Raw genomic sequence first — 121,896 nt, 5'->3', positions numbered from 1 at the left:
GTAACTGTGGTTATACAAATGATAGTCAATCTAAAAAAACATGGTTACTAGAGTTTTACAATAATAAAACCATGGTAAGAACAGAAAAAGAATGAATAAATTAGTACATTAACAAATTATACAATACAAAATAAGATATAACATTCACTGTTTGAAGGAGACCTGTTATTAAATCATCATGATTTTACAGTAGCGATACTATTTGTAATAACTTAGAAGATGTTGACTATATTATCCAGGTAATTTTCACATTTTCCAGGGCAAGGCAAATTTCACCTCAGGAAAGGCTGTTTTCTGTTTTCACCTCAGCGATTGCGATTTTACGTTTTTCATGTTGACAAAGATCATATTTTTTTTAATTCAGCAATCATTTATATCGCGTATAATTTAATATTTCTTATTCAGAAACATTATTTTACTCGAGTAATATTTAGAAACATCATTTTACTCAATTTTTTTACTCACGTAATTTGTAGGCAGGCTTCATCATGAATGATAGGTTACATGAATGACGGATCCAAGGCGGAAATATCATTGCGCGTGCTCAATCTCGATGTTGGCCTTTAAAAAAAAAAAAATACAAATTTTATCACTTCTACCCATCCTGCATTGCTTATTTCATATACTTAATATACCTGGCTATATTAAAATACGTAATTAAATCAAATGCGTGTTATTGCTACTTTACAGGTGTACAAATATTTGTCTAGTAGCCTAATTTTCCTACATATAATGATGATGCAAGGTAAGTTTCTTGTTGAGGCAAAATCACAGATAGTGGTGAGATTTGCATGCTGACCTTCATCCGGAGGCGAGTTTGACCTTTCCAAACCCTGGCGGCACACTATAAGAAGAGCAACATGAAATGCCACAGAATCCGTAAATTTGGAAGTGCAATGAGATAAGAGGCTGTCTGTTAAAATCTATTATGGAACAGGACAGGTCATGTTTGCATTTTATGTCATTTTTGATAGCTACTATTATCAAATAAGGAATTTTATTTCCCTAATAAATTTAAAAATAATTTGGTGCTCTTATTAAATATAATAAATATAACTAATAATGTTAATAAAAATAACTAATGTTATTATTAAATGTTATACAATATATTTCCATAATATAAAATAATATCTTATTTTAAATCCATACCATATAGACTCTAAAAAATCCATACTCAAAAGCGCAGCCTGTACAGCCATCTAGTGGACACTAGTAGCACCACCACAAATACAAGCCAGGTTTTTACGAGGGAAACGTCAGTACTGAGGCGCAAACTACGTAATGGGCGTAGTTTAATCATTCTGTCCTCCTATTGGTCTAAATCCGGGAAGCGTTTCGTCCGTGTCAGTTTCCGCTGTTATTTGAAACAAACAGTTTTTCCGTTTATAAAATGTTCAATTGAAGGTGTAATCGGTTAGTAAGTAATCGTCAGAGCTTTAAGGTATGGTTTAGATTGATTTTGCTTGACATTTTATGTGAACGTAATTTAAACCGCATGTGTAGACATTTTTCCTTCAGTGTTTAACGTTACTGTTATTCAATACTATACTACCATGTCTTTGGCATTGCAGAAAGTTACCATATTTTGCCATGGTATTAAACTCTAACTTACGTTTTTTTAGAATAGCACTAACTTACGAATACCATGTTGTGGTAGCAGTTTTGTTGTTGTTTGTCTTTGAACATGAGTTTTAGTTCACATATGCCCTGCTAATACCCTATTCCCTGTGTAACATCTTACACAAATTGATAAACCTGCCAATGCCAGTTCCATCCAGGTGCATTACAAACTAAACATGCGTCTGTTTTACAGGGTTTCAGCTCAGGATGGAGCAGGTGAGCAGTTTCTCTTTCCGTCATGTGGAGGTGTTTCTTATTGTTCTTCTTGATAGGAGGGATAGTAATCCGATCTGTGTCGGTTCCCTCCACCTGCTGTGGATGGATAGAGGGGGTTTGCTGTGCTGATGGTCGGAGGAAAGGTGAAAGACACGAGAAGATGCTTAAAATAGTGTTGTAGCTCATAGTTCATTTATAAAGATGAATAGAAAAGCTTTGACTGCAGCATTGCAGTCCAGGGACAAAACATACGTGTTTTTGTGGACCTACAGCCAGTTTAAGGTAGAACAATTCAGATATGTTTGCAGTTATTTCTGATGTTTCAGCATGCAGTAGTTTTTGCCATAACATCACATGTAATAATGCATGTGATGTGAGTATAACATTGCAATGTTCTTGCAGCAGGAGCAGAGAGAATGGGATGCTGTGAACAGGTTGCTGCAGCATCATGGGTTCAAACCAGTCAACTTTGCAGATCCAACAGAGAACAAGAACCTTGCAGGTAATGTTTAAAAAAATATAACTGATATTTTTGTGTTTCATATATATATATATATATATATATATATATATATATATATATATATATATATATATATATATATTAGTTATCAGTATTGGCCAATATTTCTGTGTCAGTGAATTTCTGTGACGTGTGTTTGTTGTTTAGATTTGGTTTTGTTAGAGCGCAAGTCTGCGTCTGACTTCCGCATGATGTTGAAGACTATGCTGTCGGATTCTGAAAGAAGACAAGGTCTAATTCAAGAGCTCATTCAGTCCAACAGCCAGTTAAAGTGAGTCCAGTGAGATGCGTAATGAATGCTGTAATATACCTCTAATGTAGTATTAATAATATACCACTAGTGTATCTTGAGGTTGACACAAAATTATGTTTAGTATGGCGAATTTCATGATACCTGTTTCCATATCTGGCTAATTTTTCATAAAAATGTTTTAATGAAAAAATACATTATTTTTAGCATTAGAAAATGAAGCTTTTTGTAAAAAAAATTGTACTATGTGATATTATTTCTATGTCAAGTAAACGCATTTCCCCCCAATTCTCATTACTGTAATGCCAACATTAAAGTCAAATGTTTTATTATTGATTTCAGACAAACTAGTATATAATATCATATATAATATTATAATAAATAAAAAAAACATTTAATGTTGTTTATTTTGCCACAATAAAAAAAACCTAGGTCTCTAAGTAGACTTTATTTTCTTTATGCAAAATATAATTTTGGAGTGAAATGTGACCAATGGAGACTAAGTGTTACTAATATACACTCCTTTTCTTGATTGGCATGTCATATTCTAACGACTCTTTAATATTTGAATTGTTTAGCGCATGTTGTTTCTCCTGTGAGGCTCCAGGGCATGTCACTTCTGTCAAGCACATGCTCAATAATGTAAATGGTGTTGGTGCTGAGTGCTGACCATCTGCTGTAATGTGATATAATGCGAGATGAGTGTAGGGCTATGAGATCTGCTGACAGGGCAGATGTGTTCCCTGCTCATACCACAACACCGCTGATCTATGCAAACTGGAAGTGCAAAAGTGAGTGGGTGAAGATGCCGTCGTCATTTTCAGAGAGGAAGTGCAGCAGCATCAGACGCGAGCCGCCCAGCAGTCTCAGAGGGCTGTTGAGCTGGAGGGCATCCTGGATGGGGTGAAGGTCAAAGTTCAAGACCTAGAGGACTCGTACATCAGTAAAGCGGCCCAACAGCACAGCCAGTTCCAACAGCTGCAACAGGAAAAGAGAGATGCTGAGGTATTCATGCATTAAAGGTGCAGTAAGCAGCAGAAAGCTTTTCTGATATTACCATGTCCTAAAGCTCTTGCCTCTTTTTCCAGTGATTTTCCTCTGAGCCTTTTTCTTTTGTAATGTCTCTCTCTTAGTCATCTCTCTTTTCTTCAAAGGATGGAGGAGGAGGGAGAGAGAGTGAGCAAGAGTGCTCACTCTCTCTCCCTCCTCCTCCATCCTTTGAGTTGTTGTCCGATCCACTTTCAACACTGTTTCTCAGAAATGGCTTACTGCACCTTTAAATGATCTGCTTTTCAGAAATCAGCACTGGCTATTAAAAAGCTGTGCATTGATAGTAGATGTTGGTTTCCCTGCAGAAGCACTGTCAGTCTCTGGAGCAGAAACTTTCTCAGGAGAAGGAACAGGTGTCTAATCTGCAGAAGAAGCTCCAGTATGTTGTGCGAGACGAGGAGATGCGTTTGGCCCGCCAGAACCAGGCCTTCCGACAGATCCACCGCAGATCAGCCCGACACAACTCCACCACTGACCAGCGGTGAGTGCCAAAGAGGATCACAAATGACAATCAGCAAATTTCTACACATGGTGTTTTATCTCTATAGCTATGTGTTTGTCATGTGAAATAATGACAAAAAACAGTTTTATAGACATCTACAATTTTATAGACATTTTTATTTGACTTTTTATTATTTAAATTTATATATATATTATATATATATATATATATATTATTGTGTGTGTGTGTGTGTGTGTGATTTAAATGAATTAAATTAGAATTGATTTAATAATTGTAAGAAACTCAATCATTGGGCAATGTTATTATTATTATTATTAGTATTATTGTTTTTGTGGACCTTATTTTTATTGATTAAAATGTATTTTAAAATGCAAAAATGATTTATACATTTATCTTTATATAAATGCAAACTACTGGAAGTTGCTGGTCAAAAGTAACACATTTTTTTCCCCTGTATTTTTTTTATTTAGATTTATTTTTATTACATTTTATTTGAATTACATTGTATTTGAATTGATAATTTATAAATCTCTCAATTTTATAGTTCTTATTTATTATTTATGTTACATATTGTATATAATAAGATTATTATTATTTGTATATTTATTGTTTAAATTAGAGTTTGTTTGGTAAATGCGAACAACTAAAATTACGAACACAAGTAACCTTGCAAATTATTTTTGTTTATTTATTTTGGGGAGGCTTATTTTTATTGTTTAAAATGTTTTTAAAAAATGTATTTTATTTTTATTAGAATTATTATAAAAAAATCTCACCAAGTAATTGCAAACAATAGAAATAGCCTTGGTCGAAGTTTATTATATGCTATATAGATTATAGAATTTTTTCAATTTTTTCAAAAAAATTTTATAAACCTCCCTTTTAATTCATTATATTTATAATTTTTATTATGTAAATCAGATTTTTTTTAATCAGGTTATTTTTTTTATTTTTTTTTTAAATAATTTATAAATTTATATATTTAATTTTTTCTCAGTAATTGCAAGAGGAGGTCTGTGGGCTTGCAGAAGCTGACACTGTTTTTGTTTCTTTAAAGGATTTTGGATGTCATTGACGTGTACGAGTCCCAATTGCAACAGCTACGTAATGTACTTATGTAAGCATTTGAATTATTTTAATTTCAATTATTTATGAAAGCTCCTTGAACATCAGTGTCATGTTTTCCGGCAGAATGTATAAAAGCAGCTCAGGAGAGAAGAAGGATTCCTCAAACTCCCAGAATAACCGATCCACAATAGAGAAAGAAGCCATTGACTATTCCTCCAACTATAAAACCATTTTAAAGGTATGATGATGAAAATGATAAAAGTTTGATTTCGATTGATTTCTGTGTGACATATAAACATGGTTCTGTTCGGCTGCAGTCATACCGGGAGCAGCTGAAGGAGACCAAAGCCCAGCGAGAAGAACTCCGGACCGAAAACCAGCAGTTAAAAGAAGATCTGAAGTCCAGGTTAATACCAGATTTTTGGAGCTTTTACTATAGAGCGTATTAGTGCCCGCCCACTTTATCAACGCTGTTGGTTTCCGAAAGAATTTTTTCCTTTAACTTCTCCCATAAGAATTTCAAAAAAAAAGTCTAAAGCAAAATAAGCCATGAACGAAACCAACCAGTCACAAGGTGAATCACAACATTACAAACTTTGATTGGAAGCAAAAAAAGTGGTTAGAAAGTTTAAAAAGGCATTTTTCTTACTTTGAAAGACTGTAACATAATCCCATGAAGTATTGCCAACAGCATAATTAAATTAAAATCAATGGAGAAATATATATATATATATATATTCAAATATTTAAGTATTTTGAGTGTAGAGAGACAACAATTACATCATTCGCAGTGATTCATGGGAGTGGGCGGGGCTTTACCTTTTTTTTTGACTGATTGGTTGAATTTTCTGTAGAGCATCATGGGTAATTTATCACCAGAAATGCCACTGTTAAACATGATTTTTAAAATTTATTTGAAAAAGTAGCTCACAGTAGCTATGGAGAAAATGTTTCTACTTTCAGAACCTGACACTTGCTATTGGTTTATGTTTTCATTTGGTGACATTTTAAATGTTAAATATTTTAGACCCACTATAACAGAACTCAAGACGTGCAAGCAGCAGTTGAGACGCTTGGACCGAATAATTCAGCAGAGCAACATCAGGTAAGATCTGCACTGAACGAGTATTGTTCTTCTAATGAATCAACTAATGTATACTTGTTGAACAGGTCATCTCAAGCACTCAAAACGCAGGACTCGGCTGAGACGCTAAACACAGATGACACCGGCATCCAGCACCTGGACGCATCTACCTGCAAGAGACTCCTTACAGTGTGTGAAGATGTGTATATACTATTTTAATATTTATGTTTTTATTTATTTTTGTTGATTTATTTTGGGGAGGCTTATTCTTATTGAGTAGATTTTTCAAAAATAATTTATAAATTCCATATATATATTATTATTATTATAAAAAATATTTTATTATTCTTTTTAGTAGATGCACAACTAAATCAGCAAAGTTGTTTGGAATTTGGAGAGTTTTTATAGATAACTAAACCCATTAAAAAGTTACTTAAATAAAATGAATTAAAATATTAAAAAAAATATTTGTTTCTCATTTTCATTTGGTTAACTTGATGTACTAAAATAACTATAATAAAAATTATATTAAAACATATACTACATACACTTAAAAAGTTCAACTATAATAGTTTCATAATGATACTGAAATATAGCTGAACCCTAAAATAACTGCTTTGAATCCGTTTTTAATGCTTTATATCACTGGTTCTCAAACCTGTCCTGGAGTACCACCAGCCCTGCACATTTTGTATGTCTCCCAATATCTGACACGCCCATTTCAGGTGTTGAAGTCTCTACTAATGAGCTCATGAGTTGAATCAGGTGTGTTAGATGAGGGAGACATACAAACTGTGCAGGGCTGGTGGTACTCCAGGACAGGTTTGAGAACCACTGCTTTATATGTTTCTGGTTGTTTTCCAGGATGTTTGTAAGGAACTGGACGTGCAAAATGTGACTCATCTCATTTCTGCGGTGAAAGTTCGATGCAGACAGGCTGAATCTGCCACCAAACTGGAGAAGGTGAACTTAAAAACTGATTTGTATCTAAGTTTGTATCCAAGTCATTTTTAAGTGGCTTTGGATAAAAGCGTCTGCTAAATGATTAAATGTAAGTAAATGTAAATTTGCTCATATCTATCACAGTTTGAAACAGCATACTACTATGATACTATTTGGTATGCTGTATGCAATATGCATAAACTAGGATCTAAAAAATGGTTACGGAGTAGGTATGTAGTATAATTGCATGGCAAATGTGAAAAAAGGTGAAATCCAGTCATCTTAATAGGAATACATAATGGCAAAAGATTTCCCCATGCAGATGTTTGCCAATTCCCTGCAATTCCAAATGAACGGCATTTTATGAAAAAAAAAATTGTTTGTGAAAATTTTCACTCATGTGACCTTACCTTTATACAACTGAGCACAGTTCCAACAAAATGTGCTCAGCTTGACTTTCTGTTTTCAGTGCAACAGATAAATGACGTTTTTGACTCATGATCAGACTGACGCAAAAATTAGATTAGTATGCAAAAATTACGCTACTTGCCGTATTGACCTGTGGTGTACATGAGGTCAGGTGACCAATGTTTTTTGCTGCAATGTTTGCAATGTTTCTGCCATCATTATGATCTGATTTACCTGGCAGATCCTACATGACATCACCGCTGTCCTGACCAATCCGAGGGCTCCATTGGGTTTGCTGAGGCAGCGTGTTCAATCCAACCTAGAGCTTGGCTGGGAGACAGAGTTTGAGCAGATTATTCCCACCCTGGATGTTTGGAGCCAACAACTAACCTCTCTAGCAGTGAGTAAAATCTGTCGGCAATGAATTTAACTAAAGGTGCGGTCACGTTGCATTCATTCCTATAGGAATCCACATAATAGGGAATTACGCTTGAGGGTGAATGATTTCCCCACTCTGATAATGACTTTGTACACTGTCACACTATAATGTACCTTTTTTTGCAAACAAACAAAAAAAAGTCTTAATTGTGGTCACACCTTAACTCTTTTTGCTGGCAAAATTTGGCCTAATGTAACCGCATCATACGGTATTAAGTGTCCCACAACTCAATGCGCTCAACTTGATTTGGTTTTCAGTGTGATTAAAAATCACATTATGTGAAAGTGTTTGACTCATTGGATTGGACTGATGAAGTTGCATAAATCCCCATTAGAATGACCAGATTTTGCCCACGAAATTAGCTGAAAACCAGTATATGTGACGCACATTTAGTTCAATTAAAATTTGCAGGCAAATAAGGTACCAGTACATTATAGACCGTCAATAGTGTAGCGATTTATAAAGCACACATCACGCAGAAATATTGTGGCCAGCTCTTACCTGCAGAAGGAAATAATTGGGTTTGAATGTGATTGGTTTGGTTTACTAGGATCTTCATCGTGCCCTCGTCAGACTGGAGAAGAGCTTGTTGCCATGGCAGCCCAAGGACAGAATAACCACATCTTCAGATTCTGTCCGGGTGGAAGACTTGATGATTATCGTCGACACGCTCCTCGATGAGACGGCATCAGACGACAAGGTACTTCTCCTAAACGCAGCACTCCCCCAAGTGTTCTTAATAATCCATCAGCTGATGATATTCTCCATGTTCCTCAGGTTCTGCGGAGTCCCACCAGACACACCCTGGAGTCCATGGTTGCCCACTTCCAGAAACTCTTCGACGCCCCGTCCCTGACAGGAATCTATCCGCGCATGAACGAGGTATACACCAAGCTGGGCGAGATGAACAACGCCATGAGGAACCTCAGGGATGTTCTGGACTTGGGTATTGAGATTTCTGAACGCCTACAGAGACGTCTGAGCATATCTACAGGACACGTGAGCTTCCGCATCCTCTCTAAATTAATGTAGTCATATCTTTCTTGTGATAGATGAAAGAGCGCCCCATAGCGAGGTTGTCAACAAGGTAGCCGCAATTGTGGCCCAGTCAGGAAACGCGGCAACTGAGGAGCTCTATGGCCTTCTGGAAAGCAGCGACATTGACAGGTATTTCCATTTTTGCGACTTGAGCGTTTTCAAACGGTTATGAATCAGCAGATTTGATTCATGATTCGGATCGCCAATGTCACGCGATTTCAGCAGTTGGGAAGTTTGACACGCGATCCAAATCATGTTATATATAAAAACACATTTTTCGCATTATTTTATAAAACATTCACTAATGTTACAGAATTGAACTTTATTGTAAAGCTTTACAAACGTCTTGCATTCATTTAGGAGATTACCGGTATTTTATCGAAAGCAACTTCAGATTGAATTCAAAGTTTCTATTTATTTTTAGAGTGGTTTATAAAAATATATGAAAGCATACATTTTCTGTTATCATGAACTAACAATAATCATTAATAACTTGAAAGTTTAAGTATATAAAGAAATTACCATTTACAAGTTTGCTCATTATTTCATGATAACTAATACATTAATGAATTGAAGCTTATAGTGAAGTGTTGCCAAACTTTTACGTAATTGGACAATTTCTTGCTTTATAAAAAAAATTATATGTATATTAAAGCATATATATATATATATATATATATATTTTTTTTTTTAAAGAACCTTCTTGCATTTGAGTGTGATTGCTGAAAAGCAAATTTAGGTTAATTTAAAGGGATAGTTCACACAAAAAACAAATGTTGTTCCTCTAATCTTTAAATGTTTTGCTGTACACCAAGGCAGATTGACTACCTTAGTATTTTCCTCCCTACTATGGTAGTCAATGGGTGGGTGAGATCTACATGGTTACAAACATTCTTCCAAATATCTTCCTCTGTGTACAGCAAAGCAAACAATTATACAGGGGTTTTGGGTGGACTATCCCTTTAATAGCAGTTTTCTTGAGAATAGTTTCAGGAAAAACATAAATGCATGAAGGCTCATTTGGAAATGGAAACTGCTGGTGTTTTCATAGTGACATTTGTATTTCACAGTATCATTGTCAAGCTGAAGGAACATGAGGAATTCTTTCCAGTTTTCCACTCATTTATAATGGAACTTCTGCAAACGCTGGGTGAGACCAAACTTTATTCATGTTCAACAAGAGTCAGTCCAACTCAAAGGAAAAGTACATACAGTCATTAGTATTCATTCTAGTGCTCTACAATCTGAACATGAAAACACAGATGTGGTTCTTCACTGTCAGACAGACATCAATGTTGCGTTCCAAAAGTTGAGTTCCATTTCCTCTCTCCCTTTCAGACGTCTCGACTCTAGATGATGTTTTACCGTCTGTGCGCGCTCTCAAGTCAGCGGTGTGACTAAAGGCTGATGTGTTGTAAAGCACCATGTGGTTTCTGAACTGTTTTGCACTGTATTAATTTGTGATCACAATTTTATAAATAAATTTGTGTTTTTGCTGTGTGTTTTCTGAATTAGCTCGGTTTTTGTAACATCACAACAGAAAGTTTGTATTAAAAACCTTTCATTTTAAGAAACTTTTTTTGGTAAGAATATTATGCAGAAAACGTCCATCATTCGCCTTCCTCCGAAAAGCTAGCGTGTCCCTGAAGAAGTTTCTCCATGATCAGACTGTTGGAAGGCGCGTTAGTGATCAGTGTCAACACAAAAGTGGGCGTCCCCTTTGATACGTGCCGTATGATCGTACAAGACGCCAGGTCCTCAATGTGAAAGCCAGCGTGGCGCTGAACATCCCGCTGGAGGACAGAGTCTGCCGTCTGATCGCCAAAAAACTGCAATAAGAAAAATACATTATAGATGGATGTTCATAAACCTTTTAGGAATATTTCCATGACACCATTTTCAACTAAAAACGGTGAAACGCGTTTTGGCTGTTCCTTTAGATGACAAAAGTGCTTTTGAGGCCTGAAAAGGGTTTCAAAGTGCAAGTGTTTGACAATGATACCGTTCTCATTTCTGTGTAAACTATAAAAAATATGACAACTTGTGCTACAATGCATATTAAATGTTCATTACAAAGTGACATCGCCATCTACTGGCCTGGCATAAATAAGGGCTTGACATTCTTTTTTTCAGTGTAAATGATTTAATTAAACTAACATTGCTAAAGTTTAATATTCTAATTTAATTTATTTATCAAATTAATTATTGAAAATGAAAGATGAAGCATACATTTAATAACAAGGGAGAAATGCCTTTTTAAAGGGTCATGAAACCCTATACCAAATTGAGATTTTAATAGAAGTGTGTTGAACATCATGGATGACTATGTTACCATCTGTTAGTTTTGAATGTGGGAGACAACTGGTTAATTTTAAGCCTTTTTGCTATTTTCAACTTCCTGGTTTAAATTCGTCATGTTAACGTCATAGGTTGTGACGTTTTCTTGTAAGGCGATGAATTGCTGTCATTGCTGTCTCAATTATTCATGAGACTGCATTTCTTTATCCTATAAGAAGAGGCCTTGCTTAATTCATGACAGCATGCGCTTAATTATTCATGACAGGCATTTTCCTCTGAATGACGCAGCAGTGCTTCAAACCGTGAGATCGCATACAGTAAGAGATACATTAATGGATCAAAAACAACTTTTTTTCCGCTTTGTATGAGCGTCTGCGCTCTCTTCAATAGATCCTGAATCTTCACACAAACACGATTCGTCCGCGCTGTGAGTGTAACCGCTCTTCATGGATATTTAACCGACGAAACGCCATATAAAACTCCACAAAATAAGCCTCAAAAGTTATCGAAGTTATACAACAGCCTGTTCACATATATTTTCAAAGCGGAATGCATTAAACTGCATTGAATTATAGCCGTCACAGGATATATGCATTTGGGTAATGGTGAGCTTACAAATCCATGTGTATATTGTGTTGAGTGTAACGTAATGGTCATTTGCAGCATGCATTTGTGGGAAGCTTTGATGCTTTTAATGAGAACGAAATAAAACTGTCTGAATCAGAAAAAGCCGTTGCTGATAATACAGCACTTTGTGTGTGTTTTTTAAATCCATCTAAATGTTGACGTCTGTTATTTAGTACACTGTTGTCATGTAAACATCCAGCGTTCCAAGCATCTGTTTCAACAGATAAAGGTACTCACAGCTTTCCCTGACAATGGATTGATGAAATCGGCCCAGTATCCTCCTCTCCACAGCGTGAAGCAGATTTCTTTCGCACCACTGACAAACTGCAATGAGACGTCACGTATGTCAGCCGTCTTAATGTACATTTTAGATTCAGCACAGGGAATAATTCACAGTTTACAGCATAAATGGGAGAATTCCTCAGAACCACATTCAGGTCATACACAATCCCAAAATAAAATGCACAAAAAGGGTCACTAATCAAATGTGACAGCATAAACATTTAAGATGTTACGAAAACTTTGTTTCAAATTAATGCTGTTCTTTTGAACTTTATATGCATTAAATATATACGGTGTGTGTGTGTGTGTGTATATATATAGATTTATATTAGGGATGTCAATTTACACAAATTCCCATGATCGATCGTCATTTCAATTAATCGATTAATCGTTAACCTTAGTACTGCAATGTCTACAGCAGTGGCTTATAGCCGACAGCATGACAGGATGTGCAATGCTGCTCAAAACGCTGTGTTCTTCACCAAATGAATGAGAAGGATTTTTTATCTAAACAAAGGGCTATGGGATTGTAAAATTAGTCGATGTGATTTATAATTTAATTAAATAACTTATTTAATAATCAAATATAACCTGTAATACAACACCAACGCCGCCTCAGATCTGTTATTCAGAATGTGCGGATGCTCTTCCAAGAACAACGTCCTGAAACGTCACCTAAACCCAAATAATTCAAAACGATTTATTAAAATATTGTTTTCATTAATATTATGTAATGTGACAGTCCCAATCACAGTTATTATTAGTCGTGCCTCGCTGTTTAAACTGCGTGAGCTGAAGCCGATGCTGAATCAACACTGGTAAGTTACACTGAAGCTCTTTGCTAGCGCGTTAACTCAACAAAAAGCTTCCTATAAGAGATTAATCAGATTTACATAAAGTTATCAAAATATTAAAAATTATATCTGAACAAAATGTTGCGAAGGCACAAGTTAACTTGAACTGAGTTGCTGATATTCAGAATGGGAGATGCGTGGTGTTCACGCGCTCTTCCTGGAACAACGCTCTGAACACGGCACCTAAACCCAATGAATTTACAACCATTTATTAAAATAGTGTTCTCATTTATGTTATGTAATATGACAGTCCCAATCATAGAGATTATGCATTGCTCTGTATGCGCTAAAGCCAAAGCACTGAATGAAAACCGGTAGCTATACGTTACACCGAAGCCATTTGCTAGTGCGTTTTATTTCGCTAAAAGAAATGCATCCTATATGATTGATCACATATATACAAAATGGAAAGAATGATTAATGACCGGCTGGTGTGGACCTTGGAAAAAGATCAGTAAATATCAAGGAATTAAATATTTTTTAAATTATTGTAAACAATGTATTGAAGTGATACTGTTGATTGCCATGAATATAGCCATTGCTATTGATATGGCATTAAATCATAAATAAATAAATATATACAAAATAAATGTAATAATACTCATTACTTCAGCACAGTCTGATGCGAATGCACAAGTGAACTTGAACTAAGTTACATGCGTGAGTCAGAATGTGTGACCCATGTTGTGCACGCAGCTCTTCCTGGATCAACGCAAATAACCCCCAATTAATTATCAATCACAGTGTTTTATTACTATAGTGTTCTCATTAATGTTGTGTAATATGACAGTCCCAATCCTAGTCATTATTAGTTGCATTGCTGTTGGAGCTGCACGCTGCAGCTGATCACCGCCGCTTTACTACCGCTGGCCTCTAACGTTAATTATTAAGCAAATGCATCCTTTATGAGATAAATAGCTATAGATAGGCCTGCACAAAATAAACACAATATTACAACTTACAAAACAAAACAACAAAGACAAAACAAAAGGCTGCGAATGCACATGCAAACTTGCAGTCATGATGAAGGTGTAACTTCAGCTGTAAAATGGTCCCAAACAGAACTCGGGCACGCTCGCTTCATTTTTCCTCCCGTTCCGCGGTTGAGCCGCACGCACGCACATGACCCTGCTTAATCGATGATCGATAAGTCTTATCGATTAATCGTTGACATCCCTAATATATATATACATATATATATATATATATAAAACACACATACATACATACACTATAATATTATATATTATATATTTAATATTAATATTACATATATTAATTCAATAAAAATATATTGATACATTTAAGAAAATGTATAAATACTGTATATATATATATATATGTATATTTAAAAAAAATCATTAATAAATATTTATAAGTTTAATTTAAAATAACATATAATGTAAAATCAAACTCACATGATCCAGTAGTTCCTCCTGATCTCTGTTCAGCTCCTCTGTTCCCAACTTCTGGTTCTTTGGCGTTACCGTGACAACAGTGATGGGACTCATAGGCAGCACTGGGAAAAACAGCTCTAACTCTGTCAAAACAAGGATTTGGGTATTAAAAAACTGTTCTAGTAACTTTAAAGATGTGTTGCAAGTATTTCGTATGAGATGAAGTGAGCGTACCTTTCTTCAGCAGCTCTGGACAGGAATGCATGGAACACTCAACATTTGACTGACTGAAATAGTGTTCAGCTTTACTGACTCTCTGCGCCATCAGAGAAACCTCTTTACCCTGAACAGCACAAATCAACTCATTGCATGGCATTGTTACAGTCAAGCAACAGTCAAGTCATTGTAAGAATAAAGAACAAAACTCAATTTTTACCACTGATGTTTTTGAAACAGATTTTTACCTGATATTCATTAACAAACTGAGCGAGTATGAACTCGTGCCTCTCTGCGCTGGATGGGGAGGTTAAAACATCCGGGACCGTGCGGTGGACCGGAACTTTCCTCTGAAACTCTGTACCTTTGAGGTGACAGTCGAAACCCACGTTGCCTGGCAACTGGAACCTTTGATCCTGAGGCCCAAACGGACCCATCGTCTCATCGGGCCATACTGTTCTAGGACCTGTCAGAAAGACAATTAAAAACAAATGTAAATTAAAATCTAATTTAATCAAACTCACACACACGCGCATATATATATATATATATATATATATATATATATATATATATATATATATATATATATATATATATATATATATATACAATTTATATAATAATATATATTAATATAAAACATTTAATAGATTTAATAAAATATAATAAAATATTAAATACATGCTTAAATGCAAAAATGTATACAATTGCACAGTTATAGATATAATAATAAACAATAAAATGTTTAAAATATTAAAATATATGGTAATATATTATATGAATAAGTATACATATAATATTTCCAACAATTTCATAAATATTAATATAAATACATTTTACACATAGAAAGATATGCATTTAATTTTAATACATATTCTTTTGAATTATTAATATTAATTAAATTGTTGAAATTATTATATTTAATTTAAATTATGCATAATGTAATGGTAAAAATTAAACTTTCATATATTTTAGATTCATTGCATACCAACTGAAATATTTCAGGTCTTTCATTGTTTTAATACTGATGATTTTGGCATACAGCTCATGAAAGCCCAAAATTCGTATCTCAAAAAATTAGCATATCATGAAAAGGTTCTCTAAACAAGCTATTAACCTAATCATCTGAATCAACTAATTAACTCTAAACACCTGCAAAAGATTCCTGAGGCTTTTAAAAACTCCCAGCCTGTTTCATTACTCAAAACCGCAATCATGGGTAAGACTGCCGACCTGACTGCTGTCCAGAAGGCCATCACTGACACCCTCAAGCGAGAGGGTAAGACACAGAAATTTCTGAACGAATAGGCTGTTCCCAGAGTGCTGTATTAAGGCACCTCAGTGGGAAGTCTGTGGGAAGGAAAAAGTGTGGCAAAAAACGCTGCACAACGAGAAGAGGTGACCGGACCCTGAGGAAGATTGTGGAGAAGGACCGATTCCAGACCTTGGGGGACCTGCGGAAGCAGTGGACTGAGTCTGGAGTAGAAACATCCAGAGCCACCGTGCACAGGCATGTGCAGGAAATGGGCTACAGGTGCCGCATTCCCCAGGTCAAGCCACTTTGGGCTACAGAGAAGTAGCACTGGACTGTTGCTCAGTGGTCCAAAGTACTTTTTTCAGATGAAAGCAAATTTTGCATTTCATTCGGAAACCAAGGTGCCAGAGTCTGGAGGAAGACTGGGGAGAAGGAAATGCCAAAATGCCTGAAGTCCAGTGTCAAGTCCCCACAGTCAGTGATGGTCTGGGGTGCCATGTCAGCTGCTGGTGTTGGTCCACTGTGTTTTATCAAGGGCAGGGTCAATGCAGCTAGCTATCAGGAGATTTTGGAGCACTTCATGCTTCCATCTGCTGAAAAGCTTTATGGAGATGAAGATTTGGTTTTTCAGCACGACCTGGCACCTGCTCACAGTGCCAAAACCACTGGTAAATGGTTTACTGACCATGGTATTACTGTGCTCAATTGGCCTGCCAACTCTCCTGACCTGAACCCCATAGAGAATCTGTGGGATATTGTGAAGAGAAAGTTGAGAGACGCAAGACCCAACACTCTGGATGAGCTTAAGGCCGCTATCGAAGCATCCTGGGCCTCCATAACACCTCAGCAGAGCCACAGGCCGATCGCCTCCATGCCACGCCGCATTGAAGCAGTCATTTCTGCAAAAGGATTCCCGACCAAGTATTGAGTGCATAACTGAACATAATTATTTGAAGGTTGACTTTTTTTGTATTAAAAACACTTTTCTTTTATTGGTCGGATGAAATATCCTAATTATTTGAGATAGGACTTTTGGGTTTTCATGAGCTGTATGCCAAAATCATCAGCATTAAAACAATAAAAGACCTGAAATATTTCAGTTGGTGTGCAATAAATCTAAAATATATGAAAGTAAAATTATCATTACATTATGGAAAATAATGAACTTTATCACAATATGCTAATTTTTTGAGAAGGACCCATACATACATACATACATACATACATACATACATACATACACACATATATATATATATATATATATATATATATATATATATATACATACACACACATTGAATTATAATATAATAAATAAATAAATAAATAATACAATTATTAATATAGTAATATAAGTATATATAAATAAAGCATGCATTCTTACAAAATATATCACATTTAATACTGTTATTCACAATATTAAACACATTTAGTGTTAAATATATGACTATAATATATAAATAAAAATAATACAATAAATGAATATATAATTTATTTATTTAGAATTCTGAATTATTTAGAATTTCCATTTCTCCCCCCAAGAGCAAGAAACACCCTGAATATATCGTGTATTACGGCCTCTACACGAGCATATACATAAATATAAAACCTGTTTATGAAAAAGAACCCTTCATAATGACCTGAGTTTTGAGATGGTACAGCTATATACGGCTCATCTGATCCAGATGAACCCGCGGCTGAAAACCCTCTGACAGCCACGATCCTCTGAACCAGTGTGTGAACGACCGGCGACTGGCTCACCTGTCTCACCCTCCTGCACAGCACCTGCATTTTTCAACACACACAGTGTTACACACACATTAAGACTCATCAAATCACATGATGAGTGATACTGAGGGAACAACACTCACACTCGCCATAATGCGGTGCACAGCTCCACTTCACTTCAACCTGGAATAACAAACAAATATCACACAGGACTGAACCTATTAAATTACATAATAATGAAAATAATAATATAAAATACAACAATTAATACATCAATACACGTAAAAAAAAAAAAAAGTGTGGAAAAGTAAAAAACGTGTGGCTTCTCATAGACATTTTACCGTATACGAAATTACTACAATCAATTTTAAAACGGTTGAATACATATAACGTTAATAAAATAATATGCAAATATTTGAGCCAGTGTTTCTATATGTTGTATTATAATGAAATTGTATTTTACTCAATTAAAAATACCAATAAAAGTCCTTTTTTTTTCCTGGTGTTAAATGCCACTCTTGAAAATTGACGTTAAATGTAAAACTCTGTCACATCACATGTATATGGAAAATGTTAATGGTGTTTGTTTTCACCAAGCCTGCAGTCTCCCTCTCATTTACTGAAGCTTTCGGGCCTCGATCGCCCCCCGGTGACCGGTCCCAGTATAGCCGCCCCTCTGTGATTTCTAATGGACGCGAGGCAAACTAAATAATAAAATAACAGTTCAAAAATTTCCCCCCAAAGTTAGTTTATGTCACTGAAGGCAGTTATCATCACGATGATTTCATTTCAGGTGTTCGTTTTAAAAATAAGTTTAGTTTGAGTTAGTTATTTGATGCTATAAAAACGGGGGGTGTGACGTCATGATTGACAGCTGAGACTGACGGCTTCTCTGAGTGAAGTTGTCACTGAGGCACTAACAGACTTTTTTCGAAATTTTTGGGAGCAGATTAGAGCTTTAGCTTTAATTTATACATTTCCATAACTGATTATTTCACACCAACATAATGAATTGTTCTGCATCTGCGAGAGTGTGGGCGGGCTTTTGATATAGCAGCTGTACTTCCTGCTCTACTTCCTGCACTCTACTGCGCAACTCCGGTCCCGAAATCGCTACTGCGCAGACTCGGTCCCAAGATGTCCGCGCCGTGCAAGGCCGCCTGAAAGCTTCAAATATGGCAAGCGGAAACGGATGATGTCGAGTCGTCCATATTTTTTTACGGTCTATGGTTTTCACCATGAAGCCGCTCGTAAACATCTCAAAGCAACGCTGTTATGATCCGCTCACTTTCACTTCAAAAACGATTAAAGCACAGCTAACACTTGGCATTCGCGTTAAACTGTCACCGACACTCCCTTCTGGTATTACAAATCTATATGACACAGGTTTAATCGTGATGTGTCGTTATTATTTTAATTGTTTTCAAGGTAAAGAACAACGTGTTCCACTTACCGTGTGGGTCTTCTCCAGGTTCTGCTCTGCTGATCATCACGTCCGCACGCTGTGCGTCATGACGTCATGACGGAGCGCCGCAACGTACAAAATCAGCGCTAAAAAAAATGCTCTGAAAAAAATATATATATATATATATAATTAATATATCAGTACAACGTATACAAGATAATAAAATACATAAATAATAATAAAATACATAAATATTTTAATGTCTTCTTCTTTTTTCGGCTTTTCCCTTGAGGGGTCGCCACAGCGAATCATCTCCTCCATCTAGTCCTATCCTCTGTATCCTCTTCTCTCAGACCGACTACGTTCATGTCCTCCTTCACTACATCCATAAACCTCCTCTTTGGTCTTCCTCTTGGCCTCCTGCCTGGCAGCTCTAACCTCAGCATCCTTTTACCGATGTATTCACTCTCCCTCCTCTGAACATGTCCAAACCATCTCAACCCATGGCCTCTCTAACTTTGTCTCCAAAATATTTTAATGTAATACAATATAATTTTATAATAAAATGTTAAATGTTCATATTTAATTTTTAGTGTAAACCTAATAATACAAATATATCAATAAATAATAAATATAATTTAATTTATGATGAGTAAAACCCATCTAAATGTACCACAAAACAAAATTATTTTTGTTTTATATATATATATATATATATATATATATATATATATATATATATATATATATATATATATATATATATATATATATATATATATATATATATATATATATATAGTACATGCCAAAAGTTGACACATTACTATTTGTAATGTTTTTGAAAGAAGTTTCTTTTGCTCATCAAGCCTGCATTTATTTGATCAAAAATACAGAAAAACATTTATATTGTGATATATTATTACAATTTAAAATAATTGGTTTTCAATTTATTGTACTTTAAATGATCATTGATTTCTGTTGGAAGTTGGAAACAGTTCTGCTGCTTAATATTTTTTCATATAACCTGTGATACTTTTTTTAATACTTTGATGAATAAAAAGTAAAAATAAATAAATAAATAAATAAAATAAAATAAGCAAATGGTTTTAAAATAGAAATCTGTTGTAACAACAATATACACTACTGGTCAGTAATTTGGGGTCAGTCATTTTTTTTCTTTCTTTTTTTTTAAATAAATCAATCATTTTATTCAGCAAGGATGTGTTAAATTGATAAAAAAAATTGATAGTAAAGGAGATTTATATTATTTGAAAATCTGTTTTTATTTAGAATAAATGCAGTTCTTTTGAACCTTTTATTGATTAAATATATTAGGCAGCAGAACTGTTTCCAACACACAATGATTTCTGAAGGATAATGTGATAGACTGGATGTCACATGTGACACTGAAGACTGGAGTAACCATCCTTAAAATTCAGCTTTGCATCACAGAAATAAATGATAATTTAAAGATTGAAAACCAAATATTTTAAATTGTAATAATATATCACCAACTTTTAAACTGTAAAAAAACTGTATTTTTGATCTAATAAATGAAAAGAAGAACTTTCTTTCAAAAACATTACAAATAGTAATGTGTCCAAACTTTTGACCTGTATATTGTATATATATCTAGTGAATCACACAAAGTACAATATAGGCCTACTAAATTTAAACTTTAATATCATGAACGTTTTGACAGAGTAATATCGATTAATAAGCTTAAAAGAAATCTCTTTGACCTTATCTACCAATAGATACTTGTTAGGGAGAGTCCAAACCTTCTTCCATTAAATATTTTCCACTAATGTGTTCCATTTCATAACAACATGAGGAGTAGAAACAGTCATTGAGAAAAAGAGAACGAATATCTCTATTATTTTTTAATGTAGATTTAAAACATATCTTGCCTACATACGTGTCAGCCGGGTCTGCGAGAGGCATTTCAGAACTTGTCAAAAAACTATTATGGCCTTTAAAAAGCATAATGACTCCAGGGATAGCATCAAATACAGTAGAAAACTGTTTTGGAGTAAAAGGAGTATTATAGTGAGAAATAAATTCTTGATATGTAAATAAGTAACTATCCTGATTAAATAGTTGGCTAGCTCGACTGATCCCATTCTTAAACCAGTAGCAGGCAGCGGTCACTAGCATTCGTCGATTGCGTCACAATGACGTATGTGTTGACCAATAACGTCCACTAGGTGTCAGCAAAAGCAAACGCTTGCTTTTCTGCAACTGTGGCAAAAATATAATTCTAATGGCACCAAGTAATTGCAGATAAAAGCAGCAAACAACAACGTGGGATATCAAAAGAGACGGAAATAGAAGTCGTTGGGTTTCAAACAAATGGAATGCTGTCATATTAGGTGAATGTCGCTGCATCGGAAGGTTAGACAGGGCGAATATGTCAGCTGGGCAGAAAAGCCTGTTAGGGGGACAGCGTGTCTCCCTGAAGACTGACGTGTCCTCAGAACAGAGTTTAAATGAAGTGAGGTTTGGGCCAGAGGCTTTTGCTGTCTCTCTCTTTCTCTGTGTGTGTGTACACATACGCGCACTTGCATCTGCAACATTAGCAGCCACCATCTGGCATCTGGGCGAGCGGGTCAGCAGGTCTCTGCGACGGGTGGGTGACCATCTCTGCACTGCAAGGTCAACATTCAAAAGCACACGAAAGCATTTTTTGCGTTATTGTATATTTATATTCACTACTGTTTAGATTAAAAACATATCCAGATCCAGGATATCGTTTGGAAATCATTGTTTGTATTAATTAAAACGTTTGTAAATGCTGTACGAAATTGATTAAATGAATTAGGCTACTATTATAATTATAATTTTTTTTTTCTTTCGTTTATGTAATGTTATTCATTCTGAAGAAAATGTTAGGCCACTTTTAGGCATGTTGCAATAAGGTTTTAACACTTCTGACTGGTTTTAATTATCCCATGCTTTACTCACCCTCAAGCCATCCTAGGTGTATATGTCTTTCTTCTTTCAGACTAATACAGTCGGAGTTATATTAAAAATGTCCTGGCTCTTCCAAGCTTTATAATGGCAGTGTATGGGGGACGAGATTTTAAAGCCCCAAACGACTCCTGGGGTTTAATAAAAGGCTTTCTGAAGCAAAGCAATGTGCTTTGTATGAAAAAACTATCCATATTTATACCTTTATAGACTAAAATAACTAGTAAAGATGGTGAACTATCCCTTTAAATGTTGGTATATGGTTGCAAGCAAGATTACTTCAAATGCAGAGACTTCTGGGAATACTTTGAGTCCAATGATTCATTTCATTAAACAAATGAACTGATTATTTCAAATTAACCAGAAATGCCAACTTCTCATCAAGTCATCAACTTCTCATGTCATTTTTTGACCAAAAAACAAACAAAAACAAACAAACCGAACAATAAGATATTATTACGAAAGATATACCAAAGCTAGATATTCCAGAGCAAAACATATGAGCGAAATAATATAATTCAGAGCCGTCGCCTGCTGTGCTCGAGTCTCATAACACACGACACGGGAGCAGTGCTAGTTCAAATCTGAATCGTGATCTGAATCTTAATTACTTGGCATTTGTCTGCAGCAGATATTAAACTGTATATGATTATATCTTCCTTCTCATCACACTAGAAACTCCATTATGCTGTCTGAAGGACATTTTTAAGCTGTAGGACATAGTAAATAAAACGAGTTACGGATTTAGCCTGTTCTGTGTGCATTTGAGCTGGGGGGGGAAAGGATTAGGCGATAGCTTTGTCGTTTTTGGTCCATTCTCATTTGTAATGGCCACATAATCATAATCACAATCCAATCAATAACATTAAAATGCCTACCATCTGCACAAATATCCAGTTTTATGCAAAAATTATAGAAGTAAAATGGGCTTGTCATGTCTGTAGCATGTTCATTTCTAAATGGACTGATCTCGCGAGGTCACTCTGGCAGTTTTGACTTCAAACTCCTCGTATTTCTGGTCCGGGGAGTGTAGCAGAAGCGCAGTAAGTCAGAACCAGGCCTTTTATTGCAGCGCTGTCAAGCTCAGAGAGCACCAGTGCCAAGAATCAGCACTTTTCCAGGGCCGTTTCATTTCTCTGCCTCGTCCTCCCTCTCTTTTTCTCTCAGGAGAGATGGTAGGGGGCTGTTGGAGCCTCATTAACTCGCCTGATTTGATTTTGCAGGCCTCAGAGGAGCGCGATAGTCGCTTGCTGTGAGAACCGACTGCATGTGTCGCTGCAGAACTCACCAGTACCGTGGAGCTGCTTGAGGACTTTTGGGTTAAGCCTGATGTTTGTTTCGCAAGGCTGAAAACCAACTTTCCATGTCATTACAGGTAAATGGCGCAATCTTAATTTCTGTTCGCCCCATGCACATAACAGAGTAACCGCAGCGGGTCTTTGAACCAAAGCTGACTGACAGGAAACGAGTCTTTTACTATAATCTTTCCCTTCAGCAACATGTGCTTCACCGATGAAAGGCTAAAGAAGAGGAAAAGAACCACATTCCTCAATCTCTTTCCACACCCTGACTCGTTTAACCCTTGACAAGAAACTCTTGCTCACTTGAGATTTTAGAAGGTGTTTGTGTGATGTGCGTAGAGCCGGTTGAAGGTTCACAGCTGACGAGGGTTTGCGTTTCACCTCTGGACTTAAATATGCAGCTGTCTGTCTCAGCTGGGCCACTAGAATGCTACTTAGGGTATGTTTACATGTACACGTAACACATTTTTCCTTTGCTTTTTACAGTACAGTACATCGTCAAAACGATCCCGTTCACACGGATCCACGAAAACAAATAAAAATGCAGTATTATGCTGCCAGGCCAGTAGATGGCAATGCCACTTTGAAAAGAAACACTATGCGCCTATAGCATAGACTGTAAAAAAATATGGACGTATCGTCCGTGACGTCACCCATAGGATTTCGATAAGCCGTTCTGAAGCTTTAAGTAGGGGCGAGCTAGGCGTTGCCATCTTGCGAGTGAGTCATCGCAAATCACTCCCGGATAGCAGAAAATGGGAAAAGAGGCGGGATGTGGGCGGAGCTGAGGTGATGCCGTGACTATTAGACGGCGGATAATTGGCTATCCACCTGTCACTCAAAGTGACCACGCCCTTAATTATGCTGAACTTCAAGGCTTTAATGTAAACAAATGAGTTATAAAAAATTCACGCCCCTCACAGTTGTCATGGAGGGCAAAATTAGCCGTATAGACCAAAACCACAATTTGTACCAGGTAAACATGTAAACATGTTTTTTCTGCTGTAAAGGTGGGCATTTTAACATGCGGCTCAATGAGATTCTGCTCCCTTCTGGAGTCTGTCCCTAGTGACCAGTTGAGGAATTGCAGTTTACATTTCTTCCATATTGGCTTCAAGAGAGGTCGCGGGAGGTTGCCGCTTGGCCTATAGACTGAACACATAACATGAATGTGCATGACGTTAAATTAGCATTTTTGCTGTTTACACAGAGACATTAACGGTATTGTTTTCAAAAACATCCACTTTGTAAACCGACAGGCACGACGCAAATGTTTTGTGCTAGTTTCAGCCAAACGCAGTTATCATTTTCACATCCAGCACCACATAATATAGCAAATGAAACTGAAACTCGCCCATCTGTTTGCCCATGAGCGTTCTGGTCTGAAAACCAGGTGTGTTCAGGCGCATTGTTGTTGCGTTGCTATTTTGAGGAACTGAAAAAGACTTCGCCGTTAACCAACAAATAATTTGTATTCTAATAGATAAACAAAATATATAATTTTTGTAAAAAATAAATAAAATAAAAATAAATATATATATAATATATATATATATATATATATATATATATATATATATATATATATATATATATATATATATATATATATGTTACTGTCACTTGATCAATTTAATGCATCTTGCTAAAAAATGTTAAGTTCTTTCCCAAAAATAAAAAATAAATATTACCGACCCAAAACATTTGAACGGTAGTACAATATTACAAAAGTTTTCAGATTTCATATAAATGCTGTTCTTTTGAACTTTCTATTCATCAAAGAATCCTAAATTATTATTTTTTTCACAACTGCTTTGTGTACATTGATAATAATCATAAATGTTTCTTGAGCATATTAGAATGATTTCTGAAGGATCATGTGACACTGAAGAATAGAGTAATGATGCTCAAAATTCAGCTTTGCATCACAGGAACAAATTACATTTTAAAATATATTCAAAAAGAATTTTATAAATGTTAATAATATTTCACAATATAACATATTATATTAACATTTCTATTAACATACATTTTTATTAACATGCAGCCTTGGTGAGCAGAAGAGACTTCTTTAACATAAAAAAAAATCTTACTGTTCTCAAACTTTTGACCGGACAAAACTAATGATGACATGTTCAAATGCGAACTTTTGAAAGCGAGTTTCAACAACACCACTACTAAACTTCCGAAAACTCGAAAATTTTAAGAAAACATTTTCCCCAAACGTTTGAGTTAGAATAGTTTATAAGAGCACCGTTATGAGCATAATGAGGCTGTAAAAGCGGACTGAGTTGACCTGTTCGGCGTGATGACGTTTAATCTCCCTGACTGCCTCTGTAGTCTCATTTAGACACTTGTTAGCAGCCGCCTTTTTCAAGACACGCAACAGCTTCAAAAAAACCATGAGTGGGGTTATATTGATGATGTTGTAGAAAAAAACGTGAACTTGTTTTGAGCTCGTGTTCACCACAGACCTTATTTCAGCCATTTAACAAAAATCCCAGATCAAAAAACCCATCGACATGCTGCTAACTAGCATTTTCAGTCGTTTTTGCGGATCTGTGTGAACAGGTCTGTGTGAACAGGTCTGTACTCGAAAAATCCCAAAGTGTAAACTTTTCAAATTTTAGTAAACAGCTGTCGTGTAAAAATAATTAAAACAAGCCATAAGTACAACATAACAGCAAGATGCAAACTGCTTATTTTGATTCATTAAGAAGAGAGTGATTTATTCAGATTTAGATTTCATTGGTCGCACTGCATGATTTGATTGACAAAACCGGCTCAAAAGACTGATTCGCTTGGGAGTCAAACGACACGGATAGTGCAGAAAACTCAGAGTATTTTAGTACGAGTAAACACCATTATTGAGAGAGTTTTTGCTCTGTATAAACAGCCTTGCCAAATAAGTGGACAAAACACAGTTCTCTGCTAGTCTTTATAAGTTCTGTGGAAAAAGCTGCTGTCAGTTCAATTTGTGCAAAGCGCCGCGTATCTGCTCTAGGGGTTGTCAGTTCAGCCGGTACCCAGAAGACCTCTCTCTGTCCTAGGGAACACAGCCCTCTGATCTGTGTGTGGTGGGTTTTGTTCTTACCCTGCTTTGATTCTGAAGAAAAGAAACGAGTATTTAATTTGAATACTCTTAACAGCGAGGAACAGATACTGTATGAGAGGAGAGAGAGAACTTTGAAAGGAAATATTTTGCATATGATTATGTCTTGATTTGCTACCCTCATTCTGAAAGTGGTTACAAAGTGTTGAAATATTGTTGTTAACCCTTTACAATGCAGCAAAAACTCTTTCGGGGAGAGGAAATTCAAGGAATAGAAAAATGAAAATGTATGCGACGAACACAATGCACAATTTGGCTGTCACCTGCTTTCTGCTATGATCACAACTTTTTCCAATGGTGTGTGTGTGTGTGTGTGTGTGTGTGTGTGTGTGTGTGTGTGTGTGTGTGTGTGTGTGTGTGTGTGTGTATGATTGCAGCAGAATTGCCGTGAGCAGATCTCTACCTCTCGCTTTCCACACACACGCACACACACACACAAACATTTTGAGGGAAAGAGAGCAGAACGGTGACATTTTGTAAGGCTGAAATCATTGTCACACTAAAGCATTCTGTCACTTTATGTCACACCCGCACAGAAAGAGAGCTAGACTGCAGAGAATAAATTGTTTTTCACAGATGGACATTTACAAGGTTAGCCCAGAACAAGAGAATCAGAAATTAACTGTCACGGTATTTGGTTCGATGTGTCACTTAAATTTGCAAACACAAATGTCAAAAATACACTTTAACAGTGTTTGTTTGCATTTTGTTTGAATTACTAATGTGATTTGCAAACAAAACCTCAACAAGTAAAGTCATAATGTAATAATACCTTTATAAATCATTAGCTAATGATTAATTAAAGCGGACCACTGGAAGTTGAAATGCATGGCTTTGACCTGTTGTGGTAATTAACACGTTCATTTACATTATTAGTTATGTTATTAGGGAATTAATACATTATGACACATTTAACTAATAACAATTTAATTTATTTTTACTCAATCTATTAATCATGTGGAATCTTCATGAGTTGCTGATGCAGTAATCATTAATAAATGGTTTAGTGCTAATGAGTCATATTTTAACTCATGATTATCTGTGCATTAGTTAAGTATGAATTAATTAGCGCGCCCGTATTGTAAAGTGTTACCGAAACACAATATTTGTGCTAAGAATGTTTGTATTTTGTAAATTGTGTTCAAACGAAATGCTACAGATCAGCTTCTCACCACGACATGCAAACAAACCGCTAAATAGACGCTCTAGCGACCTTTGTTTGTATTTTGTAAATTGTTATGAGAAGTCGAACAAACAAAATTCTAAAATTCTGTTTTAACAACGTTTGTACTTTGTTCAGCATCTAACCACATTTATTGGTTCATTTTGCCAGCTTAGTTCATTAACAAAAAGCTACATATCTTATCTATCATTTTTTTTATACCTTGTTCGAATGGTCCCTGAATTTGCAAAGCAAAATACAGAATAGGCTTTAACAATTTTTATTCGCTCTTCATCCGACAATTCACAAATTCAAAACACCATATATCCACTAACATTTGGCAAATTCTTATTACTATTTTTATTTTTGACCACTATATTTATGTTTGTTTGTACTTCGCTTGACTTCTCATCAATATTTGCACGCACACACACACACACACACACACACACACACACACACACACACACACACACACACACACACACACACACACACACAGTTTGTTTTTGTGACATATGGGGACATTCCATAGGTGTAATGGTTTTTATACTGTACAAACCGTATTTTCTATCCCCCTACACTGCCCCTGCCCCTAAACCTACCCATCACAGGAAACATTCTGCATTTTTACTTTCTAAAAAAACCTCATCCTGAATGATTAATACGCATTTTGAAAAGTGGGGACATGGCCAATGTCCTCATGTTACACCCTTTCCTTGTAATACCTGTCATACTCATGTCATTATACACATTTGTGTTCTCATATGTCACAAAAACATGCCCACACACATACACACCCACACACAGTGTTTCCATGTTTTATGGGGAAACCCAAAGACGTAATGTTTTTTATACTGTAAAAACCGTATTTTCTTTTCCCCTACACTGCCCCTGCCCCTAAGCCTACCCATCACAGGAAACATTCTGCATTTTTACTTTCTCAAAAAAACTCTTCTGTGTGATTTATACGATGTTTTCCTCATGGGGACCAAAAAATGTCCCCACAAGGACAAGGACTTCGGATATTGCCATCTTTGGGGGGACATTTTGTCCCCATTACGTAGGGCTTACCAGCACACACACACACACACACACACACACACACACACACACACACACACACACACACACACACACACACACACACACACACACACACACTTTGACAATATTTGTTCAATAAAAGTATGTGTGTTGACTGTTAACATTTTTTTTTCCTTTAGGTAATCAAGCTTTGTTTGCTCTTTATTCAACTTGCCAATACAATTACCAAAACAAAATGCTATAGATCATTTTTTAAAACAATTATTTATACTATATTGTTATACTTTTTTTGACTTTTTACCATTCTTACTTCTTACTATTTGCAAACAAAATGCTAAGTATTTGCTTTAATGTTTGTTTGTACTTTTTGACTTCTCAACAGAATTAGCAAAAAAACACTATCCGCTTTGAAAAGGTTTGTTAGATGTGATTTTGAAAAAATGACATAGCCAAGAACTACTGCAAAATTAGAATAGGCCCGAAAGCATAACGCAGAAAATCATGGATAAATATTATGTTTGTGTGAGGGATTTGGTAGAGGAAGCATGCCTTGTTTACCTGAGGGAAATTCAGATGATGAAACACTAACCCAGACACACTATACAGTATGCAGCTGATGGCAGTGCTACTGTCAAAACACTCACACACACACACACACACACACACACACACACACACACACACACACACACACACACACACACACACACACACACAGACTCAACCCCTTTAACCTCCCCTCTCAACATGCATCACGCACACACACTCGTTTGCGGGGTCTTAACCTGCCTCCATCAGCACACATTATGCACGGCATGTGTGTTTCGAACCCTGACAGATAAAGGGGAATGGGGCCGCCACACGACACCTCTGTACACGTATACCATAATAAATGCAGATTGGATTGACTTTTCCTCCACATACATTCACAAACAATATAACACATTTTGAACATACAACAAGGCGTCCCTTTGTAAAACAAAACTGTGGCGATTGTCAACAGATATTTATTTTCCTTTAGGTAAACATGCAATTGTCGGGACAAGTTGAACATTGTACAAACAAATGTTGTTTGAGTGGGTATTTAATGTTTGTTTGGGAACTGGGGTGACAAGTGAAACGAAATGGCCATTTAGTTTGTTTGCCTATTGTAGTGACAAGACGAACAAAGAATAAAAAAATGCTTAGCTGTATATTTAGTGTTCTATTTCTTAATTGTGAGGACAAGTCAAACTAAGTACAAACAAACATTGTTATAGTGGATAGTTAGTGTTTTATTTGCAAGTTAAAGTAGTGAGAAGTCAAATAAATGCTGTGCAAATAAACTTTGTTAAAACCTTGTTCTAAGTTAAATTGTGGTAATTGAACAAAATGCAACCAAACATTGTTAAAGCAAGTCAGACGAAGTGCAAACAAACATTATTACAGCGGATATTAAGGATTTTGTTTGCAATTTGTGGTGAGAAGTACAAACAAACATTGTTATAGCAGATATTTAGAATTTTGTTTGTGACTTGAGGTGACACATTCGACAAAGTAGTGTATATTTAGAGTCTGTTTGCAAATTGCGGTAACTGAACAAAATGCAAACAAATATTGTTTAAGCAAGTCAGATGAAGTACAAAAAATGTCAACGGAGAAATGTAGTGCTTTGTCTGCAACCTGTGGTGACAAATCGGATGAAGTACAAACAAACATTGTTAAAGCAGATATTTAGCATTTTGTTTGTGACTTTTGTTGATAAACTGGATGAAGTAGTGTATATTTAGAGTTTGTTTGCAAATTGCGGTAACTGAACAAAATGCAAACAAACACTGCATAGTGGATACTAAGGGTTTTGTTTGCAACTTGTGGTGAGAAGTCAAAACAAACATTGTTAAAGCAGATATTTAGCGTTTTGTTTGTGACATGGTAACAAATCGGGTGAAGTACAAACATTGTTTTAGTGGCTATTTAGGGTTTATTTACAAATCACGGTAACTGAACAAAGTACAAACAAACATTGCTAAAGTAAGTCAGATGAAGCACAAAAAATGGTCAAAGCAGATATTTAGTGTTTTGTCTGCAACCACTGGTGACAAACAAACATTGTTATAGTATTGTTATATTTAGGGTTTCATTTGCAAATTACTATTATAATGTTAAAAGTACAAATACACATTGTTAAAGCAGATGTTTTTTGTTGTAAATTATAGAAAAAAAGTACAAAATGTTCAAGTTTAAAGGGTTAGTTCACCCAGAAAGGAAATTTCTTTCATTAATGACTCACCCCATTGTCGGTCCACACCCGTAAGACCTCCGTTCATCTTCAGAACACAGTTTAAGATATTTTATATTTAGTCTGAGAGCGTATGCAAGTGTATGCACACTATACTGTCCATGTCCAGAAAGGGAATAAAAACATCATTAAAGTAGTCCATATGTGACATCAGTTGGTTAGTTAGAATCTCTTGAGGCATCGAAAATACATTTTGGTCCAAAAATAACAAAAACGACGACTTTATTCAGCATCAGTCTTCTCTTACGCGTTTGTTTCAAACCTAAATAAAGATTCAAACAGTCATGAATCAGCGTATTGATTCATGATTCGGATCACGTGTCAAACTGCTGAAATCATGTGACACTGGCGATCCGAATCATGAATCAATCTGCTGATTCATGACCATTTGAATCTTTATTTGAGGTTTGAAAACAAACGCAGAAGAGAAGACAATGCTGAATAAAGTCGTAGTTTTTGTTATTTTTGGACCAAAATGTATTTTTGATGCTTCAAGAGATTCTAATTGACTAACTGATGTCACATATGAACTACTTTGATGATGTTTTTATTCCCTTTCTGGACATGACAGTATAGTGTGCATACACTTCCATACGCTCTCAGACTAAATATAAAATATCTTAAACTGTGTTCTGAAGATGAACGGACGTCTTACGGGTGTGGACCGACATTAGGGTGAGTCGTTAATGACATCAATTTCATTTTTGGGTGAACTAACCCTTTAAGCGTTTTGTTGGTAAATTGTGTTGAGGATTTGTACAAAGTACAAGCTAAAATTATTGCATTGGATGTTCAGTGCTTTTCACTGTACCAGGAATAAAATGTCCTGTCAAATAAACTGGAGTGTACTGGCGGTACTGCCGTCAGTAACACTGTAACTCCTGGAGTCCATTGATTTTCAGAGTTAGTCGAGCGAGAGCAACAGTAGGAGAACATACGCACACACACACTCGGCTGTTTTGATGTTGTCTTTCTCGCTCGCTTCATCGACCAGCATCTGCAATTGTTTGAAACAGAGAAAACATGAAAGGTTTTCACATAGTAAGTTTAGTATTTCAAAAGGAGCTTTCTTTCAGTTTTTCTTGACCCCAAGTATTGCAAAACACTAGTGGTGGGAGTATCAGCTGTGCTGTGTGGAAACTGGAAACATACTGAAAAATGAAAAAGCCATAAATGTCTATATCATTTGACTGAAACATTTAAAGTGCCCCATAAGGTATATTTTTTCCATTGTTTAATAATTTATGTTAATGGTCTGTTCTGACAACATATATAATGCACAGAGTATTTACATACAGTATATAGTGTATTTCACAAACCTTCAAACTGCACAAATGATTAGTGATTGAGAGAGTTGACTCAAAAAGACTTGATTCCTTGACTCAAAATATCTTTAAGGTGATGATATGGGGCAGCTTTTTGAGCAATGTTACTGGGCAATGTTGCCATCAACGGGAAACCGGGTGAGATAAAGGGCCCACGACCGATCTAAAGCATTCTTCTAGAAGCTCATTTGTGAGGTCAGGCATTTATGTTAAACAAGAAGGCCTGGCTCTGAGGCTCCGCTCTAATTCATCCCAAAGGTGTTCTATCGGGTTGAGGTCAGGACTCACTGTGCAGGCCAGTCAAGTTTCTTCACACCAAACTCGATCATCCATGTCTTTAATGTCCTTGTGCACTGGTGCACAGTCATGTTGGAACAGGAAGGGGCAACCAAGAACAACTGTTCCCCCAAAAAAGCATGAAAAATGAAATGGGAGCATGAAATTGTCCAAAATGTCTTGGTATGCTGGAGCATTAAGAGTTTCTTTCAATGAAACTAAGGTGCCAAGCCCAATCCCTGAAGAACAATTCAATACTATAATCCCCCCCGCTCCAAACTTTACACATGGCTCACTGCAGTCTGGCAAGTACCGTTCTCCTGGAAAATGCCAAACGCAGACTCGTCCATCGGCTTGCCAGACAGAGAAGCGTGATTGGTCACTCCAGAGAACACGTCTCCACTGCTCTAGAGTCCAGTGGCGGCATGCTTTACAACACTGCATCCGACGCTTTGCATTGCACTTGGTGATTTAAGGCTTGGATGCAGCTGCTCGTCCATGGAAACCCATTCCATTAGGCTCTGTACGCACTGGTCTTGAGCTAATCTGAAGGACACATGAAGTTTGGAGGTCTATTGACTTGGCAACTTCTGTCCATTGTGTGCCTCAGCATGTGCTGACCCCACTCTGTGATTTTACGTGGCATACCATTTCGTGGCTGAGTTGCTGTTGTTCCCAATTGCTTCCACTTTGTTATAATACACTAACAGTTGACCGTAGAATATTTAGTAGTGAGGAAATTTCACAAAGGGACTTGAGACCTGAGAACCCCCAAATGAGAGGCATTTTATTCTGTTTTCATATAAAGTAAATGGAATCGACTCCCATTGTGGGAGTTGAGAGTTGAGGTCGACTGAAATACCGAACTGGAACCGAACACCTCTACAATTGGTAGGAAAAAGATGGTCGTGTGTCAATCAAAAACTATGACTACACTAGAAGTATTAATAATAAAACAGTATCGTTGGATGACATACATTGATGGCTCTAACAGAACACGTTGACATAACTGGGTGAATTTGACTGCTGAAAGCATTAAACTTCCCAACGTGGATCATAAAATGGAACTGAAAAGCATTTCGTCATGGTGTATGATTGCAAGGCGCACTCATACACACAGAGGCAGACAGACACAAACAGTGTGGTACAGTAGGTGTCCTGGGGCTGATATGTCTAGGTACGAGCATTGACCTTTATTGTCCAGATGAGGGGAAATATTCGATTATCACTGACCTGATTCTGCTACTCAGTCGTATCACCTGGAATTAACATCATGCGGATTAACACAAACAAACAAACACACATAGCAACAAACACGACACACTAACCTTTTCATAAATGCAAGCCTTTCAAAACAAAAATGGATTTAGCGCATTTTTTTAAACTGCAGCAAACAGCCAGTGGCACACTACTAGGCTATACTACATTTTTATGGTTTTAGTTTTAGTTGATGATGATAACCCTATAGTGCCACCAAATGAAATTACAATAAATGCAACAACAACAAAAATGTGATACTGCACAATAAATTGAGATACTGTATGAGAGAGTCTTTCTCGTTTCACTTTTAAATGCAGCATAATAGAAGTCTGTTTGCTGTCACGTCACATCTAGATGTTGAGTTTAACATCACATCCGATGTTGACTGAAGCCTTCAACACGACAAAGCCAAGCAGTTAATGAATCTGTCTGAGAGCTGGCATCATGTCTGAACTCGACTACAGAGAAAGAGTCTTTCGAGCCAGGGGGACACAGAGAGAGTAGATTCATCAGAGTGATTTGATTTGATATGGCTGGGCCACAAGCTCGTCTAATTGCAGGGAAGTTGATCTGACAAATGGATCTGGTTGGTGTTATCATGCTGTACATGTGCCTTGAGGGTGAAAGACTCACTCTGTACAGCTCCATTGATACTAATGACGCAAATAAGGCCATTTCAAATTAGAAGCAGTTCCTTAATTAACCCTTCATTTCTGACCCCGCCTTTAAAAAACTATAGTGACCGATCGTACCTTGAAAACTTGGAGTCTATGGGCATTTTTAGTTCAAGAAATTTATGTTATTTTAGACTCATTGCTATACTATTATAGTTTTTGATCATATTTTGTTTTTATTTTTCAATTTTCTGTTTTCAATGAAATTTCAGCTAAACCTCAATGTTGAAAAAGTTGCCTTGGCAATATTAATTTTTTTCATACTTTATTTTAATTCAGTTATCATTTTCTCCTGAGAAAATATGTATACTGTGGCCTTAAATTGGCAATTTGTTTCCACAATTTACTATTACGTCAGTTTGTTTTGCTAATTCGTTCCATTGTAAAGTAAACTGTGTGCACAATATAATAACTTGTTCCCTGGTTTTACTAAATCATGGCCGCGTTGTATTAGCTCCCTTGTTTTAGTTAAATAAAAACGAGGGAATGAATTACTTCAACGTGGCCACGATTTCCTTAAACAAGGGAACAAATGAATTAGTGGGAACGAAATCTTAATTAAGATTTACTAAAACAAGAGAACAAATTAGGAATTTGTGGGCACGATTTACTCAAACAAGAGCGAATTCTTAATTTGTGGGCACGATTTACGATTTACTCAAACGAGAGCAAATTCTTAATTTAATAAATTCTTATAAATAATGGTTTATTTTCATGAATTAAAATCTCAAACCATACAAAAAAAAAATCCATTACATTCACATGGGGCATCGCGTTAAAGAACAACTCTGGTGGGAAATGAACCTCGGGGTAATTAACAGATGGTTACCGAGTAGATCGTTCTCTGGGATGCATTTTCATGAAAATCGAATCTGAAGAGTTTTTTATCTAAAAACAGATTAGCTCATAACGCTTGTCTATGGGGCAAAAGGTAAGTGTAATTAAATCACTAACAAGGCTCAAAATAGCCTCACACTAACACGGTAGCATAATGAGGGCCCCCACATGCAAACCGAAGCATTGAGAACTTTAAGTGTATAAACAGTTTAATAAGAAGATACTTTATAAAGTATCACAGTGCATTATGCGTTCACGGACAGGCGCCATCTTGGAAAACAGTCTCGACTAGTCGAGCCACGAATGCTGTTGAATAGAGGGAATGCATTGACGTCACTTTCCCGCCGTAACACGCCCCCTCAGCTGGGGCTGAGTGGCAGAAGAGCTGCTGCGTGACTGGAGTTTATGGAGGAAAACACGAGTAGAGCAAACAATCCTTACAACTTACCAAAGATTCAGTGATCCATCGATAATGATATGCAGCCAGGAATTGTGTTTTCCTGACATTTTTAGGAGCCTCATTTCGACAAGAATGTTTATAACTGTCATTCATCACATTTTTCAAGTGAATCCCGCATGTATATGTGGATGGGTCAGTGTTTTGAAGCGTGTAGTGGTGGTAATATACTTTATATTCACTAAAAGCTGTCACTCATTCAATAAACGCAATCTCACAAAGTTCCGCAGTGACGTTGGTATACAATTAATCTCTTATTTTCACAATGTCTGCACTTACAGAGGATTGCTGCGCGTGTTTAACTGAACTCAGCGCCTGGACGCTCGAGCGGTGAGTGATTCCAAATTGAACACCTGTGATTGGCCAAATCCGTTGTAGAAGTCTACAAACATGTCTGTGATTGGCTACATTACTCACCGAGGCGAAACACGTTGGAAATGTAATCATTTGACGAGTGCAAATACAGATACACACTAGATCTTTTGCTAGCTCCTTTTCGCTGATAATATGCAATTATTACAAATTCTTACAGAGGATTACATATCCTAGACAAGCAGTTATGTGTAGCGTTTCACTCTAAAAGCGGAAGCAGCAGCAGGTGGCAGTGGTTTGAGTGAGAAAATTACACGCTATTATCAAGTCCATCTCAAGCTCAGAACAGCGATGTCTATGCGGTCCGTGGACAAGCCTCCCCCTACCCCACTTCTGGCGCCGGGCCTGGTTTTGTGTGTTTTCGCTGCATTCGCGCTGTAAACTAATGCTGCCTCTCAGTCTTTCTGCCACTCAGCGGGGTGTAATCACAGGCACTCCAGCTGACGATGACGTCACGTGCATTCCCTCTATTGTGACTTGGAATCTCATATGGTCCTTTGTTTCTGGAAGAAAGCACTGAACGCAACAGAGAAAATAAATAAATAAAAATTTAAATGTCCATGTAATTAGATTTCACAAACTTAATTCCTATCGACCAGCTCACTTAGCACAGCGTTCGTCGCTCGACTAGTCAAGTCTGTTTTCCAAGATGGCGCCTGTCTGTGAACACGTAATGCACTGTCTTTATTAAGTATCTTCTTATTAAATTGTTTGAGCCTTGTTAGTGGTATTAACTAGCGATTTGATTTGACTTACCCCATAGACTAGTGTTATGAGCTAATCTGTTTTTAGAGATAAAACTCTTCAGATTCGATTTTCATGAAAACGCATCGCAGAGAACGATCTACTCTGTAACCATCTGTTAATTACCCCGAGGTTAATTTCTCACCAGAGTTGTCCTTTAACACGATGCCCCATGTGGATGTAATGGATTTTTTTTTGGTATGGTTTTAGATTTAATTCATGAAAATAAACCATCACTTCCTGACACACACCAAGCTACCGTTAAACAACTAGCGGCGACAAAAGCCGACTGTGTTGTTGCTTCGCGTCAGCTGAATCTGGGCCAAAAACCTGCAATTGACCAAAAGGATTATGGCCAACTACCAACTGTTTATATCAGCAGGTATCAATATTCATCATTCAAAAAGGGAAACCAAAACTAGGACTGCAGATATACAAACCATAAACAAAGCAATGCTTGCTCATCATTTTCAACCATGCTTATCACTTTCTTCATTCCAGGTGCTCATGTTCGGAAAATATTTGTGTATTGGAATGCTCACGTAAGATGACATCTTGACCTCTTTGCTCACTTATCACTATTTTCTTAAAAATTGTTGCGCTTATTCGAAGAAAGAAAGCCATATACATTGGGAATGGCATGAGGGTGAATAAACGATCATTTTTATTGTTGGTTGAACTATGCCTTTAAGAACTTCCTTATCAGGCTCATAGTAGTACTCCTAACACCCAAAGGATGCAGATTAAACAGCATAAATGAGTAGATAGTGGAGCTAGGCTCATTTAAAAAGCCTGATTCAAACCTCATGGGTGTTAATCGGTAGAGATGCACTGGTGTATCTTCCTTATATGGATGCTAAACCAGTTCAGTAACTAAAAACATCACGCCAATCGAGCTGTGGGAACATTGATTTTTCTACAAGTACACACAATACTGTTTTTATATCCTTAAGCAAAGCCCATGAGAATAGCAAAAACCTGCTGACATTCATGTTGCCAATCAAATGCATGTTATTAGTGATGCTGTAGCGGTTATTTGCTGTAAACTACAAGGTGAAATATCCATTCCGGGAGCATCTACGACTCGGCAGAGGTTAACTTAGAGGTTGCGGCGGCTTTCAGTTCTCCATTAGAAGAGAATAACGCTTCGGTGAAAAGCAAGGCCACTCAAAGAACCCGCTCTGATGTGGACGGCTCCAGGCTGGACTCCTACTTAATAAAACAGTCCGCTGGTCTTTCAAGACCACTCATTTGATCCTGATGGAGAATAAAGGGGTTTCTCTTTCTGATCTGTCAAAAGCGGTTATTCTCAATTCTACCTTTTGTTTAAACCCACCACCATTTACACCCTTCACAGATCGAGACGAACTCATAAAAACACACTCTTCGCTGTTAATTGTACGTTTCCAATCTTAAATGATTCAAATCTTTAAATTATGTTCAACATTTACATCACAGTATGTTAATTAAATCAATACTACTTTTACACTATATTGTATACACTGCATGCTGTAAAATTGGTGTTCACGATTGTAAATATATATGTATATTATATAAATATCTGTTCAGTCTTTGCAATGTTGTAAATTGTCTTAAAGCTATTATTGAACACTGAACGCATGACATGCTGTAAAAATCTTTGTTAAACATTATAAATTGTTATAAACAGTGTACTTCGTAAAGCGTAAAGTGTTATGTGCTATCTGTGTACCTCAATATTGATGTCCAGTATATTGGAGTTAATTGTGTTGTTCTGGGAGATTGTTTAATCCTCTGCTGATGTTCAGGAAGTGAAGCGGAGGTCCATTGATCGTCCTGCGGGGCAGGAGGGGTCAGAATCTTCTGGCTGCCCCGATCGATGTCATCCGTTTCAAGGGCGGTGGGACTCGATAAAGGTTTTCTTCTAAATCCAGAATCTGCTGCCCTCCATCAACAAGTACTGATAAACAGATGGAACCAGAAAAGGGATTTGCAAGGTCAAACTCAGATGAAAGTTTTGAAAATAAGGTGATAATTTCACAGATGTTGGTTTGGATTTGATTATATATTTGCGTAGTATATACACACTACAATTAATATATTGTAATTTATTATTTACATTTTAACAGATTTTTTTTTAATGTATAATAAACCTTTCAAAATACCATACGGTATTATATATTTTTAAATATTTAAATCATTTTTTTAAATATATAATTTTATATTTTGACACTTTTAAGATAACCAAAGCTAGGTGATCTTAATACCTTTGTAATATAAATATACATACTATACTGCCAAAAGTTTTGGGACGTCTGCCTTTACATGCACATGAACTTTAATGACATCCCATTCTTAATCCGTACGGTTTAATATGGAGTTGGCCCACCCCTTATAGCTATAGCAGCTTCAACTCTTCTGGGAAGGCTTTCAACAAGATTTAGGTGTGTGTTTATGGTGTTAATAAATATTTAACCATTCTTCTAGAAGCTCATTAGTGAGGTCAGGCACTGATGTTGAACAAGAAGGCTTGGCTCACAGTCTCCACCCTAATTCATCCCAAAGGTGTTCTATTGGGTTGAGGTCAGGACTCTGTGCAGACCAGTCAAGTTCCTCCACACCAAACTCACTCATCCATGTCTTTATGGACCTTGTGCACAACTGTTCCCAGAAAGTTAGAAGCATGAAATTGTCCAAAATGTCTTGGCATGCTGAAGCATTAAGAGTTCCTTTCACTGGAACTAAGAGCAAGCCCACCCCCTGAAAAACAACCTGGGTCTGGGTCTGTGGCTATTGTCTCTGCAGAAAGTTGGCAACTTTTGCGCACTGTGTGCCTCAGCATGCGCTGACCCCGCTCTGTGATTTTACGTAAACTTCGTGGCTGGGTTGCTGTTGTTCCCAATTGCTTCCATTTTGTTATAATAGGACTAACAGTTGACCATAGAATATTTAGTAGTGAAGAAGTTTCACAAATGGACTTATTGCACAGGTGGCAACTTATCACGTACCACGCTTGAATTCACTGAGCTCCTGAAAGCGACCCATTTATTCGCAAACGTTTGTAGAAGCGTCTGCTTGGAAGTGATTGGAACACCTGAATTAAATGATTTGGAGGGGTCTCCCAATACTTTAGGCAATACAGTGTATATACATACACACAATTGCTACAATAAATGTTTTGTAATTTACTATTTTATCAGATTTTTTATGTATAATATACCTTTCAAAATCCAGTATGTTTACATTATAAAACTAAATATACCGCCTAGAAAATGTGTAAACACAAATATACCAATATATCATTATTTAATATTTTGTCATATTTTATATAAAATTACGTCTATATTTCAAAAGTTATGAGATAATATATATATATATATATATATATATATATATATATATATATATATATATATATATATATATATATATATATATATATATATATATATATGTATGTGTGTGTGTGTCTGAGTAAACGTATAGTATACATACAGTAACGTAATCATCTAGTGCTTATGTCCTAACATATGTTTGATTGCCACATCCTCTTCCTGTTGTCCTTGTCTTTTTGTTTCCTTGAGCCAGTGTGATTTCTAAAGAACGAGGGAAAAAGAAACATGTACATTATGCTGAGTTTGTTTGCACAGGTGTCGTTGAGTTTTGTTTTGTGACTCACATGTTTGTACAAACGAAACAGGTGTGCTCACAATGGGAATGTGGCCGTACATTGGAAGTTTGACAAAAGGAGATGGAAAAATGGCGTTAAAGCAACAAGAACGTTTATCTTAGCAAAGAAATCCCATTTTGAGCCACTTACCTTCATTCATCTGCAGTTTGTGTCCAAATAATAAAGTCTGTAATAAACTACAAAGGCGTAAAGGTAACGATTCCAATAATGCTGAAATTGCTGCATTTTATTCGACCACAGTAATTGCTTTGAGAAAAGTAAATCAAGTCAGTCCACACATACGTGCTCTAACATCCAATTATTTCCCCTCTCCGAAGAGCACTCCAGTTTCCATTTCTCTAATTGCCAGGCGCGTGTTGTCCTGCGCAGTGTTGCATTCTGGGAGCTGTTAGGAGACAGGTGAAAGACCCTCTGAGGGATTCGCTGAACCGCACGGCAAATCAGAGAAACTTCCAGAAAGCCGAGCGCACAAAGCAGAGGGGTCAAGGACAGGTGACCTAAACAGAACAGCATGATGATGATGGGCGGCAAATGAGAACGAGTTTGTCAGAGAGAGAGAGAGACAGGAAGCCATTTTAATGGTGCGGGAAGATACTTTCAAACCGCTATAGATTTACTGTTCATTTAAAGTTTGATTAAAAAAAATTGGAAACAATACTACATTGATGCTAGTTAAGGTGGCAGTATGAGATCATATTATATATTTCCTATCTTCATAGGGTGTATATAAAAAAGTAAAGCCTTTTTTAGAACCACAATTTAGATTTAAATTGATACCCTTTAAATTTAGTCAAAGGGAACTTCATAATTTAAATTAGCATTATTTTTTAATAACCATTATTTTTGAAGTTCACTCTGCGTCATTCTTCCAACCAGTGAAGCTATCAAAGCTGAACAGGTGAAATCGGATGGAGAGATGTCCCTCTTCTCTAAAAGAGCATTCACTTCCTCATCCTCTCCTAACGTCAGCTCATCTCATCAGTAATGTGTCATTATTCCTCCCTATGAGTCTAAAAAGGCCTCGTTTTCAAAACCACACAAGTATGAAACATCATTCGTTTTTCCTCCAGGCTCTTTGATGACCTTGCCAAATATAGACGTGACCTCTTCCTTGCTGTGCCCATTTGGATCGTCTGGGGACGTCTGTCCCCGCAGCACTCGATGTGTCTGTGTTTGCATGTGTGTGTGTGTGTGTGTGTGTGTGTTCATTCCTCAGGCTTCTCCTCACTGTCCTGTCTATAGAAATAACTCTGTTATGCTTCTCGTCACCAAACACACTCCAAACTCCCAGCGACAGCCCACCCTTCCTGCATCAAAACCGTCCCAACAGCTAACGTCAAGAAAAACTGCGCTGTCAACACAAAAATGCTGCAAAATTGCCCTTCAAAACTAAGAGAGGCAACATATCTGGAAAAAAACAATCTCCACAATCTTTGCCAGAACTGTGCTACAATATGGTACTTGGTACTGGTATACGTCCAAAAAGACATAAGCCTTTTCTGATACTTTTCTGATTTATGTATTTGCATCATAGACTGTCGGAAAAATATGACTTAATTTCCGTGACGTCACCCATAGGTTTCTGAAGAGATGTTTTAAAGCCTAAAGTGTGTCGGCCATCGCCCTCTCGGCAGCGAGTCACCGCGCGTCACTCCCAGATAATTGAAAATGGGTATAGAGGAGGGATGTGGGTGGAGCTGAGGTGCCTAATTGCTGAAACCACGCCCACTTAGCTCGACCATAGTGACAATTCTCCTGTCACTCAAGTGGCCACACCCTTAATTACGCAGTTTTAAGGCTTAAAGGTGCCCTAGAATGATTTGAAACAATATTTTAAATTGTTCTCTGATATCTAAATAGAGAGACAAGAGTGGCTTGTTTAAGGTCGGTTTTACAGGTCCATTTATAACCCTAGAAATTGTCCCTAGGATGTAATGCTCTGTTTTTGCCTTATTTGGAAGGGAAGGGTCATGAATATTAATGCAGAGTTCTGCTCTGATTGGATATACCATCCGTCATGGCAATGATTTTACAATGATAGCTTCTTAACTTTGAATCACAAACTGAACTGTGTAGCACGTAAATATGTTATTTGTACAGTAACGTTACATTTTGACAGCAGCGTACTGATTTAAAAGTCGATTTATTTAGCCAAACAAAGTAATGTAGAAGCCACTCCAATTCTCAAAATTTTATATTTATTTAACAAATTGACTAGAAGTCTTGTCAAATGACTATCGTTTCAACTTATATGGTGACGTTAGCTACAAGAATCGAGTGAGCGATCTGTAAGCAACTAAACAGTAGTAGTAAACGTAGTTAGCTTCTGAGTTATGTGTTAATGATGAAATATAGGCAAATTTAGATTTCAATTCTTCAAAAGGGATCGACATATGTATCTACTGTTGTATTTTATGACAACACTGGCAGGAAATAATATTAACCGTTGTCATTTGCCAAACTGTTATGTGAGCTACTTGAAGTTTCCAATACTAGCATTAGCGTTAGATCTAGACAACACAGGGGATATTATCGTAATGATGTCTTACTAAGAAACTTTAAATTTATTCAGAAATGGGTTCGACAGTCAAGAAGTGGATAAAATCCCTACTTACTGTTTGCAGGAATATGGTTGGAATTTGTATTTGTATTGTCAGATATTTTTATATGTACTTTTATACACTTAGAAAAAAAGGTACAGTGCTGTCACTGGGGCGGTACCCTAAGGTACAAAAGTGAAAAGGTACATCTTTGTACATCCTAACCCCTAAATGGTACATATTAGTACCTTAAAAGGTACATATCAGCACTTTAAGAGTGTGTATTAGTACCTTAATGGTACATATTAATACCTTAAAGGTACATATCAGCACTTTAAGAGTGTGTATTAGTACCTTAAAGGTACATATTAATACCTTAAAGGTACATATTAGTACCTTTTCGGTTTTGTACCTTAGGGTACCGCCCCAGTGACAGCAATGTACCTTTTTTTCTGACAGTGTATGATATTTTAATGTACTTTTAGTACCAATGTAATACATTATTCATTATGGAAAATACAGTATGTCAAAAATGTATTGGTAGGTTTTTATCATATTGCTATGTTTTTACTCTTTGGATGTAATATGGTAATCATTCAGGATCATAGTATAGCATCAAAGCACCTTCTAATATAACATCTATGTACTTTTTTTTTCTAAGAGAAAATGAGTTAGTTTGCATTAGTTACTCATTATACGCCTGTATTAAAAAGAAACCAAGAACAAAGAGCGTTAATGTTGAATGTTTTAAAAGACGCTTTAAAGAGGAATCTGACCTGAAAGCCAGTGTTTTTGTTTTGTCTGCTGTCTGATGTTATTTATTTTATTGTGTCTGCAAACGTGCAGGGATTTACATCTATTTGCACACATTTCGTTATTTTTTTGACCCAAAAACCAAAGCAACGATCAAAAGATCAGGAAAAAAGTGAGAGTTGATCTGCGGGGCATGTACACATCATTAACACGATTGCACCTGAGCCTGACCTTCAAGGTTAAAAACGCACACACAAACAGAACTGCTCAAACACACACACACAAGCAGGGATAGGGAGGTTTATGGGTCACGTCCCTGAACGGTTGCAGAAAAACCCACACGCACACACACACACCTGTCTGTTTCGGTGTGTCAGTGGTTCAGCAGGTGTCACATGATGTCAAACAGTATGTGGCTGATCCAGGAAGATCAAACCCGCAGGTCCATCCATCCAGAGATCCTCACAGTCGAGAAACACACCCTGAGGTGATGTCATCCATGAAATACAGGATCTAAAAAACACGAGACATGAACAAAGACAAAAATGTGTGTGACTGGAATTTAACTATTACAAATAACGTATGTATGCTTAACCATACCTACTGTACACCTTAAACATAGCCTTACACACACATTCAATATTTTAATTTATTATTCATTTAAATATACATATTAATTTTATTCCATAATTAATTGCTATCCATAAATACACAAGTATACATTTAAAATTTCAATAAAAATCATATTAAACTCATGGTGATATAATTAATATCAATATAATTATATGAATGCATTCATATATTTTATAATATATGAATATAAACCATATTATTTTATAAAACAATGCATTTAATATTTTTATTTCAATAATGTACTGTGAATATACATATTCATAATTAATTGTAACAAGGTTATGTGAATAAATACTGTATTTGTATACATCGATCAGGCATAACATTATGACAGTGAAAAAAAAAACTGATTCTCTCATCATCACAGCACTAGGAAGTAACAGTGGTGAACCGGCGACAGGGTCATGGGCGGCCAACGCTTATTGATGCACGTGGAAAGCCAAAGCTGGCCCGTGTGGTCCGATCAAACAGACGAGCTACTGGTTCTGATTGAAAGGTGTCAGAATACACATGCATTACAGTTTGTACACAATTTTAGGAAGGTGGTCATAATGTTATGCCTAATCGGTGTACATATTTAGGCATGATATAACCTAATATTAACATTAAAAACATTATATCCTAATATTGCGTTGGTTCCCCTTTTGCTGCCAAAACAGCCCTGACCCGTTGAGGCATGGACTCCACTAGACCCCTGAAGGTGGGCTGTGGTATCTGGCACCAAGATGTTAGCAGCGGATCCTTTAAGTCCTGTAAGTTGCAAGGTGGGGCCTCCATTGATCGGACTTGTTTGTTCAGCACATCCCACAGATGCTCGATTGGATTGAGATCTGGGGAATTTGGAGGCCAAGTCAACACCTCAAACTCGTTGTGCTCCTCAAACCATTACTGAACCATTTTTGCTTTGAGGCAGGGCGCAAGCCTTTTGGTATAATTATCATAAAATTATGAATACCATAAAATTCATTATGTGCCATGCATTCTACTGTATCTAGGGCTAAGGTTAACAGGTAAAGTGAGCAGGTATTCATAGCTGTTTTAAAAAGTCTGAATGATGTACTGACCAATCAGCATCCAAGACCAGAGTTATAAGCAAAAAAAAATTTGGATGTACAATTTCTTGTAATGTCAATTCAAAATAAGAGAAAACATTTGTTAGCATTTCTGCTAATACTTTTCTGCACCAATAATAAAAAGGCTAGTCTTATATCTCAACAACCCCCAACTGTCCATTCGAGAAATAATACGCGCTTTTTTAATTTAGATCTCTGATGAAGATTTCAGGGCCCAGAGAGGCGAACAGCTGTGTTTCTGCCCTGATAAATGACTCATTTAAATGAGTTTCATTAACAATACGTAGGAGTCTTGTTCAGCGCCGCGATATGTTTTGATGTACAACAGCCGTTATGACAGCAGGGGTTTGTGCGGCAGTCCGTGAATTAATGGAGTCAAATGGAAATTATCTGATGGCTAACACATCTCTGAATTTAAATGTTCCTCAAACATTGAAGTCAGGCTTGTCATATGTCGCCCGGATATCAAATTATTCATTCTATATACAATAGAAGCCAAATGACCTCATAAAAAATATGTGGAATAATAAATTAATTCTTTGGTGTTGATATCTCTTCCCGTTACCGAAACACATGCTAGGTTGAAATTACTTCCGCATGACTAAGTGTTTGACGATGTGGCCTGATCCACAACCAGCTTTTCTGGTTTCTGTGCTGCTTAATTTGTGGGTTTGGGAGGTGGAGGTTTCAATGAAGGATTAAATGAAGTTAATTCCGTTTCAGATCTGTGCAAACAAACACGCCAAAGCAAAGCCCTGCCTGAGGCAAACCATGATACAATGCTTTAATCACAGGTACAGATACTGCTATTTAACGGACAAATAAATGCTTACAAACTGATTTAACTTCTCCCTTTCTTAGAGTATAGGCCCATCTATCCTTTACAAACTTAAAATCAATATAAATTAAAGTCTTTAAGCAGTTTAGTTTTGTTTGGTACAAAGTGTAGATCAACACTAAACCAGTCTTTTAATACAGCAAACATGTTTCTCAAAACATTGGTTGTATGCAGGAAGTGGAAATGTCTGTGTTAACACTATACAACATGAGAATTCTTCTTTTATTTACCATAGTTTAACTGTGGTATTCATAGAAAAAACATGGCTATCAATAGTAAAATCATGGTTAGATCAATGTAAAGCCACTATGATGCTACCATGGTAGTTTAGCTGCAGTCAAGCTACATTTCACACAACACTTTACAATGAGGTTTCATTTGTTAACATTAGTTAACTACATTAACTAACAATAAACACACTTCTAAAGCATGTACAGGTGCTGGTTATATAATTAGAATATCAACATAAAAGTTTTTTTTCACTAATTCTGTTCCAAAAGTGAAACTTGTATATTATATTCATTCATTATACACAGACTGATATATTTCAAATGTTTATTTCTTTTAATTTTGATGATTATTACTGACAACTAAGGATAATCCCAAATTCAGTATCTCAGAAAATTTGATTATTGTGAAACGTTCAATATTGAAGACACCTGGTGCCACACTCTAATCAGCTAAATAACTCAAAAACCTGCAAAGGCCTTTAAATGGTCTCTCAATCTAGTGCTGTAGGCCAGTGGTTTTTAAACCAGTCATAAGGGTCCCTTTTTTTAAATAAAGATTCATACATATATCTTCATGGAACATTATATTGACTTAATATCCTAATGATTTTTGGCGTATAAGAAAAAATAATGATTTTTACCGTCACAGTGTATTGTTGGCTATTACCACCGTGCCACTTATGACTGGTTTTGGGGTCACATATTTTTATATATGAAAAAAAACTTTTTTCTAATTTCTTCTAACCATTTGCTTTGTCTTTTTAGTCCCTGCAATTTTCTGGGGACCCCTTAGAACCTGGGACCCAGGACCCAAGCTTGAAAACCCCTGCTGTAGGCTACACAATCATGGGGAAGACTGCTGATTTGTAAGTTGTCCAAAAGCTGACCATTGACACCTTGCACAAGGAGGGCAAGGCGCAAAAGTTAATTGCAAAAGATGCTGGCTGTTCACAGAGTTCTCTGTCTAAACACATTAATAGAGAGCCTAAGGGAAGGAAAAGATGTGCCAGAAAAAAGTGTACAAGCAATAGGGATAACCACACCCTAGAGAGGATTGTGAAAGAACCTATTCAAAAATGTGGGGGAAATTCACAAAGAGTGGACTGCAGCAGGAGTTGGGTCTTCAAGAACCACTACGCACAGACGTGTGCAAGACAAAGTAATCTGTTTTATTTACAACTTTGAAAAATCGTTTTTACACTGTATAAGTTTCTTTGTTGCATGATAATAAAAATAAAAAGAGACAGCTGTGTAAAATACAAAATTATCTCTCTTTTGGCTGTGAACTTAGAAATACAGCATCTGCAAGTATGGCAAGTACTGCATAACAAAATGCTACATACTCATGTGACTCAGTGACCGAATTTCCATATAGCACAAGGTGAATTACGGTCAGAATTTAGTCACCCTCAGAACTGAGTAGCATTTCAAAGGGCATTCATAAACCAGTCCTCGATAGCCAGCAGCTATTTCATATAAAACACAACTTATCACCGAAACCCAGACCTGTCCTCTCTTGCCCGCGCACTTACGGATGCTAGACGCCCCGGAGAAATGTAAATTTTCCTGTGTTAATTTAATCTGCTGCAGCATATGGCATTTATTCAGAAAACAAAACAATCTGCAAGGAAAAAATGCTCTGATTTGATTAAAGTCTGATATATGCAGTTAGTAACGCAGCTTTGGGAATGAAACAATCAATATTCAACATCACTACAGCATTTTATGCAATTGAAAAAAAAAAAAAAAAAAACTATATTCTTTGATTATAAATCTGTCAGCCTGGGTTCTTTTAGGACTAGAAAAACCAAACATGTCTAACATTGTGCATGTGTTTATATGTGTGTTTGCTCCGCACAAAACCCCATGAGCTTTGAGCTGTCGCATCCATCACTGTCAGGGCTAATTATTGCACTTTTCTGTGTGCCGTGCAAACACGGTGCAAGCATCGGACCTTCTCTCTTGAGATCGTTCCATCTCGATTTGAGGTTACAATGGCCGTCTTTAGTTTTAACAACCCCCCTTTTATGTCTTGTGACCTTAAGGGGTCATGAGGATTCATTTAAAGGGCCATATTCCACACCATTTAAGTCTACTTATAACATTAGTCAAGGTTTTTAGCACAAAAAAATGTCAATTTAGTTTCACAAGACCATTTTCCACCCTTTCTCTGACTCTTAGATCTGCAGAACAGTCTGTTTTTGCGTCTGTATCTTTAAAAATGTTTTTATGTAAATGGCCTCTCTATGATCAGCTTGACCTTATCTAACATTCACAACCTGGAGGCTTTCTCATTTCTTTTTTGGAAAAAAAAGGAGAAAGTGAAAACACGAGAAAAGTAATGTTTTGTGGAAAAAGAAAGGAAGAAATATTTTTCTATAGATTTTTTCTATTTTTCTATATGTTTATATAAATACTACTACTACTAATACTACTAAAACAATTTTTTAATAAATATTCATAAGTATAAAAAATAGGAAAGAAAGAAACTGGAAGAAATGTATTGTCCAAAAAATTTGGTTTGTCAACGATAATAACATATTGAATATTATTATTTTATTATATATTTTTTGTATGTGGTACTTTTTAAATAAAAAAATAAAAATAAATTCATGAAAAACTTCACGAATCACAGAATCACAGTTTTTGGACAGAATACTACAGTATTTTATGACATTTACCATGGTATTCTTCACACAGTACCTTCACTGTAAAAAATATTGTTGGTTTAACTTAAAAAAGTAAGTAACCTGAATGCCTTAACATTTTGGGTTTATTGAAATTAAAAATTTGAGTTGATATAATGAAGGAAATTGGTTTAATAAATAGAAACTCAAAATATTTCAGATACTCATAAAGTATCTGAAACACACAAAAAATTTGATAAATCAATTTGGCATGTTTCACTGCGTCATCACAAATAAAACACAAAATTACCCAATATGCTTACAAAATATTTTAATAATATTTGATTAAAGGTTGTGGATTCTCAAAAATGTTCATTGTATTAACTAAAAAATTTTTATTTCAATGGACTCAAGATTTTAAGGCAACCAGGTAACTTATTTTTTAAATATTTTTTTTCAGTGTGGAGTGCACATAAATACCATAAAACATGGATTAGAAAGTATTACTCACCAGGAATAAAGCCAAAAAGTAGTAAAAAGTACCATGGTATTACCAGCTGACACTATCACTGTCCTATACCACCACAATACATTTTTATAAGACTTCTTTCACAGCAGAATTCATTAGCTTTATATTCCCTAGCTGTATACCTTAAATTGCAGACACCACTTTTTTATATTTCCATTTTTATTAAGTTCTCAGCTGTACCGAGAGAAATTCAACCTGCATTTCACTCTCAGATAATGAAGTTTCTTATATTACAGGTCTAAAGTTTTCGAGGTCCACAAGGAACGGCTGTCCCCTTTGGAATCGATTCAAGATTTCTGGGATCCAGCCTGTGCTGTATTGATTCACCATTAATGCCATAATGACTGTTTTGGCAGCAGATTTAAAATGGTGAAATGGTGCTTTGGGACGCCGGTCGTTAAAAACATGTTGTTTGATTAGAATCAGAGAATGTTTTTCATCTGTAGCCTACTGTGTTTTCAGAACAGGATCCAAGTGAGAGATATGCTAGAAATGATTTCCAAACACAACACACACACACAAATGGAAATGCGATGGACATTTCCGCCACCGCTGAGGTGCGATATCATGATGGCAGTGATTTTTTTCACGGCGGGGTGCAGGTAAGTGTGAGATTCTGTGTTGTGCTAACACATTAGCTCAGTTCCAAAACCTAGCAAGCTGCTTTGCTGTTTACAGCATTCACAGTACATAGAAAATGGAAATGCACCTCATAAACTGCTTCGGGAAGCTAAAGTCAATCCACCTTAGTTAGCTACACGACACATTACTAACTTAAGGAGAAAGCTGTAACTTAGCATTGAAGAAAGCTGTCTGTTAGCATTACAATTCATCTCAATGGGATTTCCTCAGTTATCATAACACACCATGGAAGTATTTGAAATACATTAAAAATGTATTTTACATGCTATACAACTACAATCATGAACATTATGAAAACATAATTTTACAAACAGCTAAGCTGTTATCCTTCCAAATCAGGTAGTTCAATTGTTAGCGTAACTACTTTTAGCTAGTTGCAGTGTTATGTTAGAGTGCTTTCGGCTCACTATGGGGAGAAGCCCATAGTGAGCCAAAAGCAACGGGACAAAACATTTCAACAACGTAATTCAGATTTCACTTTCCACAACTAGTAGAAGACTTACAACTGTCAGACAGGCTTACGTCACATCTACGTCATCAAGCTCAGTCTGAGCCTGCGCAGTACGCTCAGTCATCAGGAAGTGAGTGCTTCTAATTAACTTCATTTTCCACCTATGAGATCGTTTTGAAGTCTATGGGATCGCTCTGTCCATTTCTTTTACTGTCTATGGTGCTTTCACACCTGCCTCATTTAGTTCGGTTGAATCGCACTAGAGTTGTCCCCCTTGGTGCGGTTCATTTGGGCAGGTGGGAATGCAGCAATCACACACGGGTTGATTGGTTTAATGTTTGTTATTGTCGCTACAATACTAGCCAGCTAGCTAAAGTCATCATAAATTGTCCATGTAAAAGAAATTAACTTTTATACTGTGAATATTCTCTGAGTTGCGTAATCAAACGAATGAATGTCAGAAAAAAAGCTACCGGCTATCTCAGCTGACTTACATAACTCGCTAGTCTCTATGCCTGTAAATCGTAGCTAGCTAACTGTTAGGCTAATCCACTATAAACAATGGTTTATTCTGATAATTATTATACAAAATTCTGATAACTTATTTATTAAAACGTTTTGAACATTCAGAGAACCTTCAGAAATAATGTTTTAATGAACATTAGCCAAACGTCCTTAGATTTGTTAGCTGGTAATGTTACCAAAACGGGAAAAAACAGGTCAGACGGACAGATCCAGAGACAGTCAGATATGTCTGACACCAGGAAAAAAACGAAGGACAATTTGTCTGACAACAGGAGTCAGATTAGTGACAAACTCACTTCTACAGCACACGCGGGTGTGAGGAGTGTGCGTTGTCAGTGCGCTTACCGCCTGCGTCTATTTGTGCTTGATTGCACACAGCATGCCCACAGAGGCTATTGCCACTTCTACATTTGCGCACAAACACACAGAGGCCTTTTCTTTGCATCCGTCACTGTATTCCTTGCTAGTTTGACAAGGAATAATCGTGAAAATTGCACGTTTAGAAAACGGCGTCATTATATCAGCTGTGGCCGGTAATGACATATCATGGCGGGTAAAGTGTTTTCACATCTCCTGCGGTGCTATCAGAGCGTATCAATTCACACACTCCCTGCTCATCACCGCGACGGCAGTGAAGTAATACGTTTGCATTTCATGCTATCGGAGCTACAGAACACATTGTTTTGTCACATCTGGCAGAGTAAGCAATGAAGAGGCTAATGAGCAAATTAGACAAACATCACAAGTACCATTGCTCATATATATGGGTTGTATTATGCTATTTTAAAGGTTCCTGGTTTTGTTTTGGAGGTCTCCTACAATAGGTTTGTAGGATACTTTAGTGATAGTGATTTAAAGGCCTTTCGATTCTAGTGATGTTTGTCAAAACTCCGAAATGATGAAGACCGGTTTCTTTATTTCTAGACAAAACTTTCAGCATATTTACATATTCTGACAGCTGACACGCTTATACGCCTCTGGCAAACTGGCACCGTCCCACACGTACTAGTGTCACTAAACCCAAAAAAGCCGCAGAGAGAAATACAGATGCTTATGATGTCTGACATTACCGAACTCTTAACAGCGCCGCTAATTATATGTAAATGCAGCTCACCGCAGGCCTGTTTAACCCCACGGCTATAATAGCCTTGGCTGGAAAAAACTGATTTTATTCGAGTCCAGGGGAAGCTTTATCCAACATGGACGTGGATAACGATGATGATATATCAGTTTAGAAGGCGACTAATGATCTGAACTTGCTTGTGAGTGGCTAATTATGCACATATGCTCCTAAAATGAGTAGAAATTTGTATTAATTACCTTGATGAAGTTATAAGCAGGACAAAATGCAGATTCTCTGTCTATCAGAAGTCATGTGGCTTTTTTTAACCATTAAATTTGTGCATTCACGTGAATGCTTGCTTAATACACATTTTTGTACGTTTGTGTGTGCATTCGCGTACGTGTGTTTCTATTGGTAGATAATCAACTGCAAAGGCAGCAGTGCAATTAAAGTGACAAATTGGCCGTGGGCATAAAGAATCTTCCCTGTGTGTTCATATCCTCCAGAGCCAACTACACCCGTGAACACACACACACACATACACACAAACACCATCTGAATGGCTGCACATTTAATTGGGTAGCCATGCTAATTGCAGACAGTACATCATTTTCACTGCATCCTTTCAAAGGCCCAAGGCCTCGCAGAACATTAGCGGGTGAAGAGCATGACAGCATGATCACACCTCAAGAATTACCACCTTTACTTCAAACTCTTATATAATACTTCCTTTACTTATTTAAGGGTGGAAGTTTACTTATTTACGAGCACATTACAGAACAATACCAGTGCACACCTTGATCATTGCAGACTGGTGTACTGGAGACATTAAATATTATAAGCTATTTATAAGCTAGGAGAAATTAAATAAATGATAAACAAAAAAAAGTTATATGGGGGACAACAATTAATCTGAAATAATTCTTATATATATATATATATATATATATATATATAGGCCCATGGAGGCCCACCTCGAAACTTACAGGACTTAAAGAGTCTGCTGATAACATCTTGGTGCCAGATACCACAGCCCACCTTCAGGAGTCTAGAGAATAAATGAGATACCGGTATATATATACAGGTCCTTCTCAAAAAATTAGCATATCATGAAAAGGTTGTCTAAACGAGCTATTAACCTAATCCTCTGAATCAACTTATTAACTCTAAACCCCTGCAAAAGATTCCTGAGGCTTTTAAAAACTCCCAGCCTGGTTCATTACTCAAAACCACAATTATGGGTAAGACTGCCGACCTGACTGCTGTCCAGAAGGCCATCATTGACACCCTCAAGCGAGAGGGTAAGACACAGAAAGAAATTTCTGAACGAATAGGCTGTTTCCAGAGTGCTGTATCAAGGCACCTCAGTGGGAAGTCTGTGGGAAGGAAAAAGTGTGGCAAAAAACGCTGCACAACGAGAAGAGGTGACCGGACCCTGAGGAAGATTGTGGAGAAGGACCGATTCCAGACCTTGGGGGACCTGCGGAAGCAGTGGACTGAGTCTGGAGTAGAAACATCCAGAGCCACCGTGCACAGGCGTGTGCAGGAAATGGGCTACAGGTGCCGCATTCCCCAGGTCAAGACACTTTTGGGCCACAGAGAAGCAGCACTGGACTGTTGCTCAGTGGTCCAAAGTACTTTTTTCGGATGAAAGCAAATTTTGCATGTCATTCGGAAATCAAGGTGCCAGAGTCTGGAGGAAGACCGGGGAGAAGGAAATGCCAAAATGCCTGAAGTCCAGTGTCAAGTACCCACAGTCAGTGATGGTCTGGGGTGCCATGTCAGCTGCTGGTGTTGGTCCACTGTGTTTTATCAAGGGCAGAGTCAATGCAGCTAGCTATCAGGAGATTTTGGAGCACTTCATGCTTCCATCTGCTGAAAAGCTTTATGGAGATGAAGATTTGGTTTTTCAGCACGACCTGGCACCTGCTCACAGTGCCAAAACCACTGGTAAATGGTTTACTGAGCATGGTATTACTGTGCTCAATTGGCCTGCCAACTCTCCTGACCTGAACCCCATAGAGAATCTGTGGGATATTGTGAAGAGAAAGTTGAGAGACGCAAGACCCAACACTCTGGATGAGCTTAAGGCCGCTATCGAAGCATCCTGGGCCTCCAGAACACCTCAGCAGTGCCACAGGCTGATCGCCTCCATGCCACGCCGCATTGAAGCAGTCATTTCTGCAAAAGGATTCCCGACCAAGTATTGAGTGCATAACTGAACATAATTATTTGAAGGTTTACTTTTTTGTATTAAAAACACTTTTCTTTTATTGGTCGGATGAAATATGCAATTTTTTTAGAGGAATTTTGGGTTTTCATGAGCTGTATGGCAAAATCATCAGTATTAAAACAATAAAAGGTCTGCAATGAATCTAAAATATATGAAAGTTTAATTTTTATCATTACATTATGGAAAATAATGAACTTTATCCCAATATGCAATTTTTTTGAGAAGGACCTGTATATATATATATATATATATATATATATATATATATATAGAGAGAGAGAGAGAGAGAGAGAGAAGAGAGAGAGAGAGAGAGAGAGAGAGAGAGAGAGAGAGAGAGAGAGAGAGAGAGAGAGAGAGAGAGAGAGAGAGAGAGAGAGAGAGAGAGATAGATAGATAGATAGATAGATAGATAGATAGATAGATAGATAGATAGATAGATAGATAGATAGATAGATAGATAGATAGATAGATAGATAGATAGATAGATAGATAGATAGATAGATAGCTCAGAGACAGAATTGCGGCAAAGCACAGATCTGGAAGAGGGTACAAAAAAATTCTGCTGCACTTAAGGTTCATAAGAGCACAGTGGCCTCCAAAATCCTTCCTAGAGCTGGCCATCCGGCTATTGGAGGTGAAGAGCCTTGGTGAGAGAGGTAAAGAAGAACCCAAAGATCACTGTGGCTGAGCTCCAGAGATGCAGTCGGGAGATTGGAGAAAGCTGTAGAAAGTCAACCATCACTGCAGCCCTGCACCAGTCGAGGCTTTATGGCAGAGTAGCCCGATGGAAGCCTCTCCTCTGTGCAAGACACATGAAAGCCTCCATGGAATTTGTTAAAAAAAAAAAAAACACCTGAAGGAAGATGGTGAAAAATTTGATTCTCTGGTCTGATGAGCACAAGATATAACTTTTTGGCCTAAATTCTAAGGCCTTAATTCCACCTGTCCAATACAGTCCCAACAGTGATGGTGGCAGCATCATGCTGTGGGAATGCAGCCAAGTACAGGGATACAAAATCCAAGTACAAAACCTTCTCCAGAGTGCTCAAGACCTCAGACTGGGCTGAAGGTTCACCTTCCAACAAGACAATGACCCTAAGCACACAGATAAAATAACGAAGGAGTAGCTTCATAACAACTCTGTGACTGTTCTTTAATGGCACAGCCAGAGCCCTGACTTAAACCCAATTGAGAATCTCTCCACCAACGTTTACCATCCAACCTGACAGAACTGGAGAGGATAAGCCAGGAGGAATGTCAGAGGACCCCCAAATACAGATGTGAAAAAATTGTTGCATCTTCCCCAAAAAGACTCTGACTGTATTAGTTCAAAAAGGTGTTTTTACTAAATACTGAGCAAAGAGTCTGAATAATTAGGACCATGTTATATTTCAGTTTTTCTTTTTTAATAAATCTGCAAAAATGTCAACAAGTCTGTGTTTTTCTGTCAATATGAACTTAAATGATTTTAGCAAATAGCTGCAATATAACAAAGAGTGAAAAATGTAAGGGGGTCTAAATACTTCCGTACCCACTGTACATATACAGTTATCTATAATATCTCTGAAGCCAATGTCATAACATATTATATTTAAAAGAACCTGAATGCATGCCAGGAGTCACATGACTGAAGACATCTCTAGTCTTAACATTAGCGATTAGATTCTACAGTACAGCTCTATTGAGACAACTCCAATCCTTTATACATGAATAAATGGGTTTGAATGGTGCTTAGGTCCTATTTTTGTCCCAATAAGAATCTTTAGACAAATAGATCTGTGTTTATCAGCATTATTGAATTCTGTGAATGGCTGAAAGAACGTACTAATCAGTCTGGGTTTAGACAAAGATCAGTGTGGAAAGATTGACACTAGTATTCGCAAAGAGCAACAAATCTGTCTTTTACTCATTTTCCCCACTGTCATTTTGAAAGGGGAACATCATCACAGTCTTATTTCTGTCTCTCTCGCATTCTTTGACAAAATGTACCCCCTTTCACAGTCATTCTTTCATGCCGCCATCTGTATTTTCCCTTTACAATTTCTCTTTTTCTCTGTTATGTATAGTAGATGTGCAGTATACTATTTACATGCAGAAAAAACGGTTTAGTTTAACAATTTAAGTTTAGTTTATTTACCCATGCATGTGTGTAGGCCTATAGTTCTTGAAAAAAACAATCAAACAGATCCTGCTACCAAAATTCTTATTATTATTTAACAATAAAATACACCAAAGAGAGGGCAAAAAAGTTTACAATTAAAAACACGTATAACTATTGAGGAAACGCTAGGCTAGCTGCAAAACAACAAGAATACCATGCTCAACTTTCAGGAAAACCTTGTTGTTCATTATGAGGGTAAATCATATGATTAATTTGCTACACATTCCAATTTTGGAAGTTTTCACTCGACCGTTTCAACTACGTCCGCTAATTAGTTTTTTCAAAACAAACATGCGCTAAAAGTATAGAAACAACTTATCTGAAAATCTCAAAACAACTCACATAGGCGTTGCAGAACAGGTCTAATCAAATTGTAAGTCACAACAAACAGCAAAAGGATATGGCAATGAACGGTAAACAGATAACCGGAGCGAATCAGGCCACGAACGCTCCCTGGCGTGCACGTTTGTGATGTGCCGTTTCCTGAGTGAGGGGTATTTTTAGAGGTGGTGTGTGTGTGTCATCTCCTGAGTCCTGAGTCTCACTGCGTGTCCTCTGCAGCTGGTGTCAGACACTCAATCTGACACACGACCCTTTGAGGAAATGCTGGATTTGGCCTCGAGTACAAGTTAATTTCATGTTTCCAGAGTCAGACTACTTGTTCAAATGGAGTTTCTTGGTTTGACATTAAAGAGTAAGTTCTGTCATCATTTACTCACCCTGAAGTTGCTCTAAACCTGTAAGAATTTCTATCTTCTGCTGAAAACAAAAGGAATATATAGTAACCGTACAATTGTGGGGCACCCAATTGAATTCCATTATATGGGGGAAAAAAGAAAAAAACTATGGAAGTCAATGGTCCCCTCACCATCGATTCCATAGAAAAGTGAATCCAAACTGAGGCTATGAAGCACCAAAATTATAGCCTGACAAGCCAGACCCACATCAAGATGTTGGGTCTGGGAACACATCATTGACAGGGGCGAGGGGCGGGATAAACGGTTGTCTTTCAAATTCTCTCTGCACGCAATTGGATAGAGCTACAACCAACCAGAGCAATGTGAAGCGGAGCTAGTTGATTAACTTTGACGTATCCAGTCGGCAAAACTCTGAACGCATCTCCCCTTCTTAAGAATGACTTCAGTGCTGTTCTTTGTTCTTTTGTCAAAGAAAAGCTCAACTCCAAGTCTTCCAGTGTCGCGGCCAAAGACGAATCGAAAGACCGCCGTTCACCAGCTTTTTTGTTTACAAGCAGCATGCGGAACCTCCGTAACTCTGCCGTCATTATGTTAAAGGTCCTGTTCTTCGCAATTCCATCTTTCAAACTTTAGTTAGTGTGTAATGTTGCTATTAGAGCATAAATAATACCTGTAAAATTATAAAGCTCAAAGTTCAATACCAAGCGAGATATTTTATTTAGCAGAAGTTCCCTTTCAAAGCTTACAGCGAGCGGCCGGTTTGGACTACACCCCTGCACTTCCTTCAGGAATGACGTCACTAGAACCATTTGTTGACTAACCCTCCGCCCACAAGAACACGCAAAATAGGGGGCATGGTCTTGTTGCTCCCCCACGTGGAGAAGAGCGTGCATTCAGCGCTTGCATCTCCCCGTTATGGTAAGAGGCGGGACCTCTCCGGGCAAAGTGCGCTAAGCAGCTGTCCAATCACAACACGGGAAGCGTGGTACGTATTTCTGAAGGAGGGACTTCATAGAACAAGGAAATCATCAGGCCGTTTTTAGGACAGAGGAAACAGCGCTGTACAGATAAGTAAATTGTGTGAAAAATACTGTTTTTTTACACGCGAAACATGAACTCATGTTATATTGCACACTGTAAACATAATCAAGGCTTCAAAAACACGCGAAGAACGGGACCTTTAAGCCTGCCCACCGACTCTATGCACAATGTGATTGGCCTGACCAGAGTTTGGTTTTTCCAGCTTGCAAGTCTATGGAGAGTTGCTAGACGACACTCGCTGCAAATTAGATTGCACTTAAGTTAGAAAGTACAGTTAGAAAATTAGACTTCGCAGATATACACTTAATTAGATTAAGTGTATATCTGTGCTATAGCCTACATTATGTGCAACAACAACAAAAAAATACTAAGCAAAATTATTTTTTAATCCCTACATTAAAATGATATTAAAGATTAACAAAAACACAAATTCAGGGTTACTAGATAAAAGGAATGTTCTTCGGGAAAACACACACACTCACTCTACTGACACACAGGCACAGCACAGGTACTGTCTTCTGCTGTAATTCTTGTATCATGTTGAAACTTCTCAGATTTATAGTGACTTACTCTCTTTACAGTTACTACTCTCATAACATACATGAATTACATGTTGACTTTTAAACCTAAAGTTACCGTCCAATAGCAGACATTTCAGCCAATGAATGTTTTTGCACTGAATATTAATTGTCTTTATGGACTGCGTTCTGTTTGACGCGCATGCGCGAGCCCGCCGCACCGGCGCTCGTTCAGTGAAGTTTGAAGTTTAAGGCAGACTGTTAGACTGACGCGCTTTAAAGCAAAATGGAAATACTCGCATGAATTAGTAGCATTTACAGATGAGGATATAACTGTTATCTGTATAGATCAGTGGATGACCTGTAAAATGAACGTTTTGCGCTGAGGACGCACACACATCTGTCAAAGCGCATGGCAGAGGGTGTGTTAAACGCTAATGCATTCGCTTGAAGCTTAAAATAAAACAATTCTCATGTTTGAGTTTGAGTTTGACCGCTTGGATAACATACCTTTCCTGCATCAGCTCACTCTGTTTCCACTCCACTATTTCTAGATGCAAATTTTGTCCATAAAAATGCATTAGCTATTCAGTAGCCAGCGTACAGAGATCAGGCACGACTAATCGATTAATGAGAATCGTTATCGATGATTTTAATTATCGATTATGATCGATTAGTTGTTGCAGCCCTAATAGAAACATTGTAATAACTAATAAGCAACATTTATTTGCGTTTTTAGCAACCAAGATCTATATCTAACATACCGGTATATGGATCTTTAACTGCCTCAATAGCGGAAAACTTTCCTGATATTTTCATATTTACAAAATAATAGAATAAAAACATAATTCGTTACCTTTCGGACATTGGAAGGATTCAATTTGACCAGATGATTTTACCATCATCACTGTCCTCATCAGAGCTCATTTTAACAGTAGCTACATTCAGCATCTGGCTTAATATTCACAATCTCAGCCATATCTCAAAACAGATATTCCACCTTGAGGAATAAAGGCAAACACAAGTATGAGTCATCAGAGATTTAATTATTGCTGCAGAAAAAGTAGCTATAGGCCTACACAATTACGTACCTTGGTTCACTAGCGACCTTACACATATTTTACACACAACAACGGAAAACAGACATTCTTTTATAGCCTAGGCCTATATTCGAAGAATACTAAGAAGGCTGATATAACTTTAAAAAACAAATGAGAGAGAAGCGTATAAAATCAATGCAAAGGAAATGTCCGTTTATTACTAGTAAATCTGGAACACGGCACAAAAATAATTATAAAAATATTCACTTTATTATGTATTCTGTAACTATTTCCCCAAAAATAAAAGCAAACATTTTTGTTGGTGCGCTAAATTTGCTCTCTTTTTTTCTGTCCCTGCGGGAGTGGCGTTCACTCAACACGAACAAACGTGGACATGTGTTCACAAACACACCTCCATAGGCGTAATGGTTTTTATACCGTACAAACCGTATTTTCTATCCCCTTACACTGCCCCTGCCCCTAAACCTACCCATCACTGGAAACATTCTGCATTTTTACTTTCTCAAAAAAACATCATTTAGTATGTTTTTAAGGCCATTTGAATTATGAGGACATTTGATATGTCCTCATAAACCACATTTATAGTGTAATACCAGTGTAATACCCATGTAGTTATACAAATTTGTGTCCTCATAAACCACATAAACAGGCTCACACACACACACACACACACACACACACACACACACACACACACTACGGTAATAAAGACCCCATGATAGAGTCACAGCATGCAGACCTGCAGGCTTTTGACAGGGTGATTAAGAACACTGCGTTCTACATGCACACTTTTGCATACACACACACACACACACACACACACACACACACACACACACAGATAGTAACATCGCACAAATAAGCTGCAAACTTTCTTCCGGAAGAGCTTAAGAAATAAGCTGCCCCTCAAGACCTATAATGTGTGTTTATGAGTTTTTCTGCAGTTGTGAACCACTTCTGCAAATCCAAAAGGAAATATGCAATAACCCAATAATAAATAATAATAATTTAAAAAACATTATATAATGATTAGAGTTTGTTGTTGTTTTATTTGAAAATATTTTAGAGTAAGGTAAACAACAGACAGTAAAGCATATTATTCTTATTTAAAAATGTTTTCATCATAAATGTGTTGCTTTATGTATTATATATATTATATTACACACACACACACACACACACACACACACACACACACACACACACACACACACACACACACACACACACACACGCTTAATGAAGGCTATTATTAAAGTGCAGTAAAATGTTTGGTTGATGAGGGTTGATGAATTTTTACTTGTTTTGAATGACATAGTGTAATATAATTGCATCTTGCTTCCTCCCAAAAAGCAAAAAGTAAATGAATCAATAATTTTGTAATGTGCCTTTTCCTCCTGATCTGTGTAAAATAACTAAATTAAATATTTTGTGGAAATAAAAACATAGTCAGTATAATAGGTTTTTCAATTCTGAATGAAAATCTTCAAAATTATGTTTGATATTGCTGACCCACACACACAAACACTTACATTGACCCAGACAGTACCAAACGTTTCCCAAGGACAAAATGCCACAATGAAGCACATTAAAGTGAAAATCATCTACCTATCAAAAGTGCACTTTGATCGAGTCCCAACGTTAATGGTCACAGTCAGCATCTGTAAAACACAGACTTAAATTCTGGCCACACAGGTAGATAAAGAGACCCACTAAAGCTGTTAAAGTGCCACGTGAGAGTAGTTTACTTGATGAAGCGTTTATGAGAAACCTCAAATACTCTCAGAAAACCGGAAAAAAAAAGTATGAGTGCCAACCCTGCTGAAACCAGTCTAAGCTGGTTTCCAGGTCTTGGTCTCCCAACTTGGGCAGGCTGGTCTCCAAGCTACAAGGTTCATATACATATGGATATAACTGTGATAGCCCTGTATAAGAGTGTGTAGGCAAGCATAAAGCACAGCAGGGTGGCGATTGTTAAGGCTTTGCGCTGAGGGGGTCGTTTCACATTGAAAGGAAAACAGCTCGCGAGAGGCTCTACAGCTGGTTTGGAGACATAAATATCTCTCTCTCTTTCTTGTTTTGCTCATAGTTAATCACGTGCAGTTCTGGAGACAGCTGGCCGAAAGCCAGACCTCGGAGAAATGTGCATGTAACCGGATCCGCTTTACAACATGTGTATATACATCTATATACATCTGTATGTGTGCGTGCACATACTTCAGCACCTCCGGCCTCTCTGAAGGTCTGGATGGAGAACAGTCTCTCTGGCTGACCCAAGGTCAGGTTTCACATGTTGTCCAGGGACGGTCATAACTGTGTCTGGCTGATCCAGGTAAACACAGACACGGTCCCTCCATCTGGTTCCAGTGAAGCTGACGCCTGCACTGTATAGTGAATGATTACACCTCCATCGAGGGCAACGGTCCAAACACAACCTCTACAACATGCAGGAGAGCAAAAACATGACGTAAAGCACATGTTTGCAATCAAGTCTTCTGACCTGACCTATTCAGAACTTTTTTTTTCTCTCTGGGGAAATCAGTTAAATTGTGTTTAAAGGTGATCTAAAGCCTGTCTGTAAAGTTTTTTTGTGTGTGTGTGAAAACTTTAATAAAAATTGAAGTAAATTACCTACTGTTTATTCAGCTAACGGCATCCTCTGAGAAATCGAATCCAGTCAGAAATGTTTATGATTGTGGTATCTAAATTTTTAACAAGCAATTATTTTATTTTTTATTTCTGTCGTAACTAAAGTTAAGCATGACATTGTGCTGCCTTGAGTGCCTTCATTATTAGTAAATGTCAAACATGAACCCGTAAATGCATACCTCAGGTCTTTGGCGACTCATTACGTCATTCACTCCCCTCCTCCTCATTCATTTTTTAAAGTTAGACGTCAACCTTCTAGTATTCCTCAATTAATTCATTATGAACAATATAACAAAAATAAAATTATAAAAGAATGTCTGTTTTTCAGTTTTTGTACAAATTGTACAGGGTCGCTAACGACCCGAGGTGTGCAACGGTGTAAGTTTATTTTTTTATGCACAACAAATAATTGAATCTTTGATGACGGAATAAGTGCAATTCATCTTTATTCCACAAGATGGCTATGTCGATACACAATGATAAAGTGATGTTTCACTCCGCAGACTGAAAACAAAACAATAAGTATAACGGCTCAGCGATTTACAGCAGAACAACTGCAACGCATTCAAATATTAGTGTCGCTGTCACTTGATGGTGGATCTGGTGGAGAAGCTGTCAGCGATCAAAATATAGATTTTGAAGAGGTTGAAAATGATAGTTTCGAGAATATGTTTGAGATGGCGAATATGAGGCAGATGCTGAATGAACTGGGAAACGAGCTCTGATGAGGACAGTGATGGTGCTATAAAACATCTGCTCAAACCAAACCCTTCCAATCTCCAAAAGGTAACAAAATGTGCTTTATTAAATTCTATTGTAATTGTTACACTAATTTCAGGAGAGTTTTTTATTATCGCGACAGGTAGAGATCCATATATAGATCTGGGTTGCTAAAGACTCAAATATGTAGGAATGATTGGTGAAACCAATGCATTTAAGGGTTAACCTGACCATCAAAATCATCAAATGAGTATAAAAAGTAATGTAATTAGTTACTTTTTAGGGATTAACTCAATATTGTAATCCATTACTTTTAAAGGTAACTTTCCCCAACACTGGCCATCCCTAAAAAACAGCTATGAATAAACTTAATATGAAAATAAATTAATTTAGTAAAGACTACTGAAAAAATTGTCATAAAGTATGGTAAGGAGGAGTAGATCTGATGACCAAATGGAAGCTGAACTGTGAAACTAATTTATTTTAATTATTTTTATAAAAACGTATCGTCAACGCAACACTTTTTGCTAAGTGAAACATTCAAAGCATGCAAGTAATGATCAAGTAAAAAAAAAAAAAAACTCATCACTGGCAATAGCACAGTTACAGCTCATTGAGAACAGTATAGCCTAACCACAAGGTCTACACTTCAGCATAATGGTAACCTCAAAAATCGACAAAACAGCATAACACAGCTTTTAAAATCCTTGTAAAGTCAAAATTAAACACGTGTTCTGCAGTTTGTCAAATGTGTTATTAACCACCCAACATTGCACCAAAGGCTGCATCACAAACAACCAAGAGAAATGAGAAATCATCATCATCTTCATGATCATCTCTTTTTCATCACCACACTGATGAAAATACATCCTCTGACTTTCTCCAAATGCTAATATATAAACCCTTTCGTTAGATGTTTATGTTATATTATTCACGCCATATTCATTTACATAAAATGCATATTAAAAAAATAAATCTTTTTTCAGTAAAAGTGGATTTTTCCTGCATTGGGGATGAAAATGGTCCTAAAATACATTCCATAATAATTTCAAAATATAATCTTTTTATAGATATTTTTTTTAAAATATGATCCAAACAAGGTCCTGACAGTTTTGGGGAGATTCCTCCACGTAATTTAGCACAAATCACATATCGAATGGAGTTCTCAAAGAAAGAAGGTCAGCCCTCAACACTACTGATGTTCAGAGATGTCACACAATAGGCAGTTCACTTTTTTTCCAGGGCATAAAGTTGTGGCATTCCAGCCTGTAAAGACCCAGATATGTCATAAATGTGATATTTTGAAGCAAATGTCATCTCTTAACTCAATCCAGTTCCACTCCAGTGGCTGCGGGTTGCTTCCAGATTGGTTTTCTATAGATGATTCTGTCACACTGAGTAAACATTACAAAGAATGTGTGACGCCCCTGAGCCAATGCTGTAGTGACTTTGGGTGGGGTTATGATAGGACACTGGAGTCTCATTGGACCGGCGCTAAGGAATTAGGAGGAATCCTGACATCCTATTGGCTAACGAGTTGAACGCTCAACAATTGTTATATAGACAGCCAAGGGCGAGACAAGCTGTGTACATTTGTACATTTCTGTGTATTCAAAAAATTTTAAGATAATAGAATATGAAAACTTACCCCTTAATATTCTCGGATAAATGTCCATGGTTTTATTGAGCATGACTATTATTGTGTACACTATAATAAATAAAGACAAACGGACGGATGGATGGACGGATGATAGATAGATAGATAGATAGATAGATAGATAGATAGATAGATAGATAGATAGATAGATAGATAGATAGATGGTATGTAAAGTGTTTATTGCTATGAAGTTGTGAGGGCGTTGCTAGGTGGTTGCTAGGGTTTTTTGGATGGTTGTGTTGCTATGCCATTTCTATTTTATGCTTTGTACAGAAAACTCTTATTTTGTACACTATAATAAAAAGTTGTCAGGCTGTTGCTATGCCGTTGCTAGTGTGTTTAGGAAGGTTGTACAACAGTTTCTAAAGTGTTCTGGGTGGTTGCTAGGGTGTTGATATGTAGTTGCTAAAGTGTTGATTGCTATGAAGTTGTGAGGGTGGGGCTGCTTGGGGTTTTTGGATGACTGCTAGAGTTTTTCTAAGCAATTTCTATTTTACCATGTTGTTAGATTGCCTAAGCATGTTTATTAATTAAATAAATTGAATTTTTCACATTTATAATGTTTGTTTTCTACTCATGTAACTAACACCTTGTGGGGAAAATTAATACTATCCAATAATAACATTGAATTAACGTTGGATAATATTATTTTCACAGTCCAATCAAATATTGTTTACTTAAAGCTACACTGTGTAACTTTTTTAGTTTATTCTTAGCTAAAAACACTTAGTTGTTTCAAAAATATATGTGCTCATTAATGTATATTTACTTCTTTCAAGTAATAAAGTATTCTGGTAAGTTTATAATATGCCATTGAAAATACATACGGGTGAGGGGTTCGAATGCCGGTCGCCATGTTGCCCCTCCATCTTTAAAGTACATTAGCCAAAGAGGGACATACCCATAAATTCAAGATTCGCCTTTCGCGTTTTAACACTCGATGGCACCGTGTCGAATGTGAAGAGGGGGATTGCCATGTAAATCTTGGACTAAATCGGCCACCGTAGGAGTTAAAACAAAATCAGAATTGAGAGGAACAGAAACTAATATTCACTGGATGGTCATATACCTTTACACCGCTAGATGGGGGAAAATATCCCAGTGTAGCTTGAACATACATCATAATGCTAAATTCATCAGTGTAGATTATTATGAAGAAAAAAATATATTTTCATCAACTCATCAAAATGTAACGTATTCCACATCTAAAATGACGAACTTTCACGACGATCCAATCAAATTCCATTTACAAACATTAAGTCCTGCCCACATTACTTCTCCCTCTTTGACTATACTATGCATTATAAAAGTTAAATGAGTTTCATGTCGTCTCCAATTCATTTAAAATTAGATCAGAAAAATAAATGTAAACATGCAAAAAAAAAAAAGTAATCCAGGTTCATGAACGATGACATCCCAATAACTCAAATGATCTTCCCTGCTGCGGGCGCTGTCAGTTTTATTCCCTCACTGATGCAGTTGTTTGCCATTTAACTAGTTCGGCACATACTTGTTTTCTTTGCGCTCTGAATAAGGCACCTGCTGACACGCGGATTATGCAGAGTCACATCAGCATGTTAATATTGCCTGAATGCTTTATGATACAAATGGAGGGGGAGAGAATTGCAATATTTCTTTCTTTCATCTTCTAAAGCTGAGGTGCTTGTCAGCAGTGCTGAGCTGAGGCTTGCGGGTTGGATTGTATAATGCAGCAGTGACAGCGAAAGGCTTATAGAAAATCATAAGCTAAAACCTCTCCTCGCGCTCTGTCGTTCTCTCCTCGTTCTGTCCATCATGTCCAAGAAGTGCTCAGAACGGGGATAAAACCTCCCATGTGTCAAACCACTACAGCCATCAACCCAAAAACACCGCCTGTAAACAAAGATATGGTAAATATTTCAGCTTGCATAATGTGGCATATTTCTGAGTGGCATAATATAAACAATAGACTTGACTTTATAAAGCTATAAGCTATGGTTAATAGTATTTTTCCTGGCCCTGTGACTTGATAACATCAACAGAAAAGTTGTTGCAAATGCATATTTAGTGCATCTTAGTAGGAAAATTAGAAACTATAACCAACAAAATGTGACCAAAACTTATTTTGAGTCAATCCCCTGAGCCGTAAATGCCATGTGACCAGACTAGACGAGAAAAAAAAAAAAAATTGGCTGATGGCAGTCTGATCTTTGATGTCAAAAAGAAAAAAACTTATATAAGCAGCAAGATTTCAACAATAAAGATATCGTGACAAAGATGCAGAACTTTTAAAATGAAGAACAAATAAGTTGGAAAAACTGTTGGAAAAAAGAAAGCAAAATAATAATTATTATTATAATATTAATATGTTGTATATGTACAAATATCAATAGATTATTAAATAAATATTTGATATTTATTTTAAAGAGAGACTATATAAGCTTAATGAATGTTTTGTGTTATATATATATATATATATATATATATATATATATATATATATATATATATATATATATATATATATATATATATATATATATATATACACACAGATATGATTAAATAATTTAATATTTGAAATAATTTAATATTACATTTTAATATTTAAAGACAGTGCACTAAGGATTATTACATTTAGATTTAGGTAAAAATATGAATTAAATAAATATGATAATTAAACTACATTTTTATTATAATGTCCATTAAAAATGAATAACATTTTTAAAATAAAGGAGTTTGATTTCCATGAAGATTTCCAGGCAGGAAAGAATTTCTGTGATTCATATAATATGTTAAATATATAAATTAAACACTAATTAAAGTCATTTACTGTCAATTACTCTAAACGGCATAGGATTTATTTATTTTTTCAAGCTTGATTGTCAATATATGCTTGTGTTGTATAGAAAAAAGTAGCATGAACAACAGTGCTCATCAAAAATTCTGTATGCCTTCGGTAGAAGAAAGTAGCAGAGGTCTGGAGTGGTGAGGGGTGAACTATACCTTTAAGAAGTTCCTGAGATGAATGTGTCCTCTAGAGAGCAGGTTGAACTTCAGAGTTGTACCAGTGTTTTTGATATGAGATCACAGGCAACCTTACCGTCTCCATATGTGCGGCAGGAAGCCATGAGTTGTGTTTCCATGGTGCCATGAATCAATTCAGCCCTCACACACACACACACACACACACACACACACACACACACACACACACACACACACACACACACACACACACACACACACAGCGCGCTTATGCTTTATGAGGTGTTGGAAAAATTGAGTCAAGGATTCGGCTACTCCAACTCCCCTCAAACGAAGGAAAACGTTCATTTCCTTTAGATGTATCCAGAAGTCATCAACATTCCTGCTCTTTCAGGAAAATTCATGTTTGATTTGAAACACGGACTCACTGATTCTAAAGTTATTACCTTGTGAGATAGCAGAACTTCTTCCAGATGTAAGAACGCTCTGTTCACACTCGGCTGAATCTATGTCACTCCTCTTCTGTGTGAATTATCCTGACCTGTTGTGTAAAGAGTTTGGAAATTTACAGGAATGACAATCACATTCAAATTCATTCTTCATACTGTGTTGTGTGTAAGCAACCAAACTGAGCAAGCTATTCTGAAAAATGGTTCAACTAAACTTAAACGTTGATGAGAGAGCGTTAAAAGGTCTGAGAATAAACGGGACACTTCTCATGACTGTCACCTCACCAAATGTTACCTGATCAATGGAGTGATTTTGGTGGGTATCAAAGCATCATACAACAATATTCTTACTATAACTTATTGCAGAAGAACATTATTTTGGTTGTGCTTGGGCTCTACTTGAATTTGCGATGAATATGATTATCCTACTGCTCATAAAGCATTCACTACAAGGCTAAGAGACATAACCAGTTTAGAGGGAAAGATCTCAAGTTGACTAGCTTAAGATAAATTCCAGCATTGCGCTACAACAACCATAATGAGATGACCCTTTGCAAGAGATGATGCTTTACAATCAACTGTTACTGTGTGTTCACACCAGACACAACCTGTGTAAATAAAATAGCGCTATTTGCGCATAGTTCGATGCTTAAACATTTTGAGTTTATTTGCTTCATTCACACGATATCCACTTGACAACAGATGCGAATTCAGATGTGAATATATATAGAGATTATTACAGCTCAAATAAAGAACGCTTTTTACAACTTACCAGACTGTCCAACCTCCTCACTCACTTTCAAAGCAAGATCCTTTTTATTCCTGTTTCTATAAAGTATGAAGATTATCGTACATCTTCGGATATCCAGAAATGACATAAGACACTATTCGCGTCTTTGCATTGACTTAACATAATCCCTCGCGCTTAACACTTCATTCGTATCTGGTGTGAACGCACCATTAGAGAGCGACAAATGGAAATTAATGCTAAACAAAATTTCTTACTCACCTGTTGAATAGTAAAAATACCTTCTCTGCGTCGCTATTTCAAATCCCTCAGGTATCGCCATCTCCGAAAATCAAAGGCAATGTTAATTCTTGTTTTATTACGATCTCTGTCATGTTCTCTTTTTGCTGCCAGACTCCTCTGTTCTGCATTTATTTAAGACGGGTGATTCCACTCGTTTGATGAACTAACCCATGTCACTCCCACAACATAAAAGTATCTAAGTAGCTGCAGCAGCTTTTCTTTTATTACAGATATGACAAGACACGCAAGCAATTTCTCAGGAAAACCGAACCATCAGGTCTAAGATATAAACACTTATAATAGGCTTAACACAGAGAATCAGGGTGAGACAAAACAGGTTTTTGGAGAAGGATTGATTATGTATTGGCTTATCTAAATTATGTTAATACTGAACAAAAAAAAATCATAATTTAATTTTAATTATGGAGTTTAACAATTAGCTTTACTATGGAAATCTGGGAGTACCACAAACATAATTTTGAAATCAATGAATTATCCATTTTAAACTTCTATTTATTTGTCAGTTTGAATTCATTTTTTATCGTTAGGAGTTTTAAAATGTCTAGCAGTAGTATTATATTTGTAATATTAATAAAAGTAATGTTCGCAGTACATATTTTTATTGTTGTAGTAAAATTATATTATTGTGTCAAAAAAACATAAACAAAAGGATAATTAAAAATGGGTTCTGAATATTGTAAATAAAATAATACATCTGAGGTCGCTAATTTCTTCATCAAAAAGGAGTTAAACTGCCATCTATGTTTCTTGTTGTGAGAGATTAAAATCAATAAGTTTATGGAAATGAATGCTGCATTTTGTACACGTATATATTGATATTTTAGGAGAGGTTGCATACATTTCTTGATGTATCTTCGGGCAAAGAGTTTCTCAGCAACTTGCGAAAAAGATGCAGAGCAAACAATATGATATTTCGAGAAAAGAGCCAACGCATGTGTGTAAAGACGGGGTGTAACTCTATGACTTCATCAGAACCGAATGAGGCCAAAGTTTCAGGTCAAAATATTGGCAAGACAAGGTGGAGCCCAACAAATGCATTCAAATAAAAGATTCACACACACACGAGCAGAAATACACGGAATAGTCCAGCTGGACTGCAAAACCCAGAATAAAACAGATTTCAGTGTTGTAATTGTACCTACTGGTTTTGATTAGTGAAACATTAAATCATAACACGTACAGCCCATCAAAAAGAAAAACAATTAAAAGTAATGAAGATGTGACAAGTTTGTTTCCTTGACAACCTGGCATGAGTTCTGCTCATGTTTTTCCGTCTGGTGGGGTCGTGTAGGGAACGACTGTTTCCTTTAACACACACACACACACACACACACACACGCACACACACACACACATCTCCAGCTGAGAAAAAAAAAAGCAAGCATGATTTTACATTGTCTTATTTCATTTGAGTAGAAAAGCCTGTTTTTCATCACAAAGCAATACATAAACCACAACATTTTTCTGAGCAGTTATTAGTGATGGATATATCAGAAAGGCGATAAATCGGATGACATTTGGCTTTTTTGAGACTATTGGCAGGTTATCTTGAGGTTAGCGCAAAACCCAGATTTACTAGCCTGGCTGATATATCAGTCTCTAATAAACCACATGAAATGTACGCTGAGATTTTGTGGTTTGCGAATAAAAACAGACTTCCTTCACACAGCGTGAAACTGCTGCAAAACATGATGTAATCGCAACCAATTATAAAATATTTTTTATGTTATGTGAAGCAATATCGCGGATATGTAATGGCCCGTCATCAAATGAATGATTCACTGATGCATTGTGCGGAAAGCAAAATATAATGATGTTTCACTAAGTTATTGTACTTAGTGTAAATTTATATTTAAATTTAATGCGTCCACCCTAATTAACATTGTTTTGTGCGGGATTAGCTTCAATGTAGCTACGTTTTGTTAGCTAATTGTTTTGTTACAGTAAATGGTAGCGTGCTAAGCTAAAACTAACAAGTAGCTTCCCAAAAGTAGTTTATAAATATTGTTAGATACTAGTTTGTAGTGTAGGGTTACTTCAGCGATAGGCATGATCTATCAGTAGAAGCCCTGGAGTATATTCAAATGATTGTGTTCCCTTTTTAAATTGTTAGCTTAACAGCCATTTGAAACTGTAACTAGCTAAGCTACAAGCTAATCATAAACTTTCCCAAAATACATTTCTAAACATCTTTAGCTACTTTTATCAGTAGCTTGCCAATGTAGTTAACAGCTTAAAATGAAAAGTAGCTTGTACCTTAGTCCAATAACCATCAAATCTTTCTCTTTATACTTCCTCATAGTTTTCCTAACGGAAATAAACTACACCTGAGGTTACATCAGTGACAGGATATGACCTCATCAGATGACTTCCTGCATCCTGTGAGATTCAGCTGAAGGGAAGTACTGTATCCATGTTTGGATTGGCTCACTTCCTTCCCAGCAGCATGATGATGGACATGAACAAGAAACACTGGATTCCTTTTTAGATATCTGACAATTTTTTTTTAATTGTTGTTACCATGGTAACATAATGGTATGTGATAATACAATGGCAATTTGACTTAAACCATTATATTTGTTTTTTACTTTTTGTTACATCTAGCTAAAAAAAAATTATTTTCAAGCCACAAGTCTTCATAATAACATTCTAGTGATGTTTTAACCATAACACACACACACAGACACACAGACACACACACACACACACACACACACACACACACACACACACACACACACACACACACACACACACACGCTTACACAAGCATTTCTTTGATTAATTATTAATGCAACTGAGGCGTTTTCTCAGATTCACCCGAAGTGGCCGTCAGCCACAGAAGATGAAGATGAATTTGTCTACGATCAGACAATAAATCACAAATATTACAATGCAATGGGAAGGCAAAAATATTGACACCCAGCAAGTGTCTGATAAAATCTAAATCAAAAAAATCAATCAGAGCTAGAAACTGAACTGCATTTCTTTTAAATAAATGACACTTGGTTTGATATTTTGCAATGACATTCATGTCTTGGAAAAAAAAGTTAAAATATATTTTAGGGACACTGTATCTAAAATTTCATTGCATATTAGATGGATCTAGCTGGGTATCTAGGGCAGACGCTTGCTACACCAGCCCGAAAAAGACTGGAATATAATGAAGAAAGTGCACACAGACACACACTTACTATACACACCTTAGCAGGTCGTTTGAGATGCATGAATGAGAACGTGATTAGAAATTTGGTTAGAGAAGAGCAGAAATGAATCATAAGAAATATAGAAGTAAGACAGAGGGTGACCAGGAGGAATTGTCAGTTTAAGGCTCAAAATTTGACACTGTTTCTATATTAGGCAGGAGAACATGCCCTAGATCGCTTGAAGCATGAGTGTGTATTTCTCAGGGGTCATAAGGGTCAAAAAATCACCTCCTTTGACGTCATAAATCCCCACAGGCATCAATTGAAGAACTATTGCAGTACAGCGTTAGCATAATAAAACAGATGAATTGCCATGCAGCCAGTCCAATATGTTTCTCTTGATTAATTTTATTGAAATGGTTCATTTGGGTGATTTGTTTTGATAAACTGCTTCAAATACTTAAACTAGCATTCTTTTTTGTAGTGAAATATATATGTTAAAGATAAGGAATTAATTTTTTTGCGACACTTACGGTACCAAATTGAACTTCCCAGGCATAATTTGTTTCTCTCTCATTTTCTAAACATAATAATATTATTTAAAAATATATTAAAAAACTTTTGGTTTATATCTGTGCATGTCTAGTATTATGAACAATTTGGATAGAAACTCATTCTGGCAGTAATTTGTTGAGTCAAATTTAAATATATATTTAAAAAAAATGAATGAATGAATGAAATAAATATTATGCAGAATATAACATGGTGGTTATATTTAATATAATATATATTTTCTATATATATATATTCCATAATCAAAACGAAAACAGCAATGAACATTCGTTTTTATTGATGCTGGGCAATCGATTAATCACAATAAATATTATATAAATATATACAGTTATATAAATGCAAATATTTATTTATACACACTCCATGTATATTTTTAAGAAATAGCTGTATGTATGTATATATTTATATAATTGATCTTATTTATAAATTAAACAAATATTTATATATAAATATAAACATTTTCATAAATATATACATACATACATGTGTGTATTTATATAAACATAATAATTATATACACACACACACACATATTATGTAAACACAAACTTTCATTTTGGATGTGATTAATCGATTGCCCAGCACTGTTTTTTATGGAAACACGTACTTAAATTTATGAATAATTCTGGAAAAAAAAATCACTCAAAACAATCAGTTGAGAAGAATAATCCGTCGCCATTATTTGGTAGAATTTGATGATCTAAACTTTTTCGCAGGAAATTTGCTTGAGGTTTCACACTCTGACTTCAAGGTAACCCTTACTGACGTAACGCCGCTGACAAACTTGTTAATACAAATCTGTACACCAATGAAGCAGGAACTCGCCGTCACAAATTGTTTCTGTCTTGCTGATTGTGAAACACTAAAGCTGTCGAAAACTTAGAAACAAAGATAGACGTTGTTTATCAGTGGTGACTGATGTTTTCCAATCTGTTCTTATGGCCTTTCTTTTTAAACTGATACATGGATTAAAATACTTTCCGTTGGCACCTTAATGGTGGTTTTATCACATCTGTGTCTCTCGGGAAACAAGAAATAGATCTGAGAAAATGTGTCTCTGCGGAAACCCTGAAAACACGAGCATTAAAGCCATCTCCTGATCGTTCTTCTCAGGCGAGATGTGGCGTAGTCAATTGCTCTGTGTGGCGGCAGAAATTGCATTATGATCGAGGACCACTGGAATACTCTGCACTGTTTCATCAGTCTGCCTGAACTGGGATCGGTGAAGCACAGCTGTCTAGAGTCTCGGGCATCAGACCATCAGTAGAAATCTTAACACAATGCTGCTTTTTCTGGCCGACAAACACCCACTTAGGCCATCATGTTGACATACAATACATCACACTAAAATTGTGGGTGTCAAACTGTGTAAAATGATTAGTTCCTCCTCTGTACTCATTGTAAGGAACTTTCCCAACTAGAGGCACCCACTCACTACAAGATAACTGAGATGATTTTGGGCCCAATTCTCCCCTTCTGACAATCCTAAAGTGGCAGTTATCTTGATGTTTCTACAGGTTATCTTATCAGATTTTCCTGTGGTCTGAGGCATTAAAGGGTTAGTTCCCACAAAAATGAAATGGATGTCATTAATGACTCACCCTAATGTTGTTCCACACCCGTAAGACGTCCGTTCATCTTCAGAACACAGTTTAAGTCTGAGAGCGTATGGAAGTGTATGCACACTATACTGTCCATGTCCAGAAAGGGAATAAAAACATCATAAATGGTAAATGGTAAATGGACTGCATTTATATAGCGCCTTTATCCAAAGCGCTTTACATTTTTGCCTCACATTCACCCATTCATACACCGACGGCGATGTCAGCCATGCAAGGCGCCATCCAGCTCATCGGGAGCATGCTGGGGTTAGGTGTCTTGCTCATGGACACTTCGACACTTGGTCAGGTGGAACCGGGGATCGAACCACCAACCTTTCGGTTTGTAGACAATCTACATGAACCACTGAGCCACTGCCGCCCCTCATAGTAGTGATGTACACCAAAGTAGTCCATATGTAACATCAGCTGGTTAGTTAGAATCTCTTGAAGCATCGAAAATACATTTTGATCCAAAAATGGCAAAAACTACGACTTTATTCAGCATCAGTCTTCTCTTACGCTTTTTTTTAAAATAAAGATTCAAACAGTAATGAATCAGCGTATTGATTCATGATTTGGATCGCGTGTCAAACTGCTGAAATCACGTGACATTGGCGATCCAAATCATTGATCGATTCACTGATTCATGGCCGTTTGAATCTTTATTTGAGGTTTGAAAACAAACGCGGAAGAGAAGACAATGCTGAATAAAGTTTTTGCTATTTTTGGATCAAAATGTATTTTCGATGCTTCAAAAGATTCAACATTCAAAAGTGATGTACTCTTAAAGCTACACTATGCAACTTTTCCGACCGCTAGAGGGCACCTATTGAAAACAAAGGCATATTTTGATGACAGCAAGTTTTCACCTCACAGCCGGTGGAAAAGAATCAGGATAGGACTCGGGCAGAAATCATGTTCATGGATGCGATTATTAATGTTACTGTATGAAGAAGAGCAGGACCGATTGTTGAGGAGCTGAGCAAGGCCGCTGGAGCGATTGTTACGAGCAGTGGGACTTTTATTATGACTGGACACAGTCGCCGGTGCCATTTTGGCTTTTCTGTTCATGAGTATGAGGTAACACAGCTCTGTTTAACACATTAGATACATTTAAGTGTGTTTAAAGTTATGTTACGACGTTACTCTGTGCGTTCACTCAGCGGCTGCTGTGACACTTGTTCACACTGCTAAGAGTAAAGCTTTTCTGCTAAATAAAACCGGAAACCAAGGGTAAAGCAGATATGACGCAAATTACAGGCGACTTCCTCAGACGTCCCCTCTCCTTGGTTAAAAGAGCAATTTTCTCACAATTTACAAATAGTTTTGGAACATATTGTAAGAACATTTAACATTTGGGATATTGTAAGAACTCAACTGAACAAAATTGGCCTGGTGGTTTTTTAATATTTTACTGCAAAAATACTATATAGTGCACCTTTAACGTTTGTATAAACAAGAAAAAAACAATTGAATGCAAACATTCCGAAATAGAATTATGATTTTTGTTTGATGATATGATTTTTTAAACCTGACTTCTTAATGGTCTTGTCCATAATGGCACCCTAAACACTCACGGTCTTCCTACGAGTTCGTACTTTTGTGACGTCACGCTGCTTTGACTGTCGGGGGAAAAGTCTGCTAAGGAGCTCGCATCGGTGCAGGTCGAGGTGCATATCAACCGCAAAGGGCGAGACAAATGGGACACCATATGTCTCATGGACTTAACGGACACACGCACGCGACAGCTATTGTAAGTCCACAAGACTGAAAGTGCACCTGAATTGTGCCATTTGGGACAGGGCCAATGTTTACTAATGGAAGCCACATGTGCCGCACAAGTCCTGAAAAGTAAAACCAAACTGCTTTGATCGCCCCCAGGTGGCTGGATGCAGTATAGCTCAAAATTAAATAAAAAATACACTTCAAATACATTCTTTCCAAAGATGGTTTCTCTTTCACTTTAGGTAGTTTTTAATCCCGCTGATGGTATTTCAAGTGTTTGTTATTTCTAAATAAGTTTTATTTAGTTTGGTTTTAGTTTGTTATTTGATGCTATAGAAAGGGGAGTGTGACGACATGATTGACAGCTGTGATTGACAGTACATCTGCATGGAAATTAAGTTAATCACAAGTTTAGAATTGAGTTCTCTTTCGCGTCTTCTTGCACTCATTTTGGCCTAAAATTGCTTAAAGGCTTGAACTGACAGGACCTTAAACACATGCAAAAGCTAAACCTTCGCTAATGGTTAAAGGAAGTGTATGTAAGATTTGTGCTCAAAACTGGTACTGCAATCGCTTTCAAATTACTGTAGAGCGGTGTATCCCCCTCCCCCTCCCCCTCCCCCTCCCCCTGACTCGTTTGTAGCTGCAGCTGTGGTAACTAGAGCAGATCTGGCAACCCGGATGCCGAAACACTACGGATTCTGTGATTGGTCGATAGGTGGAGGGCGGAGCTTCAGGCCAAAACACAACATGTCAACATCAGTTGAGGGCTGCAACAACAACTTTTAAATGACAATATCCTGGCCGGACTTGTTGTCAGTGATATAAGTATTTGAAAACAACATGATTTCTTAATGTCTAGTGACATATCAGGGCCATTTTATGATTAATTGAAATACATTTCTTACATACAGTTCCTTTAATTAATCTAAGAATAATGTGCGTTTCGAACCGTGGGAGCTGAGCTTTACTGATCAACTGCTATCCCTATACTTGACATCGCACATACTGTGATATGATTATCGTGGATGTGCACATTGTGATCATGCCTCTTTTTAGCATGCTGCTTTGTGGTTCTATGTAGTTTGCTATGCAGCTCTTGCCAGAATGAGTTGTTATGAGAACTTGGTTTGGATGTCGTCCCACCCCCAACCTCTAACGTGCCAGTTTCTGGTTTAAGACCATCAGGTTTTAGGTTTTTTCCTGCCCAGAACCATGCAAAATTGTTCCAGATTCGTTTCTGGCACCAGCAGTGGCACCCTGGTGGTGTAAAAAGCACATTTGAAGACACATTCAGGCCTGTTCCCAAAGGTTTTAAGAGGTACAGAACACTTAAGATTCCTATAGCTTAAATCCCTCCATTTTTATCTCAAATTCCCTTCTTTAACGGCAAGCTAATAGCTTAAGCAGTGAACAAACGGAATGAAAATGAGACAGTTCTCTGCTGAGCCGACCGCGAAGAATGTGTCCGTATCAGGGTGGAACCCTACATCTGCAGAAATGAGGTCAACAAACCCTCTTGCTTATTTCTAATTTTCTCAAAAATTGCCCAACATCTTTCAGAGGCTTCCCGAACAACCGTTCCCAAACACATCTGGATCACAGCGAGCCAGAATTCGCTCCTAATCCATCCAGTTTTCCTTGGCTCTGAGGATTTGCCACAATGCTGCCAAAAACCATAAAACAAACAGTAGGTTAAACCCCAAATCCCCCCGTTGCAGACATCAACATTCAAAAACACAGTGTTTGCCCTGTCTAACAAAAAGAGAGGGAGAAGTCTTAGATTCGGCCAGATTTAGACGCAATCATGTCAGAAACGCTATCAGATTATTGATTAGCGGCTGCCAGGAGCTGATAAGACCCTGCGACAGCTCGGATTTGAGCCCAGATGGCATCCCGGTTCCCCCCTGCCCGATAATATAAGTCACCAGTCGTGCCCCGAATGCTCAGAGAATCCCTGACATCGTTGGCATAAGGGGATATTGCAAGCATGTCATGGACAAATCTCATATCTCTTTGTTTATTTCAGGTGCACTCATTAAAATACCCCATCCGGATCCCTCCTGCCTCGGATCGCTCTGCTCCTCTTCTTCGTATCTCCATCCTCCCTCAATCTCCCCGTCCCCGAGGGCGTAATAATGTCTCCCATCTCAGAGTACATTAGCATCACAATTAAAACCATATTTAACCCTTTAACACGCAGCTGTCTGGAGGGAAGTATTCAACTGAGAAAGCTGTAGATGATTCAGATCCATACTTGCAACAACAAGAGGATGATTATGTTTGTTAATGAGAGTTATGGGGCACTTTCCATTCATTGTTTACAAAGAACTGCTTAAGTGACTTTTCTTAAAGCAATAAAGATAATAGAATAGAATGTTAAATCATTTAATATTTTTTTAATCAATTTTGTTATTTTAAAATATATAGTATAATAAATAAATAAATAATAAATAACAATTAATAAAAAAAATAATATATTTTTTATTGTTACCTCCTGAGGTAAACACCCCCCCCCCAAAAAAAAATAAAAATAAATAAAAATAAAAATAAAACAAGAATAAAGTTGTAAATAAAACTCTTATTTTTTGAAGAGTGCCCTATTTAATTAAATATATCATATTACAAAATATTAGGATATTAGTGTATAACTTCCTGAGGTAAACAATCATTATTTTCTAGTGATTATTATTTTTATTTTTTATTCAGATATAAGCCCTATTTTTGTGCTCTGTTTGTGGTAAGTATTATCACTCTTTCACTGTCAAAACCGTACCGTAACAAACCATGATGGCAGCCATTCATAAACTGAAAAAACTGAACTGAAAGGGTTTTTCTTCAGAGAACAGAGGCAGAGATTGAAAGAAACCTCCTTCCTATGTCTTTAATGCTGTTAAGCTAATAAAATCTGTCCAGGGTTAATGAAATCTGTCTTGGGTTAATGAAATCACCGCTCATGTTCCATTAGTGTTATATAGACCCCGCCCACACTGAGAATTCTTTGCTCCCTGATTGGTCATTTCCTGTGTTGAAATGCACCACCCATGATAGCAGTACTGAAAAGGGTTTGCAGTCAAATCAATAGCTGATGCTAATAGCTGAAGATAATTAGCTGATCATTTTCAAATTAAAAGGATACAAATATGAAATCTCATTTAAAATGGTGCATGAACAACACAACCAGGAGGTTTGCAGTCAAGAATGAGACACAAAATAACCAATGTCGTTTTACATCACTAACATCAAACCTGGTGTGACACGTCAAAACACGAGCGGAAAAAAATGGCTAGCAAAGTTTCCAGAAAATTTCCAGAATTTTGTTGAAACTTTTCAGGTTCTTTTGAAAACGTTCTAAAAATTTGGGAATGTTTATGGAAATTTACCCCTTTGCAAGCGTAAAGTTAACTGAGAGCAATGACATTTAAGAGATAACTGAGGTAAAAAATTATATTATATATATATATATATATATATATATATATATATATATATATATATATATATATATATATATATATATATATATAAAATAAAAAATATAAATGCATGTAATATGATAGCTAAACTCAAATTCAGATAAGAAAACAACAATAAACATAATGAAAAATTGTTCAAAATAGCCAAAAACATCTTAATATTCAACATGACTGCAATGCAACACGACTTAATGGTTGAGAAATCATCCATTTCACACATAAAGAACATAGCAAACCTGAGGACAATATGCACATTTCAAAGGGATAGTTCACCCCAAAATAAAAATGATCCCATGAGTTACTCAACCTCAAGCCTTCCTATAGGTGTATATGACATTCTTCTTTCAGACGAAAAAAAAGTTTCGGCCAATCGATTCAATTTATGGTGTTTTAAAGGTGTTGAAAGTGCCTCTGCAGTTCAAAAGGCTTACGCTATACCAGGTACGCTTGTCAGACGTATCATCTTGAACTGTGCAAAGGCACTTTCAACACTTTTTCCACAGAAGGCGATTGGCTGGAACTTTACTTTATAACATTTTAAATATGGATATTTTTCTTACAAAAACGCATCGATTCGCTTCAGAAGACTTTTATTACCCCCCGGAGCCGTGTGGAGCACGCTGTTTGACGGACAGATGCACTTGTATGGACTTTGAGAAGTAAAAATTACTGTTATTATAAGGCTTGGATTAGCCAGGACATTTATTTTATATAACTCTGATTGTATTTATCAGGAAGAAGAAAGTCATATGCACTAAGGATGACTTGAGGGTGAGTAAATCATGGCCTAATTTTCATTTTTGGGTGAACTATCCCTTTAATTGATTCACAACAAAAGGACACACAAAACACTTTCAAAATAGAAGACTTTAAGACATTTCAAAATAATAAAAAAAAAAATCAACATTTTCGAGGGAACCAGAGTGATGCGAACTGCTGGTTGGCCTGACATCATACCTGCACCCCTCTATAAATAAGACAATAAACCCGATACCACAAAAGTCCAATGATTTTCTAACCACAGAAAGGCGAATATTTTGAACATCTGCGGCATTTCCGTGCAAATTCCTGGAACTTATTCACTAAGTACTCACAATTTTGTTTAAGCAACTTAATTTCCTCATTATAGCACTCCAAAATGACCTTGAAGGTTGGGAATTGTGCCATAAAAATGTTTTTAATAATTGTTGTGCCATGCTCTTATTTACACAGTTCCTTTAGTACAATGCATGCTCAAATAAACAATATTATCCATTAGTTCTTAGCAAATTCCTCCCTGAATCTTGAAAGCTGGAATGTTTCTGTTGGATTATTCCCATCCACAGACATTTCCCTTGTAAGCCCGATCTTTTAATAACAATAAACATTATTATATATTCATGACCGTCTGTGTTGTTTCCTGCGCAGCACCAGAAACAAACGTCTCTCTCGACAGCCGACACACACACACACACACACAGTGTCTGATCTTCATTCGTGGTTAACACACAACATAATTACACCATTCCGTGCTTAATGAATGGATTAAATGTGAAAGCACTCTTCGCATACACAGGGGCTCCTTTTCTGTGCCCTACAGGGTCACATGAGCACACCCAAACAGCTCTTCACACTGACAGCATTTTCTAAAGAGTCCATTATTGGACTGGACCTATTCATTAGCGGGGGAGAGACGGGCTCGTCTACAGCAGGAAGACAGGTGGGCGACAGACAGGCGAAATGAAGGTGAATATGGTGAATATTGTTGGAGACAGCTGGCTGATGGACTGATAATGACCCGAGTGTGTCTCTGTCTCGCTTTTTCAGTCACTAGAATTTGGTCAATCACTGCTCGCTGGGGTGCGTGTCGCTTCACCAGAAAATCTCTATTAAAATTGAGAAATTATATTTGCAAATTACTATTTTAAGACCATTAGGATTTTAGGCATTAGGACATTATTTTCTTCTAAATTAAACATATTTCACCACCCAAAAAAAGTTTAATTTTTATTTTATTTTTCTCTTATAAATTAAAAACAGTGGCTATATATATATATATATATATATATATATATATATATATATATATATATATATATATATATATATATATATATATTGCATTATTTATTGAGCATATTTTATAAGTTTTGTTAAAAATATGTAAAAATGTACTTATGTTTTCCATTATATTTTACATTATGGTAAAATGTATATATAAATTTATAAAATTAAATAAAGTTTAAATAAAATATTAATATTTAATGATTAACTTTTTATAAAATTACAAAAAAACTTGGCAAATGTTGAGTTTAAGTACAAAAATTATTCAAATTAAAATAAATTAAAGCTAAATACTAATATATTTTTTTAACTAATAAAATTCAAAGTAATCTTCATCTTCCCCATAAATAATTGTTCAAATGCTAAAAAACTAATCAAATTGACAAAAGCACAAATAAAAAATAAAAATAAAAAACCCAGCTAATTCAAAATATTATTAAATACATAATTATAATAATACTAAAATATAACTGAGAATTTGGATTATCTGCTTAATTATGATAAAAATAATATCTCAATTCCAAAATATCCTAATGGTCCAAAAACGTTTTTATTTCAAAGTACAATTACTTATATTTATATTTTTGGCATGAAATATGACCCCGGATATGTTCTTGACAGGCTTTGTGAGATTTTCCCTGGGAATTCTTTGTTTCCTGGACAATCTCTCTACGCTGATCCCATTATGATAAGAGACTCCTGGCTAATTGAGTCATTAGTGAAAACCGACTGGCATTATCATACACACGCGCTATTTAATACAACATACGACCTCAGAAATTAATTCATTTTGTACAGAAGGGCAAAGAAAATTTCATGCATGTCTCTCAGATAATTAAACACAGTCACGTCAGCAAATAGCAAAACACAAACATACACAGTTCGAGCTCCCAAAGGCTTAATGTTCATACATCGCAAAATTAGCATGACCTTTAAGAACCATACACACGTTTATCTCGTTTATCATGTTTATCATGTTAGTTTCTGGTTCCCAGAACAGACATCCTAACATCCTCAGTTGATTATCCAGAAAAGTTGGTACGTAAATAGAATATTCCCTGTAAGTTTCGAGAACGTCGCCCTAACATTCCCAGAAAGTTCTGAGAATGTTCACCTAACATTGTTACTCCAATAATTTTACCCCAAACTATACCGTAGCTATGTAAAACACAAAATCTTAAATAATTAATCAAAAAGTGAATTTGTTTGGTTTAAAATGGTGGCCATTTAAGGCAAACCTTTCAGATAATCATACACGGTCAAGAGCACGTGTCATACACAATTCACCAAATTAACATGACCTTTAAGGTGTGAACACACACACACACACATACATACAAATATACACAAATGTAAATTGTCCTTTCCAAATGCACAGTCAAAGTATGATTAATAGAATGACAAGATTATTATAAAATGATCAAGTGAAATGATGCGAGAAAGCATGGTTTGAGAGTCACAACGCTCATGCTCACACTGGTGGCCAGGGCCAGGTGTGTATCATCACAGTCTCTCTCTCTCTCTCTCTCTCACACACACACACACACACACACACACACACACACACACACACACACACACACATATAAGAGGCCAAAGAGCATAGCAGATGGCAGAGATAAAGAGTGAGAGTGTGTGTGTGTGTGTGTGTGTGTGTGTGTGTGTGTGTGTGTGTGTGTGTGTGTGTGTGTGTGTGTGTGTGTGTGTGTGGCCAGAGCAAAAGGCACTAAGGCAGAGACTTCAGCATATGTTCAACTGGCTGCCCACTGTGAGAGAATTTACGATTGTGTGTGAGCTAATGATGGAGCCATTGTACTGGTGTCCTTTATACGGTACTGGTGTGTGTTTACCAGCGTGAAATAAAGTGTTTGTTTTTAGCCAGGGGTGCATAAACACAAGCATGACTTGTGTGAGGATTCAGCTGGTGATTAGTCATTATTGCAAAATAGATCCCAGTGTGAGGTGGAGAGGCGTTGACTAAAGTAGTAGCTGAGAACTGGTTCTTATTCAGAATCGGTTCCTAGTTCTCGTGCATACTTTCTTCCATCGATGTGTACAAACATCAGGGACGGATTTACGCACGGGCCTATCAGGCACATGCCCAGGGCACTAGGCCAGCGTGGGGCCCAGACAAGCTGAACATGAAATCAGAGTGGCGCAATCACCCCAATCCCGCCGCCTGTGTGTCACGAGGCCAGCTAGTAAGAGCTGTGCAAGTAAACCTCACTCATCTGATCTCAAGAGGCGCACTAGCGAATTAAGCTAGTGGTTGCATTCTTTAGTGTCCTTGTCAGCGCATCCACCTCCCATGCCACTCAGAGCGGTGCGAGTAGGACTGGAGGGATTACATTGGTGCCGTGACCCGGATGTGAGTGAGGTTTAGAGGGGTGTGTGTAGTGGAAGCCAGCTATTGAGAGCTGTGTAGCTAAACCTCACTCTCCTGGCCCCCAGGAGGACCACTAGCGACTGAAGCTAGTGGCTGTGGTCTTTAGCATCCTTGTTAGTGCCAACGCCTCCCATGCACTGAAAATAGCACTTCCACTATAGTTTGACTCACGAGCAAATGACACTTATAAGCCGGTTCTTTTTAGTGAATCAAAACGTCTTCAAGGGTGTGTTCACACAGTTTGGAATATTCTGTTTGATTTAAACGAACCCTGCTGCGATTGTCCTGTTAGTACGGTTCATTTGAATAACTGTGAACACTATCATCGTCCCCAGAAAGATGGGCTTCGGTCTGCTTCCAAACAAACTCTGGTGTGGTTCGAATGAAATATGAATGCAACAACAAGGCATGTAAACTAACCATTTTTTCCCCCTCGGTAGAAATCGCGTTCCGGGGGTGGGGGTCCCCCTCGGTGGAAATTGCGTTTGCGGGGGCACTGTAGTGCGATCGAAAAGGGCACTTTCACTTTCAAAGGGGCAGGGGCTCGGCCCCCCCTAATAGTTTATAAGAGCACAATTATGAGCATAATGAGGCTGTAAAAGTGGAGAGAGCTGACTTGTTTGTCGTGATGATGTTTAATCTCCCCGACATTCCCATTTAGCCATTTGTTAGCAATCGCCTTTTGTAAGACGCACAACACCTTTAAAAAAAATCACAAGATGGGTAATACTGATGTATTTGGTGTCGTAGAATGAAACATGAAAGTGTCTTGAGCAAGGGCCTTATTAAAGCCATTTAACCAAAACCCCATTCAAAAACCCCATCGACGTTGAGGCAAAGGAACCGGAAGTGCTAAAATGCTAACCTATGATTAAAAAGAGTAAATGCATTACAATTTATCCTAAGATTTTAAAAAAGTGTGCTTCATCCAAACTTAAAATAATGATTCTAATTTAAAGTTGCCTTTGAAAGTCTTTGTGAGTGTTTACATGTAGATGTTCTATAGCTTTTTGCTTTGTGAGGTTTTGATCTCACACACACACACACACACACACACACACACACACACACACAGTGGCTATTGTCTGTTTCCTCTCTGTCTATATAAGTTACTGCAGCTGTGCATGACTGATTCTCTCAGCCTCAGGATTTACAGAACAAAGCAGACAGCACCTATTGAGCTTGCATCTTGCGTTGTGTTGTGTGTGTGCTGGGTTACAGGCACACGGAATGGGAAGTGACATTTCTAACACTTGAGAGACTCCTTTTGGAAGAATTTTCAAAGCTGCCTTGAGGTCTTTTCCCTACATAAGCAGACGGAAATATAACCTCGTAATTGTTTTGTTAGTCTATAGGTGACAAATAGCGCGTGAATCACGCGTGAATCTTACCTGGTTCCAATAAAATTTGAACGAGATGCTGTCATAGAATCTCAGAAAAATCCATTTGGTTTTCGTGTCGGGAACGCATTTATGTTTTAATTAGTGGTGTTTTCTTTGTGTACGAATCTTTTGAGTGAAAGAATAATATTATTTTGATCGGCTATAAAGTGTTTGACTGCACGTGCACGACCAATAACATTAGAGCGCGGGCTGTGAGGCAACATTTCCATTGGTTGGATCTACTGAACGGCAACGCCTCGCAGGAATCGGATTTGAAGTTCTGGTAGCGTGCCGGCGTCAGAAACAAAAATCGCATACTGCCTGTGATTGTCTGTATAGGCACTTTTAAATGCTTATTATGATCGTTACAAAAGTGTGGTATAATGCAATACAGAAGTAGAGTGTTGCATGACGCCACTTTGTTGGCCTTCCGCAGGGTTGCCAACTCTCACGCATCTGGCGTGAGACTCACGCTTTCAGGCTCTGTCTCACGCTCTCACTCCGCCCAACTCAATCTCACGCCAAATTGCCAAACCTGCTTTTGATATTAAACAAAGCTATAAGCTTTAATTTTTTTAAATGTGTTTTAATGAAATTCAAACAAATAGCGTTTTGGCGCTAATGTGGCATAATGTTAAAGCCAGAAGCGTTGAAAAGCGGAGTTGCATGCTCTCGTCTCCCTGCGGCACGCGCTGGTCACGTGGCCCATGAGCGCTCAATACTTCTAGCTCCGTGCCAATGAATTTAAATGGCTTAAGCGGATACACAACAGTTTCACCATATAGATGTTTGCTGCAAGTTTTGGTAAACAGTACAGCATAGTGTTAGTGTTTATTGATTATTAAGTCAGCCATATTTACAGGATCGTTTTATTATGGAGAGTGATAGAGATTCAACATCGTTAACATTAATGTTATTCTTGTATTTAGCCCTCAGGTATTCCTTACTAATAGGTCACACTCATACTCATTAAATTATATTTATTGAATATTTTGAGGAGATCTTTTGGTACTAAATATACTATTTGTGCAACAATTATTGTCAATAAATGACCACTTAAAATATTTTTCTTCTAATATTTGTATTTCTTCTAAAATTTATATTACAATTAGTGTAGTAATTAATATTAAAATAGAGAATTCCAATTCAAAGAGGCAAATTAGAGTCATTTTGTGGCTAAAAAATATTAATGTTTATTTGTAATGCCATTAGGTGCCTTATGGCTCTTTAATAAATATACATCTATCTAATCTAGTTGCTCAAAAATATATTGCAGTCTTTGCATTCTAATAAATATTTAGATATGATGATCAAACAGTAGATTTCTTTAAATGTGAAATTTCAAAACTTAAATAACTTGCATCCTAATCTTTTGAATGAATAATGATACTTATATAAGCAGTCACAAGTGAACATTAAGGAATGGCACATATAATTTGACCCAAGAAATGTTTAAACTAGTGCCAAAACAAACATATTATTATGTACAGTATATATACTAGATATAAACTGATACTGAATCAAGATCAAAAGCATCCCCCCCCAACACCCCACCCCCCGGCCCCAAAAAAATCTCACTCCAACCTGAACTTAAAAGTTGGCAACCCTGCCTTCCGCCTTGCATCGCACTGGTTCCGACGAGAAAAACCCAATAGGATTTTCCCATAGGCTTTAGGATTATCGCTAAAACAAGCTCTGTGATCAACAAAAGTTGATGATACTTGCACGTTTTGTCCATCAAGATAATTATCACAGATGAACACAACTTTTATGAATTTTGAAGCCTAAATGCATTCGCCAGAACAGAAGTAAAAAGCTAAAGGTAGGCTGCACAGTCCCGCGATTTCAACGTCACCATCACTAGCTTCAGGCAACTCTTTTTATCTCAAAACATTTCCCCAATTGTTTGAGTTAGAATATTTTAAAAGAGCACAATTATTAGCATAATGAGGCTGTAAAAGCAGACTGAGCTTACCTTTTCAGCGTGATTTAATTATGACGAGTTATAAAGTCAGAAATGTGATATAAACTTGCAAATGCAAGTTATAAATTCAGAATTGTGAGTTATAAAGTCAGAATTGTGTGATTATAAACTTGCAGTTGCAAGTTATAAAGTCAGAAATGTGTTGTAAAGTCAGAATGGAAATTCTGACAATATAACTGAATTTGGAATAGCATGTTTTTAAGTTGTAGGCTACACAGAGTAATATTTTAGCAAGCTTATGGCTCTTCCTGTTTGTGTAATGATGTATGCGGAACCGCGTACTAGTAGGCCTATAACTAGGTTGCTACTTTTACAATATTTTTCTATTACAGAAATTACTAGTTGGAGCAGTAGGCTATTAATAGCCCCCAGAAGGCAAATCAGTGAATAAATCTTTTTAGTGAACTGTTTCAAAAGATTTGAGTCACTGGGATGAATAAAATTCATTTTAGTTTTAGAGTTCATTTGTTTTGCGGGTTTGGTGGTGTTGTTGTTAACACTAGATTCATGTTTAAATCAAATTAGTATGATTTGTTCTCCCTGCTTTCTCTCATTTTAATATCTGAATAGTTTGCGTGACTTGCGAGTCGACTGTGAGTTCAACTGTTTTACATGTTATAATGAACTATTTTGCCTCCAACTAAACAAATCCACAGCAAAACATGATCTAAATGTCTAAATAGGACGTCTTGCGTTCAAACTCGCCACAGCCATTTCTTTAAGCCTCTTTCCCCAAGCCTCTTTCCCCAAAGGCATCATGGTTAGGCGGGTCAAGACAGACAGCAAAAGCACAATAAAAGTCAATCACCCGTGCAGCCCGTTGCTGATCTGCTCTTAGGGGCCATTAAGAATGGAATTTCAATTAGTGCCTGTCTTATCAGCGCTGTATGCGCGTTTGGGTGTTTGTGTTTCCAGCGGTAGGACATGATTTAATTTCCTCCCTGTCTGACAGGTGTTAAAGCGATGTGTGTGAATGCACACAGTCGTCTCTATATAAGTTAACACAAATGTGCCTCAAAATAGCCATATGAACAGAATATGACAACGTATTCTGTCTGACACACACACACACACACACACACACACACACACACACACACACACACACACACACACACACACACACACACACACACACACACACACACACACACACACACACACACACACACACACATAATGACCTTTAACCCCTGTTCATCTCACAAAAGCAATAAAACACATACAAAGAGGTTCAGGTCTGAACATTGATTTTTTTCGCTGGAATCCCAAAGTGCTAAATGGTTTCCTGATTCACCCAAGAGTAAAATGCATGTTCTTCCGGAGATGTTTTGAGTGCTACATATTGCTTGACATTTCATTTGTCACGTACAGTAACCTTGGTCGATTAATGCAAAATGTGAGAACAACGATGGTGACATTTACGGTATCTGAGCACACACTGCATTAAAACCCAACAGGCGTTCGTTTCGATAAGTCGTCAAATATTGGGAGGTTATAGAAAACAAAAAGCCAGAGCGCAGACTAGACACAATCGACGGTTCTTGTTATCGGACCTCTCTCGTTCTCCCCACCGCAGCAGTGTTTTCATCCGTTCAACCAGAAAGCATCCAGCTTTACACACTTACTCTAAACTTCTACATCAGATATGATTGTAGCTTGTCTGGCTTATTTGGGCAGGTTGGCTGGAGCGACAACTCTAAAATTTGAGGAACAGCTGCAGAACAATGACTTTTTGATGCTAAAATGGTTTGAAAGTACACTGTATCTAGAACTAGATTGAAGAAATATGAAGAGGGCAAAAGTCACTGCCGACGATGTGGTTGTTAAGGTGTTGCATTTGCAAACACCACTTGTGATAATGTTGTGCTTTTTAGACATTGTACCGTAGTAGCCTCATAGTTAATAAATAAAAATGTACATATATAATTTTTAAAAATCTAAAATATCAAGGTGTATTATAATAATAACTAAATAATTTAATTATATGAAATTGAAAAAAATATACAGTATTATTTATATGAATAATGTATAGTTTATTTATATTATAATTGTATATATTTTATTTACATAAAATATATAACATCATAAAAAATCTTTATTAAAATTCTAATTTTTTATTTAAAAAATGATATGTGTGAAAATACCCTATGTGGTATATTGTGTTTGGTAATTTTTGACTGAAAATTTGTAAATTTCTTTTTTTTTTACATCATCAGAATGGTAAAGGTTTTGGCACTTGCTGTGTGAGCACGAAAAATTAAAAAAGGTTAAATGGTCCTAAAAAATATTTGCATTTGTATAAATAGCGCATTGGAAATGAATGGGGAAATGAATCTACTGGAAGCTTTACTGCGCACAAACAAATTCTTACTGAAAGCTAATATTTTGTGATATCAACCTCAAATTTGGAACACAGCTTGTTTAGATTCGTGGCTTTGCTTTCCGCACAATTTTAGAGAACTTTTTTTGAAAAATATATATTTCATATAACAAAAAATTGAAAATTATATTTTTTGTCTATTTTTATAACAATAAATATAACATTTTAATTAAATCACTATTTTTAAAATGTTTTTCACTTCAGCAATAATCTGCCAAGTGTCGTGTTTAAAAAAATAAAATTAAAATAAAAAGAGACCAAACTTAAGTCTGTGCTCCAAAGCATTCAACATTTTTGACAGTTTACGTTGGAAAGTACATTTTCAGGTCCATGTTCAAAACATGAATACATGGACTATAACTACTGCATAAATATAATTTAGTACCATAAAATCCCCTGAAAACATGCGAACAGTACCAGAGGGTTAAGTACTAAAGTATTGCATTTTTATGCCATCACTATAACATAATACTGACACAATACTTTTCTGTAAGGCTTTCTGTAAACTTATTTTGGTTTTGTTTATATGCACAAAAGCGCTTTAACGCCCATCTGACAGGCCTGTGTTATCATTCATCATGTTTTGTGTGAATTTATTCCATGTTTCTGCTTGTGATATATGAGCTATCATGCGTAAAGGAAACACTATTAATGTGTGCTCCAGTAGGACGCTGCTGTAATGAATCACTTTCACTCTGCGTTGTCTCGACTTAACAACAAAGCGCTTTCACAAGTCACACAATTAATCAGGGCCACAGTTCGTGTTTGTAATGGTCTGGATTTATCTCTGCCATAGCCGTCTGTCAGAAATGAAAATACCGCCTGATGCTCTTGACAGTAAAAAAATGTTTTAACGCGTTTACTCTGAATTCAGTCAAAGAGAAGACAGCGAGGATAAAAGAATGAATATTCCAGCCTTGACTGAAGCCTGTCTATGTGGCATCTCTATACCTGAACGGCAGCTTTTATATTCAGAGTTAATGATGAAGTGTTCATCCGAACCACATGGAGAATATTTGTCAGAGTTTTGAATTGTGATTCAGTGTTTTGAATTGTGTAAATGTAAATAGGTTTAAGAGGTTTAGCCAACTCCTTATTGGATCAGACTTCATGTACAGAATACACTTGAACTGAAATAAGAAAAATGATGGCTATATTTTGAGCTCTAACAGCATAAAATGAAGCAAAAGGCCCGTGGGGTTTTTGAATGAAGACTCCGGAAAGGGCTGGGTGAAGGTCATCTGAAGGTCATTTCCTTCCGCAGGGGGAAGTGACCCGAAACCGCATGAATGAATTTGAGGAACACACAGGAAGAGATCCAATGCCCAGGGCAAAGTCACACTTGCTTGGAATGTAATAAGGAATGAGTCATTAGAAATGAGACAATGAATCTCAAATATATAAATATATATATATAAATATATAAAATACACACTCTGACAGCTCCTGTAGTTGATGAGCCAAAGCAAAACATTTCATGTCAAAAAGATTCTTTTTCATTTTATTTTTGGATTTATTTCTAAGGGGAAAAAAATATATAATTCAATAAATATTATGGCAACATCAACAAAACAGACATACATGGACTTCAACACACAGAAGGCATTAAAAAAATTACAGACATCCTACACTGGGAAACATTTTGTTGTTGTTTTTTTTTATATAAGCACCTACACATTTCTCAACATTTACACACACCAAAATTTGTAATACTGCCTATTTGAAAACAAATTTGAGAACTTTCTTTCTGACCCATTAAAAACAAAAGACGAATGTAAAAAAAGAAAAGAAAAAAAGGTGTTTTGCGCAAGTTTAAAAAGAAAGTGCAACTATAAACATGCAGCAAAACGAGCTTCAAAACTGAAGATTTTGTTTTGAGAAACTTTAAGCACTACAACAGTGGAGCGCATTTTCTCTCACGGCTCTGCAAGGCAATATACTTTAGTCGCAACAAATTTTTGTTTTGAAGGAGAAAGAATGTGAATTCATTGTTTTTCCTCAATCCTCTCGTGTGTGTTGAGAAGCGGACTGCATAGTTTAGTAGAGAGATGAGAGAATTGTTCTTTTAATATGACCTTGAATTTGATCGTTTATCATTAACAATTGTGCTTTAAAGAATTTCAGAGATGTCACAAAAGGCACAAATGTTAAATAACATTTTACAGCTAATGACGGTTTACAATGAAAAGCTAGTTTTGTGCTTGTTCGACAATCATTCTTATGCGACATTCACACTGACAGAGATTAACTTGCTATAATATTGGTTTCTAGTACACGTTTCTACACAATGATCAATTAGTGTTTCAAGAACTGACTTGTCATTAAGTGAGGTTTTCTAGTTTAGCAAGATAGTCTAAACATTTAAAAAAAAATGTTGTCAACATTTTCAGTGAAAATGCTTACATTAGCATGCTGACAGCATTTTGCACCATTCCGCCATTAGTTTTCTTCCAGATTTGCATGAAGTTGAAACTGCATTGCAGTGTAAATGGTCTCAGTTGCTCATTTGGCCTCAAATCACCAACTCTCATTGCAAATGTATGACTTCCAGATGTTTTGTCCCTGCAAATCTCTGTCAATGTGAATGCCCCTTCAGGGATAAACCGAATGCAAATGAATACTAAATGATCAGGTCAATTCTCAAATGTTCTATTTGCGCTTCCATACAACTGGCCTATAAAGACAAGCGGAACCATGTTCTTACAAAACCGTGAAAGAAACTCTCATTGATCCACCGAAAGCCCTCAAATACACATCCATCATGCACTCCACAACGTCAAACACTGAGTCATCCGACTTGAAAACCTTCCAGTTCTTTGGTTTTTCTTTTTCTGAATCCTAATGAACCGTAATGTGATTATGAGGAGTTATAAGAGAAAACAGTGCGAGTTCAAATATACCAGCGGCGTCTCCATGGTGACAGTTTTAGCTGAGCTTAGCATAAGAAAACGAAAACCACGCACACACACAAACTCGTGCTCTTGGTCTACAGAAGAAATAAAAGAGACCAAGAAGGATCGAAGGAGGAAGTGATTCGTAACCACAGTGATACATGCTCCTTTCATATCCTCATTTAGCTGTACAGACTCAAAAAGAAAGAAGCGAGAGTTCCGAATGTCCAAATTTCGCCATATTCCATAATGTCCTCCTCCCCTTCGCTGTTTGTTGCGCAACCATTAATACCAACCGAAACGTGCATTTTTTTTTAAAATAGCTGTGAACCAAAGCTCAGCGGAACTCTGGACTCAATGGTTATGCGATTCTACGTCCTCCTTCCTTTCCTGCAGCAGAAGGAACCCTCCAGAGAGGAAGCAGTTTCACATCCAGGAGCAGGAAGGAAGGCCTCCCATCGGCCCAGAGGGTGGTGACATCCTCCTGCTGAGTGGATAAGTTTAGGAGAGGTGGTTGGGGCCGTACTAAGGGTTTACGTCCAACAAGTGGAACCCTCAGACTGGAGAGACCTTTAAGGACATCAAGTAAACACTCCCGCTCTCCACTTTTGCTTTGTCTATGGAGGCAATTCCAGACCTTTTTTGCTTCCACAGTCCACCCTCACCGTTTCCCAGAATGAATCGGTCCCCCCGAACACCTTGCACTACATGACCGTGCAACTCTTCGCTTTGTCTTTGCGTAGGTCTGTTGAAACGGCAGCAAGGTCTGGTCGGCTAGGCATGTGTGATATGCGTTTGGTGGCGCGTGCCGATTTGTTGCGCTTGATGTTTTTGTTGTTCTTATTTACGCAAGCCAACGTTGCGACGTGGAAAATGTCCCGCACGCTGTTCTCCGACTGCACCGCGGAGCATTCGATATAAGGTGCGGATATCTGCTTGGCCATAGCTGAACCCTAAAAGAGAGAGAAAGAGGATATAATGAGCTTTAAGCAGCAATTAACAGTTCGGTCGTGATTTGTTCCTGAAGTGCTACGATTACTGCTTGCAATTTCATCAAAATTAAGTTTAGCTTTGTGCACAGGAAGATTTTGCACTTTATCACCCAATGCACGGATTAGATTAGTAACTAAATCCATTGCAATGTTGGCGCTAAATGTAATTACTGTTAAAGTAATAAGATGAGTGTTAGATAACAAGGCAAATTAAAGATCTAAAGTTAAGCGTCTCAATGCCGTCCAACCAAATTGCAAATGGAGTTTATAAGAGAACCACTCACCTGATCGTAGGACACCGGCGTCTGTCTGTGATTGGACAGCTCCACTAAAGTCGTGAGGTCCGTTCTAAGGTCTGACTTGCAACCGACGAGGAGCATCTTTGTGTTGGGACAGAATTCCTGGATCTCTCCTTTCCACTATGAGGGAAAGACACAAAAGCAACACGGAAAGATGAAACCGACTGGCCTTGATCCAGAGGACAAAAGACAAGAACAAGTGTTTCCTGTTCTCATTCTCTTAGAGGATCACGTTCCATCCCATCCCTTTTTTTCACAAGCACAAGAGTATTAATCTTCCTTGCTAGAGGTGAGGCACATGCTTCCTGTGGGGATAAAGCTTGCACTGTAATGACTGCTTTTCAGGGTGTGTATCTGTGTGTGCTTCTTCCCAACAATGCTACAGGTGATCTGCATTCCTGTCCTTCCCACACAAAGCATTTTTTTGTGTTGGTGTGGCATTAAATCGCCGGATTTAATCTGGCGGGAGACAGGCAGTTACAACACAGCCATACGATTGTTCACACAGGAACACGGACACCGTACATTCCCTCGTTCCCATGATCCTTTTGTGCTCACCTCTGGCTCCCAGGGGCCTCAAAGTCCAGGGAGACAGCACTAGCTGGGACTCACGTGTAGCCTGATCGTATTTCCGATTCTGCGACCCAGATTTCAACCGTTTTAAGACAATCGGGCTGAACTTCCACTCACATGGTCTAGCTAATGCCAGCGTAATACTATCAAGGGGGGGCCTAACCGAGTGAAACAGAGCCATAGGGCATTTCAGACACCTGACCCCAGACTGAGAGTCTACAAGAAGACATCTAACCCTACCAAACAAAGGGCGACTTTATTTGGATGCAACAAAGAGTGGGCAGATCACAAAGAACTTGTAGAGGAATTTCTCTGAATCACAGTCAAGGCATTTAAAAGCCAATTAGACCGTCAGAAACCAGGAAGGTCAAGCCTAAAGTTTGATATCCAAGAAACTCAAAGAATTTAATGCACCACACCCATATTTGGCCAAGATGTCAACTATTTAGACTATAAAACAGTTTTCCTTTGTCAACAACATTGTCTTCAATTAAGAATTTCAGGTGGTCATTTTGGAGGCCTAATATCTGATTGTTAATAGCAATGTTGTTTAATCCCTGAAACACAGCTCTAATCCTAAATTTAGTTGAGTTGATAGGAATGTTCTTCAAGACCCCAACCCCAGTGCTAAAATCTGTTTGGTTGATAGCAATGTCATTCAATCCCTGAAAGACAGCTCTGATCCTAAATGTGGACAGGTTGATGGGAATGTTCTTCAAGACCCCAAACCCAGTCCTAAAATCTGATTAATTGGTATCAAGATCAATCCAGGAACAACAATGCATATTCATAAATGAGTCTCCTAGTTGTTTAGCTCACATTAAGCATTTCAGTTGCTACATTGTGTGAAAATGTTCACCTTCTTTAGGACGCTGTCCAGGGTCTCCGGCCGGCTGATGTCAAAACATATGATGACGGCGTCCGAATCTGGATACGAGAGCGGTCTGACGTTGTCATAATATGGGGAGCCTGTAACACAGAAAGGTGAATTGGTCAGGAAGAACCTGTTTGCTTGAACGTACGAATGCACAAATAACTTAAGGACAGTGGTTCAGTCTGGAGGGCTGTCAAAATAATCGCTTAACCTCATTTAACTTTTACTCGGTGACAGTACAGACAGTAATTTGAAAGCAATCATGAATTTTTAAACCACTGAAGCCCCTTTTCAGACACTGAACATGAAACTTTTACACAAATGCGCGCGTTCGCTTTCCAGAAGGAATGAAAAGGCCTTTAAACAGAACACTTCCCATTCTTTGTCACTGGTGCAATGCGGATTAGTTTAGCTAGTGGTAAATTATGATCAATAATGATTTACACAAGCTCACTCAAAGTATGAGCAATAAAAATACTGATGCTTGCCTTAGCTTAGCTAATAATTAGACCCTTGCCAGATGTAGCATTTCCCTGATGGCTAAAACCGGAGATGTTGTTCTTTGTGAGGACAGTACAATCCAGGATTTACTCTGACAGAACGAAGCATTCCCACCCACCGCTAACTCCGCCAGACACACGGTATGTAAAATCCACACAGGACAAACATGGTGTTTTACGAGAGAGAGAGAGAGAGAGAGAGAGAGAGAGAGAGAGAGAGAGAGAGAGAGAGAGAGAGAGAAGAGGAGAGGAAAAGGAGGGCTGTTTAGTTTGACAGAATGATATTTCACAGTGCCAGAAGTTTAGTAGAAAAATGTGAAGTTGAAAACACATGCAGCCGCAGGACTTTACAGCTCATATTCCAGCCACAGCTACAGGCCAAAAAACAAGAAAACAACTCGGACAACATTTCACTTTTTCACATGAAGCACGTTTGCTTTTGATTATGGTTAATAATTTAATCACTGATTTGTATTGTCAAGTGGTAACTACATCTGTATCTAGATCTAATTATCAAAGTTATTTTGAAAACAATACTTTTTTGTTAGTGTGGCCTTCTGTCTTTTCTTGTAGACACAATGCCCACACACATGCATACATGAATATACACTCTCTCTACTGCAACAGACCCCCCCCCACCACCACCACCCCACACACAGTTTTCACTCTAAACAGCTCACTAAACACATTATTTAATTTCTCTGTCCAGTGCACACATAACAAATCCAAACCCTGCTGAGTGTCTCTGTACAGTATTTGTGTAAGTAATAGCTAACTCCAGTGACACACACACTTGTGGGAAACCATAGCTATAACAACACACGATACATTCCTTAACCTACACACAAGAGTGTATGTGTGTGAGGGATACTGACAGCTGATGGATTCAAATGCTTCTCTAAACATGTGGTGACTAAGACCACGAAAAAGCACACGCATACACACACAGGAAAGAATTCTTGGCTGTTGGTGTTTTTTTGGCTTAGATCCCTCAGTCTTCTTGACCAACATCAAAACAAAGCAATAAAGACACAATTCTCCAACTCTGCAAAGTAAACCCGTAAACTATGCTATACAAACTCCCCTGAGAATCCCTACTATTACAAACTTTTACAAAAAGGTCTTTTCAAACTCCACATCAGTAGACAAGTAAATTCCTCCTGAATTTAATTTCCTCCTTGACTAACAAGGTAAGAATCATTTCAGAGAATATAATGACACTTTTTTTCCCCCCGACAGCCCACCACACAATAGCCGCTTTGTGGAGTACGAGAGCAAGCCTTTCCTCACAGGAATGTGAGGCATGTGGACCTAAATCGCAGAGGTTAGAAATATGATCCGACCGACAATAGCTGACCAGCTTTGAGGAGAGGGTCTGAGAGAGCCTGTCCCAGCAGGAGCCCATTCAAATTATCCCGGGAACGTTTTGTTTACGGGGGTTAGTTGATAATGAGGTCTCCCCTTGCTGATAAAAGGGTTGGATTAAGGAGATTAGATAATATCGTAGGTCAAGACATTAAATAATATATAATATAATGTAATAACTGAAGGATACTAATTAACAAAATGAAATTAAGTGCAAAGAAGTGAGAAAAACTGCTAGGATGTAGTGTGTGGTTTCTATAGAACTGCTAATTTGTTGATAGGGTGGTCTGGGTAGTTACTAGAGCCCCTTTCACACTACACGTCGGACCCGCAATATTCCCGGAACATTGCCGAGTCGCCTTCTGTGTGAAAGCAACCATGTCCCAGGATTGATTACCGAATTCGACCCGGGTCGGGGACCTAGTAATATGCGGTATTCGACCCGGGACGAGCGCTGTGTGAACAAAAGCCGAAACTAATGCTGCAACGTGTACATAGTTATTGTGCGACTCCTAGAGCTTGTTTTTTCAATAATACAACCCTGCAGTGCCAGAAGAGCTAGTCGGTGTTTTAAACGCAGAGAGTGTTCGTATACAAAAGAAACTAAAATTAAACAAGCAGAAATGTGCGCAAACTGGACACAAGTCGAGACCACGGAGCTCCTTACTATCCGCGCTGAAGCTGAGATCGCTCACCATTATACGTCACATCAGGATGTCACGTGTCAACTCGACCCGGGACCGTTACGGGTTGTGTGAAAAGTGCACATATTACGGTATTTCGCTGGCAGTGTGAATGGACCAAATCTAGCGACCCGGAAACAAATGCCGGGTCGCATTATCCGTGTATTTGCCGGAATTGCAGTGTGAAAGGGGCTTAGGTGGTATCTTATTGGCCAAAGTCAAAGAGCCCCCAACACTTTTTTTGCACAAGTGATGCAAAAAACAATGTTACGCCGCAAGTAAACTAGAGCGAGTGACGCGATGCGAATATTCGCTTCACTTTTGGTGCGCGCACACACACACCACAAGCCTCTAGGATATCCAACAAGTAGAGATTCTTTGATTGGATCTTGACCACTTTTCAAGATCCAATCAAATCACAATAAATATCAAGCCAGACCTATCGATATTTCAGTGTAAAATACATCACACTGCAGAGTTTCAATGTGTTAGGAAAGTCCTTAGACTTGGAGATTCACATTACATTTTTGTGAGGAAGAATTCATTCCAGCTTTCAGCCCATAACCTCAGCAGTCTGATCAAGAAGTCTGATAAAACATTTCAGCTGCAAAGAAGTGACATCCCACAAGGTCACCCAACCAAAGTTGCAAATTCAAAGATACCAACCAATCGAACTGTCATGACAGTGTATCTTTCACCGGCCCTAAGGTAGGAAAGAGATAGGAACAATGAGGAACAATGGACTGAATTTGGCGCTATGCTTATCCGAAACAATATGCTTATTGTAAAAATTTACAACTCACAAAAGAACAAAATCCCAGAGCAGTGCGTGTATATATTGATTGACCATGGTCTGACTGGTGGATAAGGAACCTTAGAGACAGGCATGTCAAGCTTCTGGCTTCATATCGGCAGGGGGTTTCTGGTCAATAAGTGTCTGGAAGAGCAGAGATGGGGGAAGGGGTCCGATTCCACAGAGGATCGGCTATATGGGGATATACACATGCATGCTCATGGCCATCGAAGAAGATCAGAGAGCATGCGGTCCCTCGTCTCCAGTAGCGTTATCCTGACTTGGCTTCTTGTGTGTCGTATAACACAATACATGCACATACACAACTGGGTGTCAGATTTAGAATGAGCCCTTGAATCAATATACCCCTAATGCAACATTCATGCAGTGGACTGGCAACTGCACTTTGACATTGAAATAGTGACCAAAGATTGCTCGGTTTTTTTATTGTTTATTGCTGTGAACGGGAATCGTTTGAACAAACAACAATGTGCAACAGTCCTAAAAAAAAGATGTTAGGCAAGACCTGAGCTCAATCAAAACTAAAACAAACAAAGAAATACATTTGTATTCCCCTCTTTTGTACTCCACACAAAAACTCTTGGTCGTACGTTCTCGAAAGCGAACTGTTTGAATTCGGAATGGTACGCTTGTATTCTACTGTATCAATAGGTTCCATGGCGGATCAGTGACGGATATTGCCAGCTGAATGGTGAATAGGGTCGTGACTCAACAGCTGATTGGTGGACAATGACAGGAGCAGCCAGCCTCTTGGTTGACGGGGGTGGCAGCTGTTGGAAACAAAGCAGCAAAAAGGAGAGATGCCAAGAACTGGGAAATCCATTCGGACAATTCTAGGAGCAACCCCCGAATTCAGCGACTGTTCAGAAACACTCAAGGAAATAAATCTAAGATTATATGAGGGCAAATACACAAGGTTGCCTAGTCCACATGTCTCTTTTTCTCATTATCTGGAATGTGCTCAGGTGTGTTTGGAACTTGTTAAATCCTGGACTTAGGCATTTGAGAGGAAATACCGCACACACACACTGGGGAGACCTTGGAGCCTGGCTCTGACACAATAACTTACACAGTAATGAACAGCAGACTGGAAGCCCACAGCCTGACACAAGCAACTAACTACATATCCGAACGTCAGTACCAGACGGGCGGCCCTGCCCGCAGACGCCCACCACAGACATCTATCAGCCGAACACTTTCCTGTACCTACCTACATCACAAACCAAACTGGACCACCACACATTAAATTCTCATCAGATAAAGCTCTAGTTTGAGCTTTAAAATGGCTCTAGAGGGAGAAAATGATTCCGGATTTGAGTAAAAACCCAAGGGCCCGGTTTCGAAAGCAGGGTTTAGATTAAGCCAGGATTTGGCCTTAGGTTCATTAGGTTAATAATTTAAGCTTTTATAAACATGCCTCAGAAAAACATTACTGGTGTGCATCTTGAGACAAAACAATGGCACTGGCATATTTTAAGAGAAGTTATTTTTGGTTAAAACACCTCAATAATGCCTTTTAATCTAGGACTAGGTTTAACCCCCCCTTACTCACCCCCGTTTCGTTCGATACCCGTAAGACCTCCGTTCATGTTCGGAGCACAAATGAAGATATTTTTGTTGCAATCCGATGGCTCAGACAGGCCTTCATTGACACCAATGTCATTTCCTCTCTCAAGACCCATAAAGGCACTAAAGACGTTGTTACAAAGCCCATCTCACTACAGTGGCTCTACAAAATGTTATGAAGCGAGGAGAACGGTTTTTGTGAGCAAACAATAATAGTGATGGGCCAATTTCAAAACAAAGTTTTGAACAGTTATGAATCAGTGTATCGATTCAGGATTTGAATCGCGTGGCAAACTGCTCAAATCATGTGACACTGGCGAGCCGAATCATGAATCGATTCATAATGATTCTAATCTTTTTCTCCCAAGATTGTAGCACATTCCTCTAGGTTTTAGAGGAAAAGCTCAAAATGTCACATTCAGATTTATAATATAGATTCACGATTCATGTTCAGAAAATGGCTGCAGATTTGATTTTAGATTAGCTCAGTTCTGATTCTACCATGCAATAAACGTACTAGCGTGAATGTCCTTTTTTGCCAAGGCTGGTGTGGTGCTGCTCTAGCGAATGAAATAGAATAGCCATGCTGTTCACAAGTGTCAAGTTTTGCTGGTTAAGATAGTTAAGAAACCTAGACTCAAGCAAACCAGCATTCAAAACTAGGGGTGTCCATGGTAAACCGATCAACCGTTAAAATTTGCTTAACCGAGTGAAACATTTTGCTCAGTTAAGTGGCGTCAATAACGTGCTTTGAATTTAGTTGTAATATATTTTTGCACCACTAGAGACCGCCAGAGCGCTCCCAGACATTTGTAATATCCACAAGAAGAAGTCATGATCAGCTTTCTTACATGAAGCGGGCAAAGAAAAGTACAGCGTGGGAGCACTTTAAAATTGAGAGTGACGGGGCAAAATGCAAGTATTGCAATGCAGTGCTTACCGCATTTTTCAGGCTATAAGTCGCTCCCGAGTATAAGTCGCATTAGTCAAAAAATGCGTCATGAAGAGGAAAATAACATAAGTCGCACTGGACTTTAAGTCGCATTAGGGCAGAAGCAGAGCGGGAGCCGCGCGCTGTGCATAACGGATCAGAAGAAAGAAAGTTTGAAGTGAGAAACTTGTGAGGGACTAGCGAAAAGCAGAGGTTACTTTAACTGTAATGAAGAAAACAAAAAAAGCTAATCGCGGACTGAAAGCAAGATGGCCAGAGCTGAAGGAACGAGTCCACAGATGCTTGAACTCTCTGCCGTGAGAGGCTCAGCCGTGCGAGTCAAACGCTGTGTGAATCATTCTCGGCTGCATATTTTACTACATGCCCTAATCATGCAGGCGCCCTCGCGGCCACTTGCATTGCTCGTGAACTGGAACTCGCATCTCATCGTAATTTAACGAAACTCAGCGTAGGCCTCACAGACATGAAATATATCTTAAGAAAGCTCGAAATGTCTTTTAACAATTTAAAATGAAAAGAAATAGGCTACTCTCTGATTATGTAATCCATGATGTGCATTTCTCTCTATAGGCGCGTTCACTACGGAGATGGCGGTCGTCAAATTAATAAACTAAAAATAATAACCCTGACGCACACTATGGTTAACCGAGTATTAACCGCTAAGGGCCTCGGTTAACGGTTAATGAAAAACTTGAAAACGTGCAGCCCTATTCAAAACCCAACAGAAGCTATTGACCAACTGGGCTAGCCTTTCAGCAGGTCAAATTGGCACATGGTTCTTGATTTAGGAAATCACTCCAGACTGCCACATGGTTTTGGATGCAAGAACTGATTGAGATTGAGAATATAACTCTACATTTAGAAAATGACTATTTGCATATCGCTCATTTGTTGTCGGTCTACCTGGGTAGGCTGCAAAATCTACAGTAGCTGGTAAAGTTGATCAAACAGCATACCCTTCCTGGTTTTCCTAGTTACGAAGCTTGGTAGCTTAATATATGGCACGTAGGCTAACTTTACATTTCAGACCACACACAGCAGCAAACAACTTCAGGTCTGAACGCAGGTTACCCCAGATCATAGCTAAGCTCCAAAGAGGCCACCGTCTAAAGCAGTCTGTCTGGCTGGATGCTTTACAGGGCCTGTGATTACCTCCAGACAGCAGGTCTGATCTCTCCTGGGCGATCCGGGCACAAGCTCTGGAAACGCACCAACACCCTACATTCAGTATGAGCCAGTCAAGACTACTCTAATTTGCCAGTGTGGTCACGGCTGTTTGCTTTTGTTAAACGTGTGAATTGCAGCACGACCCCAGCTGTGGCAACAGTTTTGGTTTCATCTGTTTATCCAAAACATCACGTTCCCTGTGATGCCATCCTAACATTCCTTAAAAGTGAGGCGTCCTCGGATCATGTTCCACAGATGGGTGGAGTGTGTGAGAGTGTATTAGCGGGGTGTGTGTGTGTGTGAGTGAGAGTAAATGCTTGGCAGGCTGTCGTACTGACTCAACAACCGAGAATCGCTCACCGTTCAGAATAAGAAAGAAAAGCCATTAAACAAATCCAGATTTTCCTCCAGGCGTAAAGGCAATCGCTAACAATCACATCATTGCAACACACAGATGCATCAAAATGATGAAATGTTCGCTGGCTTCATGAAGAAACAAAACAAGTCTGGACATGTCTCGAACCAACATCTTGTAAATTAACTAAACGGACATAAAATACAACTTCTGAAGGCAATACAATCACTGTATAGGTCAAAAATGGCAACAAGGCCTGTATTTACCGACTTCAATGTACATTTTCAAGACATTATGGCATTATACAGTGCATATAGTATATCATTTACTCATATAGTATATCAATATTGCAGGGGTCTTTAAAAGGGGTTTGCGATGCTACTAAAGGTAATCCGCAAATTATTGTTTGACCTCAAGCTAATTTTTATTATTATATATTAACTTGTACAACTCCAACTAAAATTATAGAAGCTTAACACAAGAATATGGTAATATATGCATATTATTATAGACCAGGCTTAACACGCAACACTCAATTGTATAAAATACAGTATGTAAAAAAAGGGTCCCTGATCTGGTTCTCTATTCACCAAAGGGTCATGAGAAGGGTTAAAGACCCCTGTACTACAGTAGCCTATGCATTTAGTGTATACAAAATATATTTGCACTTTGTAATGTTTTAATAAACTAAATGGGACAGGACAAAATCATTATTTAAGACTCACCTGAGGTGTCCCACAGGCTGAGCTCTATTCTCTGCTTGTCAATCTCAAAACTTGCTGTGTAATTCTCAAACACAGTGGGCACGTAATTCTAGGATAAAGAAACATGAAAGCAATGAGTAAATACTACCAAACATGTCGATTTTAAAAATGTTAAACTGTAGATAGATATATGCTATAGGATTAAAAAGCACGTCAATTCTAAAGCCTAAAGGCTGAGTTGCGCACCCACTGGATTTTACGCATCTCACCTCTGGGAAACAGTCCTTGGCAAAAACGTGGAGCAGAGCGGTTTTCCCACACTGACTATCCCCCACGACCACGATCTTACATTTGAGGCTCTGACTCGGATCCATTCCGGGCTGAAGGGACAGTTTCTGTATAGATCTTCTCTCCTTCATTGATTGTCTTTACGCGCAAGTCCGTGGAGGAGCACAACGGAAAAGACTCGCACAAATACACAGCGAACTATAATCACTCTGGGAAAGGTGCGGGTTCCCTCTGTCCGTGTCCTGGTCTTTCTCTTTCTCTCTCCCTTTCTCCCCCTCTCTCTCCTGCAGGGATATACATCAACTGCTTGAATTACACTTTTTGGGTATGTGCTGTGTTTTATATGCGCCTGGTAAACCAATGGCTGTCCTTGAGGATATCCTGAGATCCTCCCCTTTCCTTCAGCAGGGAGAGGGAAAGAGCGCACCCTAGAGGCCTTTATAAATATAACTTTAGTTTTTAGCTCTATGAGGAGGTGTGATGATGTCCCCAGTGACAAAAATGCCTGATTTTTAGCAATAGTTATATGACACCAATGTCATTGCTGCTGTTGTATGTGCTGAATCGTTTTTTCTTGTTTATTAAAAAAATAAACCTATACTGGCTAGCTAAAATGTGGACATCTTACCCCAGTACCTTATAATACACAAAAGACCCTATAATACCTTCTAGAAGACACGGAGCCAGCGTCTATTTATCTGCTACACATTTATTCCATCAGCAAGTCATTGGCTCTTACAGTAGATGCTGACAGTATATTTTGACCAGAATTTTTGTGATTTGATAAATCAATTTGATAAATTATTTTACAAATACTCCATGTACGTTCTCTCTCAATAAAATATTTTTAAAAAGTTCTGTTTAAAATGATTTAGATGTAGGCTAGTATATCGCATGCCATCTACCGAGTTGATTTGTTCAGATTTCGTTTACACCGAAGAAATGTGAAGCAATCAAAAAATCATGAATATAAATGTAACCACAGGAGCAGGTGTATGTTTAAACGAGACATACACTAAACTGATCTAATGATCATATCCTGTTGGCTGTAGAGCAGTTGCCCAGGTGTGGAGGCACTGGAGCAGAAACAGCCCTTCTGGAAGACACGGAGCCAGCGTATATTTATCTGCTACACGTGTCTGTCTGACTGAGAGAGAGTGAAAGAGAAAGAGAAAGAGAGAGAGAGAGAGAGAGAGAGAGAGAGAGAGAGAGAGAGAGAGAGAGAGAGAGAGAGAGAGAGAGAGAGAGAGAGAGAGAGAGAGAGAGAGAGAGATTACTAACAGACAAAAGTAGTAAAAAAGCACCGTGGTACAACCTTGCTTGAATGGACATGTACCATGGTGATGATAGATATAGAACGACTGGATAGATAGATAGATAGATAGATAGATAGATAGATAGATAGATAGATAGATAGATAGATAGATAGATAGATAGATAGATAGATAGATAGATAGATAGATAGATAGATAGATAGATAGATAATAGATAGATAGATAGATAGATAGATAGATAGATAGATAGATAGATAGATAGATAATCATTTTTAGTTTATAGATATCGTTTATTCTCTTTGCAGATATACAGCCAATATAATACAATCAGCTCTGTGAATCTGCTCACCCACAACACCACACAAACCCCTGAGGCCATCAGAGAGATGATGACTGTAGCTGCTGTGTGTGTGTGTGTGTGTGTGTGTGTGTTGAGGGAAGGTCATTGTAAATTGACACACATTCCTTCAAGTTTGTTCTGTGAAATGAGAGCAAATATTGACCCAATGTACAGCTAATCATTTCAAATCTTCCTTGCTCCTGTATCCAATGGTTACTGCATGAAACCCTCGTCTGTAGCAGCCGTCACACACCTCACGTCGCTCTGTGAGGGGAAGCGGCGCGCTCTCACCTGTCTGTGCACATCCCAGCTAAAAGATCATCATATGCGTCACAACAATGATGCTAATTAAATCATGATTTTGGGAGTTTGATGAAACCAAATTTTTGTTTAAAATATTTTTTAATGTACTAAAAAGTTTAAACTCTTTCCTGAAGAAAATATTAGCGATGCTAACCTGTGCAAAACTTACCACCATGATTCGAATGTGTTTTGAGTGCTTTCTAGGGTGCTGCTATGTGATTGTTAAGGTGTTCTGTGTGGTTTTTGGGGCATTTTATAGGTGGTTGTTTACTAGCCAAACTCAGAAGAGGTTGCTAACGCTAACTATTAGCAATAGCAACAGGGAAGCGGCAGCCAGGCTTAACACACCAGAAGGGATTTGATTGAGTAGCCTATCTGTCCAATTTAAACACCTTTCTGTTGGTTTTTATCACAGTAGGGACTTAACAAACCTCATACTGTTATTTGTTTGTTTATGCGGCGTGTTCATTGACTCGTGTTTAGTGATAATGGCTGATTGTCATGGTTATTCTGCGACGCGGAGTGACAGTAAAATGGCCCTTTTCTTCTTAAATTGCTTTCTGCTTCACAGATCTTTCTGTCAATAGTCGTTCAGGCAGACACGCTGACATTTTCCTCTGACTGACACAGCTCGCTTTAAACCGAAGATTCATTTTCCTCAAGTGGAGGTGACTGCGAGAAAGAGAGACAGAGCACAAATGAGATCAGGAACTGCGATGGGGAGAATTTCAAATGTACACCAGTGAGCAGCAAGTTAATACACACAACATGAGAGTGAAAGAGAGAACTGCGGGAAAGATGTTGCCATTTGACATTTCCCCTGAGCAAGACACACACACATACACACACACTTGTTGGGGCTGGTCAACTTTAAAAGGTGTCGGCTTGCACTAGGAATGGGAAACAGATCGTTTATATCACTTCAGAGGTTTGTGGACCGTCCAGTCTTAAATGTACAGAATTACTACTGAAACATGAGATCAAAACTCACACCATTTACTTTGTAAACACGTAAGCTATACGAGTAATACATCTTATTTAATTTTTACCTCAGAAAAATGTCACATTACGTTTCAAACTTAAGTTAATGCTGCTCCGCTTAATGTTGTTAATTCCATACAAACTCACTGTAAATGATAATTTATGGGGAATATTTTATGATCTTATGCTTTTACATCTGTTTGTGTTTTTTTGGAGTGCGTAGTACTTCTCCTGTGACTGTGGAATGAACCAGAGGCATTTCACAATTATTCCACCTGTCAATCACAGGGTAAGAACAAAAGACCAAGACCGGTCGCTACACTCAGTTTTAAATCTGTCCTCAGAGGCTGAACTGTTAATTTAAAGGTCATTAACATGAAGTCAAGTTTGGTCAAGACATTATAAATAAGTGAACACTGCTGTAAAAACCTGTCTAATGAAATTAAACACAACGTGTCTGCTTGACATATGAGTAACTCCCAAAATCCCCCAGGGTGAATGAAGTAAATAGCTAACAATAACTAGGCCTACAGTTTATCTCTGGAAAGACAGGTGCAGTTTATTAAAACATAATTTGCATTCACAAACTTTACACAAACTAGACTGAAGAATTTGTACACAAACTAGACAGAACAATTCGTTCACAAACTGGACAGACGATTCCTTCTTAAACTGAACAGAACTATTCGTTCACAAACTGAACGATTCAAACAATTCGTTCACAAACTGAACAGAACTGTTCGTTAACAAACTGGACAGAACAATTTGTTCACAAACTGGACAAACAATTCGTTCACAATCTGGACAGACGATTCGTTCACAAACTGAACAGAAGGATTTATTCACAAACTGAACAGAATGATTAGTTCGCAAACTGGACAAAACTATTTGTCAAAAAAAACTGGACAGATGATTCGTTGACAAACTGAACAGAAAGATTCATTCACAAACTGGACAGATGATTCCTTTACAAACTGGAATCGAAAAAGAAAAAGACAGAATGATTTGATCATTTATTTGACTGAACAATTTGGACACAAATCAGACTGAATTAATTGTATCTTATTCTGACTGAATCATTCATTCAAAAATTAGACTGAACAATTTGTCATCATTTACTCACCCTCAAGTTGCTCCAAACCTGTTTTGACTTTCTTTACTGCTAAACACAAAAGAAGATATTTTGAAGAATGTTGGTAACAGTTGCCAGCATCCATCGACTTCCATAGAATTTTTTTCCCTATAATGAAAGTCAATGGGTGTCTGATTACCGACATTCTTTAAAATATCTTCTTTTGTGATCAACAGAAGAAAGAAACTTACTAATATCAGGATGAGTAAATGATAGCAAAATATTTTTAGGGATCAACTCCCTGAGAAAAATAAAGTATAGAATTTTAGCTTCCTAAAAATTTCACATTTCAAGTCTTAATTTTTTTTTTTTTTTAAAGCCATCAGGATTTATCGGTTTGTGCAAGTTCCCCTTGATTGTCTACATATGTCGTATTTTACTCTTTTGATCTACAAAACATGACAAACTGATTGGAGACTTCATACAGTGCTTGTGAGTTATGCTTCTGTGACAAGAGTCCCATAATTCCCTGGGTGCGGACGGTAGTGACAGAGGGGAAAGTCTTTTGTGGTAAATCTATCCCTGAGGTCTTTGATGTGGAGTCGAGGATGTGCTGTTTGTCAGTCACAACAATAAGACCCAAATCTCATTACCGGCCCATTCAGATCTCACTGTAGAAAGTCAACTGCATCAAACTGCCGTTTATTGGCCCAGCATTTCCTCCACAAATATGGGAGCCCAAGATTGAACCTTGAGGTATTCCAGAATGAAGAGGAAAGCGATGCGAAGGGAAATGTCTGTGGTTAATGTCATAAAACTGCAGGCCGTGACAGCGCGAGCCGACAGCTGCAATGCAGATTTGCGATACCACACACTCAGATAACAGACACGGAAGGGAGCGTCCCACTTCCACCCTGGCACACAAGTAATTGGGATTCAATAAATGCAGGAGGAAAAAAATGTTGTGCTTCAAACACCGAATAAGTTCAATGAATGTAGTTTGAAACTGAAAATTGTGATCATTTAATCACCCTCATGTAATTCCAAACGGCATGATTTTATTTAGTCAAAATATATTAAACTATTAAACATAAAAGGAGAACATGTAGGTTGCTCTCTTTGATACAAATGAATGTGGATGGAGATTGGGGCTGTAAAACTAAATCATCAAAACACTTCTCAGTAACTATTTCTCTATCCGTCCTTTAGCCACAATTCTCCTTAACACTCTATTCTTGTTCACTACTTTTCTTTCCATCTATGTGTCTTTGTTTGTATCAGTCTTTTGTTTCGCCCTCTTTCTGTGAGCTGCAGAGGGGGCGTTCCCTCTGGAGCAACAGCGTGCCAGGCCCCGTTGACGGCGGTGGCGGTCTGCGTGTGTTTAAGGGGCTCAGTTGCGGTTCACACGCCGGGAGATCACATTGGCATGCAGCCTTTGATCCTTTGAGGGTTCTCAGAGCGTTCTCTGGTTTAAGGCAAGTGTGTAAGTGTGTGTGTGCGTTAGTATAATTGAGTTATGGTTCACAATTGAAAAAGGTCAACAGGGTCACAGTTTTGGGTTCTTCTACGAGAACAGTTTCTCACACAATTCTGTCAGCACACAAACATCAATGAGACAAGAAAGTTGAAGGAAAAACTCTTTTCCAAACCCTAGAGAGCCCACCAGGCAGCATTCTAAGATAAGGTTTAATCTCATCTCGAAGGGAAAATTTGTGATCAAATTTTAAAAAAAAAGTTTTATTCATTCAATGACTTACTACAAAAACTTCATTCTATTGAACCGCACTAGCAGAGCAATTACACCAGGGTTTGTTTCAATCAAACCCAAACATGACAAGTGTGAACACACCCTTAGAAGGCGGTGGACAACAAGGCAGCTCGCTAGGTTTTGGAACAGAGTCAGTCTCTGTAATTCTCTCCATAAACTCCATGCTGTGATGCAGATGCTGACGCCGCATGCTGTCAGGGCCGTTTTAATAAAGGCACTACACCAGGAATCTCTTTGAACTCCTCTTTATGATGGAAGTTCCTCATTTAATGATTTCACTGACATTTCCTGTAGCCGCCTTCACAAGACAAACAGTTTACTCAAACAGCTCGCCTTTACATGCTGGCCCTGTACGAAAGGTGTGGCAGCTTTTCTGGAAAAGAGAAAGACCAACCTTTTACTAGAATAGTGTGATAAGGTATTTTGTAGTATTTCAATAGTTTACAATCGTTTATTTTCATTCTTTTAAGTCACAGAGTTGTCAAAATCTGCTAAAAAGCTAAAGGATTTTACATTAGCGAACTTTTGCGACAAAGAAGTCCATCAACAGGCAATATGCATTAATAGACAGTTTTAGGTAATAGAGGCCCACAGCTGATTAAAGCAGCACTAGGTAACTTTTGCTCTCGGGGTCCCCCTAGAGTTGGGAGACAGTATTGTCCTCTACTACTGTCAAAACTGTCATCCTTCATCAGGGGTCGGGCTTGCATTTGTTGACATGACAACCATGATAGGTGTTCTGCTTGAGTCGCGTGTGAAATGTCTTCATCCCAGGTACAGTGGCATATGTTTCAGCATGTCATATGAATATAATTTCATGGGTTTTATTTTTTTAAGACACCAAATGATCGCGATGCTCACGTTTACAAGACAGTGTCATTATAGTAGCCTAGTTTATTGGTTACCGTTTTACAGAATCTATATGATACTTCAATTCAATGTTTGAGTTGTAAGTAATCACCATATATCGTCAATATTATAATATCAAGCTGCTATAGATGAATCTGCAAATTTGAAAAATCGATTTGCATTATAGCTTGAGGCAAGACAAATAAACAAATATCAAAGACATGTTAGGTATCCTAAAATATGATATGATTTTGTACGTCTTGTGTTTACGTGGTGGTGGTGGTCGAAGTGACGTATATGCCATAATGCAGTCGAATTTTGTAGTTCTTTTTGTTCTCGGGTTACTACCCGAAACCCGAAGTTTAAAAATACGATTAAAAACGATACAGACCCAGTCAGGCTATGGCAGAAGTGTCATTCAACCTACTGTAAGTCGATGCACCATCACAAGAAACTTGAAAATATATTATGAAGGTTGAAAAGTTACCTAGTGCTGGTTTAAGCAGAAATATTTCAGTAAGACAGCAATAATGTGAGTTATCCGGTTCGCCTGGAAACGTACACAATATAAACACAAAACTATGTATTTTGAACACCCGGTATATACACTAATAATTAATCATACTTACATGTAGAGATTCTGAGGAGCAAGTTGGTCCAAATAAACTGGGTACTACTGACCCATCTTTTCGCAATCGTTTTGCGAATCCTGCATTGAACTTTGAGAAGTCGGAGGTAAAATGATGTGTTTGTGGGCGGGTCCAGTTGTTTGCTGGTGGACAACGTACAACATAGGCCGGCATTATGTGAATGTCTTTTCTAGTGACGTAGAACCATCACGCATTCGAATGGGATTCGAAACACAAACAACTGGTTTTAAGCGGTTCAGTCAATAACTTTATTCATCGTGCATAATAACTTTAACCATTTACATTCACAAACAGCTATATTAGACATCGCATGAAAGAGAATATTCGAAAAACCATAATTAGGTCGATTTAAAACTGTATTTTTGGTAATAAATTTACATCGCCATCTTGCGATGTAGGGATGTTTCTTGACAGAAGGGGGTTTGAACTCACCTGACATTGTAATTTCGACTTCCAAACTCATCAATATGAACTTCTCAGGGGGACTTAAATGCACCAAATGACGCATGCTTCCATCTAGTCACTTGGTGGCCATCTTGTTAACATTACAAATTGAATGGGAAATCATCAATATAGCTTTTTTTTCTTAGATTAAATCTAATACTGTTCAATCCTGTTTCCCAGGCCTTTCCTGTCATCTTTATACATTCCTATAGATTAAAAAGAAATTACAAAAAATATGAAAAAAATATAGCAGGCCTATACATAATGCCACAAGACTAGCATTAGCGCTTACCTTTTGACTGTTAGCATAGAAGCTAACTCCACAAAGCTGGAAATCCAAGAAGCACCAATCCATTCATCCGATTAGCACTTCCACATGCCATTCCTCAGTATTTCACCTCACAGGGACTTAACGGAGGTCCTCCTGCAGGCCCAGTGACCAAATGAACGTGATTATGATTTAAAATGTCTGAGCCTGATGCAAACAGGTACTTTAACCATTCACACTGGCCCAATTCAGATGATTGCCAGGCTTAATGGAGGCCTGATTTTAGTCTTTGCCAAATATAGTTTCTAAACCACATAAAAAAAATCAGAAATAGCAGCATAGTTTCCACAAAAATTCAATAATAATTTCTGCGGTTGAATGTTCCAAATCTATGGCTGGACAATCCATGTTTCAATCCAAAAATATAAGCCAATAGAACAATTCTTGGATTATCTCCAAACATTTGGTCATTTGGCTCTTGCAACATCCAATCTGGGCCATCGACAGCGGGGGACAACTGGGAAAGCTGTCTCGGGTCCTGGTCCAGGGCCAATTACTTGGGCTGGGACCCCCTAAGGGCCTTCTATGTGAGACCCACCCACAAAAAGATGTTTTTGAGAGCACAAACTGTCAGTGCAACCCTTGCAGAATGGCTTGAATTAAAAAAGCATCTGCTAGATTAATAAATGCAAAAGCATACGTATCTAGGCTTACTTTTTCTTTTGACAAAAATAGACATGGACAACATGACAGCCATTAATTTCTCCCCAAGTATCACTCACTCTCTCACACCGAATATTTAATTATAAGCCAATTAGCAAGCGTATAATCGTTTATTGAATTTTCAGTTTTGAATTCTGTGTACATGCGAGGGTGCCGCTGTGTGGGCGAGTTCTGCTTGTGATAAATAACAGAACTCTTAATGTTTCTTTTCGTTCCGTGGCTAATAGTTCTGAGAGGCACCTTATGAAGAGCATGCACAGAAAAAAAGCCTCGAGAGAGATGAACCACACAAAAATGATGCTTTTATGCAAATATGCGCTGTTGCTTGGTGCTTTTAAACTCTATAAGGAGTACTTTAAATAACTCTGTCCCATTTACAGACTATTTGGGAGAAAATATTACAACAGTAAACTGCAAGTCACCAAAATATCAGCATTTTAAATATGCACTGAAACTTTTTACTCTGAAAAGTACCCTAAAGAAGTCAATTTAGGCTGTGTCGTGTTTTCAGCGTGTCTTAAATTGACGTTAATCAAGAATGTGATTTTGGCATTAGATTTCAGCTAAGTATTGTGCCATATTTTTCCAATAATTAACACTCAGTTTGTTTTTGTTGCAATGACTGAGACAATTGCTAACAAGAAAAAACAAAACAACTTTTTGTCCAAAATGTAAAAGTAGTAAGTCCGAATACATTTACCATTTCTAGAGTGCAATACTCTAATATTTGTAAGCATGAAATACCCAAATTTGTTGTGTTTCACTCAGTTTTTTCCCCAAAATTTGTAGACAGTGTATACTATAACACATCTGGTAATTCATAAGCTAGCAATCCTTTCCAAACATGCGTTAACAGTACCTTGTATGGCAAAACAACATGCCAAAATGTGTTTTCGCTCTGTCAGGAATTCTCATTAAAATCTGTCATCTGAATCAGACCCTCTGTACTGATGCATACTGTGCTTGGTATTCTCTGTAAAACTCCTGCCTTTGTTTTTCCATATGGCTTTGGAGTGTTAGCATCATTATACTAGAACTGTTAGCCTGCAGCTATGGGCATTAGCATAGCAGGAAAATCCTGTCCGTCGTAGTCCGGCTGCCAGTCGCCCGCAGACGCATCAGTGCAAGCTGTTTTCCAGGCAACTAGTGATGTCTCCGGTGAAATCTCTTCTGGAGATAAATCGTCTAAGATAGGTGGTTGATTGATCCAAAAGCTGTTAGGAAAGCAGTATAAACTAAGGAACTGTATTGTTGTGAATGGCTTCAGGACATTTGTATGTGCTTTTGACATATGGACTTTTAGATGTATTTCGACTGGGAAAGAAATGGTTCCTACCATCTTTACCCATCTGTTACCTCAGGAAACAGTCTAATTTCTCTTTTTTTCCTCCGTGGGATTTCCGTGCAGACTGGATGGAGAAAAAAAAACAACTGAGGCAATGAAGTGCGCTTTCACCAGCACCTGGGGGATTGCATCTATCAAAACCTGAGAGGAGAAGATGTTCAAACTACCTCTGATCTATCAATCATTTAATTTATAAAACCTATTGAAAAACCGTCATGGCTCATGAGAAAGAAAGATAGTGAGATATGGGAGGTAGAGTAACCACAGCAGATAAATTGCAACCACTGAAGCTGATCTGTGACCTGCCGTTGCACATTGAGACAGTGGCTGCATCTACTGCATTTAACCCCCAAAGAGTGAGAGCAGGACCTAGCTAACAACTCTAACCATAATTTATAGCAGGGATCAACACTCACCTGTCATAAAAGCGCCTCGTAATCCTAATTTTGGCCAAATTCTAAGGTAGCATTACTTATATACACCGATAATATATTATTTATATATATATATATATATATATATATATATATATATATATATATATATATATATATATATATATATATACACACACACACACACACACTGATAAAGCATTACATTATGACATAATAACCTAATATTGTGTTTGTTCCCCTTTTGCTGGCAAAACAGCCCTTACCCGTTGAGGCATGGACTCCACTAGACTCCTGAAGGTGGCCTGTGGTATCTGACACCTAGATGTTAGCAGCAGATCCTTTAAGTCCTGTAAGTTGCAAGGTGGGGCCTTCATAAATTGGACTTGTTTGTTCAGCACATCCCACAAATGCTCGATTGGATTGGGGTCTGGGGAATTGGAGGCCAAGCCAATACCTCAAACTCGTTGTTGTGTTCCTCAAATCATTACTGAACCATGTTTGCTTTGTGGTAGGGCACATTATCCTGCTGAGAGAGGCCACAGCCACCAGGGAATACCGTTTCCAAGAAAAGGGTGTACATGGTCTGAAACAATGCTTAGGTAGGTGGTACATGTCAAAGTAACATCCACATGGATGGCAGGACCCAAGGTTTCCCAGCAAAATATTTCCCAAAGCATCACACTACCTCCTCCGGCTTGCCTTCTTCCCATAGTGCATCCTGGTGCCATGTGTTCCCCAGGTAAGTGATGCACACATACCTGGCCATCCATGTGATGTAAAAGAAAATGTGATTCATCAAGACCAGGCACGTTCCTCCATTGCTTCGTTGTCCAGTTCTGATGCTCACACACCCACTGTTGGCGCTTTCGACGGTGGACGGGTCAGCATGAGCACCCTGACTAGTCTATGCAGTCTCATACGCAACAAACTGTGAAGCACTGTGTATTCTGACACCTTTCTATCAGAACCAGCATTAACTTCTTGTGCAATTTGAGCTACAGTAGCTCGTCTGTTTGATCGGACCACACGACCAGCCTTCTCTTCCCACGTGCATCAATGTGCCTTGGCCGCCCATGACCCTGTCACCGGTTCACCACTGTTCCTTCCTTGGACCACTTTTGATAGATACTGACAACTGCAGACTGGGAACACCCCACAAGAGCTGCAGTTTTGGAGATCACAATTTGGCTCTTTTCAAACTCGCTTAAATCCTTATGCGTGCCCTTTTTTCCTGCTTCTAACACATCAACTTTAATGACAAAATGTTCACTTGCTGCCTAATATAGCTCACCCACTAACAGGTGCCGTGATGAAGAAATAATCAGTGTTATTCACTTCACCTGTCAGTGGTCATTATGTTATGCCTAATCTGTGTATATACACAATTTTGTGGAAATTAGATAAAATGGCTGACAAAACTATGTAGGCTATTTCCACAACCTAACGCTCATATTGATTTTTTAAAACCTTTAAAACATTTAAGTGAGACCTCCCCCTCAAAAATCAATGCAAGTAAATAAATAATATATTAACAATACGTTTTTTTCTCTCCTGCTGGTCACCTTCAGGAAAAGTGAATTAAGACCTCTGACCTGCAGAATAAGCCGAGAGGCCACATGCCCATATGAGATTCTTTCTTTAAAAGGAAAAAAGGGAACTACATCACAAAGAATCTGGAGGTTTTGAAAAGGGACAAAAATGTTGGAGAGGAAGTCAAAGAAATGGAGAAATGACGAAAGCCTTCGACAGACGAAAGCAATTAGGATGATGGTGGGGGCAGCAATAGTCGTTCAACATTTGAGAGAGGGAGAAACATATCAATGAGGTGGAGGCCTTGAGGGAGATGAAAGACCCCTAGAGTGAAGGAAAGGCCCCCGAACAACAGGACCCTCGGCACTGGAGTGTGTGCGCGGGGGGTTATTTCTGTGTCCAAAATTGGCCCTAAACCTCTTATGATTATCCCCTCCCCCTAAAAATTGTATAGCTGGGATGGCTTCCATCACGTCGCTATGGCAACATGGAGTGGCCCGATGAAGGGCTTGTAACAGTATTTGAGTCATAGAGCACAAACTGATGGATCTATTAAAGACAGACAGACAGACAGACAGACAGACAGATAGATAGATAGATAGATAGATAGATAGATAGATAGATAGATAGATAGATAGATAGATAGATAGATAGATAGATAGATAGATAGATAGATAGATAGATAGATAGATAGATAGATAGATAGACAGATAGAAGTGTGGAAAATACAATTGATTTAAAGGCTGTTTATTCAATTAAATCATGAAACATGTAAAAATATATATGGTGCTATGGTGCTATATGGAGTCTTTATGAAATATTATCTAAAATGTTTGACTCAGTTTGACCACAACACTACTAATGGTGGATTTCCTAGCTTTGTTTGTATGTGGTTCATTTTTCAAATGAATTTATTCCTTTTATTAAATGCGTAATATTTTATTCCTGAACTGAATTTGTAGATCATCAGTTTATATTCAGCTGTGTGCTGAAATGCACGTTCCTGGACAGCTGTGAGCGAGATGCTTCTGCTGTCCCACAGCAAGGTGGCCAGTTGACATGTGATCCCTGGGGAACCAGGGTCAAAGGTCAACAGGGTCATAAAGGTCAAGCTACAAGTAATTACCTGGCCAAGCTAAAGCACTACACTAATTACAATGACAGGTTCACTCTATCTATCTATCTATCTATCTATCTATCTATCTATCTATCTATCTATCTATCTATCTATCTATCTATCTATCTATCTATCTATCTATCTATCTATCTATCTATCTATCTATCACATTTAGAAGAAAATGAGATGAATTTTAAATGTTTTTTTAAATCTATCATCATTATCAGTGAGAACTGAATTACATCGGCCACTCTGAGTATCAGGTGAACATGTCTGGGCATGTAAAACCGCATCCTGCCATTGGCTCTAACCGACAGGAGCGTTTAAGACAGCTGGCCTGTCATCACACCCTCGTCCTCCTCCTCTGGGCCCACGGCCACCAGAGTGGCACAATTATCCATCAAATCCAAAACGACAGCATTTTAATCCTGAAAAATACCGACTGTGAACACTGTCCGGGCCCAAACCGATTAATCTCAGCTCTAAACAGCGCTTTTCTGATCTCGTCCCATACAAACATCTTCCCTGACACCTGCTTTAATGGCAAGACAAGCTTGTCGGTTAATTTATGCGGGACACACACTCGCTCACGACTGGCAAGGAGCCGCTGCCCCATATTTTGTCCTGACAAATTCTCCATCTGGCATCAATTATATGACAGAAAACCAGGGAATAGAGGTTTAAACACTTTGCGTTCATATAAACAGTGTTATTAGTCATATGGTCCTAATATATTATTTATTTTTGGTGTAATTTGTAAATAAAAAGAGCATATTTTGAATATGCAAAGACAATTTTAAGTCATACAAACTGTTAAGACAGCTAATAATGAAGTGTTATTAAAATCTTATTAGCTTTGAGTGATGAGGTCGTTTGTATCCTACTGTCTTAATCACATGGAATTGAGCCAAACAAAGACATAGTCCAATAAAACAATGGTTATCAATCTTAACAATGGCCTAAACAAAGGTTATGAATCTTAAATGTGTTAGAGAAAGATAGTAAGCCTATATGTATATGGTATTAGAAAATAAAAGTGAGCATAAAATGTAGCCATGTCAATGCATAAATAGGCTACCTCAACGGCATACACCGGGATCGATGTCCTTCGTCTTCATGACTTCATGACGATTCTGCTGCCAAAAGTTAAGACATTTTACAAAAAACAAAACAAAAAAAAAACACAAAATATCTCGAAATTCGTCGTGTAACATTAATATATCGCGTGAAACACTTACTTCTACAGTTTCTCATATTATTCACGTACAATTGAAAAGTGTGCAGGAGCCTATGCTGTAAACAGCGGGCGTAACGCCTTATTAATGTTAGTACAATGGCGCCCTCTGGTGTTTCGTTGAAGAGTTACAGTAAAGTACCGTGCATGCGAATTCAGTCTCTCTGCTGTCGCTTTAATCAGAGGAGGATAAATATAGTGCCTCTATTTTATTTAAGGGTCAATGACGTAATTCTTGTTTATTTGTTTGTACGAAACTATTAAAGTAATTCAGAAATGAAATGACTTAAATCTTTGAAATTCTTTGATATGTTCTTAAAAGTATTAAATGTAAATGTGAGATTTTTGTGGTTCTATGTAATATAGTAGGCTAATAATTGGTCAATGTAATTATGAAATATTTGAAAAAATATTTTGCATTATTATTTTAGCGTTTTAAAACATTGAAATTATATGATTATTAATAATAATATGTTGTACATGCATTAAATTATACAACATATTATCAGATATTATTTTAATAAACTGAGATGCACTGTGTATTCTGACACCTTTCTATCAGAACCTGCATTAACTTCTTGAGCAATTTGAGCTACAGTAGCTCGTCTGTTTGATCGGACCACACAGGCCAGCCTTCGCTCCCCACGTGCATCAATGAGCCTTGGCCAACCATGGTCACCATTGTTCCTTCCTTGGACCACTTTGATAGATGCAGACCAGGCGGGGAACTAGGAAATTATATATATATATATATATATATATATATATATATATATATATATATATATATATATATATATATATATATATATATATATATATATATATATATACAGGTGCTGGTCATATAATTAGAATATCATCAAAAAGTTGATTTATTTCACTAATTCCGTTCAAAAACTGAAACTTGTACAAGATATTCATTCATTATATACAGACTGATATATTTCAAATGTGTGTTTCTTTTAATTTGAATGATTATAACTGACAACTAAGGAAGATCCCAATTTCAGTATCTCAGAAAATTAGAATATTGTGAAAAGGTTCAATATTGAAGACACCTGGAAGACACTCTAATCAGCTAATGAACTCAAAACACCTGCAAAGGGCTTTAAATGCTTTAAATGGTCTCTCAGTCTAGTTATGTAGGCTACACAATCACGGGGAAGACTGCTGACTTGTTGTCCAAAAGACGACCTTTGACACCTTGCACAAGGAGGGCAAGACACAAAAGGTCATTGCAAAAGAGGCTGGCTGTTGACAGAGCTCTCTGTCCAAGCTTATTAATAGAGAGGCGAATGAAAGGAAAAGATGCGGTAGAAAAAAAGTGTACAAACAATAGGGATAACCGCACCCTGGTTATTGTTCCCCACATTTAAAAATGTGGGGGAGGTTCACAAAGAGTGGACTGCAGCTGGAGTCAGTGCTTCAAGAACCACTACGCACAGACGTATGCAAGACATGGGTTTCAGCTGTCGCATTCCTTGTGTCAAACCACTCTTGAACAACAGACAGCGTCAAAAGTGTCTCGCCTGGTCTAAAGACAAAAAGGGCTGCTGAGTGATCCATGTTCTCTGATGAAGGTAAATTTTGCATTTCCTTTTGAAATCAGGGTCCCAGAGTCTGGAGGAAGAGAGGAGAGGCACAGAATCCACGTTGCTTGAGGTCCAGTGTAAAGTTTCCACAGTCAGTGATGGTTTGGGGTGCCGTGTCATCTGCTGGTGTTGGTCCACTGTGTTTTCTTAGGTCTAAGGTCAACGCAGCCGTATATACCAGGAAGTTTTAGAGCACTTTATGTTTCCTGCTGCTGACCAACTTTATGGAAATGCAGATTTAATTTTACAACAGGACTTGGCACCTGCACACAGTGCCAAAGCATCCAGTACCTGAATAACCTGGAGATTATTTGCGGAGAGGTTGAAATGTCCGTTTATGAAAATAGCCACCCACGTGTAAACGTAGCCTCAGTATATTTTATTACACGGTTTGTTGTCACAACTTGTTATATTGTTTGCATTTGTTTTTCATGTTCAAATTATAATATATTTCTCTAAAGAAAAATGTTTTTTTTCAGTGTTGTTATTGTATAACAATCTATTTACTTTACTCTTTGAGCTTTTTGGGACACATTATCAGTAAATAAAATACACCTGTTTTCACTCAAAAACCTAGAAACGCCTAGAATAATATTATAATTAATGGCTATAACTTGCTAAAGGAATTGTTGCATGTAGACAAAATTTCATCTGGAAGTCTAAAACAACCAAGCATAACTTTCTAAAGGAAAAAAGCCAAACTTTATGAAGTTTTGTTTGAGTTCACAGTAAAAATACCTCATTTTTGCTGCCGTTTTTCTTAAAATTATATTAATTTAATCCATCCTCAGAATAAATAAATGTAAAATTGGGACATTGAATGAGTTAGATGGAAACTTCAAATTCTCCTGTTTAAAATGATATATGGCAGTTGATGCTAACAGCTAGCCTAGAAATCTAGACGCACCCTAGCGGCAGCAAATCTAATCTGCCCGCGAGTGTCGTCTAGCAACTCTCAATACCCTTCTGAGCTGTAATCGCCTAACTCACATCGTGTATAGAGTCGGTGGGCGGGGTCATAATGACGACGGCCGAGTTGCGTTTGCGTGCTTCTAGTAAACACAGAAACTGGCGAACGGCAGTCTTTCGAATCAGCTTTGTCCGCGACTCTGGAAGATTTACGGCCGTTTCACACCGCAAGCCTTGAGTGGCGCGTGAGCAGCGCGTATTTTTTCCGGCGCCCATGTTAATCAATGAGTGCATTCACACCGGGAGCAGGAGCGTCAAGCAGGAGCGTCAAGCAGGAGCGTCGCGTGAGCAGCAGTGAAGCGGGGGTTTCGGTTGCAAGCCTATTTTTGCTGCGCTGCTGACGCTCCTGACGCTCAATTAAAGTGAAAGCACACTTTTAAAGAACAAAATAAATGTGATTTTACACAAAAAGTGCCTAAAATGCACACAGGAAGCACGTGTAGTGTATTTGAACAATAACTGGAGTATGTCAGAAAAGAAAACGAAGAATAAAAAATATCTGTGGCAGATTTTTTTTGGATAATTCAGTTTGGGTGAAAGTATGGTTA

General features: G+C 37.6%; 3 protein-coding genes and 2 long non-coding RNA genes across 8 annotated transcripts; 1 reads left to right on the top strand and 4 right to left on the bottom strand.

Annotated features, from left to right (window-relative positions):
• Positions 1-1,310: 1,310 nt before the first annotated feature.
• Positions 1,311-10,612, top strand: cep70 (centrosomal protein 70). 3 transcript variants are annotated; one of them, XM_067415706.1, is made up of 19 exons: positions 1,333-1,441; positions 1,814-1,836; positions 1,947-1,979; positions 2,239-2,338; positions 2,507-2,630; positions 3,434-3,614; positions 3,965-4,140; positions 5,180-5,239; positions 5,314-5,428; positions 5,508-5,596; positions 6,218-6,295; positions 6,361-6,463; positions 7,139-7,237; positions 7,866-8,024; positions 8,614-8,763; positions 8,841-9,009; positions 9,116-9,230; positions 10,172-10,251; positions 10,440-10,612. In XM_067415706.1, exons 2-19 carry the CDS (start codon positions 1,828-1,830, stop codon positions 10,496-10,498), a joined length of 1,899 nt encoding a protein of 632 aa, XP_067271807.1. In that variant the 5' UTR covers positions 1,333-1,441; positions 1,814-1,827; the 3' UTR covers positions 10,499-10,612. The 3 variants fall into 3 exon arrangements, with proteins under 3 accessions (XP_067271808.1, XP_067271807.1, XP_067271806.1); XM_067415707.1 differs by lacking the exon at positions 1,947-1,979 and having other exon boundaries at positions 1,311-1,441; XM_067415705.1 differs by lacking the exons at positions 1,333-1,441; positions 1,814-1,836; positions 1,947-1,979 and adding an exon at positions 1,980-2,118.
• On the bottom strand, positions 10,248-19,298 carry mmadhca (metabolism of cobalamin associated Da). 2 transcript variants are annotated; one of them, XM_067415708.1, is made up of 8 exons: positions 19,218-19,298; positions 17,908-17,947; positions 17,677-17,821; positions 15,024-15,241; positions 14,794-14,902; positions 14,581-14,702; positions 12,264-12,350; positions 10,248-10,930 (listed from the first exon to the last, which is right to left on the bottom strand). In XM_067415708.1, the coding sequence occupies exons 2-8, from the start codon at positions 17,914-17,916 to the stop codon at positions 10,712-10,714; spliced, it is 909 nt and encodes a 302-aa protein (XP_067271809.1). In that variant the 5' UTR covers positions 17,917-17,947; positions 19,218-19,298; the 3' UTR covers positions 10,248-10,711. The 2 variants fall into 2 exon arrangements, with proteins under 2 accessions (XP_067271809.1, XP_067271810.1); XM_067415709.1 differs by lacking the exon at positions 19,218-19,298 and adding an exon at positions 19,053-19,142.
• A 19,448-nt stretch (positions 19,299-38,746) lies between these two features.
• On the bottom strand, positions 38,747-59,813 carry LOC137039467 (uncharacterized). Its single transcript, XR_010897659.1, has 4 exons — positions 59,723-59,813; positions 44,307-44,463; positions 40,462-40,562; positions 38,747-38,926 (listed from the first exon to the last, which is right to left on the bottom strand). It is a non-coding gene; the product is annotated as an uncharacterized lncRNA (long non-coding RNA).
• Positions 59,814-91,954: 32,141 nt separating this feature from the next.
• On the bottom strand, positions 91,955-104,786 carry rnd3a (Rho family GTPase 3a). Its single transcript, XM_067415704.1, has 5 exons — positions 104,470-104,786; positions 104,222-104,309; positions 96,080-96,189; positions 94,633-94,767; positions 91,955-94,309 (listed from the first exon to the last, which is right to left on the bottom strand). Exons 1-5 carry the CDS (start codon positions 104,617-104,619, stop codon positions 94,061-94,063), a joined length of 732 nt encoding a protein of 243 aa, XP_067271805.1. The 5' UTR covers positions 104,620-104,786; the 3' UTR covers positions 91,955-94,060.
• A 5,585-nt stretch (positions 104,787-110,371) lies between these two features.
• On the bottom strand, positions 110,372-112,594 carry LOC137039674 (uncharacterized). Its single transcript, XR_010897761.1, has 4 exons — positions 112,462-112,594; positions 112,158-112,375; positions 111,705-111,847; positions 110,372-110,599 (listed from the first exon to the last, which is right to left on the bottom strand). It is a non-coding gene; the product is annotated as an uncharacterized lncRNA (long non-coding RNA).
• Between the last annotated feature and the right edge of the window lie 9,302 nt (positions 112,595-121,896).

The sequence above is a fragment of the Pseudorasbora parva genome, chromosome 14, assembly GCF_024679245.1.
Source record: "Pseudorasbora parva isolate DD20220531a chromosome 14, ASM2467924v1, whole genome shotgun sequence".
Lineage (NCBI taxonomy): Eukaryota > Metazoa > Chordata > Actinopteri > Cypriniformes > Gobionidae > Pseudorasbora > Pseudorasbora parva.
Note: the sequence above shows the minus strand (reverse complement) of the source record. Positions and strands in the feature narration are given on the sequence as shown.

What these genes read in the sequence shown, in the direction of transcription:
- cep70 (XM_067415705.1), top strand. Translation starts at nt 2,038, where the DNA reads ATGAATAGAAAAGCTTTGACTGCAGCATTGCAGTCCAGGGACAAAACA. An exon ending in AGGAAAAGAGAGATGCTGAG is followed by an intron (nt 3,615 to 3,964) that starts GTATTCATGCAT and finishes GTTTCCCTGCAG; the next exon opens with AAGCACTGTCAGTCTCTGGA. An exon ending in AACTCCACCACTGACCAGCG is followed by an intron (nt 4,141 to 5,179) that starts GTGAGTGCCAAA and finishes GTTTCTTTAAAG; the next exon opens with GATTTTGGATGTCATTGACG.
- mmadhca (XM_067415708.1), bottom strand. An exon ending in AGTTTGTTAATGAATATCAG is followed by an intron (nt 14,903 to 15,023) that starts GTAAAAATCTGT and finishes TGTGCTGTTCAG; the next exon opens with GGTAAAGAGGTTTCTCTGAT. An exon ending in ATCCATTGTCAGGGAAAGCT is followed by an intron (nt 10,931 to 12,263) that starts GTGAGTACCTTT and finishes TTCTTATTGCAG; the next exon opens with TTTTTTGGCGATCAGACGGC.
- rnd3a (XM_067415704.1), bottom strand. Translation starts at nt 104,619, where the DNA reads ATGAAGGAGAGAAGATCTATACAGAAACTGTCCCTTCAGCCCGGAATG. An exon ending in TGGACAGCGTCCTAAAGAAG is followed by an intron (nt 94,768 to 96,079) that starts GTGAACATTTTC and finishes TTTCCCTCATAG; the next exon opens with TGGAAAGGAGAGATCCAGGA. An exon ending in CGCCGGTGTCCTACGATCAG is followed by an intron (nt 94,310 to 94,632) that starts GTGAGTGGTTCT and finishes TCTCTCTTTTAG; the next exon opens with GGTTCAGCTATGGCCAAGCA.